At 37.8% G+C, this 124,283-nt stretch overlaps 5 protein-coding genes across 20 annotated transcripts in view; 2 read left to right on the top strand and 3 right to left on the bottom strand.

Annotated features, from left to right (window-relative positions):
- Positions 1–4,082: 4,082 nt before the first annotated feature.
- Positions 4,083–19,043, bottom strand: LOC136829476 (zinc finger protein 76-like). Of its 9 annotated transcripts, none has more exons than XM_067088205.1 (9): positions 18,985–19,043; positions 14,228–15,411; positions 13,827–13,939; positions 11,461–11,628; positions 10,345–10,511; positions 8,281–8,392; positions 7,441–7,577; positions 6,404–6,496; positions 4,083–4,268 (listed from the first exon to the last, which is right to left on the bottom strand). In XM_067088205.1, the coding sequence occupies exons 2-8, from the start codon at positions 15,107–15,109 to the stop codon at positions 6,462–6,464; spliced, it is 1,614 nt and encodes a 537-aa protein (XP_066944306.1). In that variant the 5' UTR covers positions 15,110–15,411; positions 18,985–19,043; the 3' UTR covers positions 4,083–4,268; positions 6,404–6,461. The 9 variants fall into 9 exon arrangements, with proteins under 9 accessions (XP_066944306.1, XP_066944308.1, XP_066944305.1 ...); XM_067088207.1 differs by having other exon boundaries at positions 14,228–15,178; positions 18,908–18,996; XM_067088204.1 differs by having other exon boundaries at positions 18,908–18,985.
- Positions 19,044–21,336: 2,293 nt separating this feature from the next.
- On the bottom strand, positions 21,337–36,177 carry LOC136829478 (gastric triacylglycerol lipase-like). 2 transcript variants are annotated; one of them, XM_067088212.1, is made up of 12 exons: positions 36,095–36,177; positions 33,397–33,984; positions 30,409–30,601; positions 30,033–30,240; positions 29,655–29,768; positions 29,448–29,562; positions 28,039–28,189; positions 27,581–27,673; positions 26,343–26,501; positions 23,492–23,576; positions 22,875–23,017; positions 21,337–22,116 (listed from the first exon to the last, which is right to left on the bottom strand). In XM_067088212.1, the coding sequence occupies exons 3-12, from the start codon at positions 30,541–30,543 to the stop codon at positions 21,964–21,966; spliced, it is 1,356 nt and encodes a 451-aa protein (XP_066944313.1). In that variant the 5' UTR covers positions 30,544–30,601; positions 33,397–33,984; positions 36,095–36,177; the 3' UTR covers positions 21,337–21,963. The 2 variants fall into 2 exon arrangements, with proteins under 2 accessions (XP_066944313.1, XP_066944312.1); XM_067088211.1 differs by lacking the exon at positions 36,095–36,177 and having other exon boundaries at positions 33,397–34,995.
- LOC136829479 (zinc finger protein 267-like) lies at positions 35,084–60,851 on the top strand. 6 transcript variants are annotated; one of them, XM_067088216.1, is made up of 3 exons: positions 35,084–35,216; positions 35,547–35,757; positions 56,913–58,989. In XM_067088216.1, exon 3 carries the CDS (start codon positions 56,965–56,967, stop codon positions 57,994–57,996), a length of 1,032 nt encoding a protein of 343 aa, XP_066944317.1. In that variant the 5' UTR covers positions 35,084–35,216; positions 35,547–35,757; positions 56,913–56,964; the 3' UTR covers positions 57,997–58,989. The 6 variants fall into 6 exon arrangements, with proteins under 6 accessions (XP_066944317.1, XP_066944320.1, XP_066944319.1 ...); XM_067088217.1 differs by lacking the exons at positions 35,084–35,216; positions 35,547–35,757 and adding exons at positions 39,710–39,784; positions 49,915–50,222; XM_067088214.1 differs by lacking the exons at positions 35,084–35,216; positions 35,547–35,757 and adding exons at positions 39,710–39,784; positions 49,915–50,003.
- A 2,838-nt stretch (positions 60,852–63,689) lies between these two features.
- Positions 63,690–110,266, bottom strand: 5PtaseI (inositol polyphosphate-5-phosphatase A). Of its 2 annotated transcripts, none has more exons than XM_067088209.1 (14): positions 109,793–110,266; positions 99,478–99,519; positions 97,011–97,111; positions 88,070–88,157; positions 86,236–86,299; positions 84,957–85,060; positions 81,534–81,650; positions 81,242–81,297; positions 80,968–81,052; positions 80,430–80,594; positions 80,103–80,291; positions 78,969–79,028; positions 71,977–73,359; positions 63,690–64,998 (listed from the first exon to the last, which is right to left on the bottom strand). In XM_067088209.1, the coding sequence occupies exons 1-13, from the start codon at positions 109,856–109,858 to the stop codon at positions 72,001–72,003; spliced, it is 2,496 nt and encodes an 831-aa protein (XP_066944310.1). In that variant the 5' UTR covers positions 109,859–110,266; the 3' UTR covers positions 63,690–64,998; positions 71,977–72,000. The 2 variants fall into 2 exon arrangements, with proteins under 2 accessions (XP_066944310.1, XP_066944311.1); XM_067088210.1 differs by having other exon boundaries at positions 64,233–64,998; positions 72,313–73,359; positions 109,793–110,234.
- A 9,208-nt stretch (positions 110,267–119,474) lies between these two features.
- Positions 119,475–124,283, top strand: part of LOC136829150 (uncharacterized) — a 33,397-nt gene continuing 28,588 nt past the window's right edge. Inside the window, exon 1 of the mRNA XM_067087475.1 lies at positions 119,475–119,697. Coding sequence (XP_066943576.1) covers positions 119,501–119,697 — 197 coding nt within the window. The 5' untranslated portion in view covers positions 119,475–119,500. The remainder of the gene's footprint in view (positions 119,698–124,283) is intronic.

A 124,283-nucleotide genomic window follows, 5' to 3' on the forward strand; every position in this document is an offset into this window, starting at 1 on the left:
TGTACTTCCAAGTCCCTGTGCATCCCGACAACGTCCCAAAGACCACCATCATCACACCCTTCGGGAGCTACACATTTTCCTATTCCACTTTTGGTCTCAGGAATGCAGATGCCACCTTCCAGGGCCTGATGGATACCATCTTGGGAGATCTGCCCTTCTGCATCTGCTACGTCGACGACATCCTCATTTTTTCCAGGTCCCCAGAGGAACACCTTTGCCACGTCCGCGCCATCGTGAAACGCCTGCAGGACAGCAGATTAGTTGTCAGGTTCGACAAGTGCATCTTTGGGAAAGAAAAAGTAGACTTCCTGGGCAACGAGATTTCCACAGCAGGAGTGCGCCCCACCGCCTCTAAAGTAAAATCTATAAAAAATTTCCCGGAACCCCAAACCATCAAGGCCCTTCAGGAGTCCCTTGGGATGATAAATTACTACTGGCGCTTCATCCCAGACGTCGCCCACATCAAGTACCCCTTGACGTCAATCCTGAAGGGGAAGCCGAAAACACTAACATGGGAAGCTCCGCAGCAGCAGGCATTCATCCAGACGAAGAGGGCCCTCTCCAGTACCACCACCTTAACTCACCACAGCCCCGCCACTGCCCTCAGGTTGACAACGGACACCAGCAACATCGCCTGGAGTGCAGTACTAGAGCAACTGGTGAACGGCACGCCCCAGCCCTTGGCCTTCTTCAGCCACAAATTTTCACCAGCTGAGACCCGCTACAGCGCCTTCGACAGAGAGCTGCTGGCTATCTAACAGACCACAAACCCTTGGTTCACACACTTGCAAAACAGGGGATGCCTGGTCTGCAAGGCAACAGCAGCACCTAACCGCCATCTCCGAGTTCGGTTGCACCATCAACTACATCCCTGGCAAGAAAAACCCAGTGGCTGACGCTCTGTCAAGAATAGAGATCAATTCCCTTCACCTCGACACTGACTACGAAGACCTCGTGAGGGAACAAGCAGCGGATCCGGAGAAGGCAGACTACAGGACAGCAGTGATGGCTCTCAAATGGGAAGACGTGCCCTTAGCAAACTCGGACACAACTCTCCTCTGCGACACCAGCACAGGCTGTCCACGCCCCCTGGTGCCCGTATCGAGGAGGAAACAAGTGTTCGACATTGTCCACGGCCTCTCCCATCCATTGGGGCGCACAACGGCACACCTCATGACTGCCAAGTTCATCTGGCACAGCATCAACAAGGATGTCCGCCAGTGGGCAAGGAGCTGCATCCCGTGCCAGAGAGCAAAACATCCTGGCACACTGAATCCGGGATCAGCGATTTTCCTCAGCCTCATCGGCGATTCGGCCACATCCACATCGACGTTGTCGGGCCCCTTCCGCAGTCGGGGGGAGCCATATACCTCCTGACGGTCATAGACCGCTCCACCAGCTGGCCAGATGCAACCCCCATGGATGAGGCATCAACAACATCATGCGCAGAGGTCCTCCTCTCCAGTTGGATAAGCCACTTTGGAGTGCCAGACAGCATCACTACAGACAGGGTACCTGCCTTCCTGTCAGAGCTTTGGGTCTCCTTGGCACACCTGATGGGTACAAGTCTACATAGCACAATGGCATACAACCCCGCAGCGAACGGCATGGTCAAGAGGGTGCACCACTCTCTTAAAGCAGCTCTCATGGCACGCTGCACCGACAAGAAGTGGAAGAAACAGCTGCCCTGGGTCTTGCTGGGTCTCCGCACTGCACCGAAAGCAAATGGCGAAGCTTCCCCGGCTGAGAAAGTCTACGGGGAAACACTGGCCATACCCAGAGAGTTCTTCCCGCCGTCGGCCAATAGCGCCGACATCCCCCTCCCAAGGTTGAGGAAACTCGCACAAAGGTTCGAGCCCTGCCACAAGACCTTCACCGACAGAACCGTCACCTACAGGACCCCCCCCCTTACACTCCTGAGCCTACATCTTCGTCAGGGTGAACGCTCACCGCCCGCCCTTAACCAGGCCCTACAGGGGGGCCAACCGAGTCATCAGGCGGGCCAGCAAACCATTCCTCCTCGACATCCCCGGGCGGGAGGACTGGATCACCATCGACATACTTAAACCCGCATTCCTGTTAGGCAGCGAAATTTGCGAAGAAGTAGGCAGGCCGCCCAGAGTTCCCCCGCAATACAGTGTACCTGCCTGAAGGCGCACCTGCTTCCCCGTCAAAGCGGGGCCCAGGACAGCCCAGAAAACGCATCCAGCCGTCCCCAGGTGTCAGCTCCACCCCGCGCCCACAGTTCTCCAGAAGCAGGGGCCCGCTCCAGCTGCCTCAGCGCCTCCATGATTAATGTTGCTTCATCCAATAATTATTGTGTTGGGGAGGGGAGTATTTGTAAGGGCGACAAATTGAGCCTCTCTTCCCTTGTGTTTCTCCTTTTCAGATGTACATTAATCACGTCATGTATTTTATCCGTCTTTATTTCAGATTCTTTGTGTACCTCATCTTATGCATCATTGTACGGCCTTTCTGTCGATATTTATATCTACCTTTTATACGTCATGTAACAAATGTTGTATGTATTTTTATGCTTGCTAGAAAACACAAATCCTGTATGGACACCGCAGGGGTCTCGGGTTGCCCGCTACCTTTCCCTCCGCTTTTTGTCTTATAAACACCTGTTGAGAATAATAAAGAATCAGTCTTTCACTTCTGACTTTTCTTGAAGCCTCACAATATATATATATAGGCAGTCCCCGGTTTACGACGGGTCCGGCTTATGACGTTCCGAGGTTACGACGCTTTTCAAATATATTCATCAGAAATTATTTCCCGGTTTACGACGCATGTTCCAGGATTACGACACGTTGTAAGCCGATCCGACGGAAGAAATATGGCTCCAAAACGGCAGAATAATCATAATTTGGAGGTTTTTTTGATGAAAAACTCAATAAAAATGCAGTTTACATCGTTTTCAATGCACCCAAAGCATTAAAAGTAAGGTTTTCTTATGATTTTTGACGATTTTCGACGATTTTTCAGTTTACGACGCGGCGTAAAAACGGAACCCCCGTCGTAAACCGGGGACTGCCTGTGTGTGTATATATATATATATATATATATATATATATATATATATATATATATATATATATATATATATCTCCGGTTTACGACGGTTCCGCTTCGACGTTATAATTACGATATTTCCTGGCTTACGACGCATGTTCGGGTTACGACGCGTATATATATCCGACGGAAGAAATATAAAATGGCAGAATAATCATAATTTGATTTTTTTGATGTAAAACTCAATAATAATGCAGTTTACATATATAAAAGTTGATTTTGCCTATCACTACTTTTCGGGTTACATTCTCTAATGCACTGGATTTTGCCCACTTATAATGCACTGGCCAAATAGGGAGAGCCAATACAGTTTCTGGACCTCATCCTCCCTTGATGCTATCAAAGAAAACACTTTCTGTGATGCCATAAGTCACATTCACATCCTACCCAATCCTTGTCTTTTCCTTGGTAGGACTGGCAATGGGGACATAAAGTGTTCCCATTTTCACTGATAATAGTGCTTTCAACTATTGTAATTAGTTTTTCCATGTTCAGCATAATATGATCAAGGCAATTAAGATGCAAAGTTTATTAAAAGGTATATATTTATAACCAAGTCCAGATATCAGTGACATGAGTTATACATATTACATAATGTTACACTTTGTTATAAGTTAAAATATTTCATATATATATATATATATTATATATATATATATATATATATATATATATATATATATATATATATATATATATATATATATATATATATATATATATATATATATATATATATATATATATATATATATATATATATATATATATATATATATATATATATATACATATACATACATTCTCTCTCTCTCTCTCTCTCTCTCTCTCTCTATCTCTCTCTCTCTATATATATATATATATATATATATATATATATATATATATATATATATATATATATATATATATATATATATATATATATATATATATATATTTAAGAAATCACAGACTTAAATAGCGTAATACCTTTCCAATTTCACTTTTCAAGTGAAACAGCTAACAACTTTTATTTTCATTCAACCAAAGTCCACATACATTAAGATGTATAACAGTATCCCCTTTTCAGTTCAGTATTTCTCTTCAAATGACTCATTACCAAGACTATTTATTCTCCCCAGCACTGATTTGGTTTTAACATGCTCACTTATTTTGGCGTGGGTACACCGACTGCCTCTTCAACAATTTACCTGTAAGAAGTGCACTACATTAGAGAATAGAGCAGTAACTAAAACAATGACAACTGCAACAATTAGGACAATTTATGCGTTACAACACTCACCTTCCTTGACTGGTGTGCCTTAAAAATCAACAGCTGCTTAAAGCATTATATCATTGCACATTCAGCATCATTTGACATGAATTAACAACTGGTCCATTACAAAAGAAGTATACTATTATGAGTGAGCCTGTTTACTAGCAGAACTCATAGCAACGGCAACAAAGAAAAAAAAATTCATTTATACGAAGTACAGAAAACCCTAAAAGATCCCAGTTAATTGGGGTGGGGACCCTGCCCATATCTTTGGAAAATATGAATCCCTGCAAAGTTTTACAACTGGCTGACCTACAGCCTACTCTGTCGTAATCAACAGAGAAAACTAATTTTTCTTGTTTTCTAGCAATGGGATTTATAAAGAAAAAATGAATTTATTCATATTTTCTAGGTTTTAAGCCACACATTCTTAGCAAACAATTCATCTCCATAACTTCCATTTTACTTTACTGCATTCAACATCTACCCTATCTTCCATACAAGAGAATAAGCTCAACAATCTCTTCATATATTTCAACCTTGGCTTTCATAGGTAATCTAAGTTTCTTTGTAATTTTTTGTGCACATCCTGCTACCTTCCAGCTTCACCCTCTCCGCGGCTTACCTCTTCCTTCATCCTGACATCATCCAAAACATTTACTCTAAAATACCTATAAAAATCTACCGCTTCTATTCCACTACCATTCATATTAACATTTATTACTCCACCTTCCAGTTTAAAAATTAATGTTTTAATCTTCAGCCTGGTCACATTTGCTCTCAACTTCATCCTCTCAGAAATGCTGTACTTTCAGAATCTTTCATTAGTCTTGTCAGTTTCTCTTCACCATCCATAGTGCATCACCTGCAAACATCAACAATCCAGCATTCCACTCAAACCTCAAAGTTGCACTATGAAGCAGCTGTTAGGAAAGGGTGGAATGTAATACAGAAGAATGATAATATGAACGGAGGTATAGTAAAAGGAATATAATGGGTTGCAGCTAGGGGCCAACGGGACGCTGGAAGGAATTTTAAAATTTTAACTAATACCTACAGTGCAACACATGAGGTGCACTGATGGCACTACTTATGGGACATATCATCTACCCAACCTGTTCTAGATCTTCCTCTCTTCCTCCTTCTTAAACCTCTAACTTATTCACTATTTTCCCAAATCTCTGCTTACTCATACTTTTCACACAACCAGACCATCTTGAAACACTAAACCATTCTTCCATCTACTACAGTATAATGTTTTTACCACTGTCCTAAGTATTCCCAAATTTCCCAAACTTTCAATACCTCTTATGGCACATACACTGCAAAAACATTTTGTCTCAACTGTCTCAATCATTTTTCTTTCACCTTCCATTTAACATTAACATTTCACATGATAAGCAAGCAATACTGTCTAAAATAGATGTCGACAATAACCCCCTCCTTTGGGATCCAAACAGCCAACCACTGAAGCAGCAGGCCAGTGATTATTTCATTAATTCATCAAGCTACAGAGCCATAAAACAAGAGGAACCAGATATGTTACTGCTGATGCATAGAATCACAGCAAGTACCACTGCTCCCCAAACTATAGTTTTAAACCTGCCATGCTCCACCAGCAGTGAGTAGATGTATTAAATTCTCCTAACTGATCAAGGAAAAATAGTGCTGTGCAAAAACACAAGATACAAATTGTCTTTGCCACAGACATATGACTTTGACTGAAGCCTGACAAGGTTAATAATTATTTTTTATTGTTCCATATGAATTTATACATGTTTAATAATAATAACAAGAAGAAACATAACACTGAAAACACTTTAAATTTCATTGAAGACAAGAAGATGATAGAACACACACACTACAGAAAAGGAGAAATGTCATTCAACAATTGATGAGAAAAAGAAGAGAACTATGTTACATGACTGAGTGATTGTTTACCAGCAGTTCAGGACTATTACTTTTGATACTAATATGCAACATGAAAATGAAGAACTGGGTTTGATAAGTGTCAATGAAATATAAAAAAAATGACAAAGCTTTAAGTAAAGTAATCTTGTTTCAACTCACCTTCCTCTACTATCAGGAAAGTCACTGATTCTGAAGATTGTACAAGATATAAGTTACGTTAACAGAGACCCTCATAAACCGTAATATCAAGATCTGAAATGAAGCAGAATGCTTTCATTAACGCTCAATTTAGACTTAGTTGTCAGTACAGTCTTATTTCTAAATGAGATCTTCCATCAACTGACTCTCAGTGCAAAGGCTACAGCTGACAATAGTGAATGGATCCAACTGAGATGGTGGAATGGTTAATGTTGCTGATGAAGAGAAGTGAAGGGAAGTAGCAGAAACTAGAGAAAGGTTACAAAAGTGTTTGCAAGAGGAGAAAGTTGAAAGTTGAGAGCAAGAGCAAGGTTGTGATGGTAAACAAAATCCAAGATGGAGCAATGAATATCACTGTGGAAGAGGGAAGACAATAAGCAATTAATTCACACAAGTATGTGGGAGTAACTGTCATGAAGGATCAATGAATGTACAAGGGTGTCTAAAGTTGAAATATTTTCAGAGATTGTTTGTGCCTGACGATAAATAGTAATTGTTTGGTTGTTCTTAGCTGCACTGCTTCTAGGCTTTCAAACTTCTTCCTTTAGGATGACACCCAAAACTGGATAGAATACCTCAAGTGTGAGCCACAATTATTGTTACGTTTATCCAGACTACAGTTAGTGGGTCCAACTAGTGCATTGTATAAAGTTAATATTGCCTCCTTTTACCTGGTGGCAAACTGATAGAGAGTTGCCATCAACAGAAAGATCTCTTGATAGCAACTCTCTATCTCTTTGCCAAGTAGTTCACACTTAGTATTCTCATTTGGATAACTTTGGCTCTATCTAAATTGAATGTCAATTAACAATTGACTGACCATTTGACTCTTTTCCAACTAGACTGTCTGATTCTATATCAATGTTTTCTGCTATGAGAGAGAGAGAGAGAGAGAGAGAGAGAGAGAGAGAGAGAGAGAGAGAGAGAGAGAGAGAGAGAGAGAGAGAGAGAGAGAGAGAGATTTACTACAAAACGTCCCAAATCTTTGCAAAACTTACCATCTGGAGATTCTACTTTAATATTTTTTACCACCTCTGAATTCTGATTTTCTGTGTCTTGAGTCGTAGCTGAATCAGGCTTGTTATTTATTCTGGGAAGATTTTCTGACGGGGAAGAAACTGTAGGCATGGCTAACCTGTTAAGAATACCAATTAATAAATGAATAAGTGGCAAATTAAGCTTTACATTTTTACAATTTAATGTCTACCTTTTACACAGACAATAGCAAACACTGATTACTTAAAAAAAGAAGTGAATACTACAATCCCTTTACAGAAAAATAATGCAAAGGAAAAATTATGGGCAAGTTTTTCCTGCACTTGAAAAGTTACGAACAGTAGCCTTTAAAACTTAATCTCCCTACTCTCATACTTCACAGTCTAAAGAGTGATCTTGAAATAGTCATAATTGGGAGGGATGTTCAATCAATTATTCAATACAAGTAAGAGGGCTTTAATTCCCATGAGCACATTTTATATAATACATTTTTTCTCTTAAATAAGAATGTACAGTAAGTAAAATGATCACAAATGTCCAATCCATTTTACAAACTAAAAAAAAATACCCTGTCCTTTATGTAAATTAAAAGGGTCACAAACAACCAATTTAATAAATTTATAGGTTCACAAACATGCAACCATATTTGTGAATAAATGAAACACATATCTTCATGAATATAGATACGATACCCTTCCTTAAATGCAGATTAACTCAGCAGCGCATATACCATTATAAACTGAGTGTTACAGGTATCTTTGCAAAAATTTCTATAATACAGTTTTGAATAAAAATGAAAAGTACCTGACATTTATCTTGTATTCAATATACAGCAGATTTACCTTTCGTATTCCCTGACTGAACTAAGCAATGCTTTGTGCACTTTTTTGTGTGTCTCACGGTGAACTTTCAACTGGCGTAGCTGCTTGAATTCTTTCCCACACACCTCACATACTGGCGAAAAAATAAGTTTTATTAAGTTTTTGTACTACTGCATGATGACAAAAGACTCTCTAAACTCTAAATATTTACATTAGCTGCCTATGAGTCATAATTTATAACCACATGTATAAAATTTCTTAGCATTTTTGTGTAACTACGATGCATTCAGTTTCATAGACACTGGATATACAGTACACTGTACTATATACTGTACAGTACAGCATTTCTGACTTTACAAAGCTTAAGTATTATGCTTATTAAATTGCTTTTCTGATTAAACTGCCAGATACACTTTGGGTGAGGCTGTCTTACTTCAAGTAGTACATTCTGCAATACATTTTAAACTCTCCTCTTACCAAATTGTGTGATATGCATTCTACAACAAATTTTAAACTCTTCTCTTACCACATTGTGTGATACAGTCAACGTACTTGAAGTTCTATATATATAATACTATAAAGATTGTGAACCATCAGTAAAACTTGTATAGTGTGTCTCTTTATGTCTCATAAACTCCAATGTATTTTGTTTTGATATTCAGGAGTATATGGATAAGTAGCATAAATGTCTGAATACTTTTACTATCTTCACTGTCTAAAGAATGGCATTTCAAGCGATACATATAGTAGAAAGAGCACTATACTTAAGACATATGACTTAAAAGAGCTAACCGGTTATGAAGAGTATACATAAGACAAATAACTCAAAAAGTTGACTGGCTATGAAGAATACACTTAGGATATACAACTCAAAGAGGGGGACCAGCTATGAAGAGTACACTCAAGACAAATGAATCAAACAGTTGACTGGCTAGAAGAGTATACTCAAGACATACGACTCAAAGAGATGACTGGCTATGAAGAGTAGACTTAAGACATATTGTACGACTCAAAGAGATGACTGGCCATGAAGAGTAGACTTAAGACATATTGTACAACTCAAAGAGATGACTAGCTATGAAAAGTAGACTTAAGACATATGGCTCAAAGAGCTGACTGGCTATGAAGAGTACTGAATACATATGACAAACGACTCGAAGAGTTGACTGGCTATGAAGAATATACTTAAGGCATACAACTTAAAGAGATGACCAGCTATGAAGAGTACACTTAAGACAAACGTATGAAGATCATACTTAAGACATACGACTCAAAGAGATGACTGGCTATGAAGAGAAGACGTAAGACTTAAAGAGGTGATTGGCTATGAAGAGTAGACTTAAGACATATGGCTTGAAGAGCTGATTGGCTATGAAGAGTAGACCAAAGACATATGGTTTGAAGAGCTGACTGGCTACAAAGACTTTACTTAAGACAAATGACTTGACAAGCTGACTGGCTATGACAAATATACTTAAGACAAATGACTCAAAGAGCTGACTGGCTATGAAGAATATAATTAAGACATACAACTCAAAGAGCTGACCAGCTATGAAGAGTATGCTTAAGGTATATGACTCGAACAGCTGACTGGCTATTTAGAGTAGACTTAGGACATACAACTCAAAGAGCTGACTGGCTATGAAGAGTAGACTTAAGAAGTCTGGCTCTAACTGAGAAAGGTAGGAGAATCGGTTGCTCGAGTTCTTATTGCATTTTGCATTGTTACACTGCCACTGTACAGGAAGAGTGGAGGCTCATTTCATTCAGCTTGTAATGATCTGATTGAAGATTTAAAAGTTCAGGAGCAGATTCTAAGCTCTTCATTATGAATTAAGTTAAATGTCTGATTTGTGTCAGACATTTATAATCTAGTATAAATAAAATAATTGATTTTTACAGCAATATTAATCCTGATTCATCTTTATATTTACATTACTTTGATAAAGACAACTTGTCAAAGATATGCGTTTGTAATGACTGTACAGCGCTGTATCAGAATTGTTGAGTCACCTAATAACAAGCTAAACATACTTCAGTTTAAAAGACCTATCCATACATATACATATTTTTTATTGTCGATACCTTTAGGATGGCTCGTAGCAAGATGCTTTCGAAGATCATGATACACATTAAATGTCTCACCACAAGATTCATGAGGACAAGCGTAACGATTCTGTACATGTACCGAGGCATGCCGCCTCAATCTACTTGGAAGCATAAAACGTGCTCCACAGCCTGGATATTCACACCTGTAAGCGACAAAGAGTATTTTAAATTAGTTATACACACAAAGGTACAATGCAATGATAATATATTTGACTAATTTTTTTCTCTTGTCTGTATTCTAGTCATCTGTAAATGTAGTCTTAACTGACATGAACAAAGTACAGTAATCTTTTTATTTTCTAGCAAATGTTGGAGCTAGTTTTGTTGCAGCTTGAGTCAAACAGAGACCTGTAATCTACACTGTTTATACCTTTGAACATTTAAAATACTTCTATTAACTGACTTCCAGTTAATGCTTTACTAGAGTGCAAACTGCTATATTTTAATGTCCCTAAGTACTCAAGATATCTGCTTGATGGTTACTACTGTCGTTGTTCTTTCCTGTACTGCTTCTAATTTGTATAGAACCCTTTCTCAGGGATGGCACCCAGATTACTGGTGATGTACAGTATAGTTATTAATTTCTTCTAATATTTAATGTACCCTAGTATTTTCTAGGCTTTCTTTTCAACTTCTGTACATTGCTGAGTACGTTGTAGTCACTAGGGAAGATACTTCTAGGCTAGGTCTACCTCTTGACGACAGCTCTTTAATAATTGTTTTTATAACATCTGTACATGACTTTGCATTTGTCTAGGTTGAATGGCATCACTCATTTTATTTACATTTCATGCATTTACTCCATGTCTTTCTACAACTGTTTTACTCTACATTGTTATCAGAAATATCATCTATTTTTTGCCACCAATAATACCTAGACGTGTCATTTTTTTCATTAATCAACTGTATGGTACCTTTGCAATGCCTTCTGAAAATCCATATAGAATATAGTACTGTATACTGTTGCTCTATCTTCATCATATGTAGTGAAGAGCTTAATGGTGCAAATTTCAATAATAAAAATAGCTAAAACAAGAAAAAGTAACTGTTTCTAAAAAACATGAATTTCCTATAGATAATTTTTGAACTTACATATAAGGCTCAATCCCTGTATGGACAAATGAGTGGCTCTTTAATTGCTGCTGCTTAGGGAAGACTTGTCCACATTCGTCACACTTGTAGTTCTGCCGTACATGTGCACGATACCAGTGTTTGGCAAAACTGTACCTGTTCTTCATTAACTTATTACAAACATCACACCTGCAAGATAAACAGCACAGTACAAAGTTTTCACATGGTGCTGAATTTCACAGATGATGTATTACACATAACAAAGATTAAACTGAATTACCTAGAATAGTTAATCATTCAACTGTTTTCTTAATTAGAAACATTATCACCTCATGCATTAGTTATATTCCTTTACCAAATGGAATTCAGAGGAAACAAAATGCAACATAATGAGTGAAAGCTACTTCATGGCTATCACAGATATACCTGTTAATTTTTCAAATATAAATAAATTTGAATTAAATGACTAATATGCTTCAAAAAATCAATAAGTTAAATTTTACAATTATGGAGAGAGAGAGAGAGAGAGAGAGAGAGAGAGAGAGAGAGAGAGAGAGAGAGAGAGAGAGAGAGAGAGAGAGAGAGAGAGAGAGAGATTTTTATCAACTATGAAATGTTCATAATTTTTCCAACCATATAGTAAAATGAATCAATGCCTCAAGACAAATATTTACTTAAGGCAGGTAAGAATACAGATAGTATGGTACAGTACATCCCCAAAGGTAGCCAGTTAGCTAAAGTTAGAATTACCAAAATTCCAGACTGCAGGTGTGCCAGAAAACGTTGTAAGGTGTATCCTGAAGGATAACAGACAGGAAAAGATTGCGCAGTTGTTTATAGTAGCATGATGGACAGGATGAGAGCTGGAAACCAAATGCCCATCTAGAATGTTAGATTGCTCAACCTTCAGGGTGAGAGTTAGACATTGGTACTTACTAAGATATGTCTTGGATATGGATTAAGTGAAATGAATGAAATACAGTGAAACACCATAGGATGAGGTAACATCCTTGGCTACCCTGTCTGCAATAGCCATACTGACAAACATAACAATCAAAGAACTGGATCGATATGTCTCTGAAGCTCAGCATGTCTGCTACTTGTCATATGTAAGACATGCTGCAACTGGCCATCAGACTGGAGGCTTTACGGCACAAAAAGGTGAGATGGCCAAGGAATACCACTGCTGACGCGTCTACTTATCTGACTCAGAGTAATCAGCCTCAAGGCTGGAAGCAGAGTTGTCTTCATTGCTTGTTATGATGACTTGCACCTGCCACGTGCCCCCTGTCTGGGCCACTGCTGCTGACTGGCACATTCCCAGCCATCCATGTTCCACATGTGGAAAGCTAAGAGCTTTCCAAGTTATTTTTATTCATATTAAGTATCCATGTTATTTTTATTCATATTAAGTATCCATGTTATTTTTATTCATATTAAATATCCATGTTATTTTTTATTCATATTAAGTATCCAAATCAAATACAGTATGCCTAATCTCTTCACCTTGGCATTCCATGGATACCACAGAGATATGATTAATAAGCATGTAGTCTCTCTCTCTCTTTGTAAGTATTCAATCATTTTCTGTCCTTATCATTTCAATTCCCTTTCACTTCTTCATTATCTGCTTGCTTGTTTTAGCAATTTATTTATTAGTGCCAACATACAAGAATGGCAATGTACTGCCAATCTCGCCATCTTTCTATCACTTAGAAATGTTTAACAATTTCCTCTTATTTGTTAAAAGTTTTTATTCTTATTTATATTTCTCTCTTGTAACCAAATTTTTTTATTAGTTTTGAATGAAAATAAACAATATTAATTTCCTATTTAATTTATTATTATTAATAAGAAAATAAACGATATTAATTTCCTATTCAATTTATTATTATTAATAATTTTAATGGGAGATAACCAGGGTAAAAATTTGTTTTGTTTTATGGTTTTACTGTATTAGAGGATAGTAGGCCATATGTAGTATATTATAAAGCTCTGCAAAGCACTAGATCTTTCAAAGATCCAGCCAGGACCTCACTCTCAATTAGTCCTGAACCATGATAGTTTACTGTATAATTTTTAAAAAACAAAATGAATGATTTCATACAAATCCATGACTTGTACTGCGAGTCCCACCTCTCAGTCATCTTATTTTTCACAGTTCATGAGCTGGAGGACACAAAGAATGACCCTGAATGCTTGTGGAGACCCTGAGGATCTGCCTGTACGTGCATAGCACTGGCTGACTGCTGTTCTCTTTCGTCTCCTGAACAAGGACTGAAGTGTTCAGATGTACTTGTGGCACACAACAGGGCTAATTATGAGTAATGGGTTAGTATGAAAATATTAAGAATGTTTTCAAAGAATTATATATATTACACTCTTACTTAAAATACTCCTGAGATTTAGTTTCCTGATGTGCAGTTGTTGTGTGTCGCTGAAGGTGCTGCTTACGCAGGTAAGTACGGCCACATCCTTCCACAGAGCATACAAAAGGTCTCTGTGCAAATAAAAAGGTATTTTAATTAAAACAAAATATTCTGTTTTACATTCTAGCCCAAATTTGTGGTCTACAAATTTTCTAGATCAACCATTCCCAGTTCAAAAGAAATTCAACTGCTGGTTGGCAGGTCTGTTCAGGTTTCTATGGATCCCAAAGTTTCAAGCAAATAAGAGCTTCATTTTTGGTGTCTAGCCTGTTATATTCTATAACCACTAAGGAATAACATGAATTATGAAACAACATATATGTATATGGTGTCTTTGATTACGATGTACTGAAGCTTACCTTTCCTGTGTGCGTGTGTTCGTGCTCAGCAAGCCGCCAGGGTCTGTTGAATTCCTTCTCACAGCCTTCGTAGGGGCATACATACACTGGAAACCCCAAGCTCGTTGCAGTCATTTTCCTCTTTGTCTGTAGCAGTTTTTTCATGGCATCTGTGTCAGTACAACACGTTTGACTTAAACTGTAATTCAAAACAGTCTCTTGTTCCTTCAACATGCACAACAATTGATTCTTGACTTCTGCGTTCATCATTTCTTTATTAATATTGACTTCTTCAGTTTCTTTCACTGTTTCAGTATCTGAACTATCATCATCTTCACTTAAATCGTAATTCAAAACAGTGTCCTCTACCTCCAACTTACAAGACAAAAGATTTCTTACGTCTAGATTTACCTGTCCATCACCACCAGCTTCAGTTTCTTTACCAGTTTCAGTATCAGTGACAGAGTCCTCACTTGTTCCATACAACATGGCCGTGTCTTCTGTCTTTACCTTAAACACGAAGTTATTCCTATCACTGCCCGTAACTGCTTCACTTGGCTCACTAGTCAATTCGGAAGGTTGCTCAACTTTGACACTAGGAAATTTGCTTGCATTTTCAGAAGCATTTAGTTCTTCCCCATTTAAACTTCCTGATTTGCTTACTTTTACCCCATCACCTATGCACATTGCAGAATTGTGGTTTATCCTTGTACAGTTACTCAAGGCCTCATGCACATTGTCCTTGTTTGCATTATGATGATTTGTCAAAGTGTTTATATTAAGAGTTTGACCTTCAGGAATGTCATTTTCACTTTTGTCATTGCTAATCTCTGATTCCGAGGTAATTTGCATGACTGGGCTCTGACACAGTCCCAAACTGTCTACATCGTTTTTGGAATTCATTTTACTTCCAAATGAATTTTCTTAAATCTGCTACACTGATAAACATCTGGAGAGCTGTAATTTTAAAATCTTCACCAAGAGAAATATTGATAAAATTCAGGAACATTGAATTTACATGAAAACACTGAGTCATCACTTAATGAAACTCATAACTATCAGTTATCAATTCACAGCTGGAATTTATCAAAATAAATTAACTGTAATCAATTTTCAAAATACAATTTTCAATATAAGATTACCACTGATATACTTGATGATCACTTATAACACGGATCATGGCTAATTCGAATAGTTTTCTAGCCCTGAAACACAAATTATATTTATGATACACAAATATCTAGACTTGCCATTTCACACAATGAAAAATTTGAAAACTTAAACAATTTTTAAAGATTTGCTATAAGTTACATTTCAACAATCCTCTACTTCTTTGCACATTGTATGACTAAGAGGTAATACTGTATTATACACCATTTACAAGCTATTAAATGCAAATACCTTTTCGTAGCAGAGGTCAATGTGAGCAGTAACCTAACAGCCTGGCAATACTCAAACTTACAGGAAGTAATATGGCCACCTCTCAAAGGAGACTTTAATGGCTTAAGTGGCTGAAACAAAACCTATGGCAAGGTGAATACAAGGCTATTCTGCACTACAGAAGAGGGGCTCAAAAGGAGGTAAGACCACCCATGTGATCTTATGATCTGCCTTTGATCCAACTTACTTTAGGGAATAAATAATTTACGCCAGATATGAGAATATTTTTCAAGATATGGCTGACTTAGCATTTGAAAAACATGGATAAGTAAACAAAATGCCAATGGTAGCTTTTCAAGAGGTAGATTTAGCACTTGCAACACTGTGACATTTCCAAGATACATTATGTTTTAAATAACCTGACCACATTTTTATTAAACGGAACTGGAAAAATTGGATGGAGAATAGAGATAAAAGCAGTTACAACTGCCTATAAGGCACTGAGCAAGTAATTCTGAGTGTTCCATATAGATACTGTATACTGTACACAGAAAATATGAATTCACAATAAAAACTATTAAACTGAAAATGAACAACAGGGGCAAGCTAGGTACTACAAAGATATAAGGCAAGTCAAATCATGGACAACTGATCAAGGAGAGAAGCAATGTTAATGAACTCATTATATTACCATTCAAACACTAAACATATACATAGGTATAGTTCCACTTACAGTCTGCACATGGGCCAGTGCAATCACATAAGAACCAACTCTGGTATAGATACTGGTAAAACTCTTTTTTGCATGTTGTGAAAACTTTGATTGGGAAAGTTTCTTTTTATTCAAAGCACTGAGCTGCTCACACATTATGATAAAACTTTTGATGCCTTCTTGAAGCCTACCTCCCATTTTCACAAGTGAACCTGAAATGGTTGAATGAATGGCTATGAAGTATGTGGAAATTCATCAAAGTTCTCCTATTGGTTGGGTAAATACAAAAATAATAGGCATGGAACCCAACCAGGGTCAACCTAATACTAAAAATTCCATGACCCCTCTACCCCATGATCAACACACACCATAGTGTTCACCACTAATGTATTTGTACAGTATATGAATTGCTGGACAGGTTAGCAGTGTTTATTTTTCAACCTTTTCACTGAGACAAGTCCTTCACTCACTAAGGCCTTGACCTTGACCCATTGTTCTAAGAACTACCCCAAGATGAACAAAGGTATGGGAAAATGAACTTTTGAGTCAACAATATCTAGACTTGCCATTTCGGCAAGTTAACCAAAGAACTTGAAAAATTTGAAAACTTAAACAATTTGGAACAAATTAAAGATTTGCTATAAGTTACATTTCAACTTAATCCTCTGTTGGTAGAAATGCTTGTGTCTATAATTCATTTTCCCTTTTTAATGTATTACTTAATATTACAGTACTTTCACTTGTACTGGCAAAGCACTATTTTTGTAGATGACACTTACCCATAAATCTAACAATTATGGAGGACAACAGTTGAGAACTGGGTTTTTCAGATTGGGGAATAGGAAGGCTAATAAAATATAAACTTGGTGCATCCTAACCTAAAGTGACCAGTCCTGCCAGGGAAGGGGTTTAATCAATTAACTTCTCCCTCACCTCCTTAAATCTTCGTTAAAAAGCACGACAGTGTGATTTACATGGATACTTCAACTTTCCCCAGCCTAACCTAAGGTGCCACTCCTACATGGCTGAAAGTCACCCACTTTCTTATCTTCTTTGACCTACGTGAAGATGTAGACTATGGCAGTGCTTTTTAAATGGTTACATGGTAAGCCTCTTATTTCTACTTTCATACATAAAGGTAGGAGATATCTCGCACCCGAGAATGTTTCTGCAACTATTCTGGTGTGTTAACAAAATCCCATTTCATGGGAATGAATGTTAAAACATACACAATGATAGTAAATGTCTCAGTAACAGTAAATTTGCTATAGATATTAGTATGACTTCCAATTTAAGCATATTACAGAGACTTAAGAGGACACCATAAAAACTCCAATAAGCCTACCGAGTTGTGGTATTAAAGTAAAATAATGCCACAAAGGCTACAGGCCACTTGTGACATTTGTCCAAATCTAACATAGTCCATCAACATATTTCAAAGTTACAACAAGGTAGAACAACATTACCTAAATATCTTATGAACTAAACAAGGAGCCAATACAGGTTGGAAGGGGTCATGTAGCCAGGCCTACACTACCCCTTGACTGGTGTAGGGAATATGACCTAACCAGACCTAACCTTACCTTGGACATGGAGAGGGGAGGCTTTGCCTCTGGACCCCTTCCAAGTAAGCCATAAAGTAAAATTGTAGCTTACTAGCGCGGCGTGATTCCTACCGGTCACCAACCGAATATGTAAGGCCTTGTGTGTGTGTCTATGTCTTTTGTTTATGTTTATATTTACAATCTTTTTCTTTGTTTTTATATTCATCCTTAAGGGGCTGGTACTAAAGATGATGTCTAATTTTGCATGTAAACTGGTAATTACCAGCCATGACCCCCCTAAAGCATATCACCCCTGAAACATGAAAAAGAAGGCCCAACCCCAAGTAAGCCCTGTTCACTGGGGTCCTGGCTGTTTCGGCCATGAGTCATTGAGACCATAACATGTGGCAAATGGCTGAAATGGGTGTACCTGTATATAGGCTAATACTTTGATCCCCAAGGGGCTAGTACTAAACATGGTGTTCCAAGGAGCTTCCGCCATGTCTTACGGCCTTAACTTCATAGGGCCTAAAGTTGTGATGACCTAACAGGTTCATGGCTGAAAACAATACGGCCTAATCATCCCGAACTCATTCAGTGGACCAAACCAGGCTCAATAGGAGCGGCCAAAATTTAGGCCTACCCAGATGATGACAGACTAGACCTATTAAGAGAAAGTAAACTACTTGGCAAGAGGGGAAAAACTTACTGAACTACAAAAGAAGATCACGGCCTGCATAGGTCTTTTTTGGAACAATTTGGCTAAGCCTAAAAGACGACCATGGGAGCATAGACCTACTCTAATAGGCTAAAATTCTAGTCTAGCCTAGAGTTAGACTAACCAAAGCCTACACCACACAAATGAACAGAATGCATTTACACTTCTTATTAGGCCTACTATGTATATAGTCTACCCTTCCGTTTGCTAAATTCCCTACCTATAGAAAATTGGATAGGCCTAATCGGACTCAATTTACCTTAGATTAAAAAGTCGCCGAATAGGCTTAGGGCATTCCCGGCCTAGAATAGTTTAAAGTCTAAATTTTCCTAAGACACAGGACTTACAGCTTGAGAATCAACTTCAAATAAAGCTAAAAAGTTAGAAGATATCAACAAAAGTTCCGCAAGTTCAATATATATACCGTGTATAAAACTCTTCAGATGTATTTTGACACATAAAAATAGTAGGGGATAATTACCTATGGAACGGCTCTCTTCTTCGCTTCAATGCCTAGAACCCTAAGCAGTATTTGTCTTTTCACTCACTCGAAGGTGAAAATGTAATGAGAACTGCTAAACATCTTTATTTTTCTATGTTCATATTGTGTATATTACTCGTTATATCTTTTCCCTTCGTTTGATTCCAAGTGATTTACTCTGGCTCGGATGAGTGATGGCGACTTTTTGTGTTGTCTTAACAGGTTTTATCTCTTGTATTCTGTCTCTGTCTCTTACCATATATATATATATATATATATATATATATATATATATATATATATATATATATATATATATATATATATATATATATATATAGTTAGTTCTTAGTTTTACTACTACACAGTTGTATAATATGTTTTTGAACTATGTTCTCTTCCAGGTGGTCTCCCTTGCTTATTTTAAACCTAGTTCGTTCTGATTACAACAGTCCCTTAGCATTCAAGGGGGCTTGGCCAGCGTACTCTCTTCCTCTTAAGTTTTTATAGCCCAGGAAACTTTCTCTGTACCTTTAGCCTGTGATTATGCCAACGACATACGGATACACTTCTAAGATCACGTCAGATGGTATCACCTTTTTATCTGGAGATGTTGTGAGTTGTTTAATTATTTTAATCTTGTCGTTAAGCGACGTGTTTTTCTGTATTAGCCTATTACTGTGTCCAGCTGTTAAAAACAAACTTAGTTATAATAATATATGAATGTGTGAAATCTATCTTTTAAAAAGGGAACAGAGGAGTGAGATATAGGCTAACTACTCTATACCATTGACAGCTGAAAGACCAAAACCTAACTGACATGGGTACATTCTTTCCAACTGGTTCTGCTGTATTATGAGCCAAAGGGATTTCCCCTACAACGTGAACACTGAATAGGTAGAGTGAATATGATGGAAACTTGTATTGTGAGGACAAAAAGGTCGAACTGGGTATTAACTGATTGATTTATGTTGTTGTTGTTTTAGATTTAGCTGGCCTTGTGCCAGCAGGGGCTCTTGCTCCTCGAGCAGCCCGTAACTCTATGTTGATGATGAGTCTGTGAGATGGGTAGGTTGGATGGAAACTTTATTATGATGCATGAAAGTGATTTTGATGGGGGTGATTTATTTAGTTGTTGTTGTTTTAGATTTAGCTGGCCTTGTGCCAGCACGGGCTCTTGCTCCCAGAGCAGCCCGTAACGATTGATTTATTTATGTTGTTGTTTTAGATTTAGCTGGCCTTGTGCCAGCACGGGCTCTTGCTCCTAGAGCAGCCCGTAATGATTTATTTATGTTGTTTTAGATTTAGCTGGCCTTGTGCCAGCACGGGCTCTTGCTCCTAGAGCAGCCCGTAACAGGATTTATTTATGTTGTTTTAGATTTATCTGGCCTTGTGCCAGCACGGGCTCTTGCTCCTAGAGCAGCCCGTAAGATTTATTTATTTACCTGGGCTCAGGTAATACATAGCAGAGCGCGAACCGAAACGTAGTGCCCTACCTCCGATTGCCGTGACCCGCACTCTGAGCAATTTGTGTTTGTTGACAGTCAAACAAATGACAGTTTTATGAGACATAATATACATACAATGATAAAATATATATCGGCGGAAAGGCCAGGAAACTCTACACATGAATATTGACATGAGGTTCTTGACATGTTAACAAGTGTGATGCATGAACGTGATTGATGCGAAATGAAGAGACGTCTGACGTCTTGACAGTATATGTGTTTGTAGATATTGTATAGCATATAAGTCTGCACTGAGAATATAATTTTTGTATTGTCTCAAATTAAGTAAAACTACTTGAATTGTTTCTCAGGCTTGTCTAGAAATCTTGGTCAGTATCAGGAAAGCCATTTTATCTATGATGGAAATTTTATATGAACCTCCACAAATTTTCTTTATTCCTTACTTTACTCGGAAATTTATCTAATTTCGGGACGAACCAGCTCCGTGGTCACTATACCACCTTCTTTAGAATTTATATAAGCGTCACCAAGCCTTTATGCCATCTATAGGCAAACTTCATTGCTGAGACAGCCTTGAAATATCAAAAAACATGAATTAGGCCAGGGGACATTATCACAGCTGAAGCGTCTTGCTTGGAAGGAATCCTACTAGTTACCCACCAATCAGTAAATTCAAGACACTTTTTCTTGTTCCAAGTAAACGCGGTAACATGACGTCAACACTGGCAGCCAACACGAGCACTATCCTGATTTCCCTAGATGAAGGGAATGTTTGGTCTAATATATTTTACTCATCGGCTGGTTAAGGTGGGAAATGAAACGCTCGTTAATTTAAACTACTGTTTACTTAAAGTTACATCATCTTTGGTTAAAATTTTATCCGAAGTCCTGTAGTGGTTGACCTCATAAAGAAAAACAAGTTAAAGTAACAGTGCGTTTATTGTTTTGATAAAAAATGTACTATTTTCTTTCTATAAACTAAGAATTGTATATAACAGCTTAATGTCTTGGCTATCAATAAATGAAAACCACAAAAATGGCCATACATCAAGCTAAGAGCTCAAAATTAGCCACGAAATTCCAAGACATAGTAGGTCTACATTACGGTCATTCTTAATAACAGGATCCACTGGCTCTGTTCGGCAAGTGAATCTTAAACATTTTGAAACAAGTCCTGCTCATTTCATACAAATACAGCAACCATCGAGGACTCAGAAACTATTTAAATGAACTTGCGATAACTCAACAGCCCAGATCTCACCATGTTAGTCATATAATCAGACTAATGAGAAACAATACGTATTGTTGCAAGTTATTATCAAGTTAAAAAAAAAGTATCTGAACATGATTCTGTCGTCGAAGAAAGAAGCACCAAAGGTTGGTGCTTAGTCTATCGTTCGTGTTTTGCACGCTGCCTTTTTCTAATCCGCAGAAAAGCTCGCAGACTGCTGAATCAGTAATACTGATTGAAGAAGTCGATGATGTGTTTGTAGACCAAGCTTCTGGCGTTCTCCCCCCATAAGAAATCCATGTGATTAAAGCTGTCATGCTGAACTTGATGGTTAAGAACAAGATTGGACACCTCCCTCAACGTACGTGCGACATCCTGTTACAAATGTGATAAGAATAAACTTGGGCTCGAATGATCTCAGGTGACTAATATGATTGTACAGGAAATGAAGGTTGTCACAGCTCACAATTCGTTCCATTACCTTCTTTTAGTTTCAAGGTCCAATTGTAGTACTTACATAATTATATAGTGGTGATATGAATCTGCAGGTAAGACACATTAGAAGATTGTGCTAGGCAGATATTTGATACGAAATTTAAAAGTAAAATATGAAATATAATACAGTGGGCTGATGATATTTAGAATATTGCAGTATACAGGTAATTAACTAATACGCATTGTTTCGTCGTACTAATATTGTTATTTTAGACGCATTAATTCGGGTAGATAGCTGTTATATAATTACATATTTCCGTAAATCTCTTACCAAATTAAAGAAGAAGGCAAATGATACTAGGAAGAGTAAGAAAGGGCTATCATTAGAGTTAGACGAAACCTTCACACAAGATAAGAATGTTAAATAATCATTTGACAAAGCCATCGCAGTTTAATTACTATTACATACCCTTAAAGTGTTATGGCAGAGGGGTTGAGAGAGATGGGGGTTAGTAGTAGTAGTCATAGTGATTTTCGCTTGAAACGGATCTCTTACCCGTTTTCTTTTGCCTTAAGTTTTATTAACGTTAGTTGTAGTAGTAGGTGTGGGAGGAGGAGGAGGAGGAGGCTGAATTGCCTTTGAAACGGCTCCAAGACAGTTGGTCACTTGGACCTTGAATCTGCACTAACGAACTTACCCTTGGGTCGGCCAGCACATCACTCGAGGACCAAAATCCCGCAACAGGAACCGTGACTTTTGAGAGTTCAAGTCGCGTAGGTCTTGAACTTCCATACACTTCGCGGTTTTTCGTGGGGCCCCAGTCGTATGCCTGGAATGTTCCTGGAAAAATATATGTGTATCGGCTTGAATGGATAGACTGATAGATAAATATAAAGGTAGTTTTACTGAGATTATTTAAATAATGATAAGTTTAAGGGAGCATTTCTTTAAATATAGATTATTTAAAAACTTATTATAATTCATAATGCAATGTATTTGTTTTCAGCTCATGTGCTAAGTAGATATTTGATTTACGATTAGTACATCAGTAGGCCTAATTATTCCAGAAAGGGTTATACAAACTCTACAATATAAGCTTCACCACTTATAGTTTAGCTGCCGTTAGATAAAACAAATCTATAATTTTGCTACTTCCGGATAAAAATGGTTGAATATGACAAGTAAGCGATTCCGCGGTATGTTATTCACTGATGAAATGGACACCACAACTTCAAGGGATTAAAGTAATTTAAGTTTGTATGATCACAAAGACGGTCGAAGTGCAAACTTCTGGAACGACGAAAAATCACTTACTGTCTCGGACAAACTGAAGAAGATGAGCAAAAATACGGAATGATGACCCAGCCGGAGTATGAGCTGCTATGACCGGTAGATAAGTCTACAAAACAAAAGTTCAGATTACAGAAAATAAAAGACCAGAACGTACTTAGTGACTCTGAAATCCTCTAACAGAAAACTGGGGGAATACATTAGATAAGCCTTCAAAATGAATAATTTTGTTAACCTGGAAAGCGCTGGTTGTCGAATCAGAACATAACAGTACCTCAGTAACAGGAAAAGTAAATGGGTGTGTGGACGGAGGAGTTAACGGGAAAAATCATTTTTTAATACTGTAAAAACAAGTTCTGTAACCTTCCCTTAACTTTTAGGGGGTAATTAAAAACGGAAGGTATTATGGTAAGTGATAATGAAAAAAGTACAGCATCTAAGAATTTCAAGAATTATTTTAAGTATTTATTGAAGAGAAATGTAATGCTTAAAGCATAAGATAAACACTCAATTTAGTGAAGTCTTAAAGAAACTAAAGCTAAAGACGATTAAAATGCTTACAGGAGATGGTAACAAGGGAATTCAGTGTCATTTGAAATAATGGATTAACGATACGAATGAGAAAAGCTAGTAACGCTGTTTCAAGTTAAATAGCTCTGCACCATGAACAGTGTACAGTGCTAATCCCGCAACTGTGTTCTTGGAGCGGGCGCTTAGGAACCAGGAACCAGGAATCAACAAGAAATCAAAACAAAGCAGAGAGTACGAGAATATTACATAATTTTACACGTACTGCAAAGTGGTAATTGGATAAAAAAAGCGAAAAATGCGTTTTCCATAAAACACGTATTTACATAAGCACTTTACTGGTGACATGAACGCCCCATGAGGATGGGGAGTCCTGTATACTTATCTTGCCAGTGTTTAATCCAGAAGGAAGTCATGGAGACGTCTTTCATTATAAAGAAAGAAGGCTATAGGACTTAAGAAAAACGGAAAAGTGCAGACTTCATAATCAATATGGAGTGCGCTGTATGCAGTATGTGTCTGCACACCGCATATGGGACTAATGAATTTCCGGGTCCGACATGGTGCCCTCGGCCTAGAGGGATCACATCCGAAACCAACTGCCGTATCAGTAAGTAGTCACGTACAGGCGTAATTCAAGGATTACTGAACTCCGCGCTCACTTACTACGTAAAAAGAACAATCGTTTGATAATTTTCCAGTAATTACTTATGTTTGCAAAACCTTGCAGTGGAACCTGTCATAAAGCAAGATGAAAACATCAACAGGACACCCACACACACACACACACACACACACACACACACATATACACACACACACACACACACACATATATATATATATATATATATATATATATATATATATATATATTAAATTACTAAATATATATATATATATATACCTCATTCAAACTGGATGGTATCAAATGGAGTGTTTGTTCAGAAAAAGTTACAAGCTTTCTTGGACACAGTCCACATTATCAAGTATCTGTACGGATACTTGATAATGTGGACTGTTTGTCAAGAAAGTTTGTAACTTTTTCTGAATAAATACTCCATTTGATACCATCCAGTTTGAATGACGTCCTTTAGTAATTCTACTAATGCACAGAACAATTGTGTAATTGATAAAGTTAATATATATATATATATATATATATATATATATATATATATATATATATATATATATATATATATATATATATATATATATATATATATATATATATATATATATATATATATGTGTGTGTGTGTGTGTGTGTGTGTGTGTGTGTGTGGATTAGATGCTTATAGTGGTTCAAAAATATTCTTACAATTCATAAAAGATTAAAATGATATATTTTTTAATTATCGTAATATCTGAATATAAAATCTTAAGTGTGGAAGTTTAGACAAAAAAATCTGCCAGTTCCAATATATTACTGAGCAGAGAGAACCGTTATTGAGTAATTCAAGCGTACGGGACAAAACCTGGACTTAAAAAAAAAAATACTTTTTGATAACCAAAACTGAAACTTTCATCAGTTGTGTAAAGAGATCGAGCAACAATGTTAAGACCAGGACCCATTGTAGGTCTTGGTTATGACTATCAAAAGACACCATCACCTTCAAATAGTTTAGATCATTGTTAACAGGTGGCGCTATTATAGCTAAGAGTTTGAAAAAAAATTAGTAAAAAGGTAACTGTCACAGAACTTGGCTCTGAACATCTCTATTAAAACAGAGGGCGGGTAGAGGGGCTGGGTGCTGGAATTTAACAGTACCGAGATTAAAATAAGAGTGGATTTTACAGAAATAGGGCTGTTTGAGTGAAAATATGGAGTCTTTGAGTTGAGGGAATTGTGAGAGGAAGGCACAAAATACTATGAGAATACCTAACCAAAGAAAACACTGGGGGAGGTTGGATTTCTTAGACCGCAACGGCCTTGATAGGTAGTTAGACTGGGATAGAAGAGAGTGACTGACAGATAGAGAAAAATTAAAAAGTTAAGTATACCTTAGTTTTACCAGACCACTGAGCTGATTAGCAGCTCTCCTAGGGCTGGCCCGAAGGATTAGACTTATTTTACGTGGCTAAGAACCAATTGGTTACTTAGCAAGGGACCTACAGCTTATTGTGGAATCCGAACCACATTATAACGAGATATGAATTTCTATCACCAGAAATAAATTCCTCTAACTCATCATCAGCCGGCCGGGGAATTGAACTCCGGCCCATCGAGTGGCAGTCCGCAGCTCTACCGACTAGACCAACGAAGAGCTTGACAGATAGAGAGGTAGTTGTTTACTTATCAAGGCGAATATCACAGGTAGGCCTAATACAAAATATATCTCACCGGATCTACGTTCCTCGAACTGGGTCCAGCGATGAAATCCAGTATGAGCTGACATATTGGTCGGATGAAGATCATATCCGAACACAGTCCGGAGACCATCATTGCCGTAGTATTTGTTGGTGCCATGAATTCCAGTTGCCCCTTTTTCGCTAATGAACGCTGTCGGAGAAAGGGGTGGTTGTTTGAGATTTAATAATAATAATAATAATAATAATAATAATAATAATAATAATAATAATAATAATAATAATAATAATAATATCTAAGGGTAATAATCTCGGAGGGCCTTAATATATAAGCCTACAAGTGCACGCAGTGTGCTCTAATAGCATTATTTCCCCACCAAAAAATTTCAGCCTTAATTATTTTTAGTGCTGACGTAGTTTGGTACGAACTTATACAGCCATATCATATTTAGTAAGTATTATAAACTCTTTAAATGAAGTTTTCAGAACTTTCCAGGGGCTAAGGTTTTGAAGAGCAAAATGCTTGTGCAGCCCAGATGCATAGTCTACAAAATCTGCATCCACTCCAGGAGGCTTTGAGCAAATGTCCCTGGAGCCCGCGTTAATGTTTGTAAGTTATTTTAATCAAACTTCACTACAAGAGAAGGGGTCAATTATTCACCAATTCTGCAATGAATTAAACCTTAAGACATTATTGATAGCAATAATGATGGCATATTACCGCAATCGATAATTTTGACTGACTATTTTCTATGTTCACAAACATTGGATCTACTTGGCTTGTGACTTTAACTGAAATACTATAATGATTATGTTCAGATGCTTGCCTTGAGAGAAGAAATTAATTCAACATACCTTTGTACTTGTGATGAGTTTCTACTAAAATGGCTTGGCACATTTTTTCAGCACTTGACAACATGGATGTCGTCAATGACACTTGAAGAAAAGAAGCATAAACAAAATCCACTTGAAGGATATACATAATTAAAAAGAAGGGGCATACGAAGAAAAGTAATTGATAATGAAACATCCTTAAGTTTTAAATAAACACACACACATGGCAGATGTTGGTGGTAGTACCAGAGAAAACCCACACTAACGGGTGGATCATGGCCAAGCCATGCGCATAAAACCGTCATAAAATTAACAATCTTAAAAACACCTGCGCAGAGAGTTCATCAGAAGTGCACTGAATCCCTTTACTCATAATGCATTAATCACCACAATCTTTAGGAATAAATTTTAGTTTATAAACAGTTGCTATTTACATACTTCTAACTTGTCGGTGACTGGCGCCAAAAACCCAAGCTGCGCGTGTCCGTGGTACATGTAGGCAACAGGCCCCATCCCTGCCATGACTCTGACCTTTTTGGTAGGGTAGAAAGATTAAATGTATATTATCAAAAGACAACTAATAAAACAGTGGTTAAGAAAGACAGGAATATTAGCTTCACAACGTCAAAATAAGGCGTTATATACATAATCAATGTCCCTTCAGACCTAGGTCAATGCATACTGAAAGATTTGTCCTCCAATCCCGCCTCCATTCTCTGTCCGTCTCATCTGCTGAAATCGTAAACAATAGTTATGTTACCTGTTTACAGGAAAGGTAATTTTAAATGTTCTTCATCATATCCTACACTCTTCATACAAGACAGAATAATTGCAAGCAATAGAAATTTTTTTACGTAACTGTAAGTGAAATACAGATGGGAGAAAAAACAGCTTACCCATGAATTGATGTGAGGATGTATGCTCATCGTAGCGAAGAACAACATGTTTCCCATCGAATGGCCGATGTAGCTTAGTTGGGTCACTCCTGTTTGGGTTCTGACATATTGTAGCATGGCGGGCAGGTCGTACCGGGCGCTTGTGTCGATACTGAAAATGACAGACAAACGCACATATACCCATTCAGCTTTTGAAATTAGTTCAGTATATTGTCTGAACTCATTTACTAATTTTGCCTCGTAGTGTAAACTCGGCTCATACACTGTATTTCGCTTAAGGCCTCAATAATAAAATTTAAACAGACTATATACATTTTCTATTTCTTAATATTTTCACTTTGCTTCAGCATGACCTTCAACAAATTCTCTGAAGAGTGTCTTTCTTAAAAAAAAAAAGTTAAACTCGGTTTCTTTGTTTCCCCCTCTTTATAACACGGAGTTATGCTATAAATACTGCGCTTCCGAAATTGTTTGCCTCTAGTCACAAGATTGTGAAACAAACCAAAAAGAGATATCTTACGAAATTCTGACCAACATTCGATTGCTGCACACTTTCAAGGTTGAAAATTTCACAAGATTGCAAAGTTCAGAGAGAAAAAAAAAATACCGTGGAAAATTGTTTTCCGAAATGTTGCTTAACCAGTGACACATCAGTGGTGAATCAAAGGTACCTATAAGAAGCTTGAATAACTACTTAGGTCTAAAACATTACTGTTATATTTAAAATAATGTAGTGTGGAGAGAGAGAGAGAGAGAGAGAGAGAGAGAGAGAGAGAGAGAGAGAGAGAGAGAGAGAGAGATGAAATTTAACTGAACCGTAGAAAATGAGCTGAGTGGGGAGACACCCTGTCAAGTAGAGCATACACATTTCAGTCTCGCCTTCAGTTCAGTCTTGCGGTTGGTTCTAATTCCACGCTTAACATTTACTACAAAAAAGCAAGTTGACATTATATTCCAAATGAATGAATGTCCGTTTTTAGGTTAAAAGTCACACACTTATGAGAACATTTATTTAATCATGGTGCATTTCACACACAAAAATTTAATAAAAAAATTAACTGATACAGGTGAAATAACAATGACAAGTTTGTCACTAAAAACCGCTTGCATTTTGTGCGTATTTGTTACGCTACATAGTGCGACTTCAAAAAAATAACTTAAGAAATAACTTTCACCAGAGTTAGGTTTTGAAACAGCTCTACTTTTGCTCAAGTGTTTGGTAAATATATATTTTAGAGTACTGTCATTACGAGCCCACTTGGGAAATCATAGTACTCAAGCAGCCATATAATCATTCGCAACGTGCATTGTTACACTTTCTCTTCTATCTTCGATTTTTGGTGATTTTAATATGTCCGCCTTAAGCCTTAAAAACAATTCAACACAGTTTTTACATTTTATTTATTTACCTGAATTCCCAAAATTGTGTATCGCTGGGCGAAAACTTGCTATGTCTCCGCCCGTAGATATTCCCTCTCATGTTTCCCAGCCAAACATCGTACCCTTCGTCCGACATTACGAAAGCTGAGACGAGAGAAAAAAAAATCAATTATTTATCGTTATTCAACACTCTTCTTCGTCTTGATTCTGTTTCTTTTGGAATGGACATCACTTACCCAGTGCTTGGTCGTGGTCGTTCATGACGAAATCGGCGCTGGAGCAAAGGAAGCAGTGCAGGATGAACACTACCCTTGGGTCTCCCCGGTGTGTGATTTCTCCGGCGGGCGACTCTGAAAGGGAGTGACGTAACGTGTGTTGAACTACAAATTTGACTTTTCACTCTCTCTGACATCGACTTGCTAGCTTATGACATGGTACGGTAGTATATCTAAAAAATATTTTAAACGTATTGAATGTTTGAAGGTAGTTTCTATCAATGGTATATTATTATTTCGTTGCCTTAGATATTGAAACTTACGTTAGGCTAACGTCATAGGTGTCTAACCGTAGTACCAGTGACAGATGAACCCTGATACATTACCGATGTAGCTTACTTTCATGGTCCGTCCTGGCGCTGGTATTCAGTAGCTGTAGCTCTAAGGATCTTTTGACCTCATTCTGGACAGAATACGTAAGATTCAGGTTATGCTCAGACGACCGGCGTGACGAGAGGGGGATTCTATGGACCTCCAGGATGTACCCATCGTCCGTGACAACGTGGTGGACTTCCGCTGGGTATCCCCGAGCTCGTATCATCTCAGCCTGGAATAGAAGATTGACACATCTGTGTTTAGTGGCTTCTTTCTGTGAATGATAATTATTCAATAAAACAGCATAATTCATTTAATAACAGTGGGTTATCCTGGTTGACTACATTTGTGGCTAAGGCGCGAAACAGGAAGTATTTAATCAATGTCAACGACCTCTTACCGTCGTCATGTGTGTGTGAGGATGTATTCTGAAACCTCGACGTATTCTGGAGGTCCTGTCCTCATCTGCTTGAGAAATTCGATAACAGCAAAAGGCGATGAATACTGTCGCCAGAACTTTCGGTAGAACAGCCATAGCTATTTGCTCAGCTAGAGAGTCCTCTTGTTTAAAGATGCCTCTTCTTCTCACGACCCTGTTTTAAACGTATGAGAAAAAGTTTCTTGAAAGAAACTGAGGATAATATAGCCATCTCCCGTCAGAAAAACAATGTACTTCTTTCTGCTGTCTTATGAGTCACTAGAAAATAATGCAGAGGAAGAAGCACTCTGTCAACAGCTGGAAAGAATGTAAATAGACTTAATAAAGTGGAAGATAAGAATGCTACAGATCTTACAATTACGCTAATTATAACGAAGACCATTATACGACTACATGTTTGTGAACAAGCGTGAGTGACGCACATAACCGAAACCTATGCGCCAATAGTGTTTAAATATTTATGTGTGTCTATTACCATAAAGAACTGGTAGGTTATACCAACTGTACAATACAGACATCAAGTAGATATGATTGAAGGTGTTGACAGTACGAATCTGAGGATGCTAAAGGCAGGGTTTATGAAACAAAAGATATTTATAACTCAGGGAAACGTTACATATACCGTAATAATTTCATTGAGTGTAGAGGATATAGCTTACGATCTATGCCATGAAAAAAAATCAGAGTACTTCGTCTCAAGATTCATAATATGATAATTAACTGAGGAAGTATATGCTGAATATTAGGCCTATATGAAAGCACTATGCAAGACAAAAGAAAACAAGTAAAAAATGCGCAGAAGTTTCTTCGGCGCAATCAAGTTTTCTGCACAGCGTATAAACGAGGCCACCGAAAATAGACCTATATTTCGGTGATCTCAGTATAATGCTGTACGAGCCGCGGTCCATGAAGCTTTAAGTCCGACCCGGTGGTGGCCTGTCCTATATCGTTGCCGGAAGCACGATTATGGCTAACTTTAACCTTAAACAAAATAAAGGGCTGCAATTTGGCAAGTGGATGATCAACGTACCAATGTGCAGCCCTCTAGCCTAAGTAATTTTTAAGATCTGAGGGCGGACAGAGAGAGTGCGGACAGAAAAAGTGCAGACAGAATAAAGTGCGGATGGACAGACAAAGCCGGAACGATAGTTTTCTTTTACAGAAAACTAAAAGCAACGTATTCTTCAATAATTATTCATTTTACGAAGAGATCACACATCAGTGTCGCTGGTAGCAACACCAGACATGTTTGCTTCATCTGTGCTCTTGGAGTAACGAAAAACACAGGAACTTTATTTGACAATTTTACTGACTCAGCCAACAAAGTATTTCCCAGAGTGTAAAAAAAAAAAAGTTATTGGTCAATTCTGACTCTGAAGATTTATTGATAGCACCACAAAAATGCCTTTTCATATCCCTTACACATTTTCTGCAGTAAAAATGACTTTCACTTTCTCGTTTGGTTTTGTATTACGTATTTCATACCTAAATATTTAACACAATTAACAAACACACACAGAGACACACACACATGCATATGTGTGTATTTTTACATACACATACACATATATATATATAAAAAGGACCTCATTAAAACTGATGGCATTCTACGGATACTTGATAATGAGGACGTTGGTCCCAGAAAGCTTGTAACTTTTCTTAAATAAATATCTCGGCTAGATACCATCCAGTTTCAATGAGGTCCCGTTAGTATTTGTATTAATGCAGAGAACAATTGTGTAAGTGATAAATGTATTGTGTACGTTAATATATATATATATATATATATATATATATATATATATATATATATATATATATATATATATAGTCTAATGAACTTTGCTTAAAATTAACATAATTTTTTATCTATTGTTTAAGATTTTTTTTTTTTTTTGTAGTTTTAAGAGATTTTAGAGTATTACTTGAAGTACACATTTTTGACACTGATAGAGAATTTCTGAGACCATTGTATCACAAAGAAATTTCAAAGAAATTATTTCAAAAATTCTTAAGCTTGTCACTTAATTTCTAAAAGTCAACTTAATACCTCTGACCTTTGACCATGAGCATACTAACTAAGATCTTTGACCCTAAAATATCATACCTGAGATCTCTGACCTTACCGAATAATTTCTCTGATTATATGACTTGCAAGTTGGTTTCAATATTTTTATCATGACTAGCCATTTTTCATCATAAAACATGTCTGACAGCTTTAGCCCTGCCAGTTAACAAACACACACGCACACATATATGTGTATATACAGTATATATACATACATATGTATATATATGTGTGTGTGTGTGTGTGTGTTAACTGGCAGGGCTAAAGCTGTCAGACATGTTTTATGATGAAAAATGGCTAGTCATGATAAAAATATTGCAACCAACTTGCAAGTCATATAATCAGAGAAATTATTCGGTAAGGTCAGAGCTCTCAGGTATGATGTTTTAGGATCAAAGATCTTAGTTAGTATGCTCATGGTCAAAGGTCAGAGATATTAAGTTGACTTTTAGAAATTAAGTGACAAGCTTAAGAATTTTAGAAATCATTTCTTTGAAATTTCTTTGTGGTGCAATGATCTGAGAAATTCTCTATCAGTGTTAATACATTTAAATCCTTTAAAACTAAAAAAAAAATTTAACAAACGATAGAGGTTTATGTGAATTTTAAGCAAAGTTCACATTAGACTATATACCTTGAGTAGAAAAAATATCTCCATAGACATCGGCTGGACATTAGAAAAAAATTACTCAGTATATCACATCAATAATACCACCAAAGAAAGCATTACATTAACATTCAAATGAATAGCATAGACTATGTCTAACTTTATCATAAAAAATTGAACTCCTCAGTAATTTATTACTTAATTTTAAAATTGTGCCACGATTTTTGTACAAATAAAAATTAAACACAAAACGTTCAAGGGTTACGGTACTTACCCTGTATCAGTATTCTGATGTTTCCTGCGGTGTTCAAGAATATGAACTTATAAAACGTCATTCATTGTAGAAATCAACACGCTAACATAATTTTGTTAAAATCATCAGGTTCTACACGGATAGAGCACAATTCAGTGTTAGAATACTATGTTCTGCTCACGTACAACATGAAAACACTTCTATAAACTATTGCGGTGAAAGGAGAATTGTTTCGTCAAATGCACAAAAGGGCGTTTCCAGTTAGACAATGTCAATAAATCACACTTTTCCAACTTTTGTCTGAGATATAGTATAATTCCAAAACACTCGTGTGCTAAAATAATACAAAATCAAATCGGGCCATTCGCGAAACAAGCAGAGAGAAAGCAGGTAGCGCCACTTCGAGCACAGTAGACTGTGAGTAATCCAACACCATACTGCAGGAGGTGGAAGAGACGTCGAGTCAAGTCCGTTGGTCGTAGGGGAATGAATATAGGTGAAGGTCAAGAAACTTCGATTCATCGGCCCTGTCAGAAAAGACTCGACTTTGCTGAGACCAGCAGGCAATTTCCTTCGGTTTCAGTGTTAATGCGTGATTTGCGGAACTTACTGAAATACAACGGGGAGGAAATCTGCTATTAGTGAAACAACACTCGACCGTGTTTCGCAGAAATTACAGGGAGAAGAAGATCTATAAACAATGCAAGTACATTCTAAACAGTTACATAAATATTTGAGCATTAACTCTAACACTAAACAAAATAAACAGACGTAAAAGTATGGATAAGTAACAGCACCAAAAACTTCAACGAGAACTTTTACTTATGGAAGGTGTGAGGTGAATGAGCTTACTCATGCAATGGGTCTATTATTGAGGCTGACATTCTTCTTGTTTGTTCGGTATTTACTGGAAGTTGTTCATGATGATTGATGAATGTATGCAACTGACAAGCCATTTGTAAGTAGGGTTCTTAAGGAATGGCTAATATCTTCCTTTGTATAAAAGTGATGGAGGTGATTGCCAGAATTACTTTTTTTAATGAAAAAATATAAATTAAACTCTATGGCCACGAGGAAAGTGACACAACAGCGCAAGATCTTTAACCTTTACTTTGAGACATTTTCAAGCAAACCACATACCATTTTATGAATGTGACGGTTTATACATTTGTGGTCTGGATTCAGATGAGGAACACCTGTCCTTGACTGACTCAGTTACATATTGTTATTATATCATTTTGGGGACAATCAGTTCCGTATGATTTTCTTAGATCTTTCTTCCCATCACTTTTTATTATGAAAATGTCTTTCATGGCTTATTTGATCGAGTTCCTGAAATATGAGCCGGTTAACACAACGCTCAGCCTATTTTCCTGATGTGCTCTAATTCGTTATTATTGATTCAGCACTGATAATAATTGAACCTTACAGGAACACTGAAGAGAAACCAGGCTTTTCTTAGTTGGCCTAAATCTGAGTATTGAGAATAAAATGGTGAAAACAAATTTCGCTTAAGATAAAGTAGGTAACTTAACTGAAGTCATAGGCGTAGGTCTAACTGCAATGATGGAAATCCTTCATTCAAATTAATGGCAATACCCTTCATAATTGGTGGACTGGAAAAACGAACTGGTTGCAATCTTATCAAGACATTCAGGTAACCACTCGAAGTTGAGGTTGTCTATGATCAAGTGTGCATACGTAAGTGCGTAAATGTAACCAGGTGTTTAATTGCATAAGGTTCAAATCACAATGTTCGAGATATGCATGACGACCAAGAGGGGAAAGAAACGCAGCTCCCCTTGTTTTCCATTTGAAAAGCCATTTCTCCCATGTAAAAGGTATGCACTTGTCTTAGTTTATAATGTACATGTTGTCATTTGAACGTGTTCTTTTGTATTGTTATGGCAATGTTACGTAAGTTGCACCACGTTGAACTTGCAAGTGGTTGCAATTGTACCACCAACCGTAGGCTAAGATGTGCGATATTCGTCCATAAGTTTTATAAAAATGTCAATTCCTGAGTTAAATGCCACTTATGTAATGAACGTAAAGCCAGACTAACTGTGCTGTGTAACAATTAAGTTAGTCATAAGTACAGTATAGCCTAGGCTGAGGACTGCATGCTGCTTGGGACAAGACTGCTATCATAAGTGAACTTTGTATTACAGGGAACATGTTCAGGAACCAGTTATAGGAACCAGTAGAAGAACCAGTTCTAGAGTAGGAACGATACGGAAGGAATACCCCTAGAATAAGTTGCTTTCACAATATATCCACCTATCGTTAAAAACTAAGAAACATTAAAGAAACCGCAGGAGTCAGACTTTCCATTCCTCAACCTTAACCTCAAGATGAAGATTCGTCCGTCTTCGACCTAAGGTACCAGTTTCAGCTAAAAATAGTCCTAAGATTATTATGTGGTACCCTCTTGTTAACTTAGGCCAAGGCTTGAATTGTTATGTATAGTCTTAATTAAGTGTCTCAAAATGGATGGTAGCCTCCGAATGTAAATCAGAACAATTAACATATCAATATATAGTAGCAACAAGTAGTACTATTATTATATAAAACTACACAAAACACAACTCGGGATTTTAGCAGTAAGTAATACTTCTTAGTTCAAATAAATACTTAATGCAAAAAGATCGGTAGTGATTGTCCTAGACCTTCCCCATCTCAGAACTTGCATTTTTAGGGCCAATGGTCTCCAGCTGACCTTGGATCTAAACTTCTGGAAGTGAACGGCTCGGAGGGCAGATCAAACCGGTTGACCTTCCAGTTGCTGACGTAGAAATGACCAGCATTCAGCTAGTTCACCATCAATTTGTTTAACGTTAATGTATTACCTCTTGGCGTACTTCATCGCTTTTTCCAGTTTTTTCTTTTCTTTTTGTTATTGTCGCCTTTAATTTGCTTCACAGATTTTCTTCAGTTCTACTTTAAGTGGTGTTTTCGCTTCATTTTTTTTCGTATAATTTTCCTTCGAGTTTCTTGTGACATGCGATTCTTCATTACTCAACAGATCTCATTTAACGATTTTCATCACTTAACTATTTTCCTCTGCTACTTGCTTTATAATGGTACCGTATCTTTCGCTACTCTAGAACTTCGACTTCCTCGTATGATCTACAATATGATCCTGACCTCCACTTTCCTTTGTTAAAGATCGTATTCTTCTCTATTTTATACACAAAATAAGTCCTTGTATTAATAGGTGATTAAGAGGAAGCACCACTTTTCTTAATTAGCTAAAGAAAATAGATGTTCAGTGAAGAGAATATCCAAGCATTTCACAGGATGGCATAACTTAATTTTGATAATACTATAGCTAGGATTTGAGTTATTAATTATTATTAATAATTTTTAAGCTAATCGAAGTAAGTGATCCACTTCCGAAATCCGAACAGTCCTTCAGGAAATTACTCGCAAGTAATAAGTCTATACCTGACATACACAGGCCAGTTATCTGTGGCTAAAATAATCTCTCACTTTTCCCAGGATATTGGAGCCATTTCATCATTAAACTTGTGCTGACTTGACCCATGCCCTAAGCTCAGCACCTATATATTCCCTTTATCTCTGCGTGACCAAAACACTTTCAAAACTAGCATAATTCTTTTCACAATCCATTAACCTGTTTAACACATCAGCACGTTTATCCTCTCATCACCTAGACTGGATAGATTCATCACAACAATCTCCAGTTTGTTTCTGTATTTCACGTCCAATATTCACAAACAGCTTCACTTAGAAAAATAAACTCAGAGAACTTTCATGCCTCTAACTTTGGCATCAGGATGTTCTTCTGTTTCAGAACCGACGAAATTAGGCATTCTTCCTTGCCTCACCTACTCGGTGATTCGTCTCTTGTTTCATTTTACTGCTATCCATAACAATGACCTCCAGGTGCTCTTTCTATTCCTTGCACTCATCACTGCAGATCACTTGACTTCAGTAACCCTTACTTTTAGCTAACTTTCACTTTGCAAGTATCTTCTTGTTTTACAAATGCTGTCACATTTAGTCTCCATTTTGTCCCTTCAGTCAACAATAAATAATTTTATATTTCATTCAGTCTTTCTTCTTATGTCCAATGCCTGTAGCTTACCAATTTTTGCAGTGTACAGATTACCATTCTAACTACATTTCCTAACAGAAGCTTAGTAATCATGGAGATGCTAATATTTACACGCGCGCGCACACACACACACACACACACACACACACAGAGAGAGAGAGAGAGAGAGAGAGAGAGAGAGAGTGTTAACCACTGAAATGAAGGAAATCCCTCGTTAACGGGAACCATGATTCGGCAAATTTTAGGAGCAGGTGAAAGTGGTTGATTACAGACCACCAGGTTGCCAGTACGTTCTGATGAAAATAATAACAGCATAATAAATAATTTATAAATTTAAATCATCTTGACATTGACGTTGTACGCCAGCTTATGATAGTGTAATCAAAAGTATATCATCAAGACTTTGAAACACAATAAAGCATAAAGATAAAAACCAAAAGTTCAAGAGGCACTGATACGACTCGTCTGCTGGAACTGACACTGATACGAACCGAGTATTGAAAATAAAATCGGTGATTTGAAGGAAATACTATAAGCCTCAATCAGGAGATTCGACACCAACGGAAACTTATCAAGAAGAATCTGGAAATCATCACTAACATTCTAGACGCAAGTGTTTTTCATAGCTCAGAAGAACAGCGGAAATAACATCTCAGAAAGGGACCTCTTAATTTGCAAGAAAACAACAAAAAAACCAGTCTTGAAGTTCACGCTCTGGTTCACGGATGAGCACGTGCCAGATGGTGGCAGAGCCCATATACAAGTATTATTGACTTTGATGGTCGTCTGTCCATGCAAGGTTCAAATTAGTAAGTGCATTAATTTATAACATAGTACTTTGCCTCTTGTTGCTTGAGTGAAAGTGAAAAGGAACAATGATAATGAAGTGAATGCAGTGTCCCATATGAGTGTTTAGATAATTATAAATTTCTTGTTAAGATAATATTTCCTTAGTCATTATGCAAATCATGAAGTCGATTGGTCTTCTTTAATCAAATTTAAAAACTTATATTTAAGCAAATACAAGTTTGCATGATTTTTGAGAACATCTTGAATGACAAGTACGGAATGATACTGCATAAGGTGAATAATTCATATGATTCTTGGTTGGCTTTAAGTCCAGAGGTCCTCACAGGGACCCATACGAACTTCAGCACCATACTGTCACTTACCAGCCACCGTGAAGCGAAAGCTTATGCTGGCATAAGGCCAGCTTATTCAATAATGATAAACAGTCGTGCCTCATAAGGCAGTTTAGTGATAGATGGATATCATTAATGAATAATATAAATAATGTATAAAGTGCTGTATAAAATGATGCCACATAGTCGCACAGTATTTTGAAGATTTATTGAAAGTAGAAGATAAAGGAAATGCAAATCTGAATGACGCAAGAGTGGAAAGGGTTTGTGAGTTTGGAAATGCCTGAGGAAATGACTGCTGAGGATGTAAGGCTGGCTATTAAAAGGCTGAGGAATGGAAAGACGCTTGGAGTTGATGGGGGTGCTGTGACAGTAACAGTGACACAGTGGTTACAAGTATCACTGCGAGTAGCTGACCAGGGATTTTGGGTAATGCCTTCTTTTCTTCTTATCCTCTACAGCGTAATCCCTAATCAGGGTGGCTGTTTTTAATAAACCCATCTCAGTTTTTTTTTATCATATCCTCCATTCGTCTTTTTCTCTGTCTCATGTGTTCTCGTGAGTTATGCTTGAATGAAGGAAAGATGCTGAAAGAACGAGTGATAATTGTTATTGTCATATTATATAAAGGTAAAAATGATAACGGGTACTTTAAGAATGAAAGAGACATAATAATTAGCGAATTAGGGAAATTATTCGGAAATATTAAGAAACTAATACAGATAACAGAGAAAATGATATGGACGGAACAATGTAAGTTTAGGCAAGGAGACGTGTGTCTCAAATGTACATTATAAAACATATTATGTCAGAAGTTAGAAAATAAAGGGAAAATCTTGTATATGGCCTAGTGAAATATCTATAGAAACAGGTCAAACAAATTGACGTTGAAAGCAAATGAAGAAAAATCTCAGAAATTTGGATATCTATACAGATATTTGGTTATATACATGTACTCCTCTGAGACTCAAATGCTGTAAAACCTCGAGAGAACATTAAAGCAAAACTGAAATAAATAGACCTCGAGAGAACAGTAAAGCAAAATTGAAATAAATAGATGGTCATAAAGCAAGTCATAACCTATCTTTTGTTATGGTAGCTACACCTGATTGATATAGGTTCGTGACTTGGCCAGGCGGAAAGAAGGGTCCGTTAGACTCTTCCTCAGCATTTATCAATAAAAATGGTACGTTAAGACGTCTATTTTTACAAAGAAAGTAAAAATAAATAGCCAGTATGATTGATTTTTATTGTTTGTTGAGTTTTCTGTAGCGTAAACCATATTATTTTAGATGAAACTTAGGCGTAGGCCTAAGCCAGTTCCCGATCTGCAGTAGGGTTGAATGGTTGATCAAAAACGATTTTAGACTATTTAAATGAACCGTATGCCTACTATACTCTCGTAGGGGTTAAGTAACATTTCTGTTGTATGTAACTGGTAATGAAAGTCTGCCACAGCCAGCTGTAGTGTAGGCTACCTTTGCTAGGCCTAGGCAAGTTTACGTAGGTCAACCCTTTTAGGCTACGTAGGCCTACACCAAGCACTGCCAGTCTATCATTGTTTATGTTAGATGTCGTATCTTTATTTGTAATATTTTTGCTTTATAAAACCAGAAGATACGTTAAGAGTAACCTAATTAGGCTAGTCCTAGCTTAGGGTAGGATCAAAAGGCAAACGCAGATCCAGTTGAATGCCACCTCAAGAATGGCGAAACAGTTCACCTTATAGACTTAGGCCTATGTAGCATAACTTTTTAGTAAATAGTGAAGAATTCCTGTGCTGTTAATCTAAAACTAAATTAGTTTATTTTGAGCGAACTTGAGTCAAGTAAGAATTGGTACATGTAGACCTATTTTTTTTTTTTTTTTAGTCAGTTCACAGCCCAGCTTACTCATGCCAGGCCTAGCAAGTAATGACCATATGTAGGTTACTCGGGTAGAACTGAGCAATAGGTCTGCATGGGGTTATTACTTTGGAAATTGATTTTTCTATAGTATTTTGGTTGCTTATCAAGAATTATTGTTATTTTGGTAATTCTAAGCCGGCTGTCCGCGGTGAGCTAGACTATGGTAGTTGACGATTTCCTATGTTATTTTACTTGTTTTACAAGAATTTAAAGTAATATTTTGTCGGCCGGCTGTAACTAAGCTGTCATTGACCTTTGAAGACTCGCGGCTTGATTGCCTCACGCAGGTAAGTCTAAGCCAGCATTCGCGGCAAGCCCCACCCCTCCATAGCTTATACGGCAAAATTGTAACCAGTAAACACCCTAAAAATACCAACCCCTAGGTGTTTACTGGTTACAGTTTTGCCGTATTAGCTATGGAGGTAGGGGCGGGCTTGCCGGAATGCCGGCTTAGACCTACCCTGCGTTAGGTAATTCAAGTCGTGTAGTCTTCAAAGGTCAATTACAGTTTAGTTACAACCGGCCGACAAAATATTACTTTAAATTCTTGTAAAGCAAGTAGAGTAAAATAACATAAAAACGCCAATTGCCACAGTCTAGCTCACTGTGGACAGCCGGCTTAGAATTACCGTTATTTTTTGTCGGTCAACTAATTAACTGGTAATTAACCTCAGAAGTTGTACGCTGGCCATCCTGGAATGGTATCATACATGTGCAGTGTTGCAGGGGAGTTTTGGTAAAAAATGGAGTTTCCTTCACTGGGGGGGTCCGTGAACCTGTAACCCCAACCCAAGTAACATGGCCTGCTAAGTTAGGTTAGCGTAGGGTACATTAGGTTAGTATAGTTCCTTTTATAATAGGTTTCATTAGCCAATCCCTTCTTGAACATATGGCTCCCTGATGACTTGCGTATGCATAGAACCATTCCATAACAACAACATGGCGGTCCGGTCTTTCTCCCAACGTTTCCAAAACCCTGCGTTCCCAAAGGGTCCCCAGCCATGTTGGGTAGATATGATGTTAATAATAATTGACAGACAATAAACAATACCACCTCCTTCATCAGCAACACTAAAAGTATGGGAAAAGTCAATTTCCAAGGTAAGAGTCCATGTGGAGCTCTTGCTTAGAAATACCATTACTCAAAACAACCGAGTCCCTTGTCTGCAGTTAAGTGAGTATGATATCAGATACAGACTAATTTGGTTAGGTTAAGGTCTTACTGATTAGCTTCCTTAATTTGAAGTCAAACAGAAATCCAATTTATATGTTTGGATGATTTCTTGTAAAAGTGCGGAAGACTTGCGCCTGTGAGGCCTATTTTTTGGGTTGCAGCCTGTAAAAAGCAGAACAGCAGAAATATGTAACCTAACCTAACCTACCCCAGGGGCCTCTTGCCCTAACCTGGCAGGAGTTGGTGGGGTGAGAGGGGCTTTGTCTCCTTGGGCTCCCCAGTGTGAAATTGTGCATAGCAGAACAATATGTGCGTAAGTTAAGTGTACCTTAGTTTTACCAGACCACTGAGCTGATTAATAGCTCTCCTAGGGCTGGCCCGAAGGATTAGACTTATTTTATGTGGCCAAGAACCAGTTGGTTACTTACAGCGTATTGTGGAATCTGAACCACATTATAGTGAGAAATGTATTTCTATCACCAGAAATAAATTCCTCATTAGCCGGCTGGAGACTCGAACTCGGGCCTAGCAAGTGCTAGCTGACAACTCTACTGACTCGCCCAATGAGGAACTACAATATGTGCATAACTGATGTGATGTACTATCTGGTAGCGTTTGTAATATCTGTACACTTACATTGTTTACACTGTTCCAGTCACACCTTGGATCAATTATATGTCAATCTTGTTAGTCTAGTTTGAACTGGCTACCTGGCACAGTTTAGCATACACTAAGATAACAATTTATAGAGAAAAAATTGAAGTTTTATAATTCATGCTCCAACTTTACTGCTACCATGAAAGGGGTTATATCAAGTCTTTCTGGGTGAAATAATTGATGTTATCAGTGATGTGTGAAGTTCATTTCAGGAAACCAGTGGTTGCTCATGAAATCTGACATTTTTCATATAATGCTTATTCCGTCTAAACTTGAGACTGTTATTGTGATATAGTACAGTATATGATTTTCATACAAACCCACAACATGATGTGAGTTTTTAATTACCCACCTCATGCCTCTCCTCTTCCCCTATCTCTCTCTTATGCATCTTGGGTGAAATATCACAGTTCCATCCAGCTGTTCGCAAATTGGAGGATGCTGGTCCTGCTGGCCTCTTTTATAGCTAGTGCTACTCTCTAAAAGCGAGTCTACCATAGCCGTCTGTGCATGTGCGCCTAAGGCTACTCCTATCACATGATGTTGTGGGTTTGTATGTTAAGAAAAATACAAATTATTGTTGAATTTGCAATTTTTCATATAGGCTAATACTTATTCCGTCAAAACTTGAGACCATTATAGTGATATATTTTCTTTTGGTTTTCTGGAAACATTCTTCTTATTGAAAGATTAAAGATTTTGCAGTTGTAGTAGCATAGCAATCCGCTAGTAGCCAACTACATTAAAGTTCTAACTTAGTCTAGGCTTGGTTGAAGTATATTTGGTGATTATTCACTGAACCTTGTAACTTAGACCAGACATAACTTACATCTATGTATTGGCGTCTGTATTTTGGAAGGAATTAGAGTAAGAATATACCCACCAGAAGGGCATCACTGCATCAGCACCATTAAAATGTACTTAAATTATGGATAGCTCATAACCCGACTACCCTAGGATACAGCATCCTACCTGACCTTCAGGATTTTCCCCTCCCACAGTAATCTGGCTGACATCCTGTACAATTCTAAACTGTTTGTACAATTTAAAAAGTGTTCAAGGGGTTTAGCATTTATATGAATACAATTCACTTAAAGTGACAAAGTGCTTCACCTGTAATGACCTTTCCCAATTTTACTTAAAAAAAAGGAGTGAAGTTTATATGTGCAATATTGAAATCATATTACTGAATATGTACACATGCCATCAGCTGCCAGTTATTTAGGATGGGGCACTAAGGTAAGGTTGGTTAGGAACACTTCCTTGTCATCATTTTTAGGTAAAGGTAAGGGGTATCCAGACCACTTGAGTTAAAAATCAGACAGGGCTGGTGAAAGGGGGTTAAGGATAATATTAATTAGATTGTATCTAACAGGTTACAGCTTTTGTAAAAAAAAAAAAATTGATAATTTGGTAAACTGAAAATGTTGATAATTTTGACAGAATTTGTTTGAGGGATGTGTGTCCAGTACTTGTTATTCTGGTATGAAAGCAGAGGGGATATTAAGTAATGAGAATTGGCTTTCCTATCTGGAGATATCGCAGCATTTCCCAGACGTATGGGAGATTTGGATCCATCAGTTTATATTGCATAGTGTGGACCTTGTTTTTATATTACCGTATTTGCTAGCATATAAGATGCACCCTTGCATAAGATGCACCCCAATTTTACAAGGATATTTTGTGGAAAAAAAAACAATTTAATATGTTTCATCATACATTTATTGTCAGATATTTTAAAGTGATTTTGTAGGGAAAAATGTTTGATTCTTTGCATGAAATGCAATATTGTTAGAGTGTACCAGAATAAAGTATGAAATCATATGTAAATTTACATTCACCTTTAAAGGAGACTAAATGAAATTTACCATAACTAAAGAACGTTTATGTATTACTGTGACAGTCATAAACATAGTTTATTTATGGTAAATTTCATTTACCTAGTTTCCTTTAAAGGTGATTATAAATTTACATATGATTTCATACTTTATTCCAGTAACACAATTTACTGTAATAATTAGGCTTGTTTTTCAATGTTTTATTATTAGCAAAAATTTTTGTGCCTACCCAATATGCTTGGCGTAGGCTAGGCCTAGCGCTCGGTTACCCATCCCTAATACGGCTGCCTGCATTGGACACAGGGAAGTTTTTTGGTACATTTAAAAATAAAAAAATACGTCATATACGCCGGCAAATACCGTATGTTCCAGTGGCCGTTTGATCTATGACTTCATTTTGCTCAAATGTTTTTCTGCCTTTAAAGTAAGTTACCAGTTTTGCTTGTTTGTGTTATTTTAGACTGTGAGGTCAAAGAAGACAGAACTGGGTACTGATTAATTTATTACCTGGGCATAAGGTATACATAGCAGCAAGCGGACAGAAACGTGGTGCCCGACCCCAGTCTCCATGACCCGCACGCTGAGTGAGAGCAATTTGTTTTTGTTATCAGTCAATCAAATACAGTAACAATAACAAGAGACATAATGTGTACACAGTGATAAAATATACATTGGTGAAAAGGCCAGGAAATTCTACATACAAATATATACATGAGATTCTTGCTGTGTTGATAGATGCGATACTTGATCGTAATTAATGGGTAAAGAAGACGTCTTTACAAGTAGCTTACTCCCCCCCCCAAGACAGTTATTATGAAATAATGATTGGAAGATCTGTTGAATGTTAATCACAGTATCTTCCTGGGAGTAGGAGCCGACCCCGAGTTCTTGATATCTGCGGTTGTGGGGCGGTTTCGACTGCTGAGTTGTCTGGTGGTTTTGCTGGGCGGATGACATCCTTAGTGCGGCCCTTGGGACGTCCTCGGCCTCATTTCAGGATGCTGATCTCTTCATGCGAGGTCTTGTTTTGTGGAGGAATTCTGGGACGTCTGCCGGTTTCTTCCCGGGGTCTGCAGTCCAGTCTTCCCGCCCATGGATGTTGATGAGGTAGACCTTGGATGTTCTACTGACGACTTGGTATAGTCCTCTGTATGGTCTGGTCAAGGGTGGGCAGTGGGCATTGTTCCTCATGAAGACGTGTGTACAGGTTTTCAGGCCTTCTGGGCTGAAGTTATGGGTCCGGTCCACGAAAGTCTTCCAGCAGGGCGCGAACTTCTTTGCAATTTCTCTTAGTCTTGGAAGGTATATCCGGGTTGTCTGGCTCTGTGGGGAAGAATTCTCCAGGTACAGCCAATGCTTTGCTGTAGCCTTTTTGTGTGGGAGATTACTTGCCGTTTGCCCTTGGTGCGGTGCGGAGACCCAGCAGCTGCGCCTTCCAATTCTCGTCAGCACAACGTGCCATCAGAGCTGCTTTCAATGAACTGGGTCCTTTCCACCATACTGTTGGCCGCAGGGTTGTATGCCGCTGTACTGTGGAGTGTTGTCCCCATCAGGCGTGCCAGGGAGACCCAGAGTTCTTACAAGAATGCCGGGCCCGTGTCTGTAGTTATATCGTCCAGCACACCGAAACAGCTTATCCAACTTGATAGTAGGGCTTCCGCACTGGCGTGTGTTGATGCTTCTACCATTGGGGTTGCTTCCGGCCATCTTGTGGAACGGTCTATGACTGTCAGGAGGTATTTGGCGTCCCCTGATTGTGGCAGAGGTCCTACGACGTCTACATGGATGTGCCCAAAATGCCTTCGTGGTTGAGGGAAGTCTCTGATGCCTGATTCCGTATGCCGTGTGATCTTACTTGTCTGGCATGATATGCAGTTCTTCTCCCATTCTCGTATGTCCTTCCTGATCCCGTGCCACATGAATTTCTCTGTCATCAGGAGCGTTGTTGTTTGTCCTGATGGACGGGACAGCCCGTGGATGATGTCGAATGCTTGCTTTCTTCGTGACGTGGGTATCAGGGGGCGTGGATAAGTCTACCTTATCCACTCTGAAGGTACATTTGTCGAATCTGACGACCAATCCATTCTCCTGAAGGCGTTTCAGCACAGCCTGGACATGCCCCGGGTGCTCCTCCGGAGACCTGGAGAAGTTCAGGATGTTGTCCACGTAGCAGACGCAGAAGGTAGGTCCCCCAAGATACTGTCCATCAGGCGTTGGGATGTGGACCCGACGTTCCTGAGGCCAAAGGTGGAGTAGGAGAAGGTATATGTCCCGAACGGCATGATGATGGCTATCTTCGGAATGTTGTCGGGATGTACTGGCACCTGAAAATAGGACTTGAGCAAATCCATTTTTGTGAATATCTTGGCCCCGTGCAGGGCTCCTATTAGGTCCTGCATGTTTGGCAGGGGATAGTGGTTTGGTGTTGTCACTAGGTTCAGCTGACGAAAGTCCCCACAGGCCCTCCAGGAACTGTCTGGTTTCTTCACCATGTGGAGTGGGGACGCCCATGGACTCGATGCCTTTTTGCAGATACCAATCTTTTCCATCTCGGCGAATGCTCGTTTAGCATCCTGGAGTTTCATGGGCAGCAGGCGGGGGAACTTGGCATGTGTCGGTGGGCCTGTGGTGATGATGTGGTGATGGATGCCGTGCTTGGCCTGGGTACCTGGCACCTGACGCAGTTCTGGCTTGAAGATATCTGGGAATTCGTGCAGGAGGGCATTGTATTTGTTCGATGAGATGGAGCATATGGCGGGCGTTCCTGGTCCGGCGGAGAGTGGTCGGGAGCAGCAGGTTCCGGTATCCAGCAGGCGTTTTCGGCTGATGTCTACCAGCAGTCCGTGTTGTGCGAGGAAATCAGCATCTAGCAAGGGAAACTTGACATCTGCGATGATGAAGGGCCATTCATATTTATGGCCCAGGATGGATATTCTGCGGGTCTGAGTTCCATAGCAATGGATGGGGCTTTCATTTGTGGCCCTAGTGTGGCTGCGGTGCTGGACGTGCGGTCGCGGTCCTCCCCTGATGGCGGAAATACCGACTGCATAGCCCCCGTGTCTATTGGCATCCGTCTTCCCAATATGGTGTCGTGGATGAAGAATCCTACTGGCTGGGATTCTCTAAGGTTTGCAGCCACTGCTGCTATGGGTGGCCACCTTCCTGGTTTTTTGTGAAAGAGCAGGGGGGCTTCTGCAATTCTTGGCGTCCTTTCTGAACCTCCGATGGAAGTAACACCAGGCTGGATTTGTCCTCATCTTCTGCTGCTGTAGTGGCGCCTTCTTCCTGCACACCACTTTCATGTCCCCCTCTTCGGCTGCTTCTGCTACCACGCTGCGGGCTACCAGTGTTGCGGCATGCTTGGAGGCCTTGGTGGCGGCCTCATGGAGTTTGTGAACGAGGCTCAACAATTCGTCCATCGAGAGTGCGTCTGCTTCCATGATTTGTGCCCTTACCTCCTGCGGGAGGAGCCGCAGGAATGTTTCCTGCGACAAGCTGATATCCCTCCTCCGTCTGTCTGAGTCGAAGGCCAGCAGCATCAGGAGACCTCGTAGTTCGTGCCAGGCGTCCCTGGGTGATGCGTCCCTCAGGGGCTGGTTCATCAGGTCAAGGGTGCGTTGGGCTCTCTCTGGGACGGGCATGGAGTACGTGTCAATGAGTTTCTTTTGTAGGTCTTTGTACATGACTTTGCTTGGCTGCGAGTCCAACCATGGGGTGATTCTGTTGAAGACCTCCTCTGGCAGTGTTGTCATGGTGACGTCTACTTTGGTTTCCTCATCCGTGATTTTAGCTACACGGAAATGGACGTCTGCGCGCGGGAACCAGGATGCGGTATTTTGCCGCGAGAATGGTGGCAGTTTGATCGCCTGGGTTATTGCTGCCTTCGAAGGTGAGAAGGGGATGCAGAGGATCTGTGTGTCCTCGGAACGACTTTCTACTTCAGTGTCTGACATTTTAACACACCAAAACGCAAAATGAGCGCCGTATTTAGTCCTTTAATGTTGTTTGGGTATCAATGTGCAGCACCCCAGACCGTGGAAACTCTGAGGTCGGCAAAATAAAAAAAAAATCACATCAGTGGAAAGAGAATTACACGTACATTCATATTATATAAATAAAAAAATTCTAAAAAATTTTTCCTACCTTCCACGAGAAGTTGAAAATGACTATTTACAACCCCTTGTGGGGCCTCATTTACAAGACAATTGTAAATTTTACCAACTTATATGTGTTTTTTCTAATAAATAAGTTTTTTGGATTTTGTGAAATTATTATTACTGCTCACACAATATCAAAACAGATAAGAAATAAAAGCAGTAACAAATTTTTTGCATATTTGTTGTAAAATATTCATGTAAGTTTACGAGGAGGGAGATTCAGTAAATTTTTTTTTTACTTTTACATGCTTTTTCTAATATTTCTTTGCAATTTTCTTTGTAAAATTACATTTACAACCGACATACTATCGTAAAAGACAAAAACAAAAAACAATAGCAACCCCTTCGTATATTTACAAGCAAATTTACACAAAGACTCATGTGAGAGAGAGAGATGCAGTACCTTCCCCCTTGAAGTCACAAGCATTACTGATACAGGCGGAACTCTCACGTCTGTATAAAAGTTGCCATTAGTGAATTTATAGCATATAGAAGTACTGGCATCTTTGTTTCGAGTCATTATTACCGTAACAGTGGTGCGTAATTCTGCTTCACACTGAAGAGCAATCCGTCCACCTCCCAAACCTGTTTTACTTCACACTGAAGCTCAATCCGTCCACTAAGGGTTAATGATTTCTGAATACGGTTGACATGAATTGTAAATGGCAGGGCCAAACCATTCATGTTCCTGAAGAAGGTACTCTGTAATTAGTCCATTAGTGGTGTGGGTTTTCTTTGAGGAAGGAGGTTTCAGAGGTTTAAACTTTGTCGCTGTATGGTTCAGTTAAAGGCTCTCTGAAGGTAAAGTGGCCGTAGTGAGTCTGTTAATGGTGAAGCCAAAACCGCTGTGTTTACCATCGCTCCTTGGGTCACCAGTTGTGAGGTCAAAGAAGACAGAATTGGGTACTGATTGATTTATTACCTGGGCGTAAGGTATACATAGCAGCACACGTACGGAAACGTGGTGCCCGACCCCAGTTCTCCGTGACTCGCACGCTGAGTGAGAGCAATTTGTGTTTGTTAATAGTCAATCAAATAACAATAACAAGAGACATAATGTACATACAGTGGTAAAATATATATTGGCAAAAAGGCCAGAAAATTCTACATATACAAATATATACATGAGATTCTTGCTGCGTTGATAGATGCGATGCAGGATCGTAATTAATGGGTAAAGAAGACATCTTTATAAGACTTTTAGAATGTATTTCATTGAAAAATTTTTTTAATGCTTTTATTAAAATGCACTATAAGTAAAATGTAATTTTTTGAGACACACCAGGATTTTTGTACAATTAATCATGTCCACAAAAATAAAAGCATGACGCCAAACATGGAAGGAAATGCTACAAGAAAAAAAAATCATATTTCTTGTTGCATTTCCTTCCATGTTTGGCACCCACGTTTTTATTTTTGTAGGCATGGTTAATTGTAAGAAAATCCTGGTACTGTATGTCTCAAAAAATTATTTGTTGCTTTTTAGTGCATTTTAATAAAAGCGTGTTTTGAACATTTTTTCATATTTTCTTATTTTATACTTTTTAGTTTTGACAGAAATTGTAACAAATTCATGATTATAGGTAATGAAATTGAACGTGATATCCTGTCGAGCCAAAGAAAGTTTGAAAAATCCGTAGAGTTATCAACTTATTCTACTGAGCCAAAGAAGGTATGAAAAATCCAGAGAGTTTCATACAAATCCTGAGATACTGGGAGAGGTCACTGTAGGGTCACTAGAGGTCACTGCTGACTTACTGATCATGTAAGGTTGTTTTGTCACCGGGATTGAGTAACCATGCAAAATTCCAAGTCCATCGGACGAAGGGAACAGGTCAAAAATTAAGTTACAAGATTTGACCCAAACAGACAGACAGATGCAGAAGCCAAGGTAAATAAAGCATGTAACAAAAATGACCAATTTGATAATCGCAGTGCCAATTTTACTGTACCATGCCTTCATTTTGCTCATAGTCAATAATTTCATATTATTTTTGGATGCCAACTTTGCCAACTTAAAAGAAAACACTGTCAGTTTTCTCGAAACATTCACTACCTTAATGTTTGCTAGGTCATGATGTTTGCAGGTGTGAGTTTACCAGTTTGAGGAGTGGGCAGGTATGCATTTACCAGGAGCTACTCTTTGAGGAGTGTAGGCTTAATTATGACTTAACTTGAAGTTTTGAAGTTACAAAAATTTACTTGCTGTTAATGGATGAAAAATTATTTCACTAATTTAATAGTCTTTTAGAAGAATTATAATCAATACAATAGGATATCGTGTTTTTTTAAACTCATGGAAGACAAAGTGCAAATTGATAATAAGTAGGATATTTTATGGTTAATGAGAAAATTTCTGTAGTTTTCTTTTCTTGCACATGTACACAAATATTGAGGGTATTTTTTAAATTTTTGCTCCACCCATGTTTTAACCTTGAGTTGCAGAGAATAATTGTTTTGTTATTTATTTAGACAATGAAGACTCCTGATGTTGCAAATGTTGAAGTCTGCACTCTTCTCCAGACACCTCCCACTTCACTAGTAGGATTTCAGTAGCTGCTTGGGTTTCTTTGGAAATGGTTCAAATATTAGGAATGGTGCAGTTTTGTGGTTTTTCATCAGATACAAAAAACTAAAGTGAACTTTTGTTCTTATTATTCAGAAATAACTGAAAAATACTTTGATACTTTAAGAGGTATCATTGACTGGCTATTATTGATTGTGATGACTAATCCAAGGTTTGGAGGTCCTGTGTTGTGTGTCAGAGAATTTTTTCCCCTGTTTTAGTTAGTTCATGGGGTGAAGGCTCCCAGTCAAGTAAGATGCTGCACCTTAGGTAAAGGTAGGTTAGATTAGAATTAATCCTTTTCAATTTTAGGGGTTTTTCACATTTTTGTGTTTATTTTTAGCATATATTTTTCCATTGCTTTCCTTGTACTTTGATAGTTTTTGACCTTCGCTGTTAACTTTGTTCAGTTGTTTTTTCTACCAGAAAAATCCTGTTTTCCTACTCTGTTCCTTGCAGCTGTTAGAAGTTTGGGAGGCATAGCACAAAAGTGAGTATGTTCCTACCCGAATACAAATCTTCGGTCTTTACATATGGAAATACCTTCAGCGCAACTGGAAAACCGGCCGTTCAAACTAACAAGGTTGTTAGGTGTAGGTAGTTAACTAACGGACGGTTTGGTGGGTGATACTCACCCTTCTGTCCCCTCCAAGAATCATTGTGCAGTCTGGTTTACAAGGTACTTAATGATTCCAAATATTTGACAACGCATGATATTACTTTGATCCCTGGACCATGGCAGAGGACGCCCTTCAACATCCTTTGAACAATCTGGATGTCTACGCCTTTCCCCCTTTTGCCTAATCCACCAAGTTATCAACAGAGTGATGATTTCTCAGGACCTCTGGATGACCTTTGTAGCTCCCTTGTGGCCACACACAGAATGGTACCCAGATCTACCAGCCTTGCTGACAGAAGCACCGAGAGAGATTCCCCCTTGGCACAACCTTCTGTGTTCAACTGCACATTGAGAGGTATCACCAGTCGGTAGGGTCCCTATCTCTTCTTGGTTGGAGACTATTCGGTATCTCCTGCAAGTGAGAGGCTTCTCTCACAGAGCGACATCAGAAATGTCTTGTTATCTCAGGTCTTCTACACCTGTGTCTACTGTGATTGGTGTCGTCAACGAGGTTTCTCTCCAGTTGGAACTACTATTCAACAAGTAGTAGACTTCCTCATCTTTCTCTGAAGGGAGAAACTACTTTCGGTGTCAGCTGTCAAGGGCTATAGGGCTGCTGTAGGTTTAGTTCTACGTTTGAAGGATGTAGACCTATTGTCTTCGTGGAAAATCTCTCTGCTTCTCAGGAGTTTTGAGTAGTCCTGTCCCCCGAGAGATCTTAGACCTTTTAATTGGGACCTAACACTGGTGCATAGCAGTCTCACATGGTCTATGCGAACCCTTAAGGTTTTCATCAGATAGAAATTTAACCCTTAAGATGATTTTCCTTTTAGTCTTGGCTGCTTCAAAGAGAGTTAGTGAACTTCACGGATTCTCTTTTGATTTTAAACACACAAGAGGTTGGGGTCTGTAGCCTTTGAATTTGTCCTGGAATTTGTAGCAAAGACTCAAAATCCCTGGTTTCATGATGACAGATTTGAGTCTTTTTCTATCTGTTCCCTTGGAGATTTTGTTGGTAATGACCCTGAAGAATTGCTTTATGTCCTGTCAGGGCACTGCATAACTATCTAAAAAGGACTCAACATCTCAGACCAGGTTGTCGAAGACTTTTTGTTAGTACAGGCTGGAACAAGAAGGAAGTGTCCAAGATTACTATCTCCTTTTGCTTATGTGAAGTAATCAAGCAAGCTTACAGTTCTTCACATTCAGATGCCAATACAGTGCATGCATGAGCACATGATGTTAGGGGTCTAGGCCCTTCCATTGCTTTTAAAAAGAACTTGTTGGTTCAAAGGATTTTAAAGGCTGATACATGGCTTTGCCAAACCTCCTTCACATCCTTCTGTCTGCAAGACATTGCCCACAGGTCCTTGGAGACTCTTTCCTTGGGTCCGGTGGTGGCTGCTCAACAAGTTGTGTAGCGCATCCAGTGCCTCTAGCGTGACAGTTTCTATCTTTCCTAAGATGTTTGTTTTGCAAGTAAGAGTGATTGGGATGACTGGTCTTCTTCCTTTCTCTTTGTTTTTCTCCTCTACCGGTGGGCAGTGGAGAGAATTAATCCATCATGCACTGGAACTTGTCAGATACAGGTGAGAGAGCACCATTCCCTTGGTTTTTTTTTTATTGTTCCTACACAGTGCAGACTATGTATATATGGAAAAAAGTCCCTTCCTTTCTCTTACAAGGGGAGAAAGGAAATGGCAGCAGACAAGGTTGGTGGCTAACGCAAATTTTGTTGTCTCTGACAATTACAGGTTCTATATATTCCTACAAGACACAGTGTAACAGGAGTTCACATCGTCTCTTAACCCAGATGTCTGGCTGCTGAGTAACCTTTTATTTAACAGATCAGAGGCATATGATGCCTTCCTATGTCCTACTTTGGCCCGGAAGTGAGCCCAGGTGCACTATACCTCCAGTCAGTTTTGAGGCTTTCTCTGTCCTCCCTCCAAGAGTAACTCTCCTTTACGTTGAGACCAAAGGTTTGTTCAGTATATGAACAAATGACAAATTTTAAATCAGTTCGTATTTTGCATAACTAACAAGCCTGTCGTCTTAACGCATATGGCCCACCTCAAGCCACCCCTCATTTAGTTCCCTGGGCTAAAGGAAACTAATGTATTGTAACTGGGATAGCTTAAGGCAGGATGGCTATGCCCTCCTTCCCACCATCTGGGCTAGCTACAGTCGCCACCAAAATCCTTTTACTTTTTTAACTGGACTCCAGCAGGTGCTAGAGAATTTTTCCCTTATGTTAAGGCTGCAGGTTTGTTAGTTAAGAAAAATACAAATTGATTGAAAATTTGTCATATTGTATTCAAGGTCCCTTATGTTTTTAGATGATGGGCTCTTGTTCAGACAAGCAGCTATTAAGAGTATTTGTGAAAAGAGTTGGTCTTGCCTAAATGAAAGATGCTGGATTCTAAACCCTTTTATATTTCTTGGTATCCATCAGTTTTAGAAAACTGCACCATCTCTGAGTTCTGGTTTAATTGTTGGTTTGCTAGGAAGCAAAACTGGTTTTTTTAATGGTAGAGAAAGTACATGCTTGGAAAAGATTTTCGTTCCATCACAAACTAGTAACCACCTCATTTTTCATGTTGGCACCATTCCTAGAATTTACATTCCTTATAGCCATCTTGAGATCTTTAAAACTTTTATGGAGATGACAACCATGGAGATTCATCTGTAAGCTTGTATGATTACAGTAATAGATAATCCTTTGGCTGACAAGTAGAACAAAGTGTTAGCTTACTATTACTGGTGTACTTTAATTACCCTGTACGTATACAGGTGTAGGTGAAATTTCAGTTCTGGGGTTCCTATATTGATGTTACCGTAACTTGGATATAGTACTTGTATTATAGCTTGTGGCAGGTAAAGTACAATTGTAAGCTCATGTATTGTAGTTTGTTTGAAAACCAGAATTACAGACAGATTTTATCATAATTTTTAGTTTGAAAAAGAATATAATTTAACTCGAAAGTGCCCTCTTATAGAGGTGTACAGATTTCACTAGTGTTAAAATTTTGATGAAAAATCCCAAGTACAGTACTCTAATAAGTGTTTGTATCATTGCTGCCGTTCATGTTTGGTATGAGAGGTTTTAGAAAGCAAGTTTAAGCAAGTGCTCATGAAATTGCTGAGATGTTCTTCAGAATCTTGAAGCAGTGTATTTTTGATAGTAGCTGCAGCAAGAAGTAATTTTGAATCATGGACAAGACTGTCTAAAAAGACTTACGTCACATGGGAGGAGAAGACTGCACCAGGGTTCAAGGCTATTAAGGACCATATTACCCTTGCACAGCTTTGCTCACCAAAGATCCAAAGCTGATGGTCTTTTTGGTACACAGTACTGTATCATTCAGAGAATCCAAGGGAACCAAAGAGGAGCCAAGATAAGGCATAACTACATGATTGTGTTTTGATAGCTCTTTGAGTGTTATGCCAGATGCAGTAACAGTCTGAACAGGCTCTTGTCCTTTTAGGCAGTATTCAAAATCCTTTCAAGGCCACTGACAGCTGCTATTACAATATTGAGGTTGTGTTATTGCCTCCTACCACCACCTCTCTCATCTGGCCATAAGTTAGGGGATCATCTTGATGTTCAAGTCCTACCATCATTTGTATACTTTGAAGAGCTTGGTCCAAGTCCTTGATAGTAGACCTGGCAGGAATAACAGGAAAGCATGGGTTACTGCTATTTTGTTTATGGAATGGATCTGCCATGTTTCCTCTCAATGGCTTCCAGTCTGGTTTCATACCATGTGCAAAAAGTAAGCAAAGGGACACGATGATGGAGAGATAGGCTGTGGAGGAAGTTATGTGCTGTCATAACTTTTACAGCTGCTTGATATTTCATGAAAGGTATCATCAGCCAAGCTGTACCAATGGAAATGGCAGCTATAGTAGAATTCGTTTAATGTAAGTAAAAGGCACCACTTGCCTTTGAATCTTCATGCTGCAAGCATTGGACTGTCTACTGCTCTTACATTGCTCTAGTAAAGACAGTAAATAGTAAAGACAGTAAATGTGTGTTAACCCTGAGTAAGAGCATGAACCTTAAGTTCATCACATGAACCTTAAGTTCATCACTAGAACTGGAAGTGTGTAACTCAAAATTGAGGGAGGAGCCTAGAACTGTCAAGTCATCTGGGTGGAAGCTTGCCATTTGACCAACTCTTTTATGAATATCCATGACATATGAATATCCATGACATGCTTCATTTGAGAAGCTCACCCTGAAGATAATGTTTTTTGTTCATTGGATTTTGCTTATACTGTACCCAATATGTAACTAAAATCCAGGGTCTTTCTTGATAAGTAATCCATGCAAGATTAGCCAAAGTATTCATGTGCCATATGTACCAATTTTTGCTGATAAGTCGCAAATACTTGTAATTTTGCTACAGTCTTGGACAGTATCATTTTAGTCTCATCATCCTGTAATATTACTACATCTTTAGGAATGAAAAAATTATGTTCTGTATTGGCTTGGAGCTTTGAGTGCTGTATCTGTCTTAGGAATGTGAACATTTTAGAGAGGGGGTTGCACTGTCTGTACCCCTAAGCATGATCTTGTTAGTATACATTCAAAGACATCCTAAGTGAAGGTTACAGGTTATTAATTATGGCTGTTTCAACCTCTCTAGCTTTAGATGGGAAGTTTTGGGAGAATGACATTGTTTTTGAGCCCATAAAAAAAGGTTGGGGCAAGTGTGAGGTACTGACTCATCATTTTCATCAATGTCTGTGTTAAATCAGATCACAGTGTACAGTCTCCAACCTTGCTAACAAGATATCGGTTCAATTCTTGGCTCCTTGTTCATCCTCAAAACTTTTGGGGTGCTGAATGACCCTCTTGGCCCCAGTGCCTGGGCTTTTGCCCTTAATATCGTACATCCATCCATCAAAACTTTTGGGTAACAGATTTTCTTCAGTAGCGCACTTCTCTTCACCAGCCCATGGATCTAAGTATACTGTACTTACCTTATTGGTCAACAGCTAACGGAGCCTTCCTGCCTAAATAGCTGGGATGAAACAAATGTGATATGTTAAATATCAAAATAAGTTTTGTCGGTACAACCCCATTATTTTACAGGAATTGCACCTCCACCAACGACTGTTACTTATAGCTGGCCCATACAAAAACATTGACTGAAGTGTGCCACTGGATGGTTAATGGAACTGAGATGCACGAACTGTGGAGGGTCCAAAGTTTGTGCAGATGCACAGTGAGGCCAGTGTAAAGGAGGGTTTATATAAAAAAAAATTTTTTTAATAAAATTTCAAAAGATTTAGTTTTTTATATGAAAGATCAGTAAAAAAAGGACTATCATATTATTGAAAACTTATTTTTTATACTGTGCTTATTTTTCATTTTCTTATATTTTCAGGTAAATTTTTAAGGCACCTTGCTAATCAATACAGTAATCTAAATGATTTTGTATGAAGCATCTTGCTGAATCAAACATGAATGTGAACTTATTTTGGGATACAAACATTAAGTGCGAGTTTTGTGAAGCCACTTTCAACAGCCAAGATTCCCTGAAACAGCACCTGAGACTTCATTCTAGAAGAAAGCCCTACAAATGTGATGAATGTGATGCCAGATTTTCATATAATAGCACATTGGAATGGCATAAGAAGAGCCATACTGGAGAGATGCCATTCAAATGTGATGAGTGCAATGCCCAGTTCACTCAAAACAGTATGCTTATTTGGCATAAGAGAAAACACAGATTGGTAGAAACGTCTCAGAATCCAGGAGTTGTTGTGAATATGGCAAATCTGTACCATCAGCAAAACTTACAAAACTTTTCTAATGTTTTCAGTGTCTCTAGTGTGGTGACTGCTTCAGCAACACCAGTTTCTAATACTTTAACATTACCAGTGTGTATGAATGAACCAGTTACTGATGTTGCACAAATGGATGTTCAGATGAACTTACCAGGTAGTTCAGAGCCTGTGCATTCAGATTTGGCCACGTCATCCTCACCATCAGGAATTTTAGTTGATGTCCTCGAGAAACAAAAGGTTAGCAAGGAAGAAGGTGTATTCCGTTGTGATATTTGCTGTACGACATTTGTGTACAGCACAGACCTCAAGGGACATATGGAAACCAAACATAATATGGGAGAAAATAATCCGTATCATATCCTTGCTAGGCAACAGCAAGCTAATGGTTTTATGTCAAATAAAAGGAAGATCATCCAAGAAAAGCCCTTTAAGTGTGACCTTTGTTTTGCTGGCTTTAACACAGAAGGTCACTTGAAGAGCCACAGGCAAAAACATGTAGTTGGCAGACCATATAAATGTTCAAAATGTGGATTAACTTTCTCAGATAAGTCTATTTTAGAGTCTCATGAAAGGCGTCACCAAGCCGAACGGCCTTTCAAGTGTGATAGGTGTGGTGCTGCATTCTTCCGACAGAGCCACTTGCAAAAACATATCAAAAGACATACAGGTGAACTGGTGTAATGAAGTGTTGAAGATTATCCTGAATTATATTTCATAGCACGGTGGCATATGTGTTTTAATGTTGGCAAACACTGGATCATTTAGAATAGATATTGTAATGTGAAATTCATGGATAATGTTAGCCAATATATCTTTCCAAGAGTTTACATACTATTAGGAAGTACAGTATTGCAAGTTTTTTCTTTTTATATTCATGACAATTTTAGTACACAGTGTATATAGTTTATTCTAGTCTACAACACTAGTCTTATTTGTATTTTTGATGTTAAGACACTGTTTAAAGTGGTCATTCCATTCATTTGTTTTATAGATGTTTATTTAAATGTTGCTTTTATATTAGGATAAATAAATAGTATTTTTGTATGTGGTACATTATTATGTTCAAGGGAGTACCAAGTATTCATGTCTGTTCACTAGTATGTACTAGAAAGTCTGTGTAATTTCTGAAGTCTGAAGTATTTAGATTTCACATTTCATCACATAATTGCATTAACTATTTGGAAGCCATAACTTTGAAGGTTTAATATATAAAAAGTATTATTATTGAAACGATTTTTTAGGACACTTGTTACAGTAGTTGAAAAGTCTCCTTACAGTGTTTAAACTTTTTAATTTTACTTGGTTTGAGATTAAATTTTCATGAAAAAAATCCATGAGTGGTTGTGTGACATTGCTCAAGTCCATTAAGAATGAAATGTTGAAACTGGCAACTCAGCAAATTAAACCCACAGTAGACCCAGAGATTGTCGACAGGAAGTTACTTTAACCATCATGATTTTTTAGTAAAATAACTGAACTGAAAAGTGCAAGATGGGAGAGCAGGCAGCCAGACCACTTTCACAGAACTAACCCCATAATACTGCAGTCTGTTCTGTAGTGTTAGGTTATCTGCCTTGTTTATCAGCTATTTTTTTTTGCTGTGCTGTGGTTAAAATATGTCAAAGTTGCCATACTGCTTCGCTGTTGTGTTTATAAAAGTTTTCCATACTGCTTTGCTTTTGTGTTTTTAGAAGATTTTCATAATTTATAAAATTATTAATAATTTCTTGTAATATTCAGGCAATTCTCTTTGCTGGTTACAGTTCCGAGTTGCTGGCTGACTTTCAAATCCTAAGTAGTTTTCTCTGTATTTTTAGAACAATGTGATATGCAGCTTGCAGTTATCATTCCCATACTGCTTTTCTTACATCAGAGCACTAAATATATGTGGATTGTGAAAAAGTTCAAAAGAATGGAAATGAAGATTAGCAATCCTGCTCTTGGTAGACACAAAAGTGAAGCAGGTTACTAATCGGGTGCGTGGAAATGTCAACATTTCCATTCATTCAAAAATCAACACAACCAGGTTTTTAGAAAAAAGCTCACTAAACAAAATGTTTTATTGCACCTGTTAAAATTATAATTATCATGAAAAAGGCATACTCTGGGATTCCTCTGTCCCAAACAAACAGCTGCATAACTAACCTTGGTAAATGAAGAATTCAAAGACACTATATTAGATCATTTTACTGGAAAAACACTGATAATCACAATAAAAAAAAAAAAAGACTACATTATTCCGTCTTCGTAATGCAAGAGGTCTGTTTTAACAATTACCAAATACACCTATTAAAACCAGATATTGGCACTGTCCAAACCCGACTAAAATCCTAAATTAAAATTTTGGTTACAGCACTGGCATTAAATGTAGGACACAAAGAGGAATGAAACATCCTTTCTTAGTAAGGCTGCATAGTATAGAAAGATGAATGAATTATTATTCAAAAAGCAGTTTGCTTGGGACAGTGATAAGAGCTAAGTCTGCCAATGGGAATTCGTTGTACAAAGGGTAAATACAATGTATCAATTTCTAAATCAGAAATGAGTTCATGGGAAACTTTATTCCAACCTTTGAGTACAACACTTTAGTTGTATGCATATAACCTATTAAGCCAATCGGTAAGTAACAAGACCAGCTTCTCCAGTACAACCTCTGTCTGGTGCTCAAGTTGTTAGCAGCATCAAGTTAGTAGACAAGACACCAGCAACTGTGACAATCTCTAAATGCTAAGTAACAAAATATACAAAAAAGCTCAACATGGCAAATAATTCCTCATGAAATTAATATACTCCATATTCACTGGGATCCAAACCAGACGATTTCCCATTCTAAAACAGAACCAAGATTATTCGTACTGTACACTTTCAGACTAGATTATTGGCATAAAAGCCCTTAATCACTTGCCAAGTACAACACAATTAATGCAGAGACACGCTTTTTCTATTTTGAAAATTCATATGGCTACAGCAAGATAAAAAATTACTTAGGATTTAATTATGCTAATTTCAGGTAAGCTACTATGAAATTTTTGTTTGATGAAAGAAATAAATACTGGCATAAACTTGTAAGGGCTTAACAAAAATGAAATAAATTACAAACTGTATGGCAACCACAAATGTTTTATATGGCAACTAAATGCAGTTCTTAATTAAGAGTATAAGAAGTGAATGAACCTATAAATTAAATGGATGAATGAACTGGGTGTACGCAGAAGCAGTGAATGATTGCTTGCATTAGCTAACTCAAGTGTGTAAGAAAGATCATATTTTAAAAAAAGCCCCCCAACCCCCAACATTTCCTGACCTGAGACATATGCTTTACAGATTGTTTTAAAAGGAATAATTAAATACATCCAGTACAAGAGAGCTTTAACTATAATGGCACATGAAAGAACTTTGTTTTATTTGGCTTACATTTTTGAAGAACTGCAGAATGCTCAACTTGGATAAAGAAACTTTTCTTTGAACCTTGATTGTATTAAACTTGTCAATATTGCTTTGATTTTCCACAAATAAAAAGAAAAATTCTTGTATAAGGTACTGGATTCCATGTGAGAGAAAGAATCTGACAGTTGATTATCTTAAACATACACAACAAAAAGCATGCTCGATAATTCACTGAAAGAGAGAGAGAGAGAGAGAGCCAAAGCCAGTTATGGAGGCATTACCATTAACTAACCAGAGCAAATTGGCACAAATCAAATGACATATGTAGAAAATTAGTTACAATATCATCCAAGTGGTAAATGCTACATGTACTTAACTGAGCTTCCTATAATTAAGATACAATAATAATGGTAACAGATCTCTGCATAACGGAACACTATCTCTTCAACTGAAAATATTCTGGAGTGATGAAACTTTGTTCAAACAGACTCCTCTTCAGATGTTTTGCTTTTAACATGGCTATTTTCTAATAACATGGAGATTACATGTCTTCTTTATAATAGAACAACAACAAATATATATATATAAAAGTAATATCACTCCAAAGTCCAAGGTGTTTCAGTTAACTGGCAGGAATTATGAAATGCATACCACCAACATCACCTGACTGCACCACATTATCTTCAACTTTAACCAATTTACAATAACGATTCCAGAATAACAAGGGTAATAATATGCCTATTATAAATTGCCACAAATCAGCACAAAAAGCTTTGGGCAGTACAATGATGTGGTGCTAGTATTTCTTTATCATGATCTATGGCTCCAATTTTTGTCTTGACCCTGAACATCACTCAACTCAACAACAATGAAAAATATTACAGCAGAGCTTTGTAAAAACCTTGATTGTCAAACTTTTTCTTTAGCTTAAGATGAATTACATCACAAATATTAAATTTCAAAACCAAACTGGGCACATTATAAAAAAAAAATTAGTATACCCAATAAATTACTATTAAAAAGAAGAAATGAGCAACCTATTTCATTTATAAATGGTGTTACACATGATGAAAAAACTCTTTAGTATCAAGATTTCAGGTCTGAAAGATTATCATTCAGCTGCCACATTTTTCATTATATCCTCAACAATACTGTGATATTCCAGATTATTCATATAAAAAATAAAATAAGACAGCTTTCATGACTTCACTGGGTATACCATACAACTGTAAATCACACACGAGTAGATTCACTTTCATCCAACAACAACAACAACAGCTCTACAAACGAATGTATTCCGTTCTGAATACCTACTGAAAAAGATACAGTACACATTAGTAAAGGCAACAGTTATAGCAGTCAACATGAAAGGTTCCTACACATACAATATTAATATTGGCTTCATAAATACTGAAATGAGGACATTTCCCCTGTACTTTGTATAATTGCCAAGCTCTTGGGTTATAGTACTTTAAAAAAAGACATTTTTGTAACATACAACTATCTCTAAGTGTCAGGAGTTAAAATGTCATGAGCAGATCACTGATAGTAATCTTGACATCACTTCTAAAGCACTGACCTGTAACAGTTGCCTGTCCATACCTTTCAAAAAAGAAATCCATTTGATATGAAAAATAAATAGTGCTAGTCTAAAGTTGGCACCATTTTGAGTACCTCAAAGGTACAAATTAGAAGTACAGTAAATACTGACTAATAAACAGATTTGTCACATAAATGAATGTCATCACTTTATGACCAAAAAACATTTTCGTACCCTCTGAACATAATATAAACTAATATTTCATGTATTCCTTTTGCAGTTCCCATCTTTAAATTTTGCCATTATCTTACAACAATATATGCCATATTATGTCAAGTGAAGGACTTTAATAAGCGTATAACTTGGCTTTAAAGAATGAAATGTATCCAACTGAAATGCTTGTAATGTGGAAAGAAAATTGCTTCAAACTTTGACAATGTTGTATACACCTTGCCTACACTGAAAAGCTTTTTCCCTATAATACAAAAAAAAATGTGCTGGAAAAAAAAATAAAAATTTAAATATTACCCTACATAAAATTAGTGTTTAAATGCATAAAAAGTATTTATACTTACTGGAGGGGAAACTAGGATATGGTGATATTTTTACTGTTATTATTATTAAACAGCTTAACCCGCCAACTGAATTAATAGGGATATATTAAGAGCTTCTAACCTTTTTGAAAAATTATGCTTGTCAAGTAATGAATGCACACAAATGTAAGTTCTAAAATATAGAGATAAACATTTCCTGATACAACTAATGAATTTTTGTTGGTAACAGAATGAAACTGTCTACTTGGCAGTATTTACTGTATGACATATTTGGTTACATGGAATTTTTCACGAACTCAAATGGCTTGCCACTCACAGGAAAATTACGCTACTGTAGTACTACGTGACCTTGGACTGGTCAGGTCAACAGGTATTGTTCATGAGTGGAGTTAGTCTAAACATGATAAAAGATTAATCAATTAAAAATTGTTCAGTAAACTTATAACTTACAAAACCTCATGGTATTTGAAAAAACTGAACTCCAGATATTAAGACTCACTTTCTTAAAGAATCATTATGCGTTGTAATTTTTCATGAACATCAAGCCACTCTCATTAACTTATAAAAGTAAATATTTATATATATATATCTATATTTATATATACTATGTACAAATTTCAACCTTCTTGTTATGTAGTGCTTAATACTGATTCAATGGTCACACATAAGAGGCAATGATCCCAAACAACAGAGTACAGTGAAAACTACACCAATGGCCAGAATTTTTTACACCTTAAAGTCTCATTGTAATCCATTAGAGCATGAAGACTACCTATTAAAAATTCAGGTAACCAGGACACTGTTCATAAATGCAAACAGTGTAAAGTGAAAAATCTCTAGCTTAATGAAATTTGGAAGCAACAGTCATGTTCAGGACAGTAAAAAATCTTGGCATTGGTACAGGACTATATATTACATGTTGTTTAACAGCAATTATTAGTCAATATATAATTTACAATCTTAGTTAACAATTATAAAAGTGACTGTAGGTGTGATATGTGGTATCACGAATTTCCAGTGACATCTGAAATTTCTAAGACACATACTGCACTGTTTTTCATTTCCTATGCTCTTTCATGAAACATACTACCATCTCAAGCTTTCTTCTTTTTAAGGAACATTATAAAAAAGAACATTTCCTCAGTGATTAATGTATGTTTGTTTTATGGCACAAAAAGAGGACTACTTAGACCAGATAAATTAGGAAACATCAGGACTTTTCAGGTCTTTACACCTAGCATAGTACTATGAGATTTTACCTGACATTAACTTGCCATTTTTGAAATGCAGTTTATATTCTTGTGTATGCATGTATCTGAGTTAGCATTTAGGATAACAGAGCAGGCAATGATGTATGTAATGAAAACTAGTGTCCATTCTATATATACTATGGTAGTAACACATAAACCCTCAAACTCTCTTTGCTATCATTTTAATTTTTCTTGTACTGTGTATGGAATTTTTCACTAAAATAACAACAAAACTTACAGTAATTTTGGACCAATGCTTTTACAGTCCTGAAAAGTCAATACATAAAAATTCTTTAAATAAAATCACAAGATTATAACACTTCATTCTTGTCAATTCAACACCAGAAAAGCTAACACCCCTTATATGGGCTTGTTATGCACAAGACTGCAGCAAGTCCATCCCCATAAGACCAAGAGAAACGGAAATCACAACTTAAATGCTTTTCAGGCATTTATTTCACATAGCTTGATTCAAATTTCAAGTTGTTTCCGATCTAATGAACACTGAATGCTGCTACCACAATTTTTCACTGAAAACATTTCTTTAGAAAATCTGAAAAATGGAACACAAGACAAAGAATTACAAGCTTTATGTGTTACCTTAATGTACCACTCATAACATAAAACAAAAATGCAGACTATTCTTCATATTCAGATTCCAAACGAAAATCCTACACAACTTATCACTGGAACTGTCACTGAGAAGACAAGTGACTGGTCCCACTCTAAACTGTAGTTTCCCTGAACACATTTATGTGGGAGTCAGGAGGGTTGGCAGCAGATGCCAGATAACGAGTGGACACGTAACCCCGTGGGCCACATCTCATCGTCCCCGGGGATTGATCGCTCTCTTCTTCCATGCCTGGTTGTTGTTGTTGTTGGTCTGTGGATGTGGTCTTCTCTCCCGGCTCCCGGAGCTGCCACACGGGTTCATCCACTGGGGTGCCGTCATCTGTAATTTTTCAAGTAAATTATGTATTATGTGGATTCAACTGTACACTTATGTAATCAAAATTCACAGAAGCAGCATAATGAACATGAATAGCAAATTATTTCCACATACCTTGTACTTACACATGGAGGATATCTATAAAACCTATAGCAATGAAACTTTCTAACAAAATATTTTTAATGCTTCCAAGAAGAAATCTCCTTCCAATGTTACGAGGCAAAACAACTCTGGTAATGAAATGATCAAGGTGAATGTTTAAAAACCATTATGACAAACTTTTATGTAACCCTCATGTAAACTTATTATGAATTATGACATGTCCACACCACAAGAATGTACCAGCATTGCAATGTAACTCACTTAAAACTTCTAAAGAGTACAGTAGTTATAATGAATGAATAATTTGTGGTACAAAAATGGTAACAACAATAAAAAGTTCAACACATCATCTGGTTACCCACTAATGTTTGTATGGAAGGTTGGGACTCTATATTCAACTGTAACCTTTTAATTTATAATAATCCCAGCCCGAGAAGAACCCTAAAAGAGTTCAGAGGTCTGGTTAAACAAATCATTTATAACTAACTAATTTATAATAACGGATTTCCACTTTTGATTCTTAAAAAAATCCGAAAGTTAGAATATAATAATTTCCTTAAACCAAAGTTTAACTTTGATAGGAAGGTGAGGCATTTGATAAATTTTAATAATTTTTCTATTACTACTAGTTCACTTACACTATACTGATGCTGTATGGTTGTATGAAAAGTGTTGATTAAAAAAAGTTTAGCTTTTGCAGATGGACAAACTGCCATCTGCTATTCTTCCAATACAATACAACACAACTGGACTCATGTGCTTCATCATGTCCTATCAGCAATCTAACAGTCAAGGTAACTACAGAGGAGGTTTAGAAATTAACTGTTCAGCAATATTTGTCTACACTGGAAGCTCAAACATTAGACTTCAATTATGTACTAATAAACAAAGAATACATAAAACAAAACATACCTAAAATAGCATATAAATCATAATACAAGGCTAAAATATCTTATACAAACTACTGTATAGTGAAGAAACTTGTAATAAGACCGCATTACAGCCTCTTTTAACATTATGCTCTGGCCATCCCCGTCTGTAACCCAATCAAGAACAGCTGCCTAGATTTATAATACAGTATAGAGCTTGAATAACATTTGGTAAAAATCAGTATACAGGTAATAGATTACCAACATTGATGTTATGCCAGTTAAGTCAGGTGGATATAACTGAGTGGAGCCATAAACTAGGACCTTCTTATGAGGACTGATGCATATAGATCCACGAAGGCATGCCCCATTACAGGCACATAGTGTTGTAAATAAGAGGATGTAGCAGTCACTCCACAGGAAGGTACCTTCTGCCAAGACTCTATGATCAAATTGTGCCTTCTTAGAACAAACCATACAACAAGTACATGTTAACTTCTGCCAAAATGAAAATAATGGCTACCAACTGACAAAGTGCTTCTGATCTTGTGCCCCTTTAATTCTTCAAATATGATACCCCAGGCAATATATACTCATCTCACTTCTACCATCCTGTTTGTCATGTGATGAATAAAGGGTTGAAGACCTTGAAATATGGTTTTCAGTTTCAAAAAGTTTATGTGCTATTTCTCTTTGTCAGGTACCACATTCCTATTCCTTGAAGATCCACCAGGTGATTATTCCATACCTGTCTTGAAGCATCTTTAAGTAGTAGAACCTCCAGAGGTGGGGTAAGGAGATATTACTTCTCTGATATGGCAACTGAGAGGCTTTCCAAATAAAATGCTGCTGCCAAAGACCTGAAAGGCTGCAGCTCCAGGCACCAAGATCTGAACCAACTGCAAAACACTGACTTCTCTAGGAACATGACAAAAATATGCAATTGCCACATTTCAGCAGGAGGATCTGACCTCTGTAGAGTGAGAGAATCTATGGTCTCCAATCCCTTAATATATTGCTCTTATAGTTGTTCCTGTTCTGATTACAACCGATCTGAATACCTAAACAACTGGAGAAGGCTTTAATTATTATTATTACTTGGTAGATGAAACCAATTCATATGGAAAAAGCCCACAGGGGCTACTGACTTGAAATTCAAGCTTCCAAAGAATATGGTGTTCATTAGGAAGAATTAAGATGTTTACAAAAACAAGAGATCCCACTTATCAAAAAAGAAAAGAAAAATATATATATATAAAAATATTAAAATGTATGAAAAATAGTACTAGGGTAGTAATGCATTGCATTTTCGCTTGAACTTCTGGAGTTCCAATTGCACAACATCCTCTGGGAGGCTGTTCCACAGTTCAATGGTGTGAGGAATAAAGGACCTCCGTAACTCAGAAGTTCCGCCAGCAAGGGACATTTTTACTGAATACTGGTGCTGCTGTTCAGAGAATCTGGTTGCTCTCTGCAGATAAAGGTGATCAGGGATCAATTATGAAAAAGTAACAAACAAGAGACCGTCCTTCGATGGTCCAAGTCACAACTGCTACTATTAAGAAACAGAAACCTACCACCACGAACCACTCTACCTAAATGAGACAAACTTTGGCGGAAGCAGACATCCACACTGGAAAACAGTGTTCCAATAAAGGAGGTACAAATGACCTAAAACAGGTTGCACTGATTTTATCAGTGTTATAAATATATGAGGCTTTACGAACAATACCTAACTTTCATGCAGCATTTGCTGAAACGACAAATTTTTTATTAATTTGTATTTTTCATAGCTAACAAACCTATGGTCTTAACATGAGGATAAAATCATCTAGTGCCAGCTGGAAACCAATAAAAAACATATAAAATTGTAGAACAACAGATTGGTGGCCATGGGGTTCAGCCAATCGTGCTGTTGCCCATCCTTCCAGAAGCCGGTGTTTTCCTCACCCGTTTTTCTCTTTTGGTTTGCCTTTTGATGTTTCTCAAAAGTTAGAAGCGAGTCAAGTTACACCTACAATAATTAAAGCTTCAGACTCATTCAGCAAATTCCATCCACCTGAAGGGGAGGATGGGGTGGGAAATCTGTACGAGATCTGCTAATCAATAGTGTTTTCGTTTTACTAGAGTTCAGCCTCATACCCACTGACTACACCATTCTCTGATTTGGTCCATGTCCTGACTGAGGCTGAGGGCAGCTTAATTTCTCATAAGTGGAGACTTGTAAGGAAATCTTGAAGTAATCTTGAAACATATCCACCCAATCCAAGATTCTGAAATTTATAAATAATTGCCTTGTGATTTACTAAATCGACAGCAGTACTAAAATCTATTTGAATTACTCTGCACTCAAAACCCTTATCAAAGTTCCCTTGCAAATGGCATGTCAAGGCTAAAAGAGCATCACAGGTACCTAACTGCTTCCTGTATGCATCTTGACTATCAGCTAACAATACTTTAGATTTCACATACATATATAGTGGCTTAAAAATAAGCTTTTCAGCAACTTTGGAAAGCACAGGGAGAATAGAGATTGGCCTGTAATTAATGTAGTCTGCATATACGCCGCTCTTTGGAACAAGCACTGTATTATTAAGCTTATATGCTCATCCACAAAGATACTATGTCAACATAAAAATCTATAGAATCTAGCAACCTTGGGAGACAACACACACTATAACAAAAAAAATGGAAGAAACCATCAAGACCTTCTCCACCCCAGCTATCAAGATTATCCAGAATTTTCTTGATATACCTGGAGCAAAATGCAAATTTTGTAAGAATAGGTTCAGGATGACAAGTGTCAGGGAGAGGGACATCCTCAGCTAATTGCTTAACTTCAAAAGCTCAATGATGCACTTCAGCCTTTTCCCCTAGGGCCAGTAACCAATCTACCATCATCTGTTAGCGGTGGAATGGAAGACGAGCCTGACCCAAAGACAGATGATGCCAATTTGGTCCACCACAGATGAGGCTGAGTAATTCCTTCAAGTTTCCTCTTCAAAGAATTATCGTAATTTCTCTCAGCTGTACGGTAAGTTCTATTCGCAGCACAATGAAACTCAACAAAAATGGGGTACTTTTCATTTAAACAATTTTGTCTCCATGTGTTGAACTTGGTCTGTTGGTAGGCTCGCCTACATGAATCATCAAACCATGGCTGGTCACCTGTCCTAAATTTGATGACCTTTCCAGGGACATTTATTAAAATAACCATCAGCATTTCATTTAGCTTCTTCTTGGGATCATGATCTAATACAGCAGCTGAAATATTAAGTAGCTGACAAGCTTCAATAATGCAATTGCAATTGGCTCTGGATTTTAGCCAGACCGTTTTTCCAATGGTGGAAATGGTGCAATGATCCGAAGCGCCTATATACTCACAGACCTTGGAATTCACAATAGCTGGAACATCTGTGAAATAGATGAAAAATCTATTACCAGAAATGCGCATGGGTTCCTCAATTAGCTGGACAAAATTGGATACACAAAACTGAAGAGCAGACCGGCCATATTGATCTTGGAATTTGAATTTTGCCAATCACTGTGCTTTGCATTACAGTCTCCACAAATAATGAATGAAGATTTTGAATCCTGTGACTGAGCCATACTAATCTTTTCCAAAAGACAGACATGTATAGAATCGTCAATATTTGGATTGCAGTAAACAGCAGAACTCAAGAGCAGACCGGCCATATAGTTCTGTGGAATTTGAATTTAGCCAATCACTGTGCTTTGCATTACAGCCTCCACGAATAATGAATGAAGCTTTTGAATCCTGTGACTGAGCCATACTAATCTTTTCCAAAAGACAGTCATGTATAGAACTGTCGATATTTGGATTGCGGTGAACACCAATGCGTAAACATTGTAGAACTTACTGAAAATTTTAAAACAAAGGACTTTATGGCAACTACACTCAAAATTTTCTGAAGATAAATAGCTGGACTTAATGTATACAGCCATACCTTGCGCAGTGGGATGTTATGATACGACGATGAACTGAATCAGGGCCATCAAACCCCAGGATTAAAAACTCAACCTTTGAATTGTTGCTACTTACAAGTCTCAGATAATGATACTGAAACTTCCACTGGCCACAAAGGCTTCTTAAGACAGTCATACTAATATTTGCAGAGCCTTATCTCAACTCTGTGTGCTCATGCCACTACTGGTGTAAGAGCCCTAACTAAAGCTACAGCTTTCATTCAGTAAAGGGTTTGCTGAAGATACCTGCTCAGGAGGATGAGGTCAATTAAAGGTACTTCATCCTGTTGTGATGCCCCAATGATACTCAAGACACTTGTAGTAGATTTCTGGATGCTGCAATCATTCTAACAAAAGAATATGATTACCCCGACTGAGACTGTTTGTCTACTGCTAGATGACACACCTCAGGTATTGTACTGCCATGATCTTCCAAGTTATCTAGTAAACCATCAGTGTCAAATTCTTTGTCATTACCCTTAACACATTTCCTGAAAGAAGCTGGTAAAATGCTTGGCCTAACATGGCCTCTAGAACAAGAAGCTGATAAGCTGTGCTTCCTGTCTTGGCAAGCCTAAGCACACCAAATTGACTTTGAAAGGCAAAAATAAAATGAAAGGCTATAAGAAGAATATTAAATGAGTTATAATTGATGGAATTTGGAATACTGACAACTAATGCATTGGAAATCCTGCAGTGATAGGAAACAGTCTGGGGATTCTGCTAAGCTATTAAAAAGGCAGGCAGAAAGTTAGGCAGATGACTGAAAGGTACTTGAAATTCCATGTGGCATATACACTGCCCTACTACTGATCTCGTCTGTTAGGCAAGAGAGGGCAGTGTTTGGGGGCATTCCAAAACCACAAATGTGAACTTTATATGAATGATGGCATGACAAAACAAATATGCATTCAATTACATTTTCTTCTCGACTACAATGTATCTTAAGCGTCCTAAAATATTCAGTCACTGCACACTGATATTTCATTTAATACCACTACAATAGTATGACATTAACATGGGGATACTGAAACATAATTTAATGAGCTTAATATCACAGAAAAATCTACTAACCAAAAGATGCATTAGATTTGGATTCAAAGTATGCAGTGTCAAATGTATTATTTAAAAACACAAGTCTATCAAATAAACCATCTAGTAAGAATCCTAAATAGTGTTAATTCGAGGGAAGAATATTGTACCTGAGCATCTAAAAAACCCCCCTAAAGTTATATATGTTCAATTTTTTTAAAGATTTACAATGAACCTAAGAAAATAAATACTTCATATTCTTCTTCAATGACTAAAACTAATTCAAAATGTGCTTCCTGGTTGCATTCTGAATCAAAAGATTAGTACTCTGTAAGTTTTGTTGGTTGTTGTAGTTACGCAATGCAGACATAACCTTGGCAGTCTGGACAGGTCACAACCATAATCATTCTTTGATACTAAAAACCATGACTATCAATGCCAACTTAACAAAAATAATTGTAGGGGGCGGGACAAAAATTATATACTATTAGGATTGATAAGGTAAACCTTTAACTGTCAAATGCAATAATGCATATTGAAAAACATGTGCATATGTACAAAGCCCCTGGAATTGAAAACAATATCACAATAAAAAATCTTCCAATATAAACAAGCAATTGAGAAATCCAATAAACTTTATAACGATAAACAGCAAACATCTAATGCTCTAAAACATCAATAACAGTAATGTACTGGGAACTTTCTATCATCTATATAAGAGATATATTTATAAGGAGGAAGTAAATACTATACACAAATACAAGCATTAATAGTACTAAAAATTTAACTTCTGAAACATTCAGCACACAGAGGTATCCTGAAATATTAAAATCAGGGAAGGAAAATCACTTATATACATGAATTTCTAATAACAAAATGCATGCAAATATAGAAAAGCAAAACTGTAAAAAACTATATTTTATCCGTTTAAAATACGATGCTAAATGTTTCATACTAGGGTGAACTATGAAAAAATATACAGTTAACTTACACTACAAGCACTACGTAGTCTACGTTACGACAAAACACAACAGCACTGGCCAGGCGGGCGCTCGGACATATTAGAGTTGGGTTTGTGGCTCGGTTTAGGGCACTTCTTTCGTGCTTTGACAGAACTGACTTCACCATAATCTACATCTGCAATATCAAAGGTTGGAGCCTGCGAGACAGTTTCTCCATCTTTGAGTGGTCTTCCCATACTAGACACACTGTCTTCACTATAATTAGCACTCAAACTGGATTCTGAATGGCTGATGGGTTTGGCTGTCAGACGATCACAACTGTCAGCCAAAAGCAAGTTGTTTAGCGAGTGCTGCTCAGTGCTCACCTGTTTATGGACTACTCCTAGCAACTCCTTTGTGCCTATGCTGTGGCTGTCTCTGCTGTCCATCCCAGCACTGTCTCCTTCACTATCTCCACCTCCACTCCCTCCAAACTCTTCCTCTGTTTGGTTTGGAGAAGACCAATTGTCTCCCTCCATATCCTGGAATGCCTCTGGTGTTGAGGAAGGTGGTGGTGGTGGTGGTTTATCAACACTAACACAAAGTCTAGGAGTTGTTGGTGGGTTAACTTGTTGAGCACCTTCTAGTGTTGAAGGAAGAGAACATCTATGATGTCTTTCGTCTATATCCTTTTTACTACATTCTGGACTCTGCTGGGCTGGAACTTCTTCAAACCACTCTTCTGTTGATGAACTATGATGAGATATGTGCCTGGAAGAGGTGGCTCTTAATCTAAGCTTTGACTGAGAGGAATATGCTTTGTGGAAGCAACGTCCTGTGTCCAGTGACTGAGTGGAGACTAATGGGACATGGCAATGAACTCTCCCTTGAATAATGCTTGTATTTGGGGCAGAATTGACTCGCTTTAATAACTGCTCATGTCCATCAACATTCTTAACTGCAGGACTTCCACCTAGCAGCAAGAGATTCCGCAAAAGATCTTTAGATTTTATGCCACCCTCTGTTCTGGCTTCAAGCTCCCTGGAGGGGTGGTAGCCACACTGACAATGATGTATTTTTTCTTCACTAGCACCAACACTACACACACACTGAGGCACCAAACACATTCCAGGGCTGTTCAAACTAACAGGGGCAATAGTGGCACTGTCTACCCTTACCGGGTTGATACATGCAGCAGATGGGGTCACTGGGTTGACCTGACCTGGGAGAGGGAAGGGCAGGGTACTACTGTTGGGGCACACAGACTTGACTAAAGGTCTTGGGCAGGCTGGGTATGCCTTGCAAAGACACCATCCAGCCTGCTTAAAACATTGAGCATCAGGTTCATGCACAAAGTTACGACATGGTGCATTTGGAGTGCAACAGGACACAGTACCTACTCCCATTGGCACCTCCACACACAGACCCACAGGCTGCATAAGAGAAAAAGAAATGGAAGAACAGTCATTTTAAATACATACCAAATGCTGTACTTCATCAAAAAGGAAACTAAGCTGAAATGTCATCTACCAACAACAACGCTGAAAAGTACAATATTCTACATACCAATACAGTGCTCTGTTTGACTATATTAAATAGAATGGTACACAATATACATAGATAACAGGCTATAAAACCTACTCTGCAATAACCATATACCACATTCCAAATTACTTTCTGTTGGGGATATTCAAATTCAACTGCTATTACAATACAATTAAATTACAACAATGTAGAATTCTCTCTTGTGGATTAATAAATTCTACACAATTTTCAAAACAGATTACTTGTAAAACATACTTGCTTACAAATCTCTGAATACGTTAAACTTTAAAAAACTATTGATGTAACATTCAACGCATTCAACAAAAAGGTCAAATACACTCATCACCTGTAAAAGAACTTTATAGACACGATGAAAAAAATTCTCAAAATGGCAAAGTAGGATTACGACATGCTGTCTGTGACAGCATGTCATTATTGTATGTACAACTCCTGATGACATCCTACGCAATGCTAAGGAAACAATTTCACCAAAATTAGTTTCATATATACAAACCTATAAAACATTAATGCAATACTGTATTACTAGTTTACGCAGAGACCAGTCTGTTTATTCAAATTATAAAGTCATTTAGAAGGGAGGTAGTTGAGCCTAAACGTCTTCGCCTATGATCCACAAACTTTTGTAAATCCAAGATGATGATGATCAGACTTGAAGTAAAGGAGAAGGTGCAGTATGTACAGTGGTCATGGGAATGCTGTGGAAGTAATTATTTACATGGAAGAAGCCAAAAAGGCCATTAACTTGCAAAGCAAGTTTCCAACTGAACAGAATGGCCATGTTGTGCACGAAACGTGAGAGAAAATGAGACAAAAGTGATAAAGATAACCAATGAACACACATACATAGACAGAATAAAAAAGCCAAGGTAACGCTTTCTGTTTTTTCAAGTATAACAGCTTTTCATAAAAGCTATGAGCAACAGAAATCAATTATACAACTAGCAAGAAGATCATTCTACAGCTCTACAGTTAAAGGAAGTGACTGACACCTCAACAGAATACAGTATGGATGCTTATGCTCTGAGTAGAATGTCTATTTCTGAAGAGTGCAGGCATAGGTGCTAACAAATATTCACTCTTGAAATAAAGAGCTATTGGATGATGCCTAAATGGAATACCTTTCAATGATGGGAAAGTAGGATCCATCAAATTGAACCAACTTGGATGGAAGGTTGAGATTCAGTAAAATTGCTGACATTCTTATGGCGAAAGTATTCCAGTAATGGCTGAACAGAAGATCAGAAGCATGTGACATTTATATCATCGTTCCTATTGAGAGGAAGCCTTACACAAAATACTCAGCTTTCTGGCAATAGCACATGACATGTAATATAGTGACGTAATGCACAAGATTCAAAGTACAGTGCTACCCCACTTTTTCAAGGCTTCACTTTTCCACACTTAATTTTGTTGCAAATTTTTGGGGAACATATCTTTCACTTTTCTGTGGGAACTTTCACCAATTCGCAAATTTTTTCTATGGACCATATCTCTAAAATTATCACTAGTTCGCTTTTTTTTTTTGTTGAGCAACACTATTTATTCACTAATTACTGTATTTTTTTGTATTGTGTTTGTGACTAAATAAAGATTTTTAAGAAAACAATGAAAACACTTTACAGTAATATCATTTCAATCATTTCAAATACATCTTACATTACCCTTGAGAGAGAGAGAGAGAGAGAGAGAGAGAGAGAGAGAGAGAGAGAGAGAGAGAGAGAGAGAGAGAGAGAGAGAGAGAGAGAGAGAGAGAGAGAAATCATAAATCTGTTACACTTATTCTGGGGCCCACCCCATAATGAGCTTAACAGGTAGAGCAGTACTGTATACCTTTCTTTTTCTCTCTCTCTCTCTCTTTCTCTTTTAAGGGTAATGTAAGATGTATGTGAAATGATATTACTGTAGTGTTTTTGGATGATAGAGCATACTGTACAATATCTAAAATATTTGCTAATTATTTCAATTTTATTTTCCAGTCTGCTTTTATTGAAATGCAAAAAGCTGTAATTATAGCATGGAAAATATGAAAAAATGAATGACAAAGTAACATCATGTATAGTTTTATAGATTAATATGATGTTACTTTGTCACTCATTTTTTCATATTTTCCATGCTATAATTACAGCTTTTTGCATTTTAATAAAAGCACACTGGAAAATAAAATTAAAATAATTAGCGAATATTTTAGATATTGTACAGTATGCTCTATCATCCAAAAACACTTTACAGTAATATAATTTCAAATACAACTTACATTACTCTTGAGAGAGAGAGAGAGAGAGAGAGAGAGAGAGAGAGAGAGAGAGAGAGAGAGAGAGAGAGAGAGAGAGAGAGAGAGAGAGAGAGAGAGAGAGAGAGAGTAAATCTGTTATGCTCATTCTGGGTCCCACCCTGGAATGAGCTTAACAGGTACAGTATAAGTATACACTGTGAGAATGATTAATGATTCCTAATGAAAATGAAAATGAACAATGACTCCTATTAAATAGTAATGACTGATGTGTTGAGATAACTCAGCACAGAGGCTGGGTAAATTCTGTCAGGATTATTGCCAGTTCTACAGACTCACAAAATGATGAAGGTAGTTGGCTCTTACCTATGGGTCCACATGTGGACAACTGCTCTTCTTCTGTTTCAAAAAGACTGATTGAAGACACTGGGATACAGTATGTATAGCTGATGGGGTTTTGATGAAACAACTAGTATTTACCACCAATTGGGTACAGCCAATCGATGTGAAGGATAAGAATACAAATAGATTACAGCCTTGTATGACTTGGAACCAAGTGAGTAAGAATAAATGAGAAAGGTTTTCTTGGTGAGCAACAACACACTAGGTGATACCTAAATGGCCCTCTAATATGTGCTAAATGCCTTAATAGCATGTAATTCCACTGCAAGGGCCAAACTTCACCTCAGTTCAGCAGCTTTCACCTTAGCGGTTGGCCTTATCAGGTTATGTCAAAAGTCCTACATTACCTTGACCTCCAAATCATAGAGAGAGAGGAAGAATCAAAAAGAATAATTCAAAATTGAACTGAATGGAAACAGAAAATACTACTCTAGCTGAAACACCTCTGAAAAAGGAAAAAATATAAATAGTCCAAAACAGTCAAACATGCATTTCTGCAAAACAAGAGGAAAACATCCAAAAATGTACCACAGAACCACTTTGGAAATATTTTTGATTATATCTTTCATTGTTTTACTTTGAACCCTTAGAAGATGGTCTCATATTTCATTTGTGAATAATTCCTTGGCTGTAAACAAGAAGGAAATTTTTTGGGAATTGCTAAATGATTATATTAAGTACTGAAGCATGAAAGAATACAATATCAGCATACTAATAAAAGTGAATATATGTTACTGACATGTCATACACAAATAGGAACAATATACAGTACTGTACACAATGCCAGCAATAATACCGTAAATTAGAGTAAAATAAAAAAGGAAACTAATATTAGATATTGTACACTTCACTGCAGTTAGTAAAATTCATCAGTCAGGCATATATGGGAAATAAATTTGAAAACAAAACGATGTACGAGTAGGTATTACCTATGTAACTACAAAAAGCATCCAAATTACTGAAATCCAAACAAATTCTAAACGGAAACCAAATCAGAAACACTAGGCATACACACTACAACACCAAAACCGGCAATCAAATAATAAACTAAAGAGTATAATCAAGGGGGAAGAAACAAGTGCTAAAATCTAAATACACTTCTGGGTGAAATCAGTACCTTAACATCTTAGGCAGAGGTCCATAAAGACAGGCTGCAGAGAGGAAAGAGAGAGATGCAGAGATTGAATTCACCTGCCTGTCCTGGGCAACAATGATTTTTTTCTTTCTTTTACAGGTGTGTTAAAGGGGAGAGGAGAAAAGTGCCATTTTGCATGTGACTTAATCAGCAGGGCTTTGATTCTTTAAATGAAAAAAATGATAGGGAGCTACAGACTGTATTTCTGACTTCATATGGTCACTTCATATCATTAAAAATGAATCATTACCTGATGAGAGAGAGACAGAGAAAGAGAGAAGGACAGACAAAGTTAGCATTACCAAGACATTATTCACAGGTATATATTACAGCTATCAAACTTGACACAAATTATTCCTTGAGTACCAAATATAATTAAAAATTCATTGTATATGAAATGTTAGTAGACTACTAATGTTCTCAGTATACAAATTTTCTTAATTATACAAAACAATAAACTGGTTTCTCAAATCTGACACACACAATTTCCCTGCTAACCTGTCACTTTGTTAAACTTTATGTAAAGGAAGCATCTGCAAAGAAGAAAAAATTCTCTATACAGTACTGAAGGGAATCTGCAAAAAACCAATAAAAATGGAAAAATAAAAACAGCAGCAACTACACACTTACAAAAAAAAAAAATTGTTCTCAAGTACTATATGCAGTTCCCAAATGCAAAATCCTAAATTTATATTGGTGATAACTAATTCTCAAAATAAAAAGATCAAGCAAACATATTTTATGCTTTTAAGCTTGAGACTTCCAAAACACACTGCAAAATAACAAAGGCTTATAAACCAAAGCAAGCACAATTAACTATTCCCCTAACAAGAGTATATTTGAGTGAAGGCAACAAGGTTACTGTTTAAATATCAACTGGGAAAACAACACACATTTAGTGGCAAACTTCTTAGTGCTATCTCTATTTTACTACTATATATAACTTTACACTCAAGTATAGGAAGGAATATACTTTTATGAGAAACAACTATCAAAAGGAAGCCTCAACCTCATTCCAGAAAGTGAAACAAAAAGTTTAAGTCCTCTGTTATGTGGGGGCAAGGACTAAGAAGCTCCCATGTGTTGGGAGTGATTATCCTGCTCCAAACAAAGACACTTCATTATTATCTACATTACTGGCACCTTCAACAAAATAACTACAGGATGATTTAATCATAGTTACAGAATAAGGATTATACAGGGAATACCACATTCCAATAACTATCTAAATAAAGAGTTACAACTTGTAAGTCAACAGCATACATTACTGAAGATAGTAATTTATTTTACAGTAGTGTCAAAGCAACTGCATTACAGTGGACATTAAAATAATACCATGACAAAGATGCTGCCATATATGAGATGTATTGGAATAGGGTTTTTTAAAAGAGTTCTGAACTTGGCAGCTACATAAGCTTAACAATTTTGTGAAAAGTATAGCTAATAAGAAATAAAAGTACATTGAATAAAAAAATAAATAAAGGGAAAATTTATGCTAAGTACTGGGACCTAGGGGGCCATTCAGTGTTATATATATATATATATAAAAAGAAAACCTACCATTTCAAATCACATCTACAGGGTTTGTTATTCACCTAAAATATACACAATAATGCATTTAAAAATATCAGAGAAATGAACTATCTAACAGCCTATATCATTACCCAAATTTAAAAGAAAAACATACTTAATTCAAACACTCCTCCTACCTTGTGATCACCCATGGCTGTGCTAAATCCAATTAATTCGTACTTGACTTTGCCTCCACTCTGAAATTGACAAAACCCACAAGTTAACAACAGTATGGAGGGCGATTCTTTTTTAATGAGCACCAAGCGCACCCACATGTACTTGCAAAAAGATCTTGCCCTTAAAGCATTTAGAAGCATTATCTCTTGAATTGTATCCAGAGACCAGAAGAACTTATAAATCTCAGAAAATACAGTGAACAACCCTATTTTCTTACATAAAAACCATAATGAGTTTTCCACATCCAATTCACGTACAACAGTCTGGACCACATAGTCAAGATTACATATAAGTGAAAGTTTATTTAATAAAAAAAAATTATGGCTATAAGAAAAAATAAAAATGCTTCATAATTAAACATTATTAATAAGAGATTTTTTCAATTATCATTTTCTTAACTGATTGGAATAATTGACTGGAATACTTGTTCTGCTTTTTGCAACTGATGGGAAATTCCAGGTGGTGCATTTTGTTATCTTCTGCGAGGTAGTGGCCATAAACCCAATACAGTATTAACCAAATATGGGCTGTGTCATAACCTCTGTCCATCAGCATTTAACAGTTATTTACCACTCTTTCTTTATATAAGTCAGTTCTGTTTCTGTCTACTTTGCTCTTCTTTCCCCTTGCACCCAAGGGAATTATATTTTGTGGAAGCTTGCTAGTCAAGTTCCATTAACATATAACTCTCCTGACAAAAGATTTATAGTTATTTCAAAAACTGTACTGAGTACATACTCTGCAGCAATTTTTGTTTTGTATAGTATTCATTAGAAGCTCAAATTAGGTTACATAATCACCACACAAGTCTACAGTATAACTTAAAGAAATAAAAAAATTGCATTAAACAATAAACAAAAAGTAAACTTCACTTGATTACAAAAAGATGAATAACAATAATGAAAGAACCTAAGTTATATGGCAATAAGCTCTTATGTGTTCAGCGCTCCCACTAATATTCACCATTATCAATATACTTAGAGCCCGACAATTTCACTTTTTGAAAGGTTTGCCCAAGCCTAGCCATATCATAAGCAGAGGAGGGTCTGTGTTTATGTCCCAACCCCAAAAAGACCTTCAGATTTATTACTTACAGAATCCACAAGTTTCTTAGCTGCCGTGTTTAGAATTACTCTATCACACCAAGATGGGCATCTAGTCTGCATATAGTGGGAACCATTGCTGCCAGGACCTTCCTCAAATGGATAACTTGGTGGGAACGTTATGGGGAATTCTGTGAGTCGATCACTGAAATTACTCAATTCCTGGTCAAACTCCCGCAGCTGGAAAGAGTATGGTGAATATTAAAGATATATATATTTTAAAGCCGTATACAACATCTCACTTAGAATAAGACCACCTTCATCATAACAAATGTTCCAGACTACTAAGAGAACAATTCAAACATTTTCAATACTTACCCAGCTGCCATTGTCCTTGACGAAGATTGTCTGGTGGTCACAGTGTATGAAAGCCTTTTTGGAAATTGTCAGCTGAACTTTGCCCTTGTTATCTTTAAACTCCTTAGCCTTCTCACCAGAGTTAGGCAATTCACAATCACCAGGCGTGCAGCCGTTGGTCAGTTTCTGGGAAAAGATAAGGAAACAAAATTGATTACTCAGTACAATCTGATGTATTGAAGAATGACACAAAACATATACTCTACCTACAGCGCCCGAGACCAGCAGGCACTAATTATGATGTCAGAATTCATTATAATTTTACTATGCATCCTCTCAGCTTCATTAGCTCACCATAATTTAAGTATGGGCTCCCCAGACCACCCATCCCTATCTCAAAGGAGACTGTAAGTTAGTGGTAGTAATGAGTAAATTTCAAATAGAGTTATTTAAAAGGCAACAAGAATTACAAACAATAACTTTGAGGATTGTGAGATGCATAGTTTTAAGATATTTCAATTCCAGTAAAGAATTATGAGTTATGCTAAACATAACTAACCTGAACAACTCCTTTAGTATTAAGTCTAAAGTTGAAGTCACCAAACATAAAGATAGGCAGATTCTCAAACTCATCATTATGGAACCTGAAAAAATATAGAAAAATTCCATCATTTCTAGTGTAATGCAAATAGAAATATAGTAATTCACTTTACTGTTTCTTAAATAGGCATAGTGAACAAAATTTATTCAAATCATCTGCTTTACACATTTGACTTTACATATTAACTAAATGAAGCCTAGCTACACAATGTGATAGCCTGTGTGACACTCACCTGTCAAGTGTGTGCTCCAAAGCACGTTTGCGATTCAAACTGTAGACTGAGGGGTACTGATATAAGAGTGCAAAATCAATTAATAAGTAATTTCAAATAATGCAGCATATGATTTGCATTCCTGTCTCACTGTGCTAATGTATCCTGAAAGTTTTATAAAATTCAGAGCTCAAATATATAACACAAAAAATTCTCCTTTGCAAAATGCATCATATGAAATTTCACAGGGCAATTTTTCTTGCAAGTGAACAATGTTTTCATATAAAATCCACAAAAGCAAGTACTTCTTTACCTCTTCCATAGCAATAAAGTTTGAGGCATCATGGAAAAGATGGATGTTGACAAGATCAAACTTGGTGCCATTCAGATTCCATCGCGTTCTCATGAAACCTTTTCGTGACCATTTGCACTGGAGGAGAAAGAACATGATTTACAGACATAAAAATCACACATAAAAGTTAAACTGAGTTTTGTGTTTCATTATGACATACCTCATAATTTTACTTCTGCCTACAACACCTGGTTAAGAAGGGAAAAGCTGAATGCTAAACAGCTCTTTGAGCCAGAGAAGAAACGATTAGCAATGGACAACAAAAACTATGGGGAGTCTTCTGTCTCTCCTGTCAAGAGCTCTTATTCCTTCAATTTCTGGCCATACTGACCATGAATGTCTATTAGAAAGCATGATAGGAGGGCATACCCGCAAAAGTAAGTAACGTCGAACCCCTTAAAACTGGCATTCTGTGGTCCGGGAACTACTGTGATTTGGCTTGATTTTGAATCAGTTACCATTAGTTCGTTGAGCAGCCACGAGGGTGGTGCCACATGTTGTTTACAACTTCCCGACAGCAAAAGTTATGACATATCTCTTTTATTTTTATGAAAATAATTGTTAATAATGAAAATGTGTAAAGTCAAATATGCTTTCGATGTTTTAAATTTAAATGCATAAATATATTTTTTTAAAGATTCCACTTGAGAAGGCTCTACCAAGCCAAGACTTTTTAATCAAAACAATGAGACATTTGGCAATGCACAAATTCCTTACTCTTAAGAGCCCTTGAAAGACCTCATTTCTTTTATATAGCAGTATATTTACCCATTCGGTTTGCCACCCAAGAGATCTGATGATGATAGAGGTAAGAAGTGCAAGTATAAATCTTTATCTATGCTCGAAAAGGTTTTCTATCCTCCTTTAGTTAGAGAATGTTTAGTGCTCATTTTCCTCAACAGATGGCAGTGTGCTTTGTTTACTTTTTGACAGCAAATGCAGTGATTGCCGAGATTCATTCTTTATTTTTGTCATTTCATTACACTACACAATCAAAATAAATGACGAAGAAACTAATAGTAATTATTATGGAGAGCAAATTTAGGAAATGAAAGCCAACAATAATATTCTGCAGATTCTGAGAGTTAGGCTAACTTGGGAATGTAGGCCAAATGTGGTAAAGTACACTATTTTAAAGAAAATTATACAAATATGAAGTTGCAAAATGGTAGAGTGAAAATATATGAGTAATAAAATGATAAAAAGTGGTACCAGAATGTAGCCAAGTAGTAGGCTAAGTCGGCAACTAGTCTATTTGTATGTGGAATTAGCTTGCAAGACTACGTTTACATAGGGGCTTCATTTTTTAAGGGAGTATTCTATATTCCGGGATTTTCTGTGGTCCAGCAGTGGCCTGGTCCCAAGGCCTGTATTAAGAGGTTGGACTGTACGTACATACAGTAGATGAAAATGAAAATAATATTAAAGCCACAAAATTATTATTCTCTTATTTTCCTAAGCTTTCATTGCAACCAATTGGGGATTACCACTGGATTGACAGAACATACTACAATCAAATTTTGAATCAGATTTATAGTCTCAAATTTGATTATTTATTGCATCACATGTCATAAATATACTTTCAGTAAGTAAGGGTTATTTATTTTTAGCAATACTTATGTCTGTGTAAGTCCTATAAACCAAGACTCTTCATCATTATATGCATGAAGCCAAGGCTGGATGAATCACTGGTGACATGTAAATGCTTGAAGTTAAGGATGTTAAAGGAAATCACACTGAAACATAAGAAAGTTCACCACTGGTTTACTTACAGCAACTGACTCTATTGTAAAAATATTCCAGAATGTTGACTGACTTCAACAACCTGCACTGGGTTGATTGTTGAAGTTCTCTTTTCTAAGAGCAATCTTATGAGATTTTTTTTTTGAGCTGTTTACTTTCCTAATTTTTACTTGTTGACTTTTTATCCTCTTTTTCTTTACTCTGTTACTTCACACATATGGGTGTTCTACTCTGTGGAAGTGTGCTTAGCAGAATTGCACTTTTACGCTTTTTCGAACGAACAGATGCACTTCATGAGTAATAATAAAAAAAATTCACTTATAGTCATCTAATGACTATTTGGAAATCACAGTGAAATGATACACTGATCATGATGAGTTTGGTCCTTGAGATCACTTCCCAGAACCAATATGAAATATGTTTACTTTGCAATATTGGTGTGAGAAGTGTTAAATAGTACAAAATATTTGGAGCTGAGGAATGTGCAGAATCTCTTCCTATTTTGGTAAATACATCACAGGAGAAGCCATGTCATAAATTCACTTATCTTGATACTATCAACAAGAGAGTTGTCCAAGGAAAAACTCCATGGAAAAGGTTTAAGTTTCAAAGGGGTTCACTGAACACCTCAGTAGCACTAGCAATGTGATCCACCTAAAAAGTCCAATGACACATAAATTATCTCATCAACGTTCATAAGTCATTTAGGTCAAAGAATGCAATGTGTTTAATCCTAAGGTGTATAAAAGTTCTGAAGTTAAATGGTTTACATAACTGGATTGAATGGAACTGACATAAGAACTTGGGCAACTAAGCTGTCCTATGGAAAAGCTCATGAGTTCCAATATATTGGTAAATCAACAGACATCACAATGAAGTAACTAAGGTCAACTTTAGTCTGCTGGATGACAACGTTTTTGAATAGCATTTTTAACAGAAAGAAGGGAGAAATGGAACCTGCCTTAACGGTGAATGAATCCATCCCTGTACTGTCTTACCAAGTAGAGAGGAAGAGTATCCCAGAAGGAGCTTGATGGTCATGATGATAGTAAATAAATCAAACATGGCTTCCAATACTACATATTTTTGGGTTAGTGACCATTTTTGGAAAAAATTTATCTTTCTACAGAGGGCATTTATAACTTCAGCACCTATACCTAAAACAAACCCTGGAACTAGCATGGTGTTCTTTACTCCACCTAGTAAAGACCCACAGTAACCTTAAATAAGTGATTATTCTATAAACTCCACTGGTTGTTCAAGCTTGTTTATTATTTTACCTAATTAAATTTTTCTCTTCAATTCTGGCTATCCAGATACTCTGAAAAATTCCATGCTCAAATGTCAGGAATGAGAAAGTTTGCCCAGTAAGACAGGAGACATTCCATAGCAAGCAGTCTAATCTACAGGTACCAGTAAAACTGCACCCATCTGCACTTCACTATAGAACATTCGAACCCGTCAAGTGTCAGGGGTTTGACTAATTTAACACTTATGTTACATTAGATTAGTATTCCTTGTTAGTATATTTCACTTTGCTGGCTCAAACAGCTACTTGACACTTGTGTTATATGGGCTTAATATTCAGTATTTATGTTATGGAATATAATCAGCAAATAAACAATTACAATAAAATACTACCTCGGGGAAAAACTCTTGCGGAAACTTGGATTTCTCCTTCGTAGTGACATCTTCAATGTTTCCGGAGTACTCTCTTCTGTCTACACACTCAACAAATCTCTTTTCTAGAAATGGAGATAAAATTACTGGCATATGCAATCATCTTCAGAATAAATATAAAGAATTACAAGCAAAGAGGCATAGGGACTACTTCCTACTGAAGATTTCTTTGGACAAAAACACCTGTTACCCAGTAGCCTTGAAGCAGGCGAGGGGTTCAAAGAAATTTCTGGGAAAAATATGAATAACAAAACCTCACATAAACTAAGCACAACTATTGCTGGAGCAATGATATTAAAATGTGGAGCTGACAGTATGAAAAAAGTAGATATCTGTTGTTTACAGGAGGCAAGATATAGAGGAATGGGCACAAAAAATTATGAATTCTGGTTAAAATGGAGCAAGACAAGACAATTCATTATGGAGTAGGGATACTGGTCAGGATGAAAGGGTTTATGTTACAGATAAGATATGGATTCATGTGGCAAGTGCAAACAACAAAAGACACTGATAACTGATGGCCACATCCAGCCACTTAAAGGAAAGTCTTACAAAATGTGACTGATAATGTAAAACAATATAAAAATATATTAATATACATAAGAATAAATTCTGATTATGCTGAGTAAACTTTACAGACATATCAAACCCAGAGCAAAAGTATTTCAATAAAGATACTTGCTATAGAAAAATTCTGGGATAAGTGAGGGTTTGTTATCCTAATATATTGTAAACATGAAAAATAGGAATAATTTAAGTCTGAATACAGTAATCCCTTCATTATTTAATCATAATGGACTGCATGACCATACACCATAAATGTGTCTTTTGCAACCAGACGTGTCTTCTTACTGCAATAGTGGAGTAATGGAAGCACAGTGCACGTTTTATGAAATAACTAGAAAATTTTCCAACAATTCAATACTAATTAAATCAATGAAAAGATTAAATATTATGAATCCAAAAGAAAATGTTAATAATGCAGGCACACTGTGATTTTCATGAACTAAAAAAATTTTCATATAATTCAATACTGATTAAACCAATGAAAAAATTAAACATTACAAAATCCAAATAGAAACGTTGACAGGTTATCTATATATTCAGAAACAAACAAAAGAGTTAAAATCTGGCAAAAAATGCATCTCTATTCAGCACCATACCCTATGCTACAATATGTAAATGAATCTCCTAGTATCTAAATAAATAAATAAATAAAATAAAAGGCAGGTACCCTTACCTTCAAAGTCCCATATTTGTACATCATTAACTTTTTGGTGAATGAAGTAGAGATTTCCTAGCGCCTGGAAAATATAAAGTAACGGATGTAAAAAATATTAAATGCCACAGAAGTATACAGTAATTCTGAAATACAGCCATATACCCTCAATATTTCAATTATACAGTTCATACTAACATCTAAATAAAATGTGCCTAAAAATTTCATCATATAAAATAGACATAACATTCAGACTGCAAGATGCATATACCATTAAAAAAACAGCTCTCTTTGCAACAATGTCCTTTTTTTCTTTTTTAAAAAACAGATGCCTTTCTGAAACTTTATCTTGCATTACAAAAGTATATCTTATATTTTGATTATACAAAACTATATTGCTCGTACTGCCACTAACAAAAATTTTTGGGAGAATCTTTTACACAGAAAATTTACAAGCTATGGCTCCTAGTATAATTTTAAATTTATGTAAAATACTAAGTAGCTGAAATATATTACCATAATTTCCAAACACTATACATAACTTCAAAACATTGTTTCACACATACAAGAGATTAATACTGGGTATGACCCCTCCAATAACAAGAAGTTCCTCATTTTACGTAATGTACCCGGTCACTTCTATCCTTCACTATAAAGCAGAAGTGTGTGCAAACTAAAGAGGATAAGAAAAGGACAGTAAAAAAAAAAGAAAGGAAATATCTGTGATCTCACAAAATAATCCCTTTACATTAACAATGCACTGGAAAAGTTGTCATAAGAGTAAACCCTTAAAGTTGGTGTTCACTTCCCAACAAAAATTGTGAAGCTCATTCTCCAAGCCAATAGTAGTGGTGGTGGTTCCTTATACTTTTCAATATAATATCAGAAAGGAAGGCTTTCAAATGAGATGTATTTAAAGCAATGTGGCTCCTCTGACTTACAATGACAACTAGCTTCTGTTTATGACCATCAAGATTCATCCCTATTATGATGGAGATATGCATTTTTGAAGATGGTGTCTCCTTCTCCACTTCTCGTCTCCTCCACTTCTTAAGTCCTATCAAAAGTCTGGTGAGAACATAAAGAAATCTCATCTCTAACGAATATCTGCTCTAACCAGTATCCATGCATCCTGATCCAATTTTTAACTGCCTTGACGAATTAACTCTTAGAATTAACAAACCATCTACTGTTACAGTAAGAGGCTTCAGCTTTGAGATGTCCTTGGCCTTTGTCTAGGATCGTGCATATTCAAAGAAATGCCAAGCAGATTTCGATAATGCATCAAGTCCCCTACGCCCCTCCTCCTGCCTATTAAAGTCAGGACACTGTATTGTTCATTTTCATGGCTGATGAAGATGAATCTTCAGCAGTGTCTAAATTTTGTCCTTAGCCACCTGAGACATCAATTCAGACACAATGTTCTCCCTTACATTGTCTGTTGTGCACTATCCCTAATTATGTTGGCAAATTATACTGTATCCATTTTCTCTCCCAAAGATATAACCTTATGAGGCCACTTAGCAACATTGAAGGCTGCAGATTTTGAAAGCAGAGTGCTGGAAAAAATATTTTGCAGTAATAATATCATGGGAACTACTTCTTATAGTAATTATCATTCTGACCAGCTTTTTGTGCAATTTTCTTTCACAATTTTCATACTGACACTCTTTGTGTTTACTGAATTGCTAGGATTACAAGAGCTAGTTAATGTTTAAGTCTTTAGAGATGTACCAAAGTTGCATTATTTAAACAGTCAGATATCAAGAGATGCCTGTAAGATAACTTTAAAAATATGACCTATGCTACATTATCACTTGATTCCAATTAAACAGAAGGATAAATTCCAACTCACCGTAAATTTTTCTGCTGATTCAAATTCCTCATCCAAATAAACTCTAATCTTGTCATAGGGTAACATGGTGCCTCTGTTCATCAGTGACCTGAAAAAAGTAGGGAAATGCTTATGAAACTACTTTACATAATAATTAAATATAAGTACAAAACATGTAATTTACAGGCCAAAAAGATATTATTACTGAATTACAGTACTGCAATCATATTTAAATTTGGTGAATAAAAAAAGGAACCTGTTTATGAAATAGCATCAAATGGCCAATTAAAAGTGAAAGATATCCAATCCTTTTTTGTTTTCTTTTGTTTAAAAAAATTTGATTTATCAAAACCAAATCCTTCCACATCTGACATTAAAAACTAAAAAACACTGGGTCAGAGAATCACAGAGAATGATGCAGAAATTATTATACAGTGCCTCTTAATTTTCATATGCCATGGGGCAAATATGCATTGCATCTCTCCATGTTACCTACTAATTCTTTGACCCACAGTTCCAGATATTTTTCCAGCTATCCTGACTAGGCTAACTGGTAATTTTCAATCAACAAAATATATCTGGAGAAAATGAGAATGGAAGTATTGCAAGAACAAGGTATTTCCTACATATGTACAAACTATGCACAAATCTTAAAACATCAGAAGATGATCTAGGCTGTGAACTGAAAGGCCAATTGAGATGACGTATGGGTGTACAAGGTGATCAATCCGAAAGCCAAGAAGAAAGTGAGAGAAAAAGGAAAGCAAATACTGAAAATACCATGTGATTCTACACAAGTCACTCAGGGAGAAGCAGCTGTATTTGACACAGGTAAACTGAGTAAGAAAGGTTAATAAACATGATATTTTTATGATAAAATAAAGTTTGTTCATACTTACCTGGCAGATATATATATAGCTGTATTCTCCGAAAGGGACCGACAGAAATTCAAAAACTTACGGCACACGCAGATGGGCCAGGTGGTTAGTACCCATTCCGCCGCTGGGAGGCGGGTATCAGGAACCATTCCCATTTTCTATTCAGATTTTCTAGAAACTAGAACTACTGTCTCCTGAGGGGAGGAGGGCGGGTACTATGATTATATATATCTGCCAGGTAGTAAACAAACTTTATTTTATCATAAAAATATCATTTTGTTCATGACACTTACCTGACAGATATATATATAGCTGAATCCCACCATTGGAGGTGGGAAGAGACAGAATAGGATTTAGGAAACAAAACTATGTAGGCGATTGACGCCTTGGTTCCTTACCTGTTAGCATTGCTGACTTCGTGATTACTGTCACCCAAGCCTGCTTCTGCCTTACTAGAAAACTCCAGCGAGGTAGAGACCTATAGAGCTGGTGGAATCTAGATGATCTGTCAACGGGGCGAGACCACAATGTGACTAGACCATATGACCTTACTATGAGGGTAAACGACAAACTAACAACCACCTGACCAAGCCTAGTTACGTTAAAAGATTAACATAAACTAAGGACTGGGGCGACCACCACTGGTGGAGACCCAACGACCATAAAAACAACACAAAAAATATTAAAACACACCAAAACAAAACTAAAGGAGAGGATGAGAGTCGCTTTCTGTTCCCAAGATCGTATTTGCGGAAACGTAAGGCCCCAGCGCACAGCAATTCTCATAGGACGTCTTTACTTCTGTGAGATAATGAGAAGCAAAGACCGAATTGCTTCGCCAAAAGTGGCACCCAGAATGTCATTGAGAGACTGGTTTTCTGGAAGGCCACTGAGGTAGCAATGGCTCTCACTTCGTGAGCCTTAACCTTCAAAGTTCTCAAGTCTTCGTCTAGCACACTGGAATGGGCGTCTATGATGGTGCTTCAGAGAAAGAACGCCAGGGCATTTTTCGAGAGAGGTAACTCAGGCCTCTTAACGGAGCACCAGAGATTGCTAGAAGGACCTCTACAATTCTGGGTCCTCTGCAAATAAAATTTTAGAGCCCTGACAGGACATAGGGTTCTCTCAGGTTCTTGTCCAGTGATGTCCGTCAAGCCCTTAATTTCAAGGACCTGGGCCAAGGGGTAGACGGGTTCTCATTCTTAGCAAGAAAAATAGGGCTCAGAGAACAGACAGCATCAGGGCCTCTGAAACCTATAATCTTGCTGAACGCTTGAAGTTCACTAACTCTCTTCTCGTCGCCAGAGCAGTTAGGAAAATAGCTTTCTTTGTTACATCTCTGAAGGAAGCAGAATTTAAAGGTTCAAACCTCTTTCGACATCAGGAATTTTAGAACTATATCTAAATTCCATGAAGGTAACAGGGGAGGCTACCTTAGACGTCTCAAAAGACCTAAGAAGATCATGAAGGTCTTTATTGTCCGATAAGTTCAGGCCTCTATGCCTGAAGACCGTTGACAGCATACTCCTATAGCCTTTGATGGTCGGGACTGCCAGGTTCAAATCCTTTCTCAGATATAAAAGGAAGTCTGCTATCTGGGAAAGAGAGGTCGTGGTGGAGGAAATTCCCTTAAGTTTACACCACCTCCTGAAAATGATCCACTTGGACTGGTACACTGCACTGGAAGAGGCTCTCCTGGCGTTAGCGATCGCCCTTAGCCACTGGTCTAGAAAACCTCTCGCTCTGAGCAACTTCTCGATAGTCTGTATGCAGTTAGACTCAGAGCGGGAAGGTTTTTGTGGTACCTCTCGAAGTGGGGTTGTTTGAGAAGATCTGTTCTCAAAGGAAGCGTTCTTGGATAGTCTACCACGAGAGACATGACCTCTGGGAACCATTCTGCTGAAGGCCAAAAGGGAGCGATTAAAGTCATTCTCGTCCCTTCTGAGGCTACAAACTTTCTGACGACTTCCCCAGAATCTTGAATGGGGAAAGGCGACAGATCTAGACCTTTCCAGTCCCAGAGAAAGGCGTCTATTGCAAGGGCTCCCGGGTCGAGAACAGGAGAGCAGTAAAGGGGCAGCCTTGTGGTCCTTGAAGTCGCGAAACGTCCACTAGGGGACGTCCCCAAAGTTTCAAAGATCCTGACACACTTCTGCGTTCAGAGTCCATTCTGTAGGCAGCAGCTGATGTTGTCGACTGAGAAGGTCGGCACGAACATTCTCGACCCCTGCAACAAAACGAGTGAGAATCGTCACCTGGTGAGAATGTGCCCAAAGCAGGATCTCCTTGGCGATCAGGAACAGGGACCGGGAATGAGTACCTCCCTGTTTCTTGAGGTACGCCAGGGCCGTGGTGTTGTCAGAGTTGACTTGAATCACCCGACCTGCAACTTGATCCTGGAAGAACTGAAGAGCCAGGAAAATCGCTTTCAGTTCTTTGAGATTTATGTGCCAGGACACCTGTTCCCCTTCCCAGGTGCCTGACACTTCCCTCCCCCTAGTGTTGCTCCCCATCCCGACATGGACGCGTCGGAAAACAACACTAGGTCGGGCTCTGAAGATAGAGAGAGACCCCTTCTGCCAACTTTACAGGATCGAGCCACCACCGAAGATGGTCCTGACGGAGAGAGAGATCCTGAGAGACTCGTCTAAGTCCTCCTTGTTCTTCCAGTTGTCTGCAAGAAAGAACTGTAGGGGTCTGAGATGCAACCTCCCCAGGGAAACAAACTTCTCCAGTGATGAAATGGTCCCCAGCAGACTCATCCATTCCTCACCGAGCATGTTTCTTTCCCCAGGAAGGCCGAAACTTTTACTAAGCAGTGCTGCTGACGGTCCTGGGATGGAAAGGCTCGAAAACCCGCTGAATCCATCCAATCCCCAGATAAAGAATGGACTGAGAGGGGATCAGATGAGACTTCTCTAAATTCACAAGAAGTCCCAGGGACTTCGTCCAGTTCCAAAGTCGAATGCAAGTCCTCCAGACACCTTTGTTTCGACGTGGCTCTGATGAGCCAGTCGTCTAGATAGAGCGATATCCTTACTCCGGCAAGATGAAGCCACCGGGCAACGTTCCTCATCAGGACTGTGAAAACCATAGGAGCTGTACTCAGACCGAAACAGAGAGCTCTGAATTGGTACACTCTTCCCTTCAGGACAAACCTCAAAAACTTTCGATTGAGGATGAATGGGGACATGAAAATACGCGTCCTGAAGGTCGAGAGACCATCCAATCGCCTGGTCGCAGTGCATTGATAACCGACTGAGGCGTCTCCATTTTGAACTTCTCCTTGACGACAAAGTTGTTCAGTCTGCTGACGTCCAGGACTGGTCTCCACCCCCCTGACTGTTTTGGAACCAGGAAGAGACGGTTGTAAAACCTGGAGACTCCAGATCCAGGACTCGCTCTATTGCTCTCTTCTGAATCATATCTTCCAGCAGATCTAAAAGGATCTGTTGCTTTTCCGGTCGGTAAGAAGGCGACAGATCTCTGGGAGTAGAGGACAGGGGGGGGTTTTCGAGAACGGGATCCTGTAACCTTTTTGATCACATTGAGGGACCAGGAATCCGCCCCTCTTACCTTCCAGGCTTCCGAAAACAGGAGAAGCCTGGCTCCTACTGGTGTCTGGAGGTGAGAAAAATCACTTCTTGCCCCTTTGGGAAGAAGGGGCTCCGCCTCTGGAGAGACCTCTTCCTGCGAAAAGGTCTAGAGGAGGAAGATCTCCCACGAAAGGGCTTCTGTCTCTTGGGGAAGTCCTTGCGAAGACGTAGAAGGGGCACTAGGACGCCTGGAAGATTGAGCAAGGAGATCCTGAGTAGCCTTCTCCTTAAGGCTGGAGGCGAGATCCTTGACAAGCGGCTGGGGAAGAGATGGCTAGAAAGAGGGGCAAAAGTAACTCAGCCCTCTGAACAGGAGAAACTGACTTGGCAGCGAAATTGCAGTACAAAGCCCTCTTCTTTAGGAGGGTTGTACCAAAATGAGAAGCCAGTTCATCAGCGCCATCCCTGACGGCCTTGTCCATGCAACACAGTACACTGGACAGCTCCCCCAGAGAAATAGAGTCCGGACTACGAGTCCTTAAGTCCAAGGCCCCCAAGCACCAGTCCAGAAAGTTAAAAACCTCCATCGACTTGAAGAGGCCTTTCAGATGGTGGTCGGTTTCAGAAAGAGTCCAAGACACCTTAGCTGAAGAAAGAAGAGACCTCCTTGACGCATCCACGAGGCTCGCAAAAATCACCTTGAGAGGAAGAAGGAACTCTAGAGCCAATTTCCTCTCCCGTCTCATACCACATACCCGCTTTCCCGCACAATCTAGACGGGGGGAGAGCGAAGGAAGATTTCCCTTGAGACTTCCTATCTTCCATCCATGCATTGACCCTCTTGAGAGCTTTTCTTGTAGCCAACGAAGTCTTCATTTGTAGGAAGCCGGGCGATTTCCTCACCTTCGAAGAAGCTAACTGCGAAGGAGGGGAAAGCGGAGCAGAAGGCTGAAACTTATCAGGAAAAAGCTCCTTAAGCATACTAGCCAAAATCCTGTAATCGGAGAAAGACGAAAGAGGGGGCTCTTGTTCAGCAGAGTCCGACTCCTGAGACAAATCCGCCTCTTCGACAGGAGCGACAGGAGAGTCTTCCGGGGCTAGAGAGAAACAAAGACCTTTGGGTCCAATACGTCCCAGAGACCTCTTCTCGTGGGAAGAAGCAGCAGAAAATTCAGGAACAACTCGTACAGGAGCGTCCTGCCGGCGTCTGATGAGCGTCCTGAGGCGTCGCCCTGACGCGTCCTGATGAGCGTCCTGACGAGCGTCCTGCTTCAAAGCAGCCGAAGCGTCCTGAAGAGCGTCCTGTCTTACAAGCTGCCGGCGTCCCTGGCGAGTCCCGACGAGCGAGCCGCGAGCTTCTTGACGAGTCCTGGAGAGCATCATGCAGGGATCGGGAAAACGGCGTCCTGGTGGGCGTCCTGCCGAACGCCAAAACGAGCGAAGCAGGAGGAGAGGCAAGAAGAGCGTCTTGGCGCGAACTCTTACTAGCAGCAAGCCGAGCTGCAAGAGGAGCGTCCTGATCAACCAGCGAGTCACGACGGGGCAAGGAGAGCTGATGATCCGCAGAACGATTAGGGTGACTACGAAAGCCGCAGGGGAGAGAGACAAACGAAGAGAAGGAGAGGGAGACCTCTTAGATCTTTTAACTGGCAGCGACAAATCCTTGCGGCGCCCGAGGTTGCTTCTCCTTAGCAGCGAGAAGGGAAGCTAACTGCCGCTGCATATCTAGGATAAGACGCTTCGAAGGAGAGGAAGCCCTCTCAGGAGAAGGGCTGCTCTTATGAGAAGAAGAGGGGGAAGGAGACGTCCTCCTCCTTCTACCAAGAGCGACAGGGGCTCTCTTCTTGGTGCGGCTGGGACGTTCAGCAACGTCCTCCTCCGAAGAAATCCTGGTCCTCTTCTGCGGCGGCAAATCTCGCAGCCAGTCGGGAGAAGAGTCCAAGGCACGAGAAAGAGGAGAAGAAGCGTCCTCTTCAACGCGGCTCCTCTTGAAAGGACGAGAGTCCAACCGAGAACGTGACCCCTTAAGTGGAGAGGACGCCTCGGAGGACGAAAAACAATCCTTAAGGATCCGTGCGCGAGCACGATCCTTGGCAGCCTGGGAGACGTCAACAAGGCCTGCCGAGAGGGCGCCAGATCGGTGGGGGTCCCGTAACCCTCTTGCGGCTTTTTGACATGCCCATTCCCTAAGTCCTGGGAGTTCGGCAGAGGTCTAGACCTAGAGGCATTATAGGGCCGATCTGACGCCCCCTCCACAACACTGGGGGGATCACTACACTTCACTGCACTTTCGATCGCCAACACCTTAGACTCCAAGGTACGAATGGAGTTCAAAATCTGCGCAAGGGCATTACCTTCCGCAGACGCAATCACAGGGTTAGAAGGCGACTCTACAGGGAAAGGAGAAGCATTAGTAGGGTTAACAGGAGATAAATTAATACCCTGACTCCCACCTACCGACACACTCCTGGAGGAAGACCTCCTTACACGATCACGCTCTAGCTTGCGAACGTAAGAATCGTACGCCTTCCAATCAGAATCAGGCAACGATTCACACTCCTTGCAGCGATCATCCAACATACAGACATGCCCTCTACATCTCATGCATACTGTGTGAGGGTCTACCGAAGCTTTCGGTAGCCTCACCTTACACTCCTGAACAACACACACCCTGAAACTAGCAGAACTAGATCCAGACATCTCGTTCAAGGAAAAGCCAAAACCAAAATCAAAACAGTCCAAAGAAGCGTATGCCTATCCACAAAGCCAAAGTCCAAATACCAAAAGACAATCAGAATACTTAGTGGAAAAAGTTTACGAAATCCAACAGCGGAGGTATTGGCAACAGGTGTTGACAATACCGGCGACAGAGAAAATCTGAATAGAAAATGGAATGGTTCCTGATACCCGCCTCCCAGCGGCGGAATGGGTACTAACCACCTGGCCCATCTGCGTGTGCCGTAAGTTTTGAATTTCTGTCGGTCCCTTTCGGAGAATACAGCTATATATATATCTGTCAGGTAAGTGTCATGAACAAAAAATGGATTACGGAATATGAAATGTATATCGAGTGATGTCTGAAGGACATATGTACAGTCTTTTGATGACTCATTGAGTATTTCAAAGTTATGTTGAATATGGAAGATATAAGCAATGCAGATCTGAAAGATGCATACTGAAATATGGTAGCAAAACTTTGACAACAAAGGTAAGAAAATGTGAGTAAGGTATGTCTAAATAAATGGAGAGTTTTTAAAGGAATGAAAGAGAAATAAATGGTCCTTTGTGTGTATGTTAGAATTTTGAGTGAGAAACTATAACACAACAGTACGATTAATAAAGAGAACTTTAGTGCAGGTTTACACAAGGAAAAGGTTGTGTAGATGAAAAGTTTATCATGACACTAATATGCGCAAGTGTAAGAGAAATGGGGGAAAGCTGCACATACAACTGAACTGAGATGCAGTGTACGGGGTGCTCATGATGCATAGTGTAGAAGGTAATCTGTTGTGTGAAATTTGAAAGTTTTTAATATGAAGCTATGTTAATAATATGTACTCAAAATAGCAACTGCTTTGGAGTAAAAGTTGGTCAGATGCAAAAGTGTGGTATGTCTCCAAGGGTATTTAATATTGTAGGTACAAAATTATGGTATAATACAGGAAAATGGGTTGTGAATGGAGTGTGCAACATCTCATGCTATGCTTGCAGATGATAGTGTTAAATGGGGATAGAAAAAAAAATACTAATAACAGTCTGACAGTGCTTGTAAAGGGAGAAGTTGAATAAGAATGTTAGCAACCGTATCATCCATACACCTTAAATACAAAATAGACTTAAAACCAAAAATTGCCTAAGGGGTTACTTGTAAAAACATTTGGAAATGCTATCAGAACTGGATTCACTGTAGCTAATTCATCTAGCTGTTTATATACAATAAATAACATATTTAAATAATCTTAAACTCCTGACATCTTTCTACAAAAGCTGCTACTTGCCTGCAACAATTTCTATGACTTTCAAAAGAATGTTTGCATATATTATTAATGTCAAAGCTTGCTCTACAAAATCATTCTCAAATTGGAATTATTTTTTGTAATGGAAAATGGATATGAATTTTCAAAGGTGAACTCATTTCTTGCCAAATCTGTACAAAAGGAATCATAAAATTTTCCAAGTTGAAATGAGGTACTATATATACCACACAGTACTAATGAAAAACAAAAATGTTATTAAAGGGACATTTCATTTATGTGATTTTAAATAATTGTACAGGAAACTAAAACGAAAGAATTTTTAATTCAACCTTTATTTTTATTTTTTAGAATTCTGTATAGCTTTCTGTGATGTATATGATTTTATTTTTACAGAATATAAAGATAGACATAAGCCTGAAATGCTAATGTAAATCAAGATTCTGAATAAAATTACACAGTACAAAAATTTGAATGAACCATATTCAGTAAGGTAAGATGAAACAAAGTAAGTGTACTGTAATTCAATGCACAGAGCATACATTGTGAAAAATTTGCCATAACTAAGTCTCACCTGATAAAATGTTCCACATACTGCATACTCTCCTCGTAATTTTTGCCACCCACTTCCTGGCAGTGAAGCCCTATAAAATGTGGTTCCTGGCTCTCGACTGTCTGTGGACAAGAAAAAACAAAGGTTTCAGCAACTGCAATGCATTTCATTACTCAATCAAAAGACTGCTTCCCAACCTCTTTGTCTCTCAAAGCAAGGCTGCATTATTAGGAAATTGCTTCATTTTAAAATGCAGAAATAGTAATTCTTAGGACAAGTGAACGGGGACTTCCATTAACGGCAGGGGTAAAAGCCAGGTGGTCCTAGAAAGAACCATACTATTTTTCATAAAGGGTTTTGTATTTCTCCGCCTCTTGATTAAGAGGTTGGGCAGTCTCATGTGTTACATTCAAAGGATTCTATTGAAGCCAATTTCATCTCCCAGTCCAATGCCTCATCTAACCCTGATGTCTTCAACAATTTCTCATTTTCACTGGTTCTTTCTTAGCGACTTTGACTTGGTAATAATCCTGTCTCCTCAAGACATGGCCAAACCACTCAAGCCATTCCAGTTATATAAAAGCAATATCACTCTAAGAACTCCCTTTCCTTTAGCTGGTATTTGTGAAAGAAAAGAAGTTGGACTTGCAAGCATTAAACATTCACTTATGGTAATGACATTAAAACATGCTTGAAAGTCATAAAAAATTTCTTTTGCTGCAATCCACAGCAAACTGCAGAGCCTAAGCCCAAGATAGCATCAGTGTATCTTAGGCTTAGCATAAAACTGGATATAATTATGCATTTTGATAACTGATGAACAAAACAAAATTAATGAGTGAGTGCTCAGTCATTACTATGGTATCTATAGGCAGAGAAAAAAATTTTGAATACTATCAAATTTACTACTGCTTTTGTTAAAAAAAAAAAAAAAAAAAAAGTCTTTTCAAGCATCCAATGACAAATAAAATGGATTCCATAGTACTTGAGTGAACTGACGTGTGCACAAACCTTGTGTGCCCTATTGAATTACCTTATCTTAAATGTGATAAAACTTCAAGTGGAAACATGTCTTGGGCAAGATATTTGCTTTGAAGGTTAAGGGACACACAGTATGGGGGGCCAGGTTTACTCTACAGCCTTCTATTAATGATAATGGTGATATAATCTTTAAACTCTGACACGTATACCAATCAGCCAAAAAATTCTCAAGCACTTAAAAGCAAAACCAAGGCTACACTTCCTGCTGCATTTCTCTGCATCCAAGGGCTTTGAATGCTTACAAAATATTTTTCTCAGTATGAGTGGATACTTTAGATTTTCTGTTGAAAAATACTAAGAAAATAACTTTAAAACTATCTCTTGTTATTGTCAGTATTTGTACCATCAAATGCATCATTCCTGAAACCCAGTGACGAAGGTGTAACAGCTACAATCAAGGCCTCTTATAAAGAAAATGTGGTATGTTTCCTTAGATGAGCCACTAATGAAGAGGGCAACTTCAAAATAACTTTGCAAATAACCTGGGGAAAGAATTTCAAGACTGGCAACAAGAAATCTTGGTAGTGTTCTCAACACACTTCCTTGATGAAAAATGGGACTTGGAGAAAACCGTGTCCCATAGCAGAGAAGGACTTTAACAGTGTTGTCCAACCTGATGAAAATAAATACAGCAACAGTAACTTTGGCTATGGCAGCTAGGATTTTGGAAGTGGACAAAAATGATATGCCTTGAAGTTGAAGTAGTCCATGAACTGAACAGTCAGCACTAGCAAGAGGCTTCTTATGACTGATGGTGTTACAATAACTTAAAAAAATAGAATTTCATTTTGAAATAACACAGCGTATAAGTTTAAGGAGAAATTCTTGAGACTTGGCAGTCAAATATAATGTCAAATCTATACCCCCTGTCACATCATATGACAAACCTCAATCTTCAATAATGAGGCAAGCAGACATGGGAGGTTTAGCTAGCAATCTGCCTACCCTGATGGATTATGGGGATGAGATGTTGATTGATGATCCCCCCTCTTTTCTTCCTCCCCCACCCATTTCTGCACCTTCCATTATGCCAACCTCTGACATTCGAGCATTCTCACTGCCTTCCCAATTTTGGTAACTGAAGCCATACTCTACATACATAATTTTTACTAAGCTGGCCTAGGATAGTTTAGGCTTAATAGGTAGGAATTACTTTACGTTGTGCATGTTATCTGCTGTGCTATGGTATGTTATTTTTTGGATTAGGGAACACTCAATATTTTGTCCACAAATCATAAATTAATTATGACTGCATCTTCACTTCGTGCCATTTTAGGTCACGCAAGGTTTTGCAGGAATGCTCTAAAATTAAATAAATTATAATCATTTCACCTCTCAAATCCTTTTCTTCAATGTGATGTAACTACAACACTGTAAGACACTTGACTCAGTTCTTGCGTGCCTCACCAACTAAGGAAATTTCAGGATAGACAAAATCAATACTCACCTTTAAGAATTCTGTAATCCAAGGCTTCAGCATTGTGTCCGGCTGAAAAGAAAAAAAAGCAGAAGTTAATGGCAAGGAACCAAATATTATACGAGTGTGAATTAGTCTACACATTCAGTTTAAGCATTCTAAAGCATAAAGTTGCCAGATGAATACCCTGCATTTGCATTTATTAGATTAAGCTGGCTTTCTGCCCGCACAGGCCCTTGCTAGAATCAGTAACGGCACACGGCCAACCTAATCTAACAATAGCAAGTTTCATAGTTAGAGAGGAATCTTACATAATAAAATCTAAGAGTATCTGGACCCTGCAAAGATGTGCCAGGGTTGAGCAATCCACCTCCCACAAAGGTTCCTTCTCCCAGAAAGTTCCCCTTCCACCTTTTACAAAATCTTATCCCTACATGCCACTCATGAGGCCCCCTTCAGTAAAATGTTCATAACATCTGTGTCTAACTTTCTGCTTAATCCAAACAAACCAAAAATGTAAGCACCTAGTCAAAGATAACAAAGACCTCCAAAATTCAAAGTAAGGGTCCAAATGAACTGCTAAAAATACATTGTATATGCAATATGAAAAAGGAAAGGTCCAAGGAAGTAAAAATTTCTTCAAGAAAAGGTCATGTGAAAGAGAAAACATTAAATTAAGTTTCAATATTCTTATGAATTATATAATACATGGACACTGAGAAATGAGTTTGTCAAGAGATTTGAAGGCAAATGATGAGCATGTAAAATATGAAACAGGAGACATCACAAACACCTTCAAGTCATCACAATCTTCACTTATTGGACCACATCTCTCAGACTCAGATCAACCTGTTTGCATCAGTTACCTAAAAATACTATGGACTAAGAAGAATGCTCTAAAACAGTAGTTCCTTTTGAACACACAACAAACAATGATCTACTGTACTGTATACCTGACATTCCTTGTACTACAAAGTAAATAACACTTAAAACATCAAAACCTCATAATCACATGAGTCAATATTCTTCTTCTTCTTAAGGAAACAAATTAACAGTGATGTATTTGTGAGAATGTTTAAGAATGGAAAAAAAGAACTTTGACTACCGCTTGGTTCTCACTGTCAGTCTAAAGAACTGAGCAGTTTCTTAAACGTTCTTATTTGTACATTTTTAAAAATATTTGTACAAATACAACACACTAAATTTGCTTCCCAACTTAAAAAATAAAAAAAGATTTTAATGTACTGTAAGGGACAAGGTGAAGAGGCAAATGAAAGTCACTCACTACATCTTGTGACTGTGTACAACCAGACCCAGACTTTTGTGGTTAAGAGAAGTGCTACGGGAGAAACGGAAATACTGGTCACAAGATAAATTTGTATCCATCCAACTGATCCTCATTACAACAGCTGTTTTATTTAGTTTTTGCAACATGCAAAATCAAAAGCTAATGAAAGAAAGAGAAAAATTGAGCTGATTTAAAGAACTTGTTAACCAAAACAAATTGGCTCATGAATAATTCACGTAAGCATATACAACACTGCTGATGTTCATGTATTCTACTGTCATTATCTGCAATATATAATATTTTTGTTGATTTTTACTTCACAGACTATGCGTGAAATGAGTTTCCTCCATTCTTGTCTGTCTTACATACACTCCCTGATCTCTAGGCTTTTTACACATTATCCTATTAGTATGATACAGTACTTTCAAAGCCATCAAATACTTTTCTGACTAACTGTTCCTTTTCCCTTCTTAGCACATGTCCACACCATCTCAATCTCCGAGATCTCAGTCCATTCTAATGTAACATATTGTGTCTCCAGTGAAGTTATATAAAACAGCAAGAACATTTAATGAACAACCAAAATAGTTTTAGTCAAGTACAATTTATACAAAGTACTATTCAGTAATTTTATTTTCCCAACAGCAAAAGGAAACAGTCACTTTTACCAGCAAAGGAAATTGCAACAATCAATCAATATTTACTCCTTACAAATTCATAAAAAGATTGTGTAATCTTCTGACATTTCCCTTCACCATAAAAAATTATGGACAAAGCATTGTTGTATCTGATGCTAAAACTTACAACAAGCATGATTCATGCCCACAGTTTGAAAGAAGATCACAAATTTCAGCTACAAATTTGAGAAGCAGGTGGAAGAGAGGACAATTCAAGCTAAACATTAATTATCCACACTCAGCTGACCTGTTATGTGCAAGAGGACTGAATTATTTGCCCCTTAAAGGGGATAGTAAAGTTGAACTCAACCTACCAAGATGCTTTGTTTCCTTTAAACATTTTCAACTCCTGTGAGTGGAATTATTTCCCTAATTCTTATCACTTGAAGCAAGGGATTTGGGCAATAATATACATTAGATAAAAATCTTGAACTATTAAGCAATTTAATGAAAAACATCTCTGTATAAAAGTATTTTGAGCAAATTTCAACTTAACACATTTCTAATAATTCTTTTTATGTAAAAGCACAGGCTGTTCATACCAGTTATTTTCCCACATTAATATCTATCTAATCTTGTCGGCAAAAACTACCACCATACCTTGGAGGTACAACATGAAAGTAGTCTACAACATGCCTCTATTGCTCTTAAAATAGGAATAGCCTACCTTTAATTCATACTACAGCAGAAAAATCCTCTCAGCTCTAAAAGTTACAATATAATTCACATTAATGCAAGCTTATGACATGGCAGGTATTAAATTTCAAAATATGATAGCTTTACAGTAGGAAAAAAAAAAAAAAAAAAAAAAAAAAAAAAACCAATAAAACATTTTAATAGCAACAAGATGCTGTACCACAATAAGCAAGATCTTTATTACAACGCACTTACTTACAAATCTAAAAAGTTCAATGTTGCGATCAATTTCACTTTCAGCTGCAACCAGCAAGCAACATTACTTTTAGAATGCTGGGAAATAAGATAACCACCCCCCCCCACAAGCTTACAGCTATTCTTCCTTTATCCAACAGCTTAACCTTATTCAATCAATTAACTACTATTAAGCTATATCAATCGACTTCATTACAGATCATCTTAGACCCCAAATATTATTCTTTTTTGGTGAATTTTCAAGTCTCTAATCTGATGATGACGTACGTTTGGGAATACTTTTCTTGGATCCCAGATGTTCTTTAAACACCTCTAACATAAATACATTTTAGGCCTACACACTAAGTGTTTTCTAAGTGTACTTTATTTGAGAACTGTATGCAAGAATACCTTTATTATTCCTGGCCTCACTGAGAGTAGTAGAGTAATGATTTTGTAATCTATGCAAACCTATGATAACATTTCCTTTCCCTCATATTTCCTTTGCTCATATTGTCCCTAAAATGAAGGTGGTAAGTGATGATCCCATTTTTAAGAGTTTTAGATTTACAAACAAGTATGAAAAAAAGGTGACCAACTCGGCTTAAGTGCAATTATCCCAATAAGCCTACTTAAGTCAGAAAACAGTAATGCATGTCTGAAAAAATGACTGCCTTCCTTCCTTTAAAGTTCTTTGATCATAATTTTCAAATTACAGTAATGTGTACAAAAACAACCTGAAAAATTGTGGATGTTGAATGTAAGGGACATAAAAATGATAGGAGCTACGGCAAAGAATTGTTTGCATAAGAAAAACTGAAAAGGTTAGAAATGCACTGATATGCAGAAATCTTTGGTGAAAGTTTAGATTAGAAAATGATTAACTTATCATGACAGTCAGTATCTCTCTCTCTCTCTCCTATATATATATATATATATATATATATATATATATATATATATATATATATATATATATATATATATATATATATATATATATATATATATATATATATATATATATATATATATATATATATATATATATATATATATATATATATATATATATATATATATATATATATATGCGTGTGTGTGTGTGTAATAAACAAACAGGACTTCAAGTAACTGAAGCTGAGAAAGATGAAAGCTACAGTTACTCAAAGGAGAAGTAATTTGCATTTGATGATTCAGCAATACTAACTACACGGTACACCCATAACTTAGGCCACATTCAAGTGACTAAGTTCTGTACTTCACAAACTTTAGTTTGTAATTTGACTGAAGAGTAAATGCGCAGGTAATGAACACACAGCAGCTTTCCAATTGAAGAGTGGCATTTCAAGCACCCTGTTCAAGAGATTATAGCTTCACCTATAAAACCTGGGCACAATAACATGCAAAACCCTTTAAGAATGACCCTGCACCTGTGTAAATAACTTCCCCTTCATAATCATTGAGCAGATTGAAATTAATGAGAGCTCATGTATTCTGCTTACGTAACCAAAGGCAGGAACAATGGCGGGGAGATTCAAATGAGACTCTCCAGAATATTAATAAAGATGTATGCATTGTGTGTCTCAAATCCCAGGATAAATTACCCATAAAGTAATGACTAATGGGAAGACCTGACTAAAAGGATGAACATTGAAAAAGGTGTACGACAAAAGTTGAGCATCAAACAAGAGAGAGAGAGAGAGAGAGAGAGAGAGAGAGAGAGAGAGAGAGAGAGAGAGAGAGAGAGAGAGAGAGAGAGAGAGAGATACCGGGGTACTTAAGACTTTCAGTTTTAAAATGCCAGATAAGATCAACTTTTCTTAATGGAAGTAATATAAACAATAACAATGCCAGTACTGTATCTCCTGAAATGGGATTTTATTTTTTTTTAATCAAAGTACTTATTAGTGAATGAGAGTATTCATTTTCCATTATGCATTAATACAACATTTACAGCATGGGTAACTAAGATATACTTTTGAACAGTAACCTTAAACTTCATATTCTTATTTGAAAAGTGGCAGTTTTTTCCTCAGGAACTTTAGCACCAGGTCTTCTTTTAAGCATAGCCTAATACAATGAGAAGTACATAAATCCATCAAGTATTTATAACAGCGTCATGAGGAAAAGCATCCAAACTTTAGTTACAAATGAAATCACAGACAAATGATAATGAATGGTGATTACCAAAAATTATGTACTCTGGGATACCATACACAAGAATATATGTACTGTTGCTGCACTGTTTCTTGAATTTACTACAGTTACCTTGGAAATCACACGAGTACCGCCTGATTCTTTCAACCCTTCATTTTCAGATAGAATTTAATTACAAAAAAAAGAGTGCTAAGTTCCAAAGACTATCATTAGTAGCCAATCCTTCAATGCAGTGGCCAATGGGATGGGCAACACTGTGGTCTTCTCTTACCTAGGAGAGACAAAAAAAAGTGGGCTTAACCCTACCCTAAAAAACTCTAAACCCACCTCTTGAGGGATGGAAAACTTTAACAGTCTACCTGTAGTGTAGCCAGAGAAAACAAGAAAGGAGGCATTTTCATACCTTGGCTTGAAACGGAAAGAATATGAAGATTAATGATACCCTCAGAGTAAACGTGATCCCAACACAACACTTTTGTGTGTAGTGCATTATCACACTAAAAGCACATGGCCTATCCAATTTCCGATAAACCTGCAACAGATTTATTTTTGTTCTACGGGACTGCAAGCTGGCACAAATATGAAAAGATGAAAAATTGTTCAGCCAACAAATCACAATACAGTACATGCCAATACCAAGCCTAACTAACAAATCACAATACAGTACATGCCAACACCGAGCCTAACTCTCATACATGAATAATCTGTATCTACAGTCAATTCTGTAATAATTTCTATCATTTCTGGTTCAAGGTTTCCTGCAATAATATCCATCATAAGTAAAAACAAAAACAAAACAAAAAACAAAAAAGGGGGAGGGGGAAAGGGGATGGAAAGGCAAGTTTCAGTTAGTGTAATGCCTATGAATAAATTTACGATGGCCTTACCAATGGGAAATTTTAATCAATACAATACTCTATGGAGGTTTTCCCTCATTTCCTATTACCTATCCTACGCTATTCTACATTACTTTCTGAGAAAAACATTTGCTTATAACACTTTTCAATTTAATTCCACATATAACTATCATTGAAATGAACAAATGGGTAGCCTTGGGAATCTAGCAAAAATTAAAATTCAACATTCGCAAAAGAAGATGGAATAGTATTGAATTTCCAGATCAAAATGTTAGGATTGCTGGTTCTAACAGTATAGTCTGCAGCAAAGAGATGTTTCCCAAAATTGATTTCCAATTATCTGTAATAATGAGATCATAAATGTAATAAAATCCTTTAGAAAATGTTCCAATGTTTACTTCTAAGGTTACCTGAATCTGACAAAACAATCCTTTTACAACTGCTGCCCATCTGAAGAAAGCGTCCCTTTAAGAGTTAGCATGCCATACATGCATATCAGTGAGCTTTCATATTAGAAACTTCCACATTCCTTCTTCCATTCTCAGCTAAGAAATCAGAGTTTCTCACAAATGCTAATTACAACTTAGAAAAATTAAATGATTTATTGTCACTAGTACCAAAGAATAATCTGAAACATATCACCAAGCAATACCTATCCATGGCTAGCTCAAGGTTTTACATTAGACTATAACTGACACACAAACATTAGGTTAGTTACCTAAACATAAAGCAAAGTACAAACTACAGTAGGATACATTAACAAAGAAAAACCTTAGCCATTAAAATAGCAACCTAAGCCGAAATTATTTCAAATAAAACTAGTTGTGAGGTTTGCACAGATATTCTAATCTGACAACAATTCTGTACTCTTAAAATGTTGTGTGGAAGAGACTGGCCGACAAAAAACGATTAAGTAGTTCTGATTACTACATAGGAAACTTTTTAAAGTCATAAAATATACTGTATGGTACATCATGTTCTCTCCTTCTCTCCTTTTCACCTAAAATACGCACTTTTTCCACACTTTCTGGGTTTTTGTACTAATCTTCATCTTGCCACTTATGTGTCCACTATTTTTTGCTATTATTAAGGGGGTTTTTCAAAATCTCACACAACCTTTACCTACTTTTCTGCCACTAGGCACATCTTAATGGAACTTCTTAATTTTAATATGATCTATCTTGTTTCAGTAATCCCTTTCAATTTCATCCGGGCTGTAGCTAATTTTTTTTTTTTTATTATCCTGTAAGTACCAGCTACAACACCCACTGTGTACCTAAGGTAACAAAAATATTCTTTCCCTCCAGAACATGGGCTCCTCTCAAACAGGCACTGAAATTCCTTACCCATTAATTTTCCAAATCTAAGTATCTGTGGCAGTTATGCCATCCACTACATACCCTAATTCTGAGAGACACCAAATCCTACTGTGAAAAAAAGGAGTGAAGGTGACCCAAATGGCATATCAGCTGTTGGTGTGATAGAAGCACTAAAAGTTGAGGCAAATACTTCAAGACAACTGCTCTAGAGATCTATGGATGAAGTATAAAAAAAAATATGTAACAACTGCTGGTTCCCAAGGTTAAGATAAGTTTTTCTACCTAAAGCAACTGGCAACACACACCACAGACTTATCTTACACAAGCTTTCAAAACTACAAATACTATGCATACTAAATCAAGGATGGAAAAACATAACTGAGGGTTAATGTTGTAATATGAGAAAATAGAACATAACTCAGTTTGACACCCAAAACTCTACTTCACTGACCAAATAGCAAGGGCTCTAACTTTTCACCACCTTTAGGGAAAGGAGGATATCATACACTAGGGGGTACCAACCCTAACTCCCTACAGTAGAAACCCTGTAATCTAAACCTTACCTGATTTAATACAAATATACTAGGAAATAACCTATGAAGCGAACTTAAATAGGATTTGCACTGGTAGCACAAATAACTAGAGGCAACTTCAAATGGGCACATTTATTAAGGCATCTGCCCAATGAATGCTGTAGTGTGCTCTACCTAGCCTATGCATGAAGAGGAACATTTTGTTTATTGCATTTGTAATAATAAAAGGACTAAAAACTAAATGTATATATACAACAAGTGTGATGAAAAATGAATCAAGGGGATACCTGGATGGGACTAAAGTTCAAATGTCAAAAACTGACGTTATCATGCTCATCTAAGCTGTAATATTATCTAATGCCCAACATGTCTGACTAAGCTTGTATATATACATATGACAACCTATCAGCAGTTTACATGTGAACCACACTGACACAACAAACTCAATAATGATAGAGGCTAGTAAGATTTAGAAGCCTGGGTTACCTGCATTGAACATGAACTGTTATTTCAGGAGCCCCAAGTGGGTCAAGCCCCACTGCCAGGTAAGATTCAGCAAACTAGATAAAATCTGGTTAATATAAGATTCCTTTCTGGTATTTATAGCCTATGCTACCTGACTTGTGCAACAGCCTAAAATTAACATTTAGTATTCACAACTGAACCATGATTAAGAAACCTGTTAAAATATGTAGTAGCTTTTCTTGTGTATTTTGGTGTTCCAAATAAGTCTAGTATTGACTTTTCTGGAAATTCATAGTTTTTGCATAAGTGGGCACCACATAACTAAAGAAGCTATTAATTTTCTTGGGGAAAAAATCAATAAAAATTAATTAGAAGTATGAAAACACTGTATACCAGAAAAACTATTGCATCATAACCTAATCTTACCTAACCTGTCAAGAGTCCTGTGTCCCTAACTTGTCACAGGGCATTGTGCCACTTTCCTGTCAATGGACTACGTGTCACTAAACTATTACAGGATGCTATGCCCTTCCCTGTCATTGGGTGCCTTGTTCTTAGCCCGACGAAAAAAATGCACCTCTAACCTCTCAAAGGGCACTGTGTTCCTGTCATAGGGTGCCACACTCTCAAACGTTCCATGATTGGCCTAATACAGTAACACTGTTTGAAGAGTAACATGACATTTTCTTCCATATGGAAGATGTGAAGTGAGAAATAAAAAAAAAAGATTAAAAATGATCAGAAGGCAAGTGGTGGTGGTGATGATTACAATAGAATTTGCCAAATAGGGGGGTATTTTCATTTTTGGTGAACGGTTTATTACCTTGGGAAAATGTACCAAAAATGTTTTTTAAGTATGAAAGAAACTATGTCAAAGTAGGTTTTATCATTGTTTGAAACTTTAATTATATAAACAAAACACACACGTATATATATATATAAATTACTTTATATACCAACTTAAAAATCACTAACCTATGAAGGCCATTCAGTCTTGGATTACAAATATAAGAAGAAACAACTTACTCTATAGTATTTATGCATACAGTCAGCTAATAAAATTTTGTGACAGCCTAATGGGCTAAATCCAAATTTGTCTTTGGGCATGACAACTTTCAGTGAAGGTACCTTCCTACTGCCTACTCCTATAACCCACTGCCTTAGTTTTTCTATTTTACAACCCCATTTTTTTTATTTAGGCTAGCCTTATGGGGTAAATATTTATTTGGATGTCATCCTACAATATACCTAGGCTAATATAGGTTATTAACCTAACAGCAGAAGCTGTTAGGTTAATAGCCTATTATATTAATAATAGTGGAAGCTACCTATTTTATGAGCTATTTTCCTTTATTTAATATAGCCTAAGGACCTACTGGGCTTTTCTGTGGTAGTGTACTTAAAGACAATGGCCTTTTAGCCCTGTTCCAAACAAGATTGATTAATTATTCAATATTTTGGTACCAAATAAATCTAAGTCACAGCTCAACTTCCAGTCTTTGGGAACAGGCCTTCTCCAAAACCGTAACATTAAAATCTCACTTTCTTGAAAAAAACAAAAAGACTGACCCACAAAACGCAATGTCATCCTACTCGTGTCAAAACCACAACGATAAACAGGTCATTAGCCTAAGCATGACCACACTACTTGTTGATATTAATGTAAACAGACAGCCTAGCCTACCACCAGTTTCAGAAAACATGAATATGAAATGCTTCGTTCTCAATTTACACACATTAACTAAACATAAAGTAGGGGAAAGTATTTTATAATTTAAAAAGAACACTACGAAGTGGGTTAGCCTACTGAGCAATTATACAAGAAACAAAAAGAAAAAACCAAAATGCGTCAATTCGGATACGAAAATACATGCTTATCTACACACATTAATAAAACATAAAGTATGGCGACTTATTTTATTTATAAAGGCGAAACTAGGAAGTGGGTTACCCTACTTGTGAGTGGTTATATAAAAAAGAAAGAAAACATAAAGCGTCCATTCGGAGACGAAGAAAATTGACTCCAAGGACGAGGAGGAGGCGATCCTCTACACCAACGTAAACATCAACAACAACAAACCTATTGTTTGTTGCACGAACTAACACAAACAAACACACAAACGTCAGAAACTATTTCTTATTATTTTTGTGTGGTGTTTTTCGTCGTTTCTCTCACCTGTTCGAAGCACGAAGCGATGTTGGCCGTGACGAGCAGCATCCGCGTACCACCATTGGAAGCCATGGCGCTCTAAATGACGAAACTTTTTACTCTATTTAAAAAAAGAAGAAACGAAGGGGGCACAGTTGCGACAGTGCCACCACACAAGCTCACCGACACTGACTGACTGAGGGCCACGAAATACCAGTGGTGGCACTACCAACACCACCACAACAACAACACAAACTACTATACTATACTACCACTACTCCTCCTCTCCTCTCGCCCCCAGAAAGAAAACCACCACACCACTTGCAGGGTTTCCTTCTTCTTCTCCTTCTCCCCCCTCTTTAACTCGATTAGGGCGCCCACATCGCGACCACGAGCCCTATAAAACCACGACGCCTACCACCGCCACATAAGTCCGTCACCTACCATCCACACTCTGACCACTGACACTGACCTGACGACACAGAAAACGGGTCAATGAGTGAGGCGGCAAATGTGCCACCCAGCCGGATGAGGCGGCCAACGCATGCGTTGTGGTAGTGCTTCTCTCTTGCCTACCCCAGGTCTCTCTCTCTCTCTCTCTCTCTCTCCAGAGATTATCACTGAATAACGTTCTCTTATTATGTACCGTCATGCGGGTATTCTTCATTTACCGAAGTGGCAGATGATTATCAATTTCTAAAACGATGTGAATTAAAACCATCTCTCTCTCTCTCTCTCTATCTTCCAGAGATTATCACTTGATAAGGTTCTCTTATTATGTTCTGTCACGCGGGTATTCTTTATTTACCGACATAATAGGTGACCACCAATTTCTAAAATGATGTGAATTGAAACCCAAATATTTTGAAAATGATTTACAGTACGGGCAACTAACATAATAAATAGATATTGCGGGAAATTGAGAATAGCTAGAGTTGCCTACCATTTACATAATTTAGCTACGGGATTCTACGGAAACCGCAGAACCATTATCATGTCTACTGGCGGTTGCCTACATAATATTTGCTTCACGCATAAAACTATGTTTGCCACTGTTATCTTGAAGTCCTCGCCGGAGAATAAAATACAAATTGAACTTTGTTATTATTATTATTATTATTATTATTATTATTATTATTATTATTATTATTATTACGCAAGTGAAAAGTGGACTCGTGTAACGTTAGGGTGTCCTTACTCAGGGGTTGTGTAAGTTGCACTGCCTAAAGGTATAATTCCTGTGCACTGTGGTCCTGTTAACTATAAATCTACACTAGGCTTCTTCAATACTTACGCGGTGATATAATTTCTGTCTCATTTCTCCTCAGTGGCGTTCTTGAGGAGGGGGCGCTGTTTGAAATCGCCCCCCTGTCCCCAATGTGAGGGGGGGGCCAAAATGCGAAATTTAACCATTGTTGCTATGACAGGACAAACTAAATTTCTGAAATTTGCATTTACAAGTGCCTTTAAAATAATCCTACAATTGCTCATATTCTAAAAATTTCCCCCCCCAAGCGCCCCCATTGCTTTGGCTCACTTCGCTCGCCTCCCATCCCATAAGAGGGGCCCCAAATGGGACTGTGCCCCCCGGGCCCAAAAATGTCTAGGAACGCCCCTGTTTCTCCTCATACTTTTTCATATATTCCAATAGTCACAGACAGCCACAAGGGAAAGGGAAGGTTTTAGAATATTAGATATTTATTTTTAATTTGAAATTAGGTATTTCTTTTTTTTCCATATATCATTATTGACTCCAACACTTTGTGACACAAAATGGTCTCTGCAAAATTAATTCACTTATGTCTTTCCTGTTCTTTATCTTTCACAAATCTCCACTCACCACAAGCACCCCTTCTCATAGTTCTCATCCAAGTAGATTTGGGTCTATTGACCCTTCTGGTACCCACAGGAGCCCAGCTGACTCTCCAACATACTATTCTCCCTCGGTTGGTGGCAAAGGACATGTCCAAACCATCTCCACCTCTATTTCACTATTATCTCTCATCTACATATGGAACTTCTACACTGAATTGAACTGAATATAGACTTTAGGCCAAAGGCCAAGCACTGGGACCTGTGAGGTCATTCACAGCTGAAGCGGAAATTGACAGTAAGAGGTTTGAAAAGTGGAACAGGAGGAAGACCTCGCTGTTGCACTATGAGTCAATTGTTAGGAGAGGCTGGAAAGTAAGATGGAAGAAAGAGAATACGAAAGGAGGAACAGTAAAAGGAACGAAAGAGGTTGCAGCTACGGGCCGAAGGCACGCTGCAAAGAGCCTTAAGTACCGCCTACAGGCACCGCATGAGGTGCACTGATGGCACTAGCCTCCTACGGGATGGAAGTTCTACAGTTTCTCTTAAGGTGTCATTTCTCACTGTATTCCGCCATCTGAATCTTATTCTACTTGTTTTTTTTTTAAGTTTTACTATATATAATAATTCTTTTTGGAAGTAACTGATATACTTTAAAACTGTTATATTATCCGATAGAAAAGCATGTAGGAAGGCAGGAGATCTTATCTGTTCTTCTGTCTACGTGTGTGTGTGTGTGTGTGTGTGTGTGTGTGTGTGTGTGTGTGTGTGTGTGTGTGAGAGAGAGAGAGAGAGAGAGAGAGAGAGAGAGAGAGAGAGAGAGAGAGAGAGAGAGAGAGAGAGAGAGAGAGAGGTTATTAATAATAATTTGAGAAAATGCTCTCAGGAATATGTATTATGAAACTCAGAGGGCTGAAGCTGATGGTAATATTATAATTAATTCCCTCACCATCATAAACCAATATTCCCCAAATAATTTTATGAATTAACGCTTGGATAATACCCACTTACACCCAAACACATGTACACGCACACACACACACACACGCACACACAAACCGAAATCAATACAAGAGCTAGGGGCCACAGTCCCATGAATAAAATGGGTTCGGGCCGGCGTGTTATCTCCCCCTAACAAAACGTGCATTAAAAGCTTAAATTCCCCGAAGAAATACAGGTTTGCACAATGCCACGACCCCTGGACATTTTAAGGACCAGAAGGGAGGAGATAAGGTGCCCATATAGAAATGGGCCGACAGAGAATTGCCGTTATCGCTAGGGCTGGAAAGATAGAAATGGACTTCCTTTTGGAGTCGATCACGTTAAGGATGCAATGAGGAACTCTCTCTCTCTCTCTCTCTCTCTCTCTCTCTCTCTCTCTCTCTCTCTATCAGCTCCCTAAATCGTTCCCTTCTCTTTTCTAGTTCCTAGATAAGGACGTCAGTAACTTGTGGTTTCGTATCCCAAGAAAATCTATAAAAAGGAACTAGTCCATTGGCTGAGGGGGGGGGGGTCCCCGTGTGGATGAAAGAGCCACGAAGTCTCTCTTCATTTCCATAAACTAGATTATGAGGGGTATCAAAAAAGTCTGGGTAGAATTTTGGTAACCTGGTAATAACCGAGGAAATGACCCCTGAAGTAACTCCTTTTGCCACTCTAATGCTACCAAAATTTAGGGGTAGGGCAAATATAAATCCCAATAACTTAGGAAGTATCAATCACAGAACAACAAAATACATCTTAAAATGTTTGTATTTACATCCTTTATACATATCAATTATCATGGGAAAAATTGGTATCCAAATGAGGTCACCAGAGGTCAAAAGGTCACATAAATCTATTGAAAATCAATATTTCACAATAGTGCAGAAAGTACCCGTCAAAATCACAGATACGCTGATTTTCTGATTTATTCCAGATGAATCGTTTAGAAAACTTGTTACTGACCATTTTGGTATGCAATATTAACTCCTTTTATGTCTAAGTGAGCCACAAAATGTAAAGCAATATTGCCAGAAATTCAAAAGCAGGCTTTTGCCATTCACTTAATGTTTGAAAGTGTAATGTCATGCTTGTATGCTCTTATTAGGAAACTTCAGGTGAATCTGGGGTCCGTAGTGCACGAACACATGCTATGTCACGGACACCTCCTACTCCTTAACGTGACATTTACAGCCAAAAATGTGTTATATGTATGTATATCGAACATCAAGGTACACATGAAAAGTTTCGGATTTCGGAAATGGAACCAGCCAAAAAATTCTTGGCAGCAATTGTATTTCTACAGGATGATGTTTATGTCCGTACTTGTGACTTGCAGGATGAGCATTCCGTGTTTGGAGCGGACTTGTATTACCACGTTTCGTGTATAAAGAAATACCCACGGAAATATGATGATGCTAAAGCCAACCCTGTGGAGAATCAGCCAATGAAGGCCATGAAAAGAGCATGGTTATCTGTGATGCCAGAGATAGAGACAGGACTTAACCAGGGTGATGGTTATGAACTCAGTACTGTTAGAGACCACATGAATCGTGAACTAGGTTCAGACACTTGTGTAGGTAATAGAGAGGTTTAAGTCCAGCTTGCAAATCACTTTTGTTCAAAAATTTCTTTCTCTAAACCAAAGCAGATCAACAAGTCTCAGATGCTTTTCAGTAGCAGTATAACAGCAGAAAATTTGGCAGAAATTATCCGCAGCACAGATCCTATTCAACAGTGTGCAGAAATGATCAGGCAGTGCCTATTGGAATTAGATTTTGACTTACAGGATAGGTTTTGTGATGCTCAGCATTTAGAAACAGCAACTGTTAATATGGTAATACCAGAGACGCTTCTCAAGTTTTTTTGCCGCACTTTTCAATTTTGATGTGAACTCATTTGCAAATGCTTCAATAAATGTAATGAAAGATGATGCTGATGTTGTAGATGATGAGAGTGACTGTGGGGTATCTGGAGCGAAATACAGACAGGTGCAGGGTTTGACTCAAATTTTGTATTCTATCCTGCATTGTGGTAGAAAACGAACGCCTATGCATATGAAGAATAGCCAAGCAATTTATGGTGCATTTAAGAGTACCACTTTGATAACAAGTTTCAGCCAGTAATATGTTCTCTGTAATAGTTATGTTGAGCTGTTGCGCCACCACACTGACATGGCTACATTTATAGTTCAGCCAAGTAGTGATGGGGTTCCCTTCCCTAGTCATTTTGGCAGTTCACAAGTTGCTTTTGACAATTTTGATTATGATGAAGCAACCTTGTCAGGCATTGGTGGAAGCCATGATGCATTGAGTGTGCTCTTCCAAGATGATGATGGTTCAAGAATGGGTAAACCCAAGATTTCAGAGACAAGAACAAAACATGGCCAGAAGACATTTAAATGTGAGCTGAAGTGCCAAGAGCTGCGGACATTCCACAAACCAGCAAAAAGAGCGGGCTTGCCCATGGACTACAATGTTGAGGCGCATACAGTGAATCAAGGCCTTTTAGATGATGCTAGGACAAAAGACACAGCATGGTCTCTTGCTCGGTTGGATTTGTCCCCATCGCAATCCTCAGTCAATATTCGACCCACAGCACAGACAATGCCATCCTGGAGGGAAACGAATGCTGTCCTCTCTGAGAGAGATATCCCAAAGAAGCGAGTAGGGTTTCTCCCAGTACTTCCATACCCAGTGACACAGTACAATACAGTGTACACAGCTTTGAAGAATTTCCAGGGAACACTCCAGCACCTAGATCAGCTGAAACTTTGGGTGACTTGTGACTAAGGTGTGTACCACATCGCACTGGAAATACAACTGATCCGTCCAGAATTTCAGGATCTTGCCGTATGCATGGGATCATTTCACATGGCAAAGGTTGCCCTCGGCTGCATTGGAAAGTATCTAAAGGGAAGTGGGGCAGAAAACATTTTTGTTGAGAGTGGGGTCTTTGGCACTGCAAGTGGAAAACCTGATTTGAAGTGACTGTGAAGGCAATTTAGATCTACATCTCCAGGCAATACAGGCCCTGCTTCCTGTCTTTGCAGCATTTGATGCAACCAACTACCTGAGATGGTGTTCGCTGCATTTGGATGACATGAGCAAGCTACCTGACACTGCACCTCATGTCTATGAAACATTCCAGGTGGGTAAATTTGTGGTGAAGCGGAGCGATGGAAAATTCAATGCAGTAGGAGCTGATATGGCGTTAGAACAAACTATCAACAGATCCCAAAATAGTGCCTCAGGTATCATTGGCAACACCCAAAAAAGGAAATGTGTGGCAATGTGGGCGCTCATCTACCATGAAATCCTTCCATTGACAACTTACACAGAGAGTCAAGTGGTGTGACCAAAAGTCTGTCTGAGGAGAGCACAATCAGTAAAACTGAAATTGCTGGTGGGGAATAGAAAGTTCAAGCAATACTTACAACAACTACGAGCAATGAGAACCCATTTGAGCCAACTCCGATCCAAGTGAAACTTCACACCTTGACCCAAGAAGCAATGTCCGATATCAGAAGCCAGTTGCTTTCTGTCATGGAAATTGGGACCAAAGCTTATGAAGCACTTAGAACAGAGAGATCTATTAGCAAGATAGTGAGATTCTCCTCAACTATCCATAGAACCAACCTGAAGACATTTCTCAGCATCCACATGCCAGGAAAGTAAGTCAGAGGAAAGTCCTTAGGAAAACAGAAAGAAGAAGGCCATATAAAGAGATCGACTGAGGTTGCTAGGGTCCGAGGAAAGGCAATGGAAGACCTATTACAGTGTGATGTATCTCCATCTTCCTCTTTGTTTGACAAGGCAGAGCTGATGACCGAACCATTGAAAAGTGCCCTAGTGCAAGAATCAGAGTTAAGACTCACCAAGGATGATGCACGAACATACATATAACACATTTTTGGCTGTAAATGTCACGCTGAGGAGTAGGAGGTGTCCGTGACATAGCATGTGTTTGTGCACTACGGACCCCAGATTCACCTGAAGTTTCCTAATAAGAGGATAAAAGCATGACATTACACTTTCAAACATTAAGTGAACGGCAAAAGCCTGCTTTTGAATTTCTGGCAATATTTTTTTACTTTTTGTGGCTCACTTAGACATAAAAGGAGTTAATATTGCATACCAAATGGTCAGTAACAAGTTTTCTAAAGGATTCATCTGGAATAAATCAGAAAATCATTGTATATGTGATTTTGACGGGTACTTTCTGCACTATTGTGTGATTTACATTAGATTTTTGTGACATTTTGACCTTTGGTGACCTCATTTGGATACCAATTTTCCCTATGATGATTGATATAAGATGTATTTCGTTGTTCTGTGATTAATACTTCCCAAGTTATAGGGATTTATATTTAGCCTACCCCTAAATTTTGGTACCATGAGAGCGGCAAAAGGCGTTATTTCAAGGGTCATTTCCTCGGTTATTACCAGGTTACCAAAAGTCTATCCAGACTTTTTTGATACCCTCATAGTCTAGTTTATGGAACTGAAGAGAAACTTCGTGGCTCTTTCATGCACACGGGAACCCCCTCAGCCAATGGACTAAACGTGTTAAGCGAAGGTCTCAGTCAGTCTTATATGTGATTTTTCCGTTTTATCTCATTGAGAATTCTGGTGATGTATCGGATTATGAGAAGAAAAGAAGAGGATTAATCACTCTATCTCTCACACAGTCTATAAATATACACACACATACCTACAGTATATACACAGTGTGATGTTATGTATTTACGTGTGGGGATGCAACAGCCTCGTAGCAAGAGAGAGAGAGAGAGAGAGAGAGAGAGAGAGAGAGAGAGAGAGAGAGAGAGAGACACGTCTTGTTCTTCTTGCCAGCAAGATCTACACCTGAAACGTATGCCATAAACTTCAGGCCCATCAAACAAAACGTAATTGAATTGGATGATCTCTTACATGAATTATCAATTAGAAAATTTTTGAGATTCACCTTATTTGATTTCGACCCTTAATATTTAATTTTTTTAGTTTATCGTTAATATTTAATATTTTTATATCTTTGTCGTTAATATTTACTATTTTTTTATTTTTATCGTTAACATTTAAGTAAGCATTAGAGAAAGTTTCTAGAACAGCATAGACAATTTCTTGTTTCTTTACTTTCTAAAAGAAACCATTACCCCCGTAGGGAGGATGGTGCAGTCAGTGCACCTCATGCGGTGCACCGTAGGCATTACTTAAGGTTTTTTGCAGCGTGCCTTCGGCCTCTAGCTGCAACCCTTTCGTTCCTTTTACTGTACCTCCTTTAATATTCTCTTCCCTCCACCTTACTTTCCACCCTATCCTGACATTTGATTCATAGTGCAACTGCTTTGAGGTTTTCCTCCTGTTACACCTTTCAATCCTTTTACTGTCAGTCTCCGTTTCAGCGCTGAATGACCTCATAGGCCACAGTGTTTGGCCTTTGGTCTAAATTCTAAGTTCAATTCAATTCAAAAGACACCAAGACGAAATTCCTTCTTTAGCTTCCAATATTCCGAGCCCTGGAACTCTATATTCAATTCCGTGTTCCCGGGCCATTCAGCTTTAATCTCTTTGTTTTACTCTGCTCTCCGAGAGCCAGAGAAGCTCTCGCAGTGCATGAGATGATACCTGTGCTTTCTCCTAAAGGGGCCGTGTCATGTCACTGGTTCTGTCATGAAATTTGGAAAAGTCGCCACCTTACGTTTGAGGTCTAGAACAGACCTGGACCAGTTTTCCCCCAAAAATTGTAACTGAAAGTTATTATTTAGTTCTTTTTTTTTTCTTTCGTTACGGAATCTTTATGGATTTTAGTACTGGAGTTCTTATTCCTGAACAGAAATAATTTTTCGGTCTCTCTCTCTCTCTCTCTCTCTCTCTCTCTCTCTCTCTCTCTCTCTCTCTCTCTCTCTCTCTCTCTATATATATATATATATATATATATATATATAAGATACATATACATACACACACATATACTGTATATATATATATATGTGTGTGTGTGTGTGTAAAAAAGAAAGTCCCATTGAAATATTTGTCAGACTTAATTGATCTATTTCCCTAGTTTCCTTTTAACAAGAAACTGCACGGTACATGAACCACAGATTGACGATAAATTTATTTTTGCGTATTACTCCCCTTCTTGTCTTAACATTGTATTGTGAGTTTTACTTGAAGATTTTGAAATATTGTACTACTTCACTACCTACAGAATTCATTTACTATTTTTTCTTTTATTTTGAAGTACTAAGCAATGAAGTACATACACCCTAATTTCCTAAGTCTGGACATCATGTAAAATTGGTATCCATTGAAAATCTACTAATAAGCATTCTTAACATCATTTATTTCAAGCAGATATCTTCCCAATAACAGTAATATAATACAATCTAATTTCATTAGCATACCAGCAACTACACATATACGTAATGCTGAGGATGCTTTAAAAATAACACTCATTATTATTATGAGTACCGCAAATGAGATGCATTATATCACCCTACTCCATTGAGTAGAATTAAAGAAAAATTAGGCTTACAACCAAAACTCGAAAGTGTTTTCGTGTTCAATAACAATAGCAGTCTTAATTGATAAGTCTGAATGCATAGAAACGTTGCACCATGAAATAATGGTAAATATCAAAATAAGACTCTCTAATTTCATTCGGTGTACCACAACATTTCTCTGATAAAAGGCTGGTTGTTGATTGTGCTGTGACTGATGATACCATATGACGCGCCAAATCGTAAAAAAGTACCGTAACACATCAGTTTTACGATGAAACTTCAAAATGAAGGCGTTTTATTATCATATTTCTACGTCAACAATTAATATAGTACTTTTATACGCAAAATACTTGTGAATATGCGTCAGTGTTTATTCAGTCTTGGCAACTCCTTCCCCCACCCACTTCCCTCATCCGAAACATCTGTCGCACAGCCATATGACAGTGAAGATGGCGGGACTAAGAACGAGGCGAAAGCTCCCTCTGACGATAGGATGTCTTGTGTGTTTGTTCTTGATAATGAAAAGAGGCAACCAGACCAGGAATTACGAACTCTTCATCCCTCATCGAGACCCCAAGGTTGTATGGGACGTTGTGGCAGACTTCAGCAATATGCCAAAGTTGAATACAAGAATGTGAGTACACCCCTTCCCACAATTGTTCATTTACAATCTTCTGTGATCAAGTGTCGTCGATTTTTTTCACGTATTTAGAACTAAATGGTGCTGTGATGTATTATTTGCGAGTTTCGTAACCTTCTCTCAAGAACTAAGCCTAACGAGAAACGCAACAGGTTTTACGAGATAAAGTTTCGAATGTCAAAGCCAAGGTTGGTAACCGAATGCGTACGTATCCTTCTTGGGCTAGACCTTGAGAACCATACACAGGAACTTGAGATATAGTATGATGAAAATCCTATCGAAGAGGAAACCAAACAACAAAGAAATATTGCTACAGATCCTGAGAGGATTTTCGTAAATAATCGTGTCAGTTAGCACCTGAATAAAGGCCAGGGACCTGTTGATATTCCCGCGCAGGTATTTCGAAACGCCGCGAGCATGACTATTGTATGCAAATCACATTTCGTTTTGTAATCCCGCGAAATGCCAATCTTAACGAAGGCAGACCCGCCACCTAATAGACTTCCTGCGTAAATCCATCATTTATGACCTAGATGTGTCTGTTCGTGCGCGAATCAACGCGACGAAGGGAATGGAATAGGATTCTCTCCTAGGTTAGGATACAAACAGATGTTTCTTCAGTACTAGTGCACCGGGAGGGACCTCGTCTAGGATCTTTGGCTACCAGCGCTGACAGCGGTCGGTTTACGGGAGATGCTGTACGATAAAATGTAACCTTCTAACTTTTTCTTTTTCTTCTCTAGCCCGAACACAAACAACACACACACACACACACACACACACACACACACACACACACACACACACACACACAAAGATACGTATTACGAAAAGTACAAACTTGAAATGACGGCGAACTTTCAACATTCATAACGTACTTTCTAGGTAGCGCGAATCGTTACAGGAAATGATGTACTTTCATTAAATGGCTAAAATATGCAACACACGATCACACACTATCTACATGTTTGATAGACTAGAAACATTCACGAGGCAATTAAGAGAAACAACACTTTCACAACTGCGGGGCAGACTAGAAACACTTTCTTGGGCCACTAAAAGTTAAGACACTCGTCAACTATAATTAACTGGGTACTTTCATTCAGTAGTCCGAAAAGACTTAAGACTTTCTTGAGTAAGTTATCCATGCTAGTGATTTCTTAAGAGGTAAAAGAGGAAAGAAACTTGATTCGAGTACTTGATGAAATCAAGAAACTCTCAGGTGGCAAATGAGAGAGACGGAGAACTTGCTGACAGTAAACATAACATACTACATAATATTATCTGTAGTAAGCGTTTAAATATACAAACGAATTCCATTCAGTAATTAATTACGGAGGATTTCAATAGGAACCTAAGACAGACATGAGAGAAGGACTGTCCCGTTTTTAAGTTTTCTGTAAAAGAAAACTATTGACATGGCATTGTCTGTCCGTCCGCACTTTTTCCGTCCGGCCGCAGATCTTAAAAACTACTGAGGCTAGAGGGCTGCAAACAAGTATGTTGATCATTCACCCTTCAATCATCAAACATACCAAATTGCAGCCCTCTAGGCTAAGTAGTTTTTATTTTATTTAAGGTTAAAGTCAGCCATGATCGTGCGTCTGGCAACAATATAGGACAGGTCACCATGGGGCCGTGGCTGAAAGTTTCATGAGCAACGGCTCATACAGCATTACACGCTGTCCAGAAACTCGATTGTGCCAAAGAAACTTCGGCGCATTTTTTACTTGTTTGTTGTAGCTTCTGATATCTGTAAGCCATTTGACAGTCTAATATAAAGCCTTGTTAGCTAAATTATTTGCTTGTGGATTGTTCCTCCACAAGTCATTTCTAGCTCCTTGTCAAAACCTTTTTATATCTGTTGTAGTCCACGGCGCAACTTCTGCTCTTTTCCCAAGCTTTAAAGGTGTCCCTCCCTCAGGGCTCTGTTCTTTCACCTACGATCTTCTCCCGCTTTGTTGAAGAACTTCCCTTAGACAATTCTTGTATTTTTATCGATCTATTTATTAACTTGTAAATTTACTTGTTTCTTTTCTAATAACTGAGCTTTTCTTTGTGTATTTCCCTTTACAGTAGCTTCTGTTCTTTTAAATGAACACCATATTCTTTGGAAGCTTTAATTTCAAGTCAATGGCCGCTGTGGGCTTGCTCTATGAATCGACTTCATCTTTTGTATAATAATAATAATAATAATAATAATAATAATAATAATAATAATAATAATAATAATAATAATAATAATAATAATAGCTAAACAAACAGATGGAATAAGAGCTAAAGAAGAACAATTAAAGAAAAGACAGTGCAACAGCATACTCTTAACTAAAGAACTCAAACGCAAGACTGGAAAAAGCCCAAGTTTGTGAACATTGGTCATACGGTCGCCACCTTTACGTGAGGCTACTGAATGCGTCAACTGTGGTGACCCAGGAGCCGTAAATAGCAAATAAGAGCACAGGTACTCCAACAAATTACGCAGAGCATCTCTGAATGGGGTGGGGGCGAAGGGGGCGGTGTTTGAGGACTTGGGCGTCTCCACCCCCACTCCCCGTGAAACACATTGAAAGTTTCCACCTTTGTTTTTTCGTGTCAACAGATGGCGCTCATTTAATTTTTCCACTGGACTGCTTGAGCCTTTAACAAAGAGAGAGAGAGAGAGAGAGAGAGAGAGAGAGAGAGAGAGAGAGAGAGAGAGAGAGAGAGAGAGAGAGGAGTTAATCTCACGAAGGGAAAAAAGCCTTTCATAACCTCGACAAATCTCGTCACTCAGATCTAGACGCTCGTAAGATTTTTCATTTAATTTTTTTAATCAGGAGATCCAGCGATCTTTCATCACGCAGGAAAAAAAACTGGAATGGTTTCGAGATATGAAATTGAAAAAAATGGCGAAGAAGGAACACCACATTACCATACACCGTTCAAAATACCTAATGAAGATCGCACTATTTAGATGAACATTATTCAGTACCTTGCAATGTCAAAAAGGTCCATCTTATTAATTATCAACCTTACTAGTGTACCTGACTTGTCAAAGATGATGGCAAAATTGAAAGTAATTCCGTAATTCCATCGTACTTAAAATTATATCAAAGTACAATGTGCTCTGCATTTTCTTACTATTCAGAAAATGCACCCGATTCATATCGAACAAGCTCACAGGGGCCACTGACCTGAAATTCAAGCTTCCGAAAAATACGGTGTTCATTTGAAAGAAACAACAGCAGGTAACAGGAAATACAGAAAGAAGAGGTCAGTTATTAGAAAAGAAAAAAATAAATTAACAAATTAATAAATAAACAGATAAAAATGTCAATAAATTATAAAATACAAGGAGCATTGCTTTAGAGTATAGTAATGTACTGCATCTTCGAACTTGAACTTTTGAAGTTCCAGTCGCAAGGGATCTTCAGGGAGGCTGTTTCACAGTCCAACGGCATGAGGAAAAAAAAATTTTGCCATGGTTAAATACAGTCTTACACAGCGGGATTGTTATTCTTGTAAGATCAGGACCAAAGTTAATCACGATGAAATAGTCTTAGATAGGCCTCCATATCGGGCACAAGGACACTCAGACAATGCTTCCAAGATGTCTATGTTGAACCTCCAGGTCCGGGGACTGATGTTTCATTGCGCTGTTCCTTTTGACTGTTTTCCCTTTCACAACAGAACAGTCTGTGAACAATTGGTGGACGTAAATAGTAGTAATTTTAAAATTATTATTATTAGTAGTATCGCTATTATGAAATAGTTATAGTGGTAATTATTACGATAATAGTAATAGCGATAATAACTATATCAGTAGCACAGTTACCCATTGGCACTTTTTTGTTGTCGGAATAATAATAATAATAATAATAATAATAATAATAATAATAATAATAATAATAATAATAATAATAATAATAATATAATAATGACCTACAGATACCCCAACAGAAGAATGAATACATCAATATGAAATAATAATAATAATAATAATAATAATAATAATAATAATAATAATAAGATGAGGGATTCGTGTAAGAAAAAAAAGATTGTTAGAAGTAGCTGCCTTTGCATGTTTGACTGGAGAATCTTGTCGAGGTAAAAGCAGGGAGTTGAATAAGAATTGGAACAGAAAAAAAGTGAGAGAATGAATTTCTTGGGAGAAAGAAAACGAGAGCTTTAGAAAGGACGTCACCATAGCAGATGTGAATTCGAGGAGAAAGGTTACTGAGATATGTAGTCTGATAACGTGAGATGCAAAAGAGACGGCATCTGATTAGAGCAGATGGGATATTATTGGACTGTACATGGCGGTTATGGTGGAATGGAATGGAATGGAATATAGAGTTTAGGCCAAAGGCCAAGCACTGGGACCTATGAGGTCAATCAGCGTTGAAAAGGAAATTGAGAGTAGGTAGATTTTAAAGGTGTAACGGGAGGAAAACCTCGCAGTTGCACTTTGAAATAATTGTTAGGAGAGGGTAGATAGCAAGATGTGAGAAAGAGAATATGAAAGGAGGTGCAGTAAAAGGAATGAAAGGGGTTGCAACTCGGGGCCGAAGGGACGCTGCAAAGAACTTTTTAGTAATGCC

The sequence above is a fragment of the Macrobrachium rosenbergii genome, chromosome 44 (assembly GCF_040412425.1).
Source record: "Macrobrachium rosenbergii isolate ZJJX-2024 chromosome 44, ASM4041242v1, whole genome shotgun sequence".
NCBI lineage: Eukaryota > Metazoa > Arthropoda > Malacostraca > Decapoda > Palaemonidae > Macrobrachium > Macrobrachium rosenbergii.

Excerpts from the sequence above, each read along its gene's own strand:
- 5PtaseI (XM_067088209.1), bottom strand. The coding sequence starts at position 109,858 with ATGGCTTCCAATGGTGGTACGCGGATGCTGCTCGTCACGGCCAACATC. Across the intron at positions 85,061-86,235 it reads ACAAATATGGGACTTTGAAG|AAAAGAGATTTGTTGAGTGT; the intron begins GTAAGGGTACCT and ends CTCCATTTCTAG. Across the intron at positions 79,029-80,102 it reads CTAAGAAACTTGTGGATTCT|AGTGGAGGCAAAGTCAAGTA; the intron begins GTAAGTAATAAA and ends TGTCAATTTCAG.
- LOC136829479 (XM_067088216.1), top strand. The coding sequence starts at position 56,965 with ATGAAGCATCTTGCTGAATCAAACATGAATGTGAACTTATTTTGGGAT.
- LOC136829478 (XM_067088212.1), bottom strand. The coding sequence starts at position 30,543 with ATGGCTGTTCTACCGAAAGTTCTGGCGACAGTATTCATCGCCTTTTGC. Across the intron at positions 29,769-30,032 it reads CGCCAGGACGGACCATGAAA|AGTCGCCCGCCGGAGAAATC; the intron begins GTAAGCTACATC and ends ACTCCCTTTCAG. Across the intron at positions 27,674-28,038 it reads ATCCTCACATCAATTCATGG|GTCAGAGTCATGGCAGGGAT; the intron begins GTAAGCTGTTTT and ends CCTACCAAAAAG.
- LOC136829476 (XM_067088202.1), bottom strand. The coding sequence starts at position 15,109 with ATGAATTCCAAAAACGATGTAGACAGTTTGGGACTGTGTCAGAGCCCA. Across the intron at positions 10,512-11,460 it reads ACAGGGATTGAGCCTTATAT|GTGTGAATATCCAGGCTGTG; the intron begins GTAAGTTCAAAA and ends TGTCGCTTACAG. Across the intron at positions 7,578-8,280 it reads TCAGTCAGGGAATACGAAAG|GTTAGCCATGCCTACAGTTT; the intron begins GTAAATCTGCTG and ends TATTCTTAACAG.